The sequence below is a fragment of the Schistocerca americana genome, chromosome X, assembly GCF_021461395.2.
Source record: "Schistocerca americana isolate TAMUIC-IGC-003095 chromosome X, iqSchAmer2.1, whole genome shotgun sequence".
Lineage (NCBI taxonomy): Eukaryota > Metazoa > Arthropoda > Insecta > Orthoptera > Acrididae > Schistocerca > Schistocerca americana.
The window spans coordinates 592,614,948-592,757,469 of record NC_060130.1 but is presented as its reverse complement, the minus strand read 5'-3'; the positions used below and the strand labels follow the sequence as shown (position 1 = coordinate 592,757,469).

General features: G+C 39.4%; 2 protein-coding genes across 3 annotated transcripts; both read left to right on the top strand.

The window, feature by feature from the left end:
* Positions 1-27,332: 27,332 nt before the first annotated feature.
* LOC124556195 lies at positions 27,333-28,789 on the top strand. Its single transcript, XM_047130187.1, has 4 exons — positions 27,333-27,628; positions 27,799-27,801; positions 27,900-28,373; positions 28,666-28,789. The coding sequence occupies exons 1-4, from the start codon at positions 27,333-27,335 to the stop codon at positions 28,787-28,789; spliced, it is 897 nt and encodes a 298-aa protein (XP_046986143.1).
* Positions 28,790-32,456: 3,667 nt separating this feature from the next.
* On the top strand, positions 32,457-122,215 carry LOC124554939 (alpha-1,3-mannosyl-glycoprotein 2-beta-N-acetylglucosaminyltransferase). 2 transcript variants are annotated; one of them, XM_047128638.1, is made up of 12 exons: positions 32,457-32,553; positions 33,654-33,782; positions 40,695-40,806; positions 45,184-45,269; positions 46,955-47,182; positions 47,425-47,563; positions 73,143-73,371; positions 73,496-73,600; positions 73,748-73,838; positions 79,696-79,866; positions 97,196-97,326; positions 116,672-122,215. In XM_047128638.1, exons 2-11 carry the CDS (start codon positions 33,675-33,677, stop codon positions 97,307-97,309), a joined length of 1,383 nt encoding a protein of 460 aa, XP_046984594.1. In that variant the 5' UTR covers positions 32,457-32,553; positions 33,654-33,674; the 3' UTR covers positions 97,310-97,326; positions 116,672-122,215. The 2 variants fall into 2 exon arrangements, with proteins under 2 accessions (XP_046984594.1, XP_046984593.1); XM_047128637.1 differs by lacking the exon at positions 32,457-32,553 and adding an exon at positions 32,564-33,288.
* Positions 122,216-142,522: the final 20,307 nt, after the last annotated feature.

The following is a 142,522-nucleotide window of genomic DNA, read 5'->3' as shown; positions in this document are numbered from 1 at the left end:
ACACACACACACACACCGAAGAGCCAAAGAAACTGGTAGTCCTTCCTAATACGTGTAGGGCCCCCTCAAGCACGATATGGCATGGACATGACTAATGTCTGAAGTAGTTCTGGAGGGAACTATCACCATGAATTCTGCAGGGCTGTAAGAGTACGAGCGAGTGGCGATCTCTTTTGAACCTAATGTTGTAAGGCATCACAGATATAATCAATAAATGTTCATGTCTGGGGAGCCTGGTGGCCAGCGGAAATTTTTAAATTGAGAAGAGTGTTCCTGAAGCCAGTCTGTAGCAATTCTGGACGTGGGGGGTATCCCTGAAGTGTTGCTTGAGTTGACGAAGTCCGTCGGAATGCACAATAGACATAAATAGATTTAGGTGATTGCGCAGGATGCTTACGTACGTGTCACCTGTCAGAGTCATATCTAGATGTATCAGGGATCCCATATCACTCCATTTGCACGTGGCTTACAGAGGCTCTACCAGCTTGAACAGTCCCCTGCTGAAATGCAGGGTCCACGGTTTCATCAGGTTATCTCCATGCCTGTTCACATCCATCCTCTCGATATAATTTGACGTGATACTTGTCTAGCCAGTCAACATGTTTCCAGTCACCAACAGTCCAATGTCGATGTTTATGGGCCCAGGCTGGGCGAAAAGCTTTGCGTCATGCAGTCATCAAGGGTAAACGAGTTGGCCTCCAAAAGCCATATAGGTGATGTCTGTTGAATGGTACACACGCTGACACTTGTCGATGGCCCAGCATTAAAATCTGCATAAATTTCCGAAAGGGTGCACTTCCGTAACAGTGAAAGATTCTCTTCAGTCGTCCTTGGTCTCATTCTTGCAGGATCTTTTTCCAGCCGCAATGATGTCAGATATTCGATGTTTTATCGGATTCCCGATATTCATGGTACACTTCTAATGGCCTTATGGGAAAATCCCCATTTCATCGCTACCTCGGAGATGCTGTGTCCCATTGCTCATACGCCAAGTATGTTATCGCTAAGAAGGTAAAAAGTTTTAATTTAAAAATTCTATGTTGTATTTCTATCAAAATACTCATGCAGTGCATTCTATATCATAAAGTCCACTATCTTTACAATTTTTTTATTTCTTTATATTTTAGTTTAATAATTCCTTCTTCAGAATAATTACAATCATATCCATAAATTAATTTATTACATCTCTTTGGATAAATAATTTTTGAATCATTATTAAGTTCCATACAAATTTCCTCCCTACAGACAGTATTTAAATATCTGCAAGTGTAATATTAGATAAAAAATTACTTCTAACTCATTATTTTCTGAAAGAATTAGAACTATTGAGATTCTTAAGAATGACTCCAGTTATATAAAAATTTTCTAGAAGATACAAACTTTAAAAATATACACATTAAAATTACATACCTTTTTAAAAAATAAAAACTAGTTAGTTTCTTCATTTTTAAAAATCAATTAAAAATTATTTCTTTATAAATGAGTGAAAAAATAAATAACTTCACTGTGGTTTCAACTTTCTGACTACTGTAAAGCAAGTAACACAAGGGGATATTATAAATTAAAAAAATGTTTTAATTAATTATATAATTAAACACATATTTAATCAGAGAAAATTCGAAAGAAAAATACGAGAGCAACTTATTCTGACATAGAAAACAATGATGAAATATTTAAAAAAAGGTGAAGCTAAACAAATAAAAGAAATATTTTCTTTTTGTATATATATATTTTGGAAAACAAAAAATGGAATACAGTGAATCAATATTTAGTTAATGATGCCTCTGAAAACAGACTACAAACTATAAATTTCAAAAATAATATAAACTTAACTAAACCAGATTATTTCTCATATGCAGTGATATCTAAAATTATCAAAATAGTGAAAGAAAATTAGAAATTATATAAAGGTGTGAAAATAAATTTATACTTTGTTGTGAGTAGAGAATACAGACCAATAATGGTATTATTGAATATGGACTACAAACAGAAAATGATACGATTAGTACAGAAAAAGATTTGATTGCAAAATTTAAAAAAGGAAGACAGAAAAAATGGCAAAAATATGTAATTTTTAAAGTATGTCAAAATGTAAAAGAAACCATCTTTTATTGATGCTGAAAATTATGACACAAAATATTTTTGCATTCAATAAGATCACTATTATATCCACAAAGAGTTAGTAAATATAAAAATTTTAGTCTTATTATCGAGGAAAAACCTTAAAATTTTGAATACCTAATTGTAGTATCACATTTAAAAAATCGAGAGTTAAATTAATATACCCATCACCATTTATTCCTTTAATGGAAAATATGAAGTACACCCATGAAAAATAACAAAATCTACAAAGGAAAACCTTAATAATATATTCTATCTTAAATATGAAAATAACTCAGATTACTATTGGATAAAAGATTTATCTAGTCTTGTTTCGGTAAAGATAACAAAACATGAGCAAGCAAAATTTATTTCTGACATGTGGTTATTACATTTTAATAAGAAAGAAAAATCGAATGGTCACACAAAACTTTTTTAAAATAATAAACCATTAAAATTAGAATTATCACAGAAAGGCTTGTATATAAGTTTTAAAAATTAGCAATTTGCTCAAAAAGATAGTTTTGTTATTAATGATGATTTAGAAAGTTTGTCATCAAAATTACGTAAAAACTGTCCTGAATTAACATAAGATGATAGTGTTAATGGTGTCAATGGATAAAAAATAAAATGTGTATAAAAACTTAGCAGTGACCAATAAATGAAATCGAATTAAAATTAAATAATCAGTTGTATACTGTAAAATATAAAAAGCATGATTGAAGTGGTTCTTCTTATTATATTAAATATATAAATGGGTTTGGTGAAAATACTGTAAGGTATAAAGAACCCAACTCTCATAAAAAAGTTATATAAATTAAAAAAAGTTGGAGAAATTGACAGAATTTACTCAGAAGGAGAAGAAATGAAAACTTTAATTTTTGAAGAACAATCAAGACATAGGAATTAAATTTGTTTTTTGTGTAGAAAACGTTATACAAAAAATAATAAAATAGTTCATTGTCATCATCAATTACAGGGAAATATACGAATCCATTATATATTAATTGCAGTTAGAAACTGAAACACCCAAGTTTTTCCCCAATTTATTTACGTAATTTCTCACAATATGATTCCCATTTATTTGTAAATGAACTAGGTTATGATGAATAACAAGTAGATTTAATACAAAATAATGAACACAGATATATTAGTTTTAGTGAAAAAACTGAAAAGATAGTAATACTGTTTATCAACACTTTTAGATTTATATGTTTAAGTCTTGACAAACTCTCTTCAAATTAAAGAAAAGAAAGGAAAAACTTTTAAAAAATTTCCAGATCTAGTACATTTAGTAGTCAGAAAAGGAGTTTATCCTGATGAATATATAAACAGTTATGAAAAATATGAAGGAAAAGAACTTCCATCAGAAGAAGGATTTTATAATAATTGAAATGGATGTGACGTTAGTGAAGAAGACTATAAACACACTAAACTAATTTGTGAAAATTTTAACACAGAAAATCTAGGACAATATCATGATTTATATTTGAAAACTGATGTTTTAATATTAGCTGAGGTTTTTAAAAATTTTTGAAAAATTTGTGTAGAAGCTTATGATCTAGCCCCTCTTGGTATTTGTTTGCTCCAGGTTTATCTTTAGGTCGATGTTAAAAATGACTGGAGAACTACTTGATTTAGTACACAATTATGATATGATTTTAATAATTGAAAGAGGCATAACAGGAAGCATATCACAATGTTGTAAAAGATGATGTTATTATGGCCTTCAGTCCAAAGACTGGTCTGATGCAGCACTTCATGCCACTCTCTCCTGTGCTAGGCTCTTTGTCTCTGAATCTGTTTCTGAATCTGCTTACTGTATTCATCTCTTGATCTTCCTCTACGATTTTTACCCCCCACCCTTCCCTCAAATACTAAATTGGTGATCCCTTGATGTCTCAGAATGTTTCTTATCATCTGATCCCTTCTTTTCTGCACGAATCTCTTGTTTCCCCAATTCTATTCAGTACTTCCTCATTAGTTGCGTGATCAACTTATCTAATCTCCAGCATTCTTATGTAGCACGACATTAAGAAAACTTCTATGCCCTTCTTGTCCAAACTATTTATCGTCTATTTTTCACCACCATACATCGCTACACTCCATAGAAATACTTTCAGAAAAGACTTCCTGACACTTCTTCAGAAACGCTTTCCTTGCCATAGCCAGTTTATATTCTATATCCTCTCTTCTTCAGCCATCATCAGTTATTTTGCTCTTCAAATAGCAAAAGTCATCTCCTGCTTTAAGTGTCTCATTTCCTAATCTAATTCCCTTAGCATCACCTGATTTAATTCGACTACATTCCATTATCTTTGTTTTGCTTTTCCTCTTTTCAAAAGACAGTCCATTCCATTCAACTGATCTTCCAGGCACCTTGATGTCTATGCCAGAATTACAGTATCATTGGCAAACTTCCAAGTTTCTATTTCGTCTCCCTGTATTTTAATTCCTACTCCAAATTGTTCTTTGAGTTCCTTACTTCTTGTTCAATGCACAGATTGAATAACATCAGGGATAGGCTACAACCATGTCTCACTCCCTCTGAACCAGTACTCTCCCTTCATGCTGCTTCACTCTTATTACTGCCCTCTGGTTTCTGTACAGACTGGAAGTAGGCTTTTGCTCCCTGTATTCTATCACTGCTAGATTCAGAATTTCAAATAGAGTAGTCCAGTCAACACTGTCAAAAACTTTCTATACTCACACAAATGCCATAAATGTAGGTTAGATTTTTCTAAGCATATTTTCTAAGACAAGTCATAGGCTCTGTATTGCCTCACATGTTCCAGAACCCAAACTAATCTTTGCGCAGATTTATTTGTACAAGATTTTCCATTCTTCTGTAGAGACTTCGTGTTAGTATCTTGCAACCATGACTTATTAAAATGATACTTTGGCAATCTTCACACCTGTCAGCAACTGCTTTCTTTGGAATTGGAATTACCACATTCTGCTTGAAGTCTGAGAGTATTTCCCTTGTCCAATACAGCTTGCACACCATATGGAAGATTTTCGCCATGACTGGCTCTCCCAAGACTATCAGTAGTTCTGATGGAATGTCGTTTACTCCCAGGGCCTTGTTTCGACTTAGGTCTTTCATAGCTTTATCAAATTCTTCTCACAGTGTCGTATGTCCCATCTCATCTTCATCTGCATCCACGTCCCTTTCTAGAATACTGCTTTCATCTTCCCTCTATAGACCCTCTATATACTCCTCCCACCTTTCAGCTTTCCCTTCTTTGCTTAGGACTGGTTTACCATCTGAGCTCTTAATATTCTGCTTCTCTTTTCCCCAAAGGCCTCTTCAATCTTCCTGCAGGCAGTATCTGTACTTCCCCTAGTGAAATATGATTCCAAATCTTCAACTATCATAGTCCTGTCGTCCTCAGTTGTGTGTAATATTACAGTATATTTATAATTTTTAATTTTGGAACATCTGACTTCAGCTGTATGAAACACAATTGTCGTGCCATTCGCATTTTGCCTTCATTCTCTGCAACGCATCTTCAGTGCCCTGGAATATGTACATATTTTTACTATTTAGTTTAGATTTTGAGGCAATGTACCTATAGATTATCAATAGTATTGGTGGCTGGTTTTTGCAATGGTGTGGTAATAGTGAAAATTCTACTTATAGTCGTTTGGACAAATTTCTACATATTATATTTCTGGTCCACTTTTGGTGCTGTTTCTTCTTATTATAATAGCCACTTGGGGTTAGGTTAGCCCTAGGAACTGAGCACTTGTTTTGATGCAATGTTTTGGTTTGTGTTGCCGATTGTCAGATATTGTTGGCAAAGATCGAATACTATTGCCAACTTTCCAGTGTGGGATTTATTTGTGAGTGTGTGTATGTGTGTGTGTGTGTGTGTGTGTGTGTGTGTGTGTGTGTATGTGTCCATAAGGCAAAGAGAGGAAGGGGAGGAAGAGAGAAAACAGAAACATAATATGTAGAAAATCATGCATGCAACCTGCAAGTAGAATTTAAAATATTACTACATCTTTGCAAAAACCAACCACCAGAACCTTTGATAGCCTATGGGCACATTGCCTCAAAATATAAACTAAGCAGTAAAAATATGAACATATTCCAGGCCACTGAAGATACCTTGCAGAGAAATAAGGTGAAACGTTTACAGGCCGAAAATTGTGTTTCATTCAGTAGTAGCTAGACAGTCCAAAAGTAAAAATCATCAGTATTCCATAATACGCTTCTAAATTCTTCCATTTGTCATCGAGCCATTCCTGCATAGCATTTTTGCGCTTACTGTGTAAAAGATATGTTAAATCAAATAACAAATATATGGAAGATTTTGATAAAACTAAGATGTGAAATTGTTTGAATATTTTTTGATGCAAATAATGTATATGCTGTGAGTCAATATTTTTCATATGCTGGATTTGAATATGTTGTCTCACCTTTGCTCGATTCCAAAAAAAAAAAAAATAATCGAAATTTCTGACACTTTACGAATAGGTTATATTATCAAAGTAGATGTAGAATATTAAAAAAATTTAAGCAATCTACACAATGATCCACCATTAGCTCCTGGAAACAAAATTGTACCACGAACTACAGAACAAAAAATGATTAACTACTTTAGGTAATAAATATGATGAAATCGTTCATTACAGAAATTTTAAACAATATTTATGTTGGGGATGAAATTAACAAATGCACATAGTGTTTTAGGATTTAAACAGTTTGATTGGTTGAGAAAGTATATAGATTTATATACAGAACTGAGGATTAAAACAGAAAAATATTTTGGAAAAGATTTGTAAGAAATTAATGAAAATTCAATATGCAGGAAAAGATGTTGTTGTTGTTGTGGTCTTCAGTCCTGAGACTGGTTTGATGCAGCTCTCCATGCTGTGCAAGCTACTTCATCTCCCAGTACCTACTGCAACCCACATCCTTCTGAATCTGCTTGATGTATTCATCTCTTGGTCTCCCTCTACGATTTTTACCCTCCACGCTGCCCTCCAAGACTAAATTGGTGATCCCTTGATGCCTCAGAACATGTCCTACCAACCGATCCTTTCTTCTAGTCAAGTTGTGCCACAAACTTCTCTTCTCCCCAATCCTATTCAACACCTCCTCATTAGTTATGTGATCTACCCATCTAATCTTCAGCATTCTTCTGTAGCACCACATTTCGAAAGCTTCTGTTCTCTTCTTGTCTAAACTATTTATCGCCCACGTTTCACTTCCATACATGGCTACACTCCATACAAATACTTTCAGAAACGACTTCCTGACACTTAAATCTATACTCGATGTTAACAAATTTCTCTTCTTCAGAAACGCTTTCCTTCCCATTGCCAGTATACATTTTATATCCTCTCTACTTCGACCATCATCAGTTATTTTGCTCCCCAAATAGCAAAACTCCTTTACTACTTTAAGTGTCTCATTTCCTAATCTAATTCCCTCAGCAGCACCCAACTTAATTCGACTACATTCCGTTATCCTCGTTTTGCTTTTGTTGATGTTCATCTTATATCCTCCCTTCAAGACACCATCCATTCCGTTCAACTGCTCTTCCAAGTCCTTTGCTGTCTCTGACAGAATTACAATGTCATCAGCGAACCTCAAAGTTTTTATTTCTTCTCCATGGTGGATTTTAACACCTACTCCGAATTTTTCTTTTGTTTCCTTCACTGCCTGCTCAATATACAGATTGAATAACATCAGGGAGAGGCTACAACCCTGTCTCACTCCCTTCCCAACCACTGCTTCCCTTTCATGCCCCTCAACTCTTATAACCGCCATTTGGTTTCTATAGAAATTGTAAATAGCCTTTCGCTCTCTATATTTTACCCCTGCCACCTTCAGAATTTGAAAGAGAGTATTCCAGTCAACACTGTCAAAAGCTTTTTCTAAGTCTACAAATGCTAGAAACGTAGGTTTGCCTTTCCTTAATCTAGCTTCTAAGATCAGCCGTAGGGTCAGTATAGCCTCAGGTGTTCCAATATTTCTATGGAATCCAAACTGATCTTCCCCAAGGTCGGTTTCTACTAGTTTTTCCATTCATCTGTAAAGAATTCGCGTTAGTTTTTTCCAGCCGTGACTTATTAAACTGATAGTTCGGTAATTTTCACATCTGTCAACACCTGCTTTCCTTGGGATTGGAATTATTATATTCTTCTTGAAGTCTGAGGGTATTTCGCCTGTCTCATACATCATGCTCACCAGATGGTAGAGTTTTGTCAGGACTGGCTCTCCCAAGGCCGTCAGTAGCTCTAATGGAATGTTGTCTACTCCCGGGGCCTTGATTCGACTCAGGTCTTTCAGTGCTCTGTCGAACTCTTCACGCAGTATCATATCTCCCATTTCATCTTCATCTACATCCTCTTCCATTTCCATAATATTGTCCTCAAATACATCGCCCTTGTATAGACCCTCTATATACTCCTTCCACCTTTCTGTTTTCCCTTCTTTGCTTAGAACTGGGTTTCCATCTGAGCTCTTGATATTCATACAAGTGGTTATCTTTTCTCCAAAGGTCTCTTTAATTTTCCTGTAGGCGGTATCTATTTTACCCCTAGTGAGATAAGCATCTACATCCTTACATTTATCCTCTAGCCATCCCTGCTTAGCCATTTTGCACTTCCTGTCGATCTCATTTTTTAGACGTTTGTATTCCTTTTTGCCTCCTTCATTTACTGCATTTTTATATTTTCACCTTTCATCAATTAAATTCAATATTTCTTCTGTTACCCAAGGATTTCTACTAGCCCTCGTCTTTTTACCTACTTGATCCTCTGCTGCCTTCACTACTTCATCCCTCAAAGCTTCCCATATATATATATATATATATATATATATATATATATATATATATATATATATATATATATATATATATATATATATATATAAGAAAAAGATATAAATTTAGTCTCAAATTTAGATAAAGCTGATAAACTGCTGTTTGGCCAGGCTTGTAATAGAGGTTGACTTCAACTTGTCAGGTATAGATTTGGAAAGTTATGCTATTAACACAGGCTCCAGGGAGAGGGATTCGTGTAACATTATTCTCAATGAAAATTACTTCGAGCTGATACTTAGAGAACCATCTCATCAAGATAATGTCTTAGGCATCCTAGTTACAAACAGAGCTAAACCTGTAGAATCTGTTAACGTAGTGGAAGGTGTCAGTAATACAAATTGCAGAGTATCTGAGTAGTCAGCATCAAATGTTCGGTGCTGATGACGAAGATGTGGAATATAACCGTCGTTCAATATGCCTTAGACAAGTATTTCCCGATCAAGGTCTTAAGGGATGGGGAAGACCTACCATGATTTAATAGCTGTCTTAGAAATCTGATGTGTAACAGGGAGAGTTTCATCGCAGTTTAAAGAGAAGTCACAATCTAGCTGCAAACAAATGCTGAACGAAGCGAAAATGAGCATAAGGGGAGCAACGAGAGAATGACTTTTAAAGAAAAATTTTGACAACCGATATGACTAAAAACCTTAAGATTTTCAGGTCATATGTAAAATCAGTAAGTGGTTCGAATTATTCAGTTACTCAGTGACCACACTGGCACCGAAATGGAAGATGACTGAGGGAATGTCGAAATACTGAACTCGTTCTTCCGAAATTCTTTCACTGTGGTGCTTCCTTTCAGTCGTCGTACGAATGTGTAAATCGCAGATATTGAGATAACTGAACGTGAAACAGGAAACCAATTATAAGAACATAGTAATGGAAAAGTATCAGACCCAGATGGGATACCTGTAAGATTCTACAAAGATTATGCGCAATAGCTGTCTCCCCTTCTAGCAGAAGTTTATCGTAGGTTGCTGGAGTAACGAAGTGTACCTATCAACTGGAAAAAAGGGCAGGTCATTTCCGTTTTCAAGAAGTACCTTAGACAGATGCACATAACTACAGGCCTATATCGCTGACATAAGTCTGTTGTGGAACTACGGAAAATGTTTCATGCTTAAGAATTATGACATTTTTGGAGAACGAAAATCTCTATATAAAATCAACATGGATTCTGCAGACAGAGATCTTGCGAAACTCATCTCGCTCTATTCCTTCATGAGAGTCATAGCTCTGCAGACAGCGACGATCAGGTCGATGGCATGTCCTTGACATCAGGAAGGTATTTGACATCGTCCTGCAGTGCCGCTTACTTAGCAAGTATTGGACTACACTTGCGACTGATCTCAAGACTTGCTTGCAGACAGATCTCAATAGACTTAACGGAATAAAAATTACAGATGTAAAGGTAATTTCTGGAGTACTGCAAGGAAATGGAAGAGGTCGTTTCTGTTTACAATGTATTCGGGTGTATCATAATTAATGGCGTAAATGCATACAGCTGAAAGTACACGATACTAGAAGCAAAAATGTCTCGGCAAACATAGGGTCGATAATGCATACCTTAAGAGCTATGACACGGCCGCCTGTATTACAGGCGACCGTGGCTATTAGCAATTTTTCATCTTCGATATTGTGAAACAAATTTCTTCTACTGCACGTTCTTTGCTTTCCAACAACTCTTCTAATGATCAAGTGCTCGTAACTTTTAAGGTATGCGTTTTAGAAAACACGTTTGCTGGACATTTTTTACATATTTTGGCCTATACTACCACTTCCCAAAATATAGAAAGCAAAGAACTTGCAGTAGAAGGGATTTGTTTCACAGTATTGAAGATGAAAAATTGCTCATAGCTCTTAAGGTATGCATTTTCGACCCCATGTTTACTGAGACTTTTTTGCTTCTAGTATCGTGTACTTTCAACTGTATGTGTTTACGCCATTAATTATGATACACCCTGCATAAATGATCTAGTAGAAAGTGTTGGAAGCTCTTTAAGACTGTTCACATGTGATGCAGTTGTCTATAAGAAAGTAGCAACATATCGATTTGCTGATTGGCCTACAGGGGATTGATGAATAATGCAGACTGTGCCAGTTTACATGAACGTAAATAAATGTAACATATTGCACATACAGTCATGCGGTAGCGTTCTCGCTTCCCACGCCCGGGTTCCCGGGTTCGATTCCCGGCGGGGTCAGGGATTTTCTCTGCCTCGTGATGGCTGGGTGTTGTGTGCTGTCCTTAGGTTAGTTAGGTTTAAGTAGTTCTAAGTTCTAGGGGACTGATGACCATAGATGTTAAGTCCCATAGTGCTCAGAGCCATATTGCGCATACATAAGAAAACAAATCCACCACTCTACAACTATATTATTGCTGACAAATTGCTGGAAACAATATATACGTAAAATATTTTGGACTAGCTATCCAGAGCGACCTTGATTGGAATCAGCACATAAAACAAATAGTAAGATAAGTACATGTAAGACTCGGATTCATAGGAAAAAATCTTAAGGAAATATAGTTCATCCAATGAAGGAAGTTATTCACAAGGCGCAAGTTCGACCGATTCTAGACTAACAACTGGGGTCCTTGCCAGATAGAACTGATAGAAGACAGAGAGAGAGAGAGAAAGAGAGAGAGAGAGAGAGAGAGAGAGAGAGAGAGAGAAAATATCGGAGGAAGAGCGATGCGTCTCTTTTTGGGATCGTTTAGTTGGCGCAAGGGCATTACAGAGGTGCTCAACAGACTCCAGTGGCAAGCGATACAGGAGAGGAGTTACACATCATGGAGAGCTTTGCTATTGAAACTTCGAATGAACACTTTCCAGGGAGAGTCAGACAACATGTTACTTCCTCCCACATACACTTCAAGAAATGACTATGACGAGAAAATTCGAGAAATTAGGGCTAATACAGAGGCTTACCGCCAATCATTCTCCCCACATGCCATTTACGAGTGGGAAATCAGTTACTTGTTCTACATGTACCCTCCGCCACACATTATTAGGTGGCCTGGGGAGTGTGTTGTAGATGTAGACAGCGTGATCATTTTTATTTATCATCAAACATCGCTAGCAGTGATAAATCAGCCATACAGTTTCAGATAGCATGACCATAAGCAACGAACATGATCATGTCTTTCGCATATTTTTAATTTCAATCAGCATAATAGATATAGATTCGCATTTGTTTACTTTACGGAAATTCATTGTGATTTTACTTTTAAATAAAAAGCATTACAAAGCTTGTGTCTTTTCACTTCGTTCCCACTGGATGCAAGCGTCTAATGAATTTATCGTCTTTTTCACATCCCCAGTTAGACCTTCGAGCGCTTCAGAAATTTTTCTACCAATCATATTTCTTTTCCTTCGACATTTTCGCTATTTATCTCTTCGAGCAAAGAAGCATGTATTTTATGTACATTCTTCTATCAGCAACATTACATTTCCTTCAGCTCAGACTGTCGCTAACACGACTTATTTCAACAACAGAAGTAGACAAGATAGCAAGCAAAAGTTTTCTGTACCACTAGCGCTGAAGTGGAGAAGGCGTGAACTTCCTTTCCTCGTTGGTTCAAAAACCGACAACCAGCGGATCACTAGCGAACACCTGTGAATACGACCCTCACATGACTGAATGCCGTTTGCATACATGTGCAAAGAGAATTCTAGTTCGCTGTTCCATGTTGCACGTTTGATAATGTTCGCTTCGATATGAAGGGGGCTTAAAACTGTACTTGATGTGGATTTTATGTCAATTTGACACTATCTGATTAACATTGAGAGTTTCCCGAACTACTTTCATATATGTTTCCGTTGGGAAGCTGTGGCGAGTGCGCCGGTTCTATATCACTACAACAGCCGCAGTGCCAAGCCTGTGTTCTAATTAGCGAGGTAATCCCGTTGGCTGCTCGTCCAATATGTGACATATTCAACATACTCGGCTGCGATAAGACATTATTCCAGTGCAAAAAACTTTAATAAAACAACCGGAGAAGAAATTGTGGGTTCTGCCCGAAACGTCATACTGTGAGCAAACTGAAAAGACAACAGAGATATCTATCTTTTAAGGCTGCAGCTTACACCAAACATTGAGGCCCATTATCAAAATTGTTCCTGCGTGACTATCCAAAGCCACACAGCTCAACGTTTGTATTGCGCAATTATTACCCATTATAAGTAATGAATCAATCTGTATGCACACAAAATGCAAGAGAGGCAATGGAGGTTATGGTATATTGAAAAAGACATAGTTATTCAACTCATTATTCGTGTAGATTAATTATTAAAAGGTCAAGATATTTTTTTAAACTTATATTCATACTTTATAAGTTCCCAATCCACTATCCAACATAACTTGTGAACTTCGAAGGGTTTGTAGGGGAATCTCTGGAGGTCTGAAAGGGAAAGAGAGGTGAACCAAAGATTTTCGATTTATGAATTAATGAGATCCATAGGCAATAGATCATATTGATGATAAACTCTATGCTGTGGTACATGTTTATTCAAGAAAAGATTGTTGGCATTTGTTTAAGATACTGAGAACACTAATCACACCCCCAAAGTACATTTACAGAGTAAGAGTCAAAATACAATACTTTACTTGAAGGAAAACTGTTCTGCATTTCCCTCTACTGTATCCAGTTTGACACAGAATAGGGAGAAATTCACAGCTATAAAACTGTTAATTTGCCAATTGAAACAAAATGTCTGGCAGCGAGCAGAAGTGTTTTCAAATGTAACAAAATCTTTATTAGTCTTCCAGCATGTAACTGACCCAATAGTGATTAAACTAGTTTCTCTTTAATAACCCATTCTGTACAGACTAAATATAAGAAATCAATTATAAACCAGTCAGTAACCTGCTGTACACACAGTATGAGTTACCTGAGACATAACATCTCCTTTAATTAATGAACAAAATTACATGCCCCTCAGTGTTCTATAACTTGTCAGAAACCACATTATGACAACTTGAACTGGTCACGAATTAAAATGAATGTTACGTTCTCTTTGTGGGTGGTTCTTTGCTGGAACTGACGATAATGATTGTATCAGCTGCAAAGAAAATTAATTTTGCTTCTTGATTAAAATAAAATACCATAGTAGGTCATTGACATAGGTCTAGGGAAGTAACTGGTGCATGACTGAACTCTACAGTATGCCCATTGCGATTTCTGCCCATGTATTTGACATGACATCCCTATAAGTATTGTGACGACTGTTGTGTACGTAGGTGCCCCAATATTACTGACAATAGGACGTAGGGGCACACCCTCCTTGTGTATTTTAGGCAGACCACACAGTCTAGGTGGCACTGGCGCTTTTTCCCGTAGTTGTCTGATGATCTTATCGGGCATCCCTGTTTCCTTCAAGAGAGCACTAGTCTTCTTGGCCACCTTGTCCGTGGGGTCACACTCCAGAATTCTGTATGCAGGGTCCTCCAGAAGTTGGCGTACTTTCTCATCATAATCCACTCGCTGCAAGATGACAGTGGAGTTCCCTTTGTCTGCTGGCAGTACCACAGTGCTGTTGTCTTCCTGTAGTTTCTTGAGTGCAAGCCTCTCCTCGGTTGTGATGTTCGATTTCGGCGGCCTGGCCTTGGTGAGGGCCCTGCAGGTCTCTCGGCGGACTTCCTCTGCCACATTAGGTGGAAGTGTGGCTGCAACTTGCTCTACTGCACTGACGAAACCTGAAATGGGTACGTTTCTAGGGGTCGTAGCAAAGTTGAGACCCCTGCTGAGTACCTTTAAGGTTGTATCATCAAACTGTATGCCACTCAGATTCGTCACCGTGCGTGTCTCTTCCATCTGCTGTGCTTTCTTGCTCATGCGGTCAAACTTTGCAGATTGGCAAGATGAGGCATTCCTTCTAGCACACTCAGCTAAAGACCAGGAGGCACGGTCTACCCAGTCCCAATCTTCTCTTGTTAAGGAGGCTGCCATGTACAGATGAATGTGTAACAGCTCCCTGGCCACAACATCTAACCTGTGGCGCATATCTCGAATCCTCTCTCTCACCAGTGCCACGCTAGCTCTGCGTTTTATCTGGCAAATACTGGTACCACTTCTCCATCTCAACACCTCAGCAAAAAACTGAGAGAACTCAGCATCTTCCCTTTCTTCTGCCGTAGCTTGTCCAGCTTCTTGATATTCTGATACATCTCCTCCCCGTAGAGACTTTTGATGTAACTCTTCAGGCTTTCCCGGCGATCTAATGACATCTTGGGTTGTCGGGTGTTCTGCCGGATATCAGCGTCGTACTTGCACGATATTTCGGTCACGTAGCTGGGGAGTGTCAAAGACGACCTGGGGTTACGAAAACCAGGGATTTACAATATACCTTGTCAATGTGGCATGTCCTACATTGGCCAGACGACAAGAACTGTGGAGATCAGGTGCAAAGAACATCAGAGGCACACTAGATTAAGACAGGTGACTAAGTCAGCCATTGCTGAACACTGTCTACAACTACACTCCTGGAAATGGAAAAAAGAACACATTGACACCGGTGTGTCAGACCCACCATACTTGCTCCGGACACTGCGAGAGGGCTGTACAAGCAATGATCACACGCACGGCACAGCAGACACACCAGGAACCGCGGTGTTGGCCGTCGAATGGCGCTAGCTGCGCAGCATTTGTGCACCGCCGCCGTCAGTGTCAGCCAGTTTGCCGTGGCATACGGAGCTCCATCGCAGTCTTTAACACTGGTAGCATGCCGCGACAGCGTGGACGTGAACCGTATGTGCAGTTGACGGACTTTGAGCGAGGGCGTATAGTGGGCATGCGGGAGGCCGGGTGGACGTACCGCCGAATTGCTCAACACGTGGGGCGTGAGGTCTCCACAGTACATCGATGTTGTCGCCAGTGGTCGGCGGAAGGTGCACGTGCCCGTCGACCTGGGACCGGACCGCAGCGACGCACGGATGCACGCCAAGACCGTAGGATCCTACGCAGTGCCGTAGGGGACCGCACCGCCACTTCCCAGCAAATTAGGGACACTGTTGCTCCTGGGGTATCGGCGAGGACCATTCGCAACCGTCTCCATGAAGCTGGGCTACGGTCCCGCACACCGTTAGGCCGTCTTCCCCTCACGCCCCAACATCGTGCAGCCCGCCTCCAGTGGTGTCGCGACAGGCGTGAATGGAGGGACGAATGGAGACGTGTCGTCTTCAGCGATGAGAGTCGCTTCTGCCTTGGTGCCAATGATGGTCGTATGCGTGTTTGGCGCCGTGCAGGTGAGCGCCACAATCAAGACTGCATACGACCGAGGCACACAGGGCTAACACCCGGCATCATGGTGTGGGGAACGATCTCCTACACTGGCCGTACAGCACTGATGATCGTCGAGGGGACACTGAATAGTGCACGGTACACCCAAACCGTCATCGAACCCATCGTTCTACCATTCCTAGACCGGCAAGGGAACTTGCTGTTCCAACAGGACAATGCACGTCCGCATGTATCCCGTGCCACCCAACGTGCTCTAGAAGGTGTAAGTCAACTACCCTGGCCAGCAAGATCTCTGGATCTGTCCCCCATTGAGCATGTTTGGGACTGGATGAAGCGTCGTCTCACGCGGTCTGCACGTCCAGCACGAACGCTGGTCCAACTGAGGCGCCAGGTGGAAATGGCATGGCAAGCCGTTCCACAGGACTACATCCAGCATCTCTACGATCGTCTCCATGGGAGAATAGCAGCCTGCATTGCTGCGAAAGGTGGATATACACTGTACTAGTGCCGACATTGTGCATGCTCTGTTGCCTGTGTCTATGTGCCTGTGGTTCTGTCAGTGTGATCATGTGATGTATCTGACCCCAGGAATGTGTCAATAAAGTTTCCCCTTCCTGGGACAATGAATTCATGGTGTTCTTATTTCAATTTCCAGGAGTGTAGATCATGCCATGAAGTATGAGGATACCAAGATTCTAGCACAAACACCCAGGTTTTGGGACAGTGTTATAAGAGAATCGATTGAGATTAAAATGGCTGACGATCTTATGAATCGTGACACAGGGTACCAGCTAAGCAGAGCCTGGGATCCGGCTCTGGAATTGCTAAAGGAGCAACGGGGCCAGCTGCAACACTACACAAACAGAAGAACCAGAGACATGGAGATGGTAAACGAGCCCCTGACGGACTGCCAGGAGCACCAGACCGAAAATGGAACACCCAGAAGTGGGACTGGTGGGCGCGGACCGCAGAGGGAACATCCAGAGCCGCAGCAGACGAAAAACGGAGCGGCAACGCTCCAACAGGTCGTGGTGAGCGGGCGCGGACCGCAGGGGGGAACGCCTGGTACCCCAGACCGTAGATGAAACCCCCAGGAGCGGGTTTGGTGGGCGCGGACCGCAGAGGGAACACCTATAACCGCAGCGGACGGAAAACGGAGCAGCAACGCTCCAGCAGGTCACAGGGAATGGGCGCGGACCACAGAGGAAGCGCCTGCAGCCGTTGGTGGAGGGGGAAGGCCATAGGCATAAATACTGGACCAGGTCCACTCGAGGAGCAGTCTCAGGTCGTACCTGATGAAGGTCTCGAGCTACGTGACCGAAATATCGTGCAAGTACGACGCTGATATCCGGCAGAACACCCGACAACCCAAGATGTCAGTATATATGATGGTTTTATTTCCCCACAGATAATCCCTAAATTTTCTAAATCCCCAGATTATTGCCAAAGCTTCTTTTTCTGTCACACTATAATTGTTTTCATACTTAATTAACGACCTGCTCACAAATGCAATTGTTCTATGATCTTCCCTCCCACCTTCTCCAAAATCCTGAAATAATTCTACTCCAATACCATATCCACTAGAATCAGTCCCCAAACAAAAAGGTCTAATAAGGTCAGGATGATGCAAAATTCTATCCTCTTTTATAGCTCCCTTAAGCTGCATAAAAGCTTCCTGACACTCACTGGTCCAAACAAATGGCACTTTAGGACTGAATAACTTATTTAAACTTGGATTGTTAAATACTTGTCCTGATACAAAATTTCTCTAAAAGTTACATAAACCGAGAGAGGACTTCAATTGTTTCGATTCTTCAGAGATGGGCATTCTTTAACAGCTTTGATCTTCTCAGGGTCAACTTTGATACCCGTAGTGGACAAGATTCTACCTAAAAACTTTATTTCCTTTCTCACAAACTCACATTTCTTAAGTCTAAGGGTCATGCCCCCGTTTCTCAAAGCCTGAAACACATCATCCAATAAGCTACAATGTTCCTCCCATGACTCAGTGGCAATCAACAAATCATCTACGTACACAGTTATTCTAGAACTCCACTCTGGTCCCAAGACTTGGTCTAATGCTCGAATGAATACGGAAACACTAATATTCAAACCAAAGGGTACTACAGTATATTGATAACATTTCCCATTTACCAAAAAGGCCGTATACTTCCTATACTCCTCCGCAAGTGGAACCTGCCAGTACCCGGCCGTGAGATAGAGGCTAGTCATGTAGTTCATATTATAATACTTCCGTAATATCCCGTCCATATTTTCGGGGCGATCGGTCTCTCTACTCACTATGTCGTTCAAAGCTCTAGCATCAATAACCACTCTTACACCACCATCTTTCTTGCCCACCACTATTAAGGGACTATTGTATTCACCCTTGCTTCTTTCTATAACTCCACAGTCTACCATTCTTTCAATCTCTTTATGTACAGCTGGTACCTGTGGTCTAGGGGTAACGTCTTTGATTCATAATCAAAACGTCTTCGGTCCCGGGTTCGATCCCCACCACCGCCTAAATTTTGATAAATAATCAGCATTGGCGGCTGAAGACTTCCGGCATAAGAAGTCAGCCTCATTCTGCCAACGGCCTTGTCAAAGAGGGCGGAGGAGCGGATAGAGGTTCAGGGCACTCTCTTGTCCTAGGGTTCGGAAATTGCCCCTAAAAGCGGAAGAATCAGCAATGATCAAAGACATGAGGATGCAGAAGGCAATGGAAACCACTGCATTAAAGACACGTAACGTGTATCCACAGGACATGTGGCCTGTATTTGAAGAAGTGTCATGATGATCTCTCCATTGGCAAAAGATTCCGGAATAGTCCCCCATTCGGATCTCCGGGAGGGGACTGCCAAGGGGGAGGTTACCATGAGAAAAAGATTGAATAATCTACGGAAGGATAACGTTCTACGAGTCGGGGCGTGGAATGTCAGAAGCTTGAACGTGGTAGGGAAACTAGAAAATCTGAAAAGGGAAATGCAAAGGCTCAATCTAGATATAGTAGGGGTCAGTGAAGTGAAGTGGAAGGAAGACAAGGATTTCTGGTCAGATGAGTATCAGGTAATATCAACAGCAGCAGAAAATGGTATAACAGGTGTAGGATTCATTATGAATAGGAAGGTAGGGCAGAGGGTGTGTTACTGTGAACAGTTCAGTGACTGGGTTGTTCTAATCAGAATCGACAGCAGACCAACACCGACAACGATAGTTCAGGTACACATGCCGACGTCGCAAGCTGAAGATGAACAGATAGAGAAAGTGTATGAGGATATTGAAAGGGTAATGCAGTATGTAAAGGGGGACGAAAATGTAATAGTCATGGGCGACTGGACTGCAGTTGTAGGGGAAGGAGTAGAAGAAAAGGTTACAGGAGAATATGGGCTTGGGACAAGGAATGAAAGAGGAGAAAGACTAATTGAGTTCAGTAACAAGTTTCAGCTAGTAATAGCGAATACCCTGTTCAAGAATCACAAGAGGATGAGGTATACTTGGAAAAGGCAAGGAGATACGGGAAGATTTCAATTAGATTACATCATGGTCAGACAGAGATTCTGAAATCAGATATTGGATTGTAAGGCACCCCCAGGAGCAGATATAGACTCAGATCACAATATAGTAGTGATGAAGAGTAGGCTGAAGTTCAAGACATTAGTCAAGAAGAATCAATACGCAAAGAAGTGGGATACGGAAGTACTAAGGAATGATGAGACACGTTTGAAGTTCTCTAACGCTATAGATACAGCAATAAGGAATAGCGCAGTAGGCAGTACAGTTGAAGAGGAATGGACATCTCTAAAAAGGGCCATCACAGAAGTTGGGAAGGAAAACATAGGTACAAAGAAGGTAGCTGCGAAGAAACCATGGGTAACAGAAGAAATACTTCAGTTGATTGATGAAACATGTTCTGGGAAAATCAGGAATACAGAAATACAAGTCGCTGAGGAATGAAATAAATAGGAAGTGCAGGGAAGCTAAGACGAAATGGCTGCAGGAAAAACGTGAAGACATCGAAAAAGATATGATTGTTGGAAGGACAGACTCAGTACACAGGAAAGTCAAAACAACCTTTGATGACATTAAAAGCAACAGTGGTAACTTTAAGAGTGCAACGGGAATTCTACTGTTAAATGCAGAGGAGAGAGCAGATAGGTGGAAAGAATACATTGAAAGCCTCTATGAGGGTGAAGATTTGTCTGATGTGATAGAAGAAGAAACAGGAGTCGATTTAGAAGAGATAGGGGATCCAGTATTAGAATCAGAATTTAAAAGAGCTTTGGGGGACTTACGGTCAAATCAGGCAGAAGGGATAGATAACATTCCATCAGAATTTCTAAAATCATTGGGGGAAGTGGCAACAAAACGACTATTCACGTTGGTGTGTAGAATATATGAGTCTGGCGATATACCATCTGACTTTCGGAAAAGCATCATCCACACAATTCCGAAGACGGCAAGAGCTGACAAGTGTGAGAATTATCGCACAATCAGCTTAACAGCTCATGCATCGAAGCTGCTCACAAGAATAATATACAGAAGAATGGAAAAGAAAATTGAGAATGCGCTAGGTGACGATCAGTTTGGCTTTAGGAAAAGTAAAGGGACGGGAGAGGCAATTCTGACGTTACGGCTAATAATGGAAGCAAGGCTAAAGAAAAATCAAGACACTTTCATAGGATTTGTCGACCTGGAAAAAGCGTTCGACAATATAAAATGGTGCAAGCTGTTCGAGATTCTGAAAAAAGTAGGGGTAAGCTATAGGGAGAGACGGGTCATATACAATATGTACAACAACCAAGAGGGAATAATAAGAGTGGACGATCAAGAACGAAGTGCTCGTATTAAGAAGGGTGTAAGACAAGGCTGTAGCCTTTCGCCCCTACTCTTCAATCTGTAGATCGAGGAAGCAATGATGGAAATAAAAGAAAGGTTCAGGAGTGGAATTAAAATACAAGGTGAAAGGATATCAATGATACGATTCGCTAATGACATTGCTATCCTGAGTGAAAGTGAAGAGAAATTAAATGATCTGCTGAACGGAATGAACAGTCTAATGAGTACACAGTATGGTTTGAGAGTAAATAGGAGAAAGACGAAGGTAATGAGAAGCAGTAGAAATGAGAACAGCGAGAAACTTAACATCAGGATTGATGGTCACGATGTTAATGAAGTTAAGGAATTCTGCTACCTAGGCATTAAAATAACCAATGATGGACGGAGCAAAGAGGACATCAAAAGCAGATTCGCTATGGCAAAAAAGGCATTTCTGGCCAAGAGAAGTCTACTAATATCAAATACCGGCCTTAATTTGAGAAAGAAATTTCTGGGGATGTACGTCTGGAGTACAGCATTGTATGGTGGTGAAACATGGACTGTGGGAAAACCGGAACAGAAGAGAATCGAAGCATTTGAGATGTGGTGCTATAGACAAATGTTGAAAATTAGGTGGACTGATAAGGTAAGGAATGAGGAGGTTCTACACAGAATCGGAGAGGAAAGGAATTGTGGAAAATACTGATAAGGACAAGGGACAGCATGATTGGACATCTGCTAAGACATGAGGGAATGACTTCCATGGTACTAGAGGGAACTGTAGAGGGCAAAAACTGTAGAGGAAGACAGATATTGGAATACGTCAAGCAAATAATTGAGGACGTAGGTTGCAAGTGCTACTCTGAGATGAAGAGGTTAGCACAAGAAAGGAATTCATGGCGGGGCACATCAAACCAGTCAGTAGACTGATGACCAAAAAAAAAAAAAGTACAGCTTCCCTCAACGCAAATGGTATAGAAAACGGCATTCTTGCAAAGGGTTCATGCAGTTTCACATCTAATTTACACTCAAAGTTCTTAACTTTACCAGGTCTGTCTGAAAATACCTCTCTATTTATCCATAATACTTCCCTTAACTCTACTTTCTGTTGTTTACTTAATCCTTCTACCACGTCCATCTGTCCTCTCTGCTACCCCTATAATCCAAGTTCAACTCTAAATCTCTCATATTGACTCCTACTGTCATCACTCTCATTTTCAACTGACCAACTAAATCATTGCTACCCACTATCATTCCATCAAATTTCACACTAATCCTTCATTATAAAAAGTGACAAAACCGTCCCCACAATTTACTCCTGCTTTACACTCTGTCAACCAGTCTATGCCCAGGATAATTTCCACACTGAGTCCAGGAACAACAAAAAAATTATGTACTAACCTTATGCCCCCAAGTTCAAATTCTAAGATGATCTGTCGCTTGACCGCTTTGCTCAACTTGCCCGTAGCACCCATTATTTTTAACCCCAACAAAGGCACGTCCATTACCTCATTACCTTCCTTTATACAGTTATAGAATTCCTCTGATACAGCACTTATTTCACTACCTGTATCCAAAAGAGCCTTTTGTTTCCTACCATAGGTTTTCATTCTCACAAAAGGTTGTCCAGCTTTAATATCACCCATATCTTCACCTTCATGTAACAAATCTCTTTCAATATTATCATATTCCCATTTTCTACAGCCTATCTCTGAGCTTTCCTCTTCTCTTGACTCCCTTCTAATTGCACATAAACTCTCTTCCTCCTCGCTACAAGTTGCCACATCCTTATCCTTGCCAATAATAAACACATTAATTTTTTGCTCCTCATCAGCATCTACACCATGGTTCAAGGAATCGGTAGAAATCTCTCCCTCAATAACTTCAGAAACTGGCCCGTTCTCTTCCCCTTTACTCCTATGCAAATTACTCTGAAAAAGAAACGCATCCTCTGGTACCTCTTCTTCTCCCCCTTCACTGTCACTACTACCACTACTTGTCTCTTCCTCCTCACTTTCAATACTTTCCATTTGTATCACTTCATTCTCCCTCTCCCGGTCTCTTTGCTCCTTTTCACATTCTGTAACACCACCATACATATGAGAAAATACCTCCCTACATGAACCTCCCAATTCTATATTATTCCCACACTTAATTTTGGGCCCCACCTCCTCAATTACTAAGTTCTGACTTCCACACCCCCTATCACCATGATTAGTATTACTACTGCTGCACATCACAAAACATCTGACATCATTGTGGCAACTGGCAACATTGGTAGGCCCTGATACTTGACCTGCCCCAGCATGGGCCCTTACTATTGCGGTGTACTGTTTCCCGTATTAAAACTTCCTCTCCTATCATAACCTCTACCATTACCCCTAAAATTCCCTCGACCTCTTTCTCCCCTACCTCTCACTTCCGCTAACAGTACAGCAAACATACTTTTTACCCCTCCTGCTCCATCTACATGTTTATCAACCTCTGGTTCTGTCTTAATTACTGTATTCTTTTCCACCTTTTCCATTGCAATTTCATGTTCTTTATTTTCCCCTTGCTTGTCATCCCACACTTTAAAACTGGCTACACGTTCGTCCTCTTTAATAGTCATCTTGTCTATTTTCTGATCCTTGCACCAACAAACCACTCCCACTAATTATCAAAATTTTTGAAACTGAGATCCGAAGATTGCAATTCTTTAAGACAGCGTCAAAATACCCTGCCCTGTCACTCCACGGTCGCCATATGTGACGACGGCGATTCTACCCTGTCACTAAGTATCGCCAAAATACCCGAAAAGTACCGTGTTAACTAATGCAGTCCAAATCAAGTCGTATCTAAATAGACGTTTCTCCAAATTTTACTTCCCAACACAATATCTGACCGTGCATTTATCCCAGTTTAGCATAGAATAACCATATTAAATAAGACTTAGGGACACTGACAAAAAAATTTGTTTCTAACATCAATAAACAAAAGAATACCAAAGTTGAGTGATGAACCCACAATTTTTTACACGGCTCTCATTCAAAGTAATCACAACCCATGTGGTTTGACAGCTACCCACCTTTGAATTACCCACTATATAATGTTAGCACCAATAGCAAGCGAGATTCACTGTCATTGGTCGACGTTTAAGAAATTAATGGAGGGTACCCTTGTCCAAGTAGCAAAGCATTACAATACTTCTGGTAAATGCTACGGCACACGAATTTACACACATACCCTCCAAAAGTTATAAAAAAATACTCATGCAGTGGCAGCGGATTTAAAATGTAAAAGAAAATAAAAATGGAAATAATTAAAAGGGAAATATCTACTGCTAATGAAAGTCAACAATGTCTACATAGCACACACCACTTCGTGGGGAACACTTTTATTCTAAAGAAGACAAATGTTACGTGTATGTCAGCCAAAAGGAAATTAAAATTGTTTGCAATAATTTTGAGTCTTTGAGAGGAGAGCGCTGCTTTTAAATCTTATCTTGTGTGTTGTGACGATGGTCGCGATATCGACGACAGCTGGCTGGTCCTGGTGAAACGCTGAGATCTGTTCCCACGGTCGTGTGATTGCAGCTGATGATTTTTCCTCATAATTGGGCGGGCAGTGGTATTCATTAAGCTGCAAATCTGATTACAGTGGCGTTTTGCAGGCCACAGGTTGGTCGATGTAATTTTTGTTACAGATGTCTGTATGTGCACAGTATTAATGTTTCTGGCACATACAATTTAAGTTTACTTATGCCACACACAGTTTATAAAACTTGCCGACGGCGAATTCTATAGAAAGTCAGTTCGTATTATGACTGCCGCGATCGCGAAAAACCGTACTGGGCGGGGATGTACTCACACACAATAGACAGTTCGCATAAGTTCATAACGACTGTTACTCATTATAGGCGTCCGACAGTTCATCGAAACGCGAATAAATATATAAGTTCACAGTACTTGAGTGTACGAAAACACAGTCAAAATACAAGTGCAGTTCAATTCACAGACACAAAGCTACAATACCGCCCATTCTCGGTTGCATTGTCATAGTTACTTCGTCTCACGGCACAGTCTCAGTATTTACTTCGCCCAGTTTCTACACTCACTATTATCGTATCACGTACTGGTATAAAACAGTCATTCAAAACGTACATCGCTTGCCACTAAACTCAATGTTCATCAGTTCGTAAAAGTCACAACTCCCACAGTAAAACATGTATCCGCCTCCCTAGCTACCCAACAACACACAACCCCCCTTTGTTGGATCGACTATCGATATTGCTCTCTCTCTTTCTCAATACTCTCGCCCACAGTTTATACAACATCAAAGTAAATTACATATCTTCACACAACTATTTTCTACCAAACTTATTACAGTAAATGATAAACACAAAAAATTTAAAGCTTTCCACAATGAATAAACTCTAAACATATTTATCTACTTACAAAAAAGAAATAATTTCCAGTTACATATTACATCTAGAAAACAACTTTTATCTCAATATTACAGGACAAAAGAAAAAATGCGCTACAACATCAAAGATAGATGAACAGACGGGGAAAAAAACAAGATATATATATATATATATATATATATATATATATATATATATATATCACAATAACGCTGTCTTCACAGTATGTATTACTTGAACATCCTAATGCAGCTTTCTACATGCTGTTCCCGAAATAAGAAGAACTGTTCGTGAAGCTACTCCACATAAGAGAGTGGGACACATCTTCTGCTGCTCGTCGCACACTGGTCCTCGAGTTACCTTCCACTGAACGTAGCACATGCTCCTCCATGTCAGGTGTGCGGATTGTGTGGGCCTTCTTCTGTCAGTCTTCTGAGGTGCAAGGGTACCTGTGTCCCTCAGACGCTGGAAAAGTCTGCCAAACAGCTTATCAGAGGACAACCTGCACTGTGGGTACTTTTCAGCGTAGAGAGCATGGACTCGCAGGCTATGTTCATTTGCTTAACCATAGCAGAATATCAAATTCACCATTTCACTTTTTAAGTAGTACGCTTCCATTGCTAACAAGGAGGGGAAGAGAGAAAATGTATGTGCACCACACCATTTATACGTACAATCAGCGGAATAACAGTAAACACATAAGTGAATCCGTGTTTAGGAGAAGGTAAAACGCCACAATATGTACCAAGGATTGATAGTACTGTACAATAAGGTACACAAACACGACGAAAACTAATGTAGCCTACAACACGACTCAAACCACACAGCTGACTGCAGGCCACCTAATGGTAGGTACAACACTGTGAATAAGACATCATAGTACCCTGCTGACACATTTGACAGACCGCCAATGCAACGACTATGCTAGTATCCACAACTAAGAGTCACGCAATCCTTCCTACAAACACGGGTTTATCTCGGAAAGTATGCATTTCCAGACCCATGATCACTGGACTTATTTTTCTTGTTTCGATGAGTACTACCATCTCTCAAAGTATTTGACACTTTTTTTTAAACACTATCTTATCTACAAGAAGGGTAGCAGAAGCGATCTGCAAAAATGCTGTCCAGTATCCTTGACATACGTAAGTTTTTTTGTAGAATCTGAAAACATATTCTGAGCTCAAACATGACGCATTACTTCGAACAGAAGACCTTATCCGTGCCAACCAGCATGGATATCGAAAACATCGATCATATGGTGCCCAACTCGCACTTTTTTCACATGGCATACTGAAAGCCATGGATCAAGGCAGTCAGGTAGATGCAATATTTCTCGACTGCTGAAAAACATTTGGCTCAGTACCACATCTACACTTATTATAAAAAGTACGACTGTATATGGTATCAAACAAAATTCGGATTGTGATTGAGAATTTCTTGCTAGGGAGGACAGGGCATGTTATGTTGGATGGAGAGTCATCGCAGATGTAAGATATAATTTTGTGTGTGCTCCAGGGAAGTGCATTGAAACCCTTGCTGTTCCTACTGTATGTTAATGACCTTGTGGACAATATTAATAGTAACGCCAGACGTTTTGGAGATGATAAAGTCACCAATAATGAGGTACCATCTCAAAGAAGTGGCACAATTATTCAGTAAAATTTTCCAAAGATAGCAACTTGCTTTAAATATTCAGAAATGTAAAATTGTTCACTTCACAAAACTAGAAAAAACGTAATACCTATGACTATAGAATCAATGTGTCACAGATGGAATCGGTCAATTAATACAATACCTGAGTGTAAGGCTCGCTTCACACTGGGACACTTGTGACGGTCACCGGTGACCACCGGTGATTGTGGCGAACACTCCTGGGTCACTGGTGTCCCACACTGCAGCTGTTGCCAACTGATTAGTTGGTGAAATGGACTCGAGCGAGGAGGAACTGTTGTTAGTACTTGTAATGAGGAGGAGGAGGAGGAGGAGAATGAAGACAAAACGTTCATTACACACACATCCACTGCTACGTGATCGGCTGGAGAAAGGATTGTATTACACCCTTTATGACGATCTGAGACAATCCGGGAAGAAGTTTTTTCAGTATTTTCGAATGTCAAAAACTTCATTTGATGAACTACTAGAAAATGGGAAAGAAGCAATCACAGGAAAAGACACTATACTAAGGAAGGATTGTCCCTGCAACAAACAAAAACCACCATAGTATTGTAGTATCTAATATATAAAAATGAATGTTTGTTTGGTTTTGTTCGTATTTTATGCGCAGCCGTACCGTTGATCCGATTGCGATGAAACTTTGTCACTTGCGCGAAAGTTATAGGCATAGTACAATTATTAACATTTATTAAAATTATAGTTGCCGGGTGTTTCAGCTGGTTATCTATAATGTCTACGTGTGCGTGCGTGTGTATGCTTGTGTGTAACCTGCATAATTTTGTAGTTTTGCTCCATATGCTTTATCTTTTTTTTACAGGTACTTGGGGGCCGGATCATCCATGATGGGCTTACATTTTCAGTACAGAATTGGAGTATCAACTATCTCGTATATTATACGACACGTTTGCTCTGCCATATGGCGTAAAATGAAGTCAATATGTTTTCCCGACCTCTCGAAAGATCTATGGCTTGCCTCAGCTGAAGGATTCCATAAGAAGGCCAACTTTCCTCATTGTGTGGGTGCAGTGGACGGGAAGCACATCAGAATTGTAAAACCCACTTCCAGTGGTTCACTCTACTATAATTATAAGAACTATTTTTCCATTCTGTTGTTAGCTGTTTGTGATTCGACGTACAAATTCTTATTTATAGACGTTGGAGCATATGGGAAATCGTCCGACTCAACTGTGTTTCGTAATACAGTGTTAAATAATAAACTACAAGATGGTACGCTAGATTTACCTGCACCAAAACAACTGTCATTATCGTTTGAAAGACCTATGCCATTCATGTTAGTAGGAGATGAAGGTTTAGGATTGTCAAAATTCATTTTGCTCCCTTATGGTGGAAAGTATTTAGACATTAAAAAACGTGTGTTCAACTATAGACTGTGCAGAGCTAGAAGGTACATTGAGTGTACTTTTGAAATTCTTGCAGAGAAGTGGCGCATTTTCTATCGACCACTGGATGTTAAATTAGATTTGGCAGAGTCTATTGTGAAGACATGTTGCCTCCTCCATAACTTTGTGCGTAATCGTGATGGAATACAGTTTGAGGACACGTTAACCATTCACGGATTGCAGGACATGTCACCTTGCTTGGTCCGTGGAGGAAATATTGCGAACAGTATCAGAGAAGATTTCGCAAACTACTTCATCAGCCCTGAAGGCGAAGTGCCATGGCAGCTGCAAAAAATCTAAGTGCTAGAAATGTTATGTGAACATTAATGTCGTTAGGCCTAAATGTTCATTGGAATTGTATTTGAAATGTGCAGTGTTCAATTATTACCATGTTAACTGTAACAAACCATACTGTTGCGTTCACTGAACTGATTAAAACTTGCAATTAAAATTATAATTACAATGCACTTTTTTGTATTACAGTTGTGTGTACCTAATTGAACAGAACCCAAGCACGAGCACTGTTCTCATTTGGGTGTCAAAAACTTGTAAGTCAATAGTATTATGGTAAATAAATAAAATTCATTATTATAGTAACAACAGATGCGTAAATTATCGTTGTTTTGAATAATATTTTAACTCTATTTTTCGGACCATAAGGTGGAGCGCCTTATTAGACTACGAAAAGACGTACCCTTAATTTTGTTATGAAAATGTTGAAATAAAACTATTTTTTTTATTTTGCTTTCATTCGCCCTGTAGGGGTGAGTACATGGTTTCTGCGCTCATTCCTTTTGTCCATTCTTCTCGCATTGAGACTGCATAACAGAACACTTGCTATTGGTAATGCAAAAGAAAAGGGGTGAGGGATAGCATTCTCCTTGTAGGTTATTAACCTCCTAGCCTCGTACAGGGGTAGAAAATATATTTCGCTATTCTTGTGGTCCGAAAAATACGGTATTAAAATGAAAAAAGAATATAGAACTTACCAATTTTGTATCTTTCATCTATGCTTTTTCCATCGATATCAGGCACAAACTTCGTAATAATTTCTTGCCACGCTTTCAGTTTCATGACTTTGTTACTGTAGTCATCGCTTTTCATATCCCAAATAATGGGACGACTTTCAACTTCACTTATAAAATCTTCTGTGCTGATGAACTCTAAACTCATGGCTGCACTGTGTGGAGAACCACTGGGCTCAGCAGCGGCTGCCTGTCTGTTGTCAACTCTGCACTGCTGTGTCTGTGATCGGTGTCCCAGTGTGAACACTCCAATACAAGCTAATGCATGTCCGGCGGTGACGGCAGCGAACACAGTGTCAGTGTCCGTCACATGTGGCGAGGGTGAGTCACTGCTGGGTCACTGTGACTCGGTGACTCAGTGCAGTGTCCCGGCGTGAATGTTCCAATTCAAACAAATGTATCTCTATCAGTGACTGTCACCGGTGACCGTCACAAGTGTCCCAGAGTGAAACGAGCCTAAGACTTTGTAGGGATATGAAATGGAATCATCACCTAGGCTCAGGCATAGGTAAAGCAGATGGCAAACTTCAGTTGACAGGTGGAATACTAAGGAAATGCAGTCAGTCTACAAAGGACATTGTTTAAAAAGGAGTCATGCAACCCATCCTAGAATAATGCTCAAGTGTGTGCTACCCATGCCAAGCTAGACTAACAGGAGACATTGAATGCATACAGAGAACACCAGCATGAATGGTCGCAGGTTTGTTTGGCTCATGGGAGAGTGTCATGGATGCTGAAAGAACTGAAATGGCAGACTCTTGAAGGTAGATGTCAAATATCCCACGTGAGGCTACTTATAAAGTTTCAAGAATTGGCTTTAAATGATGACTCTGACAATATACTACAACTCCCCACATATTGCTCCCATAGGAATTGTGAGGAGAAGGTTAATTATTAGTTTGGTACATATGTTCTTAGCGTTTTTTGTTTTGCACGCTGGTATTCCGGTTGCTATGGGTTTATTTATCTAGCGCCATTCTTTTATCTGTAGTTGACTCTTGCTATTTGAGTTTACATATTGTCATTTTGAGATTGTGAGTGGAGCCGTGAAAGCTAGAAAATGGAGTGCCAAGAGGAAATATCGGAACATTTACGACATATTCTTCTGTTTGAGTTCAATTGAGGGGTGACAGCAGTGGAAGAAGCCGGAATAATTTGTGCCGTGTATGGGGATTATGCCATTGGATGCAGCACGGCAAGAAAATGGTTTTCTCCTTTTGTGGAAGATCTTTATGGTATTAGTGACTCTCCATGTTCAGGAAGTCCTTCGGGGTTTGATGAAGATAGTTTAAATGCATTAATGCACAATGATCCAAGTCAGAGTACTCCAGAACTGGCAAATTTGATGAAATGTGATCATCTGTATCTTCCTGGTGACGAGAATTGGTATCTTTATGCTAAGATAAGGAAAAGTGAGGAATGGTTGAGCCCAAACGAAGCAGCAACTCCCCATACAGAGACCTACCCGCATCCACAGAAGGTAATGTTTGACATCTGGTGGTACAGCGACGGTGTGGTGCACTATCAATTGCTTCCCGTAGGTGTAACCATCACTGCTGACATTTATTGTCAACGACTGAGATGTATTGCTGACGCAATCCAAGGACAACGATCAGGAGGACTGTGTAAAGTGACGCTATTTCACGATAACGTCTTACACCTTTTACGCTCTCTACCGAACAACCTTCGAGGAACTTCCTTTCCGGATGAAAATACGCACCGGACATGGTTCGACGAGTTGTCGTCTCAAAACCACATGATTTATACAGTTGCGGAATCGAAAAGTTACGCCAGAGCTGGCAGACTATTGTAAATAGTGAAGGAGAATATATTATTTATAACTAAAGTCTCTATTATGTATATCTGTTGTGTTTATTGAACTCATAGAAAAACGTTACTCACCAACCCAATATAACGCACACAGAGGTATTTGAACAGTCATTCTTCCCGCGCTCCATGCACGAATGGCACAGGAAAATGCTCTAATAACTGGTACAATGGTATATACCCTCTGCGAAGCACTTCACTGTGATTTACAGAGTATGGCTGTAGATGTAGAACGGTGAGGACAAGATTACAAGAACGCTCATGCATATGCACTTTATGAATGTGGTTCCATTTCTCGGTACGAAACAACCCTGTGGCAGACTATTAAAGAAAATGGCATCGTCTATGGGGCGTTAAGCTCTAATCCTTGTTAAGGAACTAATGCTTTACGGACGGCTATGCATGCTACTACACTAGTTCAACAAACAGCAGAAAAAGAATAATATTGACTATTTGTGATTTTACCTGCCTATACGAGGCGAATAGTGTGTTCATTTATTAAAACCATCACATCTTACATTGAGATAACTTATTGAGATGTTTGTACAGTTTCATAGCAGACTTTTGATTCAGTCATGTAGGCATACTTTGAGTCAAGTCACGCATAATTTTTAAAATATGAAACAAATATTGATGTGATTTGATTTCTATCCGTTTTCTTGTTTATACAGTTAGCAAGTAGCATTAAGTGGGCCGATGATATTCCGATTTTTGTAAAAATATCGTGCTTTTGGGCTAAAGTAAAACGTAAAATGGAAAAAGAAAAACGTAAAATGAAAGATCGTGCGCTGAATTGATTTTCTTTTCGTATGGCTAATCCAGTTCCCGGACTGAAGACCCCAACACTTTAGTAAATATCTGTCTGAAAAATCCAGTGTTGTTATTATTGTTGTAGCTCCGCCTCAAATAAGAAATAATGTTTAGGTCAATGGTATTAAGGTGAATCATGAAGTTTACTGCACACATAATATGGAATGTAAAAAATTGTGTTCTGCGTTAGCGTATAAATTGTTTACGTGTGATAAATCAAAATATTAGGTACCAGTGGTAACTTGTTTACAAATACACTCGGTGTGATCTTGTTCAAGTTCTTCATCTGTGCATGATGTTATTAGTGTTTAGATGAACTGCTTTGAGACGTCAGCAGTAGATATGCACACGTACTATAGTTTTGTGCGTACGCGGAAAAGTAACGCGTTTGACGCATAAACTGGCAGGCGTAAGTATTTTTTTCTGTTCACAGCTGATTTGCACGTATATGGCAAAGGCAATAAATAACGGGAAGACAAAGTTTGAGCGCCAGTACAATCTTTCCGGCCCATAGTTACCGAAGAAGGATGTGCTACACAGTGTATGTTGGAAATAACAGATGACAGCGTTTTTTGCTAGCAGTACCTGTCATTCGGTTTCACCTGCTTTTATTCTATACAACGTTTAATGCATCGGAACTGTTTTGGTACTTCGTGTTCCACTTCTGCAGTTGCGTGAGACATGACTTTCCGTCAATATTGTTGTTCGTCCAATCTTTCAAATTGACAATGTTTGTTGTATTTCAATGAAATATATGCCAACAACACCTTAGTGAACCGTGTGCAGATACTTCGACCACGCTTTTCTGTCCTCGAACGTGAGTTGTGATCTGTCAAAAAGTCCCATACGTGTTACATTGCACCCGGGAATGTTAACAGAACATGTTTTCGATCGACGACGAATGCTGAAGGAATGGAAGAAGAGGAAAGTTGTGAAGATATCTGTTGAAACCGGCAGTATTCTCAGTCACCGAAATGAGGTCTCCGAGAAAATTTCAATCCTTTTACAACCTGACATCCTGGATATCGTACACAAACCGCATGCAAGAATTGAATGTTGCACGATGCATACTTTGTAGCTTTCCTGCTTGAACGTTGTTACGACAGTTTCTTCAGAGCTCAAACTCTTGTTTGTGTCGTTAAAGGTTAGTTGTTGTATTTCTTGTATTAAGTATCGAAACCTTTATTCCCAATCAATGTGTTGATCCTCTTTGCATAATGTTGCTTGAAGATGTAGCAAATGGAACTGTACATATAGCATTAGCAAAAGGTTTGAATCAAGATTTGTTGCTGTTTTGGTGTATAATTCTGTGAAGTAATGTAGTATTTATGTACATTAGGTGCTTATACTTATGTTGTCAGTAGCAGGCTTCTTTTATTTCATGTAATTCATTTTGTAGTGCATACGATTATTAGTTGTTGGTATCAGAATTGCAAGTGACACCTCCAAAGAAATTTATGCGACTTTTTCACAAGTAAATTTGGTTGTGGTTTTTATATTATGTTTCAGATGATGTGACGACAAATTGCCATGCGCAAAAATCAATTCTTTGCATTTGTGTTTGTGTCCTTTTGTTTGTGGACTGTAGTGACATATTATCTGTTCCAACACCGACCTCTCGGAACGCGCTTCCCAGATGTAAGTATTGAATTGATTTAGTAATAACATTGTGTTCTTGCTATGAAAAATGTTTATGCTTTGATGTCTGTGCTTGTTATGTGTTCAGTGTTTGTATTTTTTGATAACTTCAGTGTTATAGCTTTGGTGGATGTCTCCATGCTTTACATTCTTGATACCGACCTCATATGGTGTGGGCATTTTATGAAACACACATGGCAACCTGTTATGACAGTGCCTGTGGCACCCCATACAGTTATTGTGAGAAGTGTTGTAGCACAGTCGTTAGCTTAGGCGTGGAAGGTGGGTTCACTTTCTAAATGATATAGGGATTGTAGGAATCTGCCTAAATAACCATCATGTAAATGAAAACGAAAGTGGATTGTAAATTTAAAATACTGAGGCTTACTCTCTCGTATTGGTATAATAGAGAGAACTGTGTATCATTATAAATTTGACATGATGTAAAACTCTCGTTCCTTGCCAAACTGAACTACCTTTTTTTTTAAAAAAAAAAAATAGTGATCGCAGAAGTTCTGAGATTCAATCACTTTCCTGCCCTCCATCCGTTAGTAGTGCAGTAGGCATAAGCATAGTTCATGTTATTAAAAGTGGGTTGTAGATGTTTTGAAATTGTAATATTGATAGTTAAGAAAAATCTTGTTACTATGTAGTGGTCATGTCCTTTGGTATGATAAAAGTAAAGTTGTGAGGTCATGCAGAAGTCGTTACTCCAGCACTATTTCAAAATAACAAAAATATGAAAATCATAATATTTACATATCAAAAGCTGTATAGTTAAGTGTCTTTATTGTGATGAGGGGGGGGGGGGGGCAAAAATTTTAACCTAATGAAACATCACAATCATGCCTTTTTCCATTAAAACAGTGGAAAGTCCATTCTTTTTCATTGTGCCTATTGCAACTTAATGCCTCCTCTGCTACATCACTATTATTCAAATCTACTTTTAAGTTGATAAGAATTGCCAGCATCCACATACCCATTTGTGGAGTGTGTTTATGTTGCAGTTCATGAGTTTGTACACAACAAGTTGATTACAGACATTATGGTGGTACTTGGTACCAGTATCTTTGATATGAAATTTTATTCCTTTCATCTGTAGGAGAGAGACTGTATTCAAAGGAAGCTTTCACAGAATTATTTACTGTTTTAAACTATCCAAACCATTATGTTTCAATTGGAGTGTACAGGTAATGTACAAGTGTTTGTCTGCTCACACGAATGGAGACACAGCTATGTATGTAGATTAAAGCAAAAGCCATTTCATTACAGGACCATGTGTGTAATTTTTGGTACTTGTCTTTACATTGTACCCTGAAACTGACTAGAATTTTTGTTTGTTTGTGATGCTGTAAAGTGACACAGAATTACCTTTTTTTTAAAATTTGGAACTATCTGTGCTCACAATCACTTTATAACAAGTAAATGCATCATGTCGGCTTAAAAACTGAAATGAGAAGTCTTTCTGATAACACAGGAGAAAATATTTTGTACCTAAAGGGTGATGCAGTGGAGCTGTGCAGATAACATGGAAAAAAAAAAAAAAAAAAAGGTATCTTTTGTAACAACTGATCTTGACACATTTCAGCCTGTTTTTCTGCTATGATAACCACTGAATCAAACTGGTTATGCACTTCACAATTTAACTGTAACTACCAAGGTGCTGGACATTATGGTAGTAAAATTGTTGCATAACAAGTGCAACAGACATTGTATAAAGTGCCTTCAAGTTTTACACCACTGTCACATTAAGTTTTGAGGAAGTTCATAATAGTCTGACATTTTTAGCAAAGACTCTTGTTATAGAGAATTTTGAGTATGTTTTTTTATTGTGAAATGCTGTTGGCATGCTTGTTTAATTTCAGTGTATAAAGTATAACATATTTTTCTTCATATAGTTTGTGGTTTATGTTATGTGATTAAAAATTATTTAAATATGTTGTTATGGTCCATGGTGGCTTAACAACTTCAGGCTGCTTTTCAGGTCAGAAAACTTGTGCATCCCCGTTGCCATTGGGGCAATGCCCAATAGTTGTGCATCAGCAGTAGCCACCAGTGGATTTCTTTACCACTGGATCCCAAGCCTGATGATTCATTTCTTTGTGTGTCAGAGGACAGGAGAGGCCTGTGGCTACAGACTTGAGTGGAAATTTTTAGGCCTTCATTTTGTGCACGCCTGTGCTGATAGGCCACGCTGCTTACTTTGAATTCGGTTGGGGTTAATGGGAGTGTCCGATTCCACCCGTCTGCTTTGACCCCTGATGTTATCAATGTGGCGGAAATGGCTTTTCTGAGCGTCTCCAATATGGCGCCTATGATGGCACTACATACACACAGCAACAAACACGAAAATACGTATAAATAAGACAATAACATCTCTCTCCCAAAATAAAATCAAAGTAACGGGACAACTGCGGGAAACTGGGATTTTTGGGAGGGGACAAGCTAAATATAACAGAAAAAAACCCACCAAGATCCCAAAACACACAAAATGATGAAAAAAATAATGAAAATCTACAGGAATCGGACACTTCCCTTGAACTATATAGGTCAACCGCAGCTGATTATGCCAAAACACCAACGCCTACAGCAAAAACTACGGAAATTGGAATCAGACATTTCGCTTGACCACAGCTGACAATACCAAACCATCAATACCTACATATAAAACTACGAAAATTGGAATCGGTCTTTTCCCATGACCTATATAGGTCAACCATAACTATTGATACGAAAAAATCAATACCTACAACTACAAAAAACAAAACCAAAACCATGCAAAAATTCAAAAGTCAAACACCCTTGCGTAAATTAAGACACATTCCATACACAATAAGTACACAAAACGTTACAGCTCAAGAAAAATAGACCAAAAGAAAACAATTATTTACCATCAACAAATTGCGGCGCTGCCGAGTAGATCAAACATCCCAAACACACACACACACACACACACACACACACACACACACACACACACACACACACCTGCAAACACAACCAACTTATAAACTGCATGCTGTAATGACATCACACCACAATACCCTTACGTCATGAGTCAAAGCAGACTTGTGGAATCGGACATTTCCATTGACCCCTTCCACTGACATTTGCACAGTGAAGAGAGAGTGTGTGTGTGTGTGTGTGTGTGTGTGTGTGTGTGTGTGTGTGTGTGTGTGTGTGTGTGTGTGTGTGTGTGAGAGAGAGAACTGTTCATGATTGTCAATAAATGCTGCACACTGTTGTGTCCAGCAAAAAATCTATGGGTCCTTCACATACCATCTGCAGAAAGTCAAGGCAATAGTTGTGAACGTGTGCCCACAACAGTACTATGAACTCCAGCCACAATTCAACTGGCAGTTCAACTTATATTGGTCTCTCCTGTGCAACCAGGTCAGTCCATGAGTGATAAGAATGGCATACCACTTTGCAGTGCCATTAAAGATCAGTTTCTCTGCGGTATCTTTGAGTATCCTGCTGTGGCAATTAAAGACTTACCTCTTCATACACACTTCCTGCTGGAAATCTTGTGATATTACATCTTCTTGTAGCTGATGTCTGAACCACTGTTATCTTCAGGTATATAAGAATGTAGATGTAACTGTTGTTCAGACAGCTCTTCACACATAAGAATGACATGTGTTCAGTGTTTGCAACTCTTTGTGAGTGCTGGGAGTGGTTTGTTTCGAGTGTGCATGGCCCCACATCTGTTATTGTTATCTGCTATTGGATAGAAATAGAGAATAATTGATACAGAATTCTGAAAGTCTTCTGTATGTACAGTAGATTTCTCAATACCACATGGTACTACTGACATACAGTAAAATGTAACAAATGCAGAAAATATGATTAACTGCATGTACATGGAAAAATTTTTGAAAACTTGATACCATCATGCAACTTTCTGCTCTTCTCTCAATTGCTTTGAGTGTCAGTTGACAGAATATTTGAAGGGAAATCTTTCTGAGTACAGTCATGCTGCATATCTGCATCAGTCTTGCTGTATGCATGCAACAGATCTTTTGGCACACGGTACATTGTCGACTATGATTTGAGCCCAGAATATGCAAATTAAAGTTTAGGCTTTGTCGGTCCATCTTTGGTAATTAGTAATGTGTTCCATACCTACTTATCAGGACACTGGAGTCACTCTGATGAAGCTTCAGTACTCCACAATGCCCAAACCATTAATTTATGAGCATGGGTTCTCTCTTGGAAGAATAACCCCTCAACCTAATATGCCTATCTAGTGTCACTTTTACACATCCTCTATGGAAACAATTCTTAATCAAAGGTTTCATCATATTGACTGTACCTACTTGTAATGTGCATTGTGAAGCTCGCTGCTTGCTAAAAGCTCATTAGTTTGTGTATTAATTACATCTGAATGTGGTGTTTCCAGCTAACTAATTTTTTTTTATGTTTTGTAGGTGCCCAGGCTGTCAAACACACATTCATAAGAAACCGATGCCCCATAATACAAATTTTCCACATGGAAGCTTCAAGTAGCCCAATCAAATGTGAATGATGATTGAAATGTATGACGTATTTGTAGAGGAAACAGTTGGTGCTGCGATTTTTTACCCATTATTGCTACACTTCTTGGCATAGTTTTATGCCAAGAAGTGCAGAAAGAGAATGGGTAAAAAATTGCTGGAACTGTGACAGTCGTGGAGATGATTAAACTAGAACAAAAGTTAGTGATACTAATGAAGGAAATCATAAAGGGAAATAATAAGCACGAAACAAGTATCCCATTAAAAGTTGACCAAAATTATGCAGAAAGTAGCTGAAGAAAAATACAGTTAGTAAGTTGATGGTATGTGATTTGTGGAATCACAGACTGAATAAACATTTAAAATGGAGGAAAGAAAGAAATTGCCTCCAAATAAATCAAATGCCGTACTAAAATGTGACATTTCAGTGTGCAAGTTCAGTGTTATAACTGGAAACAACTGTGTAATTATATTTTTGAGTAATATTCTGCAACAAATTCGATATGGAGTTGCATGAATGTTTGAACTGTTCACGGTGTATAGGCTAAGTAATTTACTGGGTAGACTGATGAAGCAACTGTTATAGTATTAGTGAAGAAGTAGAGGAATTGGCATGTCTACCTTCTGGTTTGTGTTAGTAGTGTAGTGCTACTTTTGGTCAAAGGGGTCTTGTATCAGATGTTTCAGTTGCCATATAATTTTTGTTCTGGTAATTACAGGGCGTGACAATTGTTTCAGTTCTTTTCGCTGACATTTGCACAGTGAAGAAGAGTGAATTTTATAGAACCAATGTGGCAGTCAGTCTTAGTGATGCATGAGAAAATTGTTCATCTCATATATTCAGTACCCCTCCAGATTCCAGCTATAAATTACTGTAAAACATTTGATGAGAGAGGTTGGTTAGGGGGGGGGGGGGGGTCCATTCTACAGAATAATAGCAACCCTAGAATTCTTTGGAAAATCCAGCCACAAACATGGAAAAAATAAACAGGATATCCATGTGCGTAACTCCCCGCAGCTGTGTGGCAAGCATAACAGATGTAAATAATGTACATTTTTGAAGCTAAAATGGCAAGTTATTAAGAGAAAGCAAGAGAAAAGTGTACAGAGATGGGACGCTCCTCAAAAACATATGATTTAAACACAGTTCGCTTAGTAGCAGAAGTGTAGCTCATGTTCATGTTCTACAGCTAGAGTCGAGCACAGTGCAGGTTTCAGCCTGCCTACCCCTGTCTTGCAGCCTGCTCATATGGTACATGTGCCAGCCCAGCTGTCTCGCTGCACTGTGAAGCTGAGGGCAAGCTGCTGGTCAAGCCCAGTGGGATGACATGCTTTGTCAATTAGTCACTTCCTCAGCCCACTGAAGTTACTCATTGGATCAACCTGTTGCCTCTACTGCAGTTCATTCTGCATGCCTCTACAATGCCCTGAATTTATCCTTGTGTATTATTATTTCAATTAACTGTACGGTTTTACGTGGGCAGCAGTTTCAGTGAATGTTTGAGCTTCACTCTAGTGTCAGTTTATCCAGTCTTTTCATATCCACCCAGTCACATTATCTACATAGATAGCTCTTTCTATGCTCAGAAGAGAGTATATAATACCAACAATAATCACAGAATATCTTTCCCTTGGATAGACTCTTTATGTCTACTTATTAATAATCCAAATAGTGCATATCAAGAATATCATACATTGATGGAGTTAAAGACGCCACATTTTTGTGTTGTGGAATTACTGATAGTCACAATGTAAGAAACCAGTGACACACAGTAGGAATCAAGTATGACACAATCTCATATTTTCTCCCCGTAAGTTTTGGGATGTTGCAGATAGACATAAGATGTTCTGCAGCACATGCAGTGAGCTAGAGTGATTAGTCTGTAACCAGCAAGCACAGCATAGTGTACTGTTGAGTTGGTGGGTTGGATACTATCCTGCCACCTATGGTGTGGTAAGCTGCACTTGGCTCACAACTGTAGCGTGTGAGTCTGTATGTGCCATTGCATGTTTTATGGGCAAGACAGCTTGAAACCTAAACTGTGCACAACTCTAGCATCAGCCTCTCACTCTTTGAAAGCACTGGAAAATTTGAAAGCTGAAGCAACTGTGCACCATAAACTGCATGTGACATACATTTTTGTGATCTTGTGTATATGATAAATTGTAATATAACCTTTATACTCATAATTGTGATTTGACTCAGGATCCATATGCTTAGTAAAATTAGGAGTGAGGCTGAGAATAGTGTGTCATGTCATTTGTGTATGATTAATTTTGAATATAAAGATGTTTGATACTTCTTAAATCTGAGCTGTTTTCTAACAACTATAAATTGATGCACACATACGTTCGTGCACACGTATGTAAATCAGTAAATACATGAAGAGATCATAGCCTTATGATTCTGTTGCAGAAGGCATCTGTTGTAGAGGACCCATTAGCAAGACTGGAAAAAAAGTTGAAGGAACATTTAAAAGCCAACAAAAACTTATTCAGAGAAATACAGGAATTTGTTTTTAAGGAAGGTAACAATATTTTTTTTATTTCAAATATTTGAAGGCTTCATATTGTTGTGATTTTAAATATTTAGCTATGGTTTGAAGAAATCACAAATATCCATTTGATTCTCAAGTTTTAAAGAAAAACGTATTTAAGTTGACATTTACATAATTATTGTTGTTCAAATAATATTGTTTTTAATAATTAGTATAAATAAAAATAATAATAATAATAATAATACTAATAATAAATATTTTTATAATCTTCAGATTTCATCTATTTTGCATTGCTTAAATATGAGAATGTTTGCAATACTAATCAACAATATTAATTACAAAGTTGTACTACAAAATAGGGGTCAAGAGATATGAAAAGCCAAGCTAATTAGAGAGATTGTTGTATAACTAACATGTAATCTTGAAACGTAACATATCCCATAGGCATGTGGAAATAAATTATACCACTGGAGCAAGATGGGAAACTGTCCCACAGAGGTAGAGATAAGGAGGACGAATTGGATACAGAACAGTGACAGATGTTCCTGTCTCATCACTTTCTTTCGTACAATACCATATTGCCATCAGTGATGGGACTTGCTTGTGTTGTAAATACTCCCCACCCACCTTCCTCCTCCTCCTCCTCCTCCTCCTCCTCCTCCTCCTCCTCTACTGCTGTCACTTTTTCCTATATTGCTGTCACACCTAACATTTTGTGCCCGACTGTTTCTCACCACATCTTGTATATCTTTACTGTTTTGTTAATATTCAGGACTTCTTGATCAGGGTAACTGGTCCAATCTGAGAATCTCATTTGTTTCCATTTACATTGCCTTATATCCATTTGCTTGCTGGCATTTTTGAGAGGCTTTCTTGAGTGTTGTTTGAAATGCTTCTTTTTTATATCCAAAAATATGAATGGGAATAGAAAAAAAGAGCTACAGGGTTTGAATGTATGCTTGGAAAAGTGTTCATAGAACTTATTTTAAATTCGTAATCTAGCTGCTAAACTTCCACACTAACAAAAGAAGAGTGGTAGCTTGGTTTCTTCTAATACCTGCTTATTCAGTGAAGCATTTTTAAAGGTACTTGGTATTTGGACATCTACCCTGTTGCCAAGGTTTTACAGGCTGCAGATGGCTGTTAACCAAACATCCAAACCATTATCTAGTTGGACATTGGTTTTCATAAATCAAGGGAAAATACCATGAATAATAACTTGTGAAGTTGTTGTATTGAACATTTTAAAAGTATCACTCTTGAACTCAAAATACAGCATAAATAAAATGTGAAAGCAGTTTCCAAAACAAAGAAAATATGTTTGAACTTAAAAAATGTTTGAAATTTACAGAATGGATATGTTTGTTTTATAAAAAAAACTAATAGTATCAGTAGGGGATTGGGGGGGGGGGGTTGTTTACCATTACCATTAGCAGCAAATACTAAGAAGCTGGCATCAATGGCAGTGGCATAAGAGAGCAGTTTTTATTGTACTGTCGTGGGCCCACTCTTGCCTGGGATTAAAATTTTATGAGGAATGGGTGTCACTCTTCCTGCAGGCCACTCTTAGTATGACAATGAGCTAATGAGGAGTGTGTGAGCAACAAAATACCACCAAAGAACTCCCCAAACTTAATAGAATTTGGGTCAGATTATTGAGTTGGCTACTTCGTGCACAGAATTGTTCATTGTTGAAGATATGAGTTCACGAGATGTGCCCTGTTGCTCAAGTGTCATTATTTTCTTGGATAAATTTATTGGTTATTGTACTGGCATAAATATCAACATAAGCATGACAGTTGTTATTTGCATACAACTGCCTTGTCACAGTTACACGTGGAAAGAAGTGGATGTTTTTGCATCTACTTGCTTCCCTTACACAGACAATATCTCACGTGAAGAAATATGTATCACAGATATTGGATGGGTGATAATAAAATATTGCTTCTAGTCAAACTGAAACACAAATATTGTCATTTCACAGTTAGAAGTTAGACTAATTTGTATAGTGAATGGTCCTCTCCATTGATGCACAGTTGAGTGGAATTGTTGACATACAACTGCAAATACTGCTTCCTGTGATGAGTGATGCACACGTGGCTGTCTTATAAGCATGTCTTCTAAGTAGAGTACTCGGTGATACAATCCATCAGACTTCTTGTAACAAGAGCAGATCACGATTAAAACCACATAACAGCAAATATTAGTCACTGGTTAATGTCGTAGACATTGGCTGAACTTTTCGGATGCCAACCCTATGTTTAGAAATTGATGCTGTAGTTTATCAACAGCACAAGGATAAGCATTTAATTGACTCTCCACACCTGTCTGAGTTTGTTGTGTCTCTAACATCTTGGTGGCCCTTAATCATAGTTGAAATCATAAATGTAGATTCTACCAAGTTATTTCTCTCTGGTAGACTCCCTCCCTATTGTAGCACTGACTGTCATTCTACTCTGTAATATACTACAGAGTTATTACAAATGATTGAAGTGATTTCACAGCTCCACAATAACGTTATTATTTGAGATATTTTCACAATGCTTTGCACACACATACAAAAACTCAGTTTTTTTAGGCATTCACAAATGTTCGATATGTGCCCCTTTAGTGATTTGGCAGACATCAAGCCGATAATCAAGTTCCTCCCACACTCGGCGCAGCATGTCCCCATCAACGAGTTCGAAAGCATCGTTGACGCGAGCTCGCAGTTCTGGCACGTTTCTTGGTAGAGGAGGTTTAAACACTGAATCTTTCACATAACCCCACACAAAGAAATCGTATGGGGTAAATCGGGAGAGCGTGGAGGCCATGACATGAATAGCTGATCATGATTTCCACCACGACCGATCCATCGGTTTTCCAATCTCCTGTTTAAGAAATGCCGAACATCATGATGGAAGTGCAGTGGAGCACCATCCTGTTGAAAGATGAAGTCGGCGCTGTCGGTCTCCAGTTGTGGCATGAGCCAATTTTCCAGCATGTCCAGATACACGTGTCCTGTAACGTTTTTTTCGCAGAAGAAAAAGGGGCCATAAACTTTAAATCGTGAGATTGCACAAAACACGTTAACTTTTGGTGAATTGCGAATTTGCTGCACGAATGCGTGAGGATTCTCTACCACCCAGATTCGCACATTGTATCTGTTCACTTCACCATTAAGAAAAAATGTTGCTTCATCACTGAAAACAAATTTCGCACTGAACGCATCCTCTTCCATGAGCTGTTGCAACCGCGCCGAAAATTCAAAGCGTTTGACTTTGCCATCGGGTGTCAGGGCTTGTAGCAATTGTAAACGGTAAGGCTTCTGCTTTAGCCTTTTCCATAAGATTTTCCAAACCGTCGGCTGTGGTATGTTTAGCTCCCTGCTGCTTGCTTTATTCGTCGACTTCCGCGGGCTATGCGTGAAACTTGCCCGCACGCGTTCAACCGTTTCTTCACTCACTGCAGGCCGACCCATTGATTTCCCCTTATAGAGGCATCCAGAAGCTTTAAACTGCGCATACCATCGCCGAATGGAGTTAGCAGTTGGTGGATCTTTGTTGAACTTTGTCCTGAAGTGTCGTTGCACTGTTATGACTGACTGATGTGAGTGCATTTCAAGCACGACATACGCTTTCTCGGCTCCTATCGCCATTTTGTCTCACTGCGCTCTCGAGCGCTCTGGCGGCAGAAACCTGAAGTGCGGCTTCAGCCGAACAAAACTTTATGAGTTTTTCTAGGTATCTGTAGTGTGTCGTGACCATATGTCAATGAATGGAGCTACAGTGATTTTATGAAATCGCTTCAATCATTTGTAATAGCCCTGTATTCAGTTATCTGTTATGTACCAGTGATAAAAGCAGATTGCAATATCACCAGTTGAGTTGTGATTGTTTGGCACAACATGATGCTAATAACAATATACTCAAAATTTGTAGCAATCGGTACATGCTTATACTGTTTTTGTGGTTTGTTTTCAATTTTTGAACTCTGTTTACATTTTTCTGTCTGTCTTGAAATGCACCTATAATTTTTACATTACCCTGAAAACTTTACACAGTATGTAAAACATGTAAAGGTCCAGACTTCCATCAATGGTGCTATTTATTTCTGTTTTTTGTAGCATACGGCTGCTTCCTGAAACAGCAATGATAATTGCATGCCATGTGCATTTTATTACATAACACAATGCCATTTTAAATATGGGCATAAACCCACATTGCATAGAATTACACATTTTTGTGAATCGTAGTGGCATAAGAGGGCAGTTTTTATTGTACTGTCATGGGCCCACTCTTGCCTGGAATTAAAATTTTATAATGAAGTAACACAATAAATCACTCGTCATATTTGTGCTTCTTTCATAAGTTACTCAAGAAGTGTCTCTTTATCTCAGCAATATATAAAAATGTCGTAATTTTTTAGCTGCAAACAACCACATTGGAGAAAACTCACTTGTTGGGAATGAAGCTCAGAATGAAGTCCTGGGAAGTCGACAGAAGAATAGCAAGGTTGGTTTCACATTGGCACAGGTGATTTTAGAACACGGATTCAGATTCTAGGTATCTTGTGTATGTTAATTTACTAGTTTTTCATCAGTAGTCTTCTTTTATATGAAGTTAATAGTTTTTGCTACATAGTCCATTTTTTTCTAAATTAGTTGCGAAACAAGCAATTGAATTTTTGTAGATCATGTTTCATTTTATTATAATGAATTCTTTCAGTTTTCTGAACAAAACTATACTAATTATGGAACAAACGTTAGTGATAAGCCACTAATGTGGTTTAAATTGCAATTCTGACTTGTGAATGGTTAAAAAAAATTGAAAAATATTTGATCTGTTGTAAAATCAATTTGAAGTCAAAATTGTGTATTCACTCTAACTTTGGATGAAAAAGAAGCTAGTAATATGATAGTTAAAAGCTTAAACTCTCCTTTTACTGACAAGACTGGTGTCTTTCTCCTAGATGACAGAGACAGAGATTCTCTCTCTTATATAATATCCAAAAATTATTTGCAACAATGACTGGCTCGTTATTCGAAGTTCAGGCATGTTATGTTTTCCAGTTTCTGTGAGCCCTTTATGTAATTGCATAAGAAGCAGAACATTTTCTTATATGATGTTGAATCATACATGTGACAAAGTTATAATGAAGTATGTCGTTATAAATAGCATGTTGTAATTAAAATGTATGTGATATTTTGTCATGTGGAACTGGTATGGAATCATTAAACATGCACACTGGAAAGACAAAGACACAGAGAGAATCATTTTATAATTTTATCGTACACCATTCATGAAGGAAACAAAGAGGTGACCAAATGATGCTGGTACCAGGTACCTTTAATTGTATGCTGGGAATTGGCTTGTGGTGTATAAACGTGTCAAATGCGTATGTTGGACAAGTTTTATTTCAACTTGATCCCTATCTAAAACTCTCTCTTTTTTTTTTTAAGTGAAATGACAGAACAAAGTTTTACATAAAAGGCCAATTGAGTGTCATGATGAATTTCTGTGTGGGCTATTGTAATATATTCAGGACATAATTTTTCTTTAATTATATGAGGAATTTTGTTATTGACAAGAAATTGAAAACTTTGGCAAGCATTTTGTATAGCTGTAGTTGGGAATGAAATGACTTACACTTTGTAACAAGGTGTGTGTAAAGTAGACTAGTGGTAAATAAATGGAAAGTATACCACATAATTTTAATCTTCTATCAGCTATCTGTAATGAGCATACAGCTGTTCATTCAAAATATGTGCCAAAAATAATGTCATCCCAAAATAACTGACCTGTTTCAGGGTTTTTCACAGTTGCATCATTATTTTTCATATTTTTAACATCAGTGTTATGGTTTCTATACAGAGAGCTTAGCTTAATGATAATTATACCTTTGGATATGCACAGAATGTTAAGCATTTGATGACTGATCTGTCTTCTCATTTCTGTCTGCATGATACTTGTAAAGTAGTTTGTACTTTTCTAATGAAGAATCTTATTTTACACGTCCTGTAGTGGAAATGGTACAGTGCACGTAATGCATGGTTTAATAATTCGTATAATAATTATCTGTTTGTGAGCTTCACAATTTAGAATTGTATGTCTGCCTGCATGGAAAAGCTTTAGTTACATATTTCTTTTATATTAAGATCTAACTTGACTAAATAAGGCTAACTCCATTGCTGTTCTAGGTTGAACAGTTGAAAGATATTGCGCAACAGAAACTACCAAATGGTGGCCCTGTCATTGCTATAGTTGTGTTTGCGTGCAATCGTATTACCGTCAGCAAGTGTATTGATCAGTTGGTGCGTTACCGTCCATCACGCCATCAGTTTCCTATCATTGTGAGCCAAGATTGTCGCCATAAAGCCACAGCTGATGTTATTGATTCATATAGCAATGAAGTTTTTCATATAGAGGTAAATTACTTTCTCATCTTTGTTGTGTGCTGATTATTATGTACAATATTTAATATCTCATTATGTTATTCAAATTGTAAAAAATCTTCTGAAACAAATGTATGTACCTTTTATTAGTATTTACCCTTTTATTTGGCATTCCATCTTTGTTGAAAAGTGTCAGTGTTGGTGTATTATTGTATTGTGTTGTTGACTAAACACACTGGCCAGTTAATTTAAAATTTTGTTCAACTTTATCTTAGCAACCTGATCAGTCAGAGATTGAAGTACCTCCAAAGGAGAAAAAGTTTCGAGGTTATTTCAACATAGCACGGCATTACGGCTGGGCTCTAAACGAAACATTTTTCAGATTTGGGTTCAACACAGTCATCATTGTGGAAGGTAATGTATTGCATTATTTCTCACCTTCTTTTTTTCTGTCTTTTCTTCTTTTGCAATGTTCAATGTAGTTTGTGTTCTTTACAGTCTGTGGACAAAAGAGTATATTGTGGGACTTGACTGCAGCTTCAACTGGATAAATAACTGAGGCATAACTAAAAACTGCATTTGTTATTTTTACTGAAAGCACATCGTCACAGCCACTGTAGTGTGAATGCAAAACATTTCCACCATATCTGATCTGTATATTAAGTTTATTTTGAGCTACATAATTCCTCTTTAACTTTTGCATGCGTATCACTATTAGCACTCGCAAGGACACAGATAGTGTGAACCCAGTGGTAAACAGAAATAAATGATTGTGTTTGATATTTATACCTCTCAGGTGTTTGTCAGAGAATGGTCTGCTGTGAGTCTGGAATAGTTTGATTATTTTTATCGTTTTGTCGGTCTGTGTGTCTTCACTAACAATGGATATCAGTATCAGATAAATCTGTCAAAGAAAAAAAAGTGTACAGGCTGTACGAGGTAGCAGTAAAGGTGATGCCCGGAGGAGCAAGTGTAGGTACCTCCTGGTTGTTTTTTTTTTTTTCCCTACTGGTATTCTCGCTTTACACCTTAGTCTCCAGAAGTAGGAAGCTGTCGGCCTGCGTGTGTCAAGCTGAACCTGGCAAACTGTTCCATTAGACACTGCTGTCTGTCACATGTATGCACAATGCATTACAAAGCAATCACTTGAAAATTATATGATACCCAAATTCAGAAGATAGCACATTGCAATAAATATTTTATAGCTGGAAGTAAACAATCATTTATTTAAACATTATTATGGCTGTGAAATCACCTGGTGGTATTGCTTTTGGAGGGGGGGGGGGGGTTAACAGCTTTGGGGAGGGAAATAAATATGAAATATAACATTTTATGCAATTTATTGCTGTTTAATTGTCATGTTCTGTAGGCCTGGTATCTGAGAAACCGTTTGAAGCAGTGAGAAAGCTTTTAATTAGCTTTTCTCAGATACCTTCATTCAGAAAGGTGTTTCCCCCCCCCCCCCCCTCCCCCCCCCCCCCTCCCCCCCCCCCCCCCCCCCCCCCCCCCCCCCAAGCTTGGCTTACATACTTAATCCAGTCTTCCACCACAACGTATTCAGTAGCTTTCTCAAGTAAATTCAGCACATCTTTCATTTTGATGTACAATTTCTGGATCATAAATTTTCTGTAGGACAATATTGACAGTGACGAGGGGGGAAACCTCATACATCTACATCTACATTTATACTCCGCAAGCCACCCAACGGTGTGTGGCGGGGGGGACTTTACGTGCCACTGTCATTACCTCCTTTTTCTGTTCCAGTCGCATATGGTTCGCAGGAAGAACGACGGTCTGAAAGCCTCCGTGCGCGCTCGAATCTCTCTAATTTTACAGTCGTGATCTCCTCGGGAGGTATAAGTAGGGGGAAGCAATACATTCGATACCTCATCCAGAAACGCACCCTCTCGAAACCTGGTGAGCAAGCTACACCGCGATGCAGAGCGCCTCTCTTGCAGAGTCTGCCACTTGAGTTTACTAAACATCTCCGTAACACTTTCACGGTTACCAAATAACCCTGTGACGAAACACGCCGCTCTTCTTTGGATCTTCTCTATCTCCTCCGTCTACCCGATATGGTACGGATCCCACACTGATGAGCAACAGTCAAGTATAGGTCGAACAAGTGTTTTGTAAGCCACCTCCTTTGTTGATGGACTACATTTTCTAAGGACTCTCCCAATGAATCTCAACCTGGTACCCCGCCTTACCAACAATTAATTTTATATGATCATTCCACTTCAAATCGTTCCGCACGCATACTCCCAGATATTTTACAGAAATAACTGCTACCAGTGTTTGTTCCGCTATCATATAATCATACAATAAAGGATCCTTCTTTCTATGTATTCGCAATACATTACATTTGTCTATGTTAAGGGTCAGTTGCCACTCCCTGCACCAAGTGCCTATCTGCTGCAGATCTTCCTGCATTTCGCTACAATTTTCTAATGCTGCAACTTCTCTGTATACTACAGCATCATCCGCGAAAAGCCGCATGGAACTTCAGACACTATCTACTAGGTCATTTATATATATTGTGAAAAGCAACGGTCCCATAACACTCCTCTGTGGCACGCCAGAGGTTACCTTAACGTCTGTAGACATCTCTCCATTGATAACAACATGCTGTGTTCTGTTTGCTAAAAACTCTTCAATCCAGCCACACAGCTGGTCTGATATTCTGTAGGCTCTTACTTTGTTTATCAGGCGACAGTGCGGAACTGTATCGAACGCCTTCCAGAAGCCAAGGAAAATAGCATCTACCTGGGAGCATGTATCTAATATTTTCTGGGTCTCATGAACAAATAAATTGAGTTGGGTCTCACACGATCACTGTTTCCGGAATCCATGTTGATTCCTACAGAGTAGATTCTGGGTTTTCAAAAACGAAATGATACGCGAGCAAAAAACATGTTCTAATATTCTACAACAGATCGACGTCAGAGATATAGGTCTATAGTTTTGCACATCTGCTCGACGACCCTTCTTGAGGACCGGAACTACCTGTGCTCTTTTTCCAATCATTTGGAACCTTACGTCCCTCTAGAGACTTGAGGTACACGGCTGTTAGAATGGGGGGCAAGTTCTTTCGCGTACTCTGTGTAGAATCGAATTGGTATCCCGTCAGGTCCAGTGGACTTTCCTCTGTTGAGTGATTTCAGTTGCTCTTCTATTCCTTGGACACTTATTCATGGCCCATTTCTGTTACTATGCTGTCAGGTTCAAATTTATTGTTAAAGTGCTTGTGGCGCATGACTTCCTCCAACTCTGACTTTGCATAACAACCCAAGCTTGAAACAAGTTTCTCTTCAAGCCACTTTGCAGTTTCTTCCTTCTTTGTATTTGACTTAAGAATTTTCTCCTTTCTTCTTAAATGCTAACAAACATGTAGATGACGCAGTTCCCTTCTAAGCCACCTAATAAATCTAGCTGGGCTCACATTCAGGAGGACAGCGATTCAAATGCCTGTCTGGCCATCTAGATTTTGATTTTCCATTATTTCCCTATATTGTTTAAGGGAAATGCCAGGATGGTTCCTTTGACAGGACACATCCAATTTCCTTCTTATCCTTCCCAAGTTCATGCTTGTACTGTCTCCAATGACATCTTCAGTCGAACATTAGACCCTAACCTTTCTTTCTTCCGATAAGGGAAATGCATCTATATTTCAATTCAGCTACCTATTTCTGAACTGTTGAAAATGAAGCATCACACTTTCTATTATATTTCGCCAGCTTTGGATAAGTTTCAGCAGGGTAAAAAAAAAAAAAAATGGCAGTTTGGTTTTCCAGTTTGTTTATTTGAACAAAGTACACACTAAAAACTACTTGAAAATGCCTTATGAACAAAAATTCTCTGCAGATCTGTTTAAAATGTGAATTAATTCATATCAGTGCCAAAAACATTCCAGGTGGAATGTTTTTCTCCGTGTTCTCATACTATATGAAAATAATCCTTTATTGCATTGCATTGCTGTTAATATGTTCATATACTGCTAGTAGCATATACGTACTACTTTATTAGTCTTCATTATGTTGACCATTCACAACTGTCTTATCACTTACAGTTTTAATGTGAATGTCACATCACATCTTTGTGCCAGAAGTCTGTACTACTGTGTAGTGTGAGCAGAAGACTCTGCGCAAACCCTGGGAATTTATGTGCTGGAGGCAGTATGTCCTATTGCATCAGCTGACTGTTGCCATACTGCGGGCAATTGCACTGGCAAACTGACAACATCGCCCCTTTCCACACTCACTTGTACTTCGTTGTCAATCACTTTGTTATTCTGATCCAGGTACAGAGTATAAATTTTGTCATGTATTTGTAACATGGCTGGAGGTGTTCCTTTAGCTATATACATCTTGCAGATTTGAGATTTTCCTCTTCCAGTCTTGCTGGAAACTCCACTAGAGTAAAAGCAGTCCATACTGCTGCTACAACATCTGTTGCAGCAAATGTGTGATAGTATGATGATTGTGCTGTAATGCTTGTATGTGTCAACATAACTGAACCAATCTTCACTCTTCCACAGCTTCAACAGCATTTCTCCCATGCACTTCACATGACCTTCCTGGCTGTCGACCTCCACCTCTCTGATGTCTCCATCCATACCTCTGTCAATATCAAGTCCACTAACTACCATCAGTAAGTACATGGATGGTCTACCTGCAATGACAAGAATGCCCTTGCCCAGTATGTGAAAGGACTCACAAAGGCCATCACATAGAGGCACTGTCTCTCGAACCTAGCCTGCAAACAGATTTCATGCACCATATCCTAACACACCCCTAATCCTTTCATCACCCCAAAGAACCAGCTGCAGAGGATCCTGCCCACCCACCCCCTCCTCCCGGTCTCATCATCCAGTATCATTCTGGACTGAAGCCACTGAACCATGTCCTTTACCATGTTTTGACTATCTATCATTGTGCCCAGAAATCAGAAATGAGGGGCACCCTACCTACAGTACTTCCTACCTCTGCTAAAGTGGTATTCTACCACCAGCCTATCCTACACACCACCATAGTCCATCCATATGCCACTTCCACTTCCAACCCTTTGCCACAGGGGTCATATGCCTGTGGAGGACCCAGGTGAAAGACTTGACAGATTTATGCAACTAGCACATCCTACTCTTGTCCCGTCATAGGTTTATCCTATCCCATCAGAGGCAGGTCCACCTGTGAAAGCAGCCATGATGTATACCAGATCTGCTGCACTTTCTTCACAGCATTTTGTGTGGGCATGACCACCAACCACCTATCCACCAGAATGAATGGTCACTGGGAAGATGTAGCTTGCTCAGTTTTAGTGGGTGCCTCACAACCTATGCCTTCTGAATACCCCTCCCCCAGCACCAGCTTTTCTGAGCTACAAAGATAGGTGTTATACCTACAACACATCCGTCATTCCCTCAGTCATCCTGGTCTTATTCTCCGCTAGCATCCTGCACAGACACCCTCTCCCAACACTCTCCCCTTCCTCTGTTTGGTCACCCCTTTCCAATCGACTCCACCATGTCATTGTCAGTGTAGATTGCATGAACACACCAGTTCCAGTAACCTTGTGTCTTCTTATGCACCTGCCGCCTCATTCCAAGCCATCAGCCGTGCTTCCCCAACCCCCCCCCCCTCCCCCGCCCCCCCCCCATTCCTTGCCTCTTTCCTCCCCTAACCATGTGCCTGTCAGTGACTTGACACTTCTACTGTTTAGTGAGATGTTTTTTTTTTTTTATTTCTAAATTATTTACATGTGTCTGGCAATGAGTTAGGTTAAATAGAAAGAGAGAGAGAGAGAGAGAGAGAGAGAGAGAGAGAGAGAGAGAGAGAGAGGGAAATATCTAAGAAGAGCTGTAAAGCTCACAGGTTTAGTCAGTCAGAATGAGTCAAGCTAAAGAAAGGTGTGTATCATAAAAAAAGCTTATTGTTAGTATTGAGAGGTCCAATTGCATGGCAAGTCAAGAAACGTATTGCATTTTCATACATTTCATACATACATCTCACTTAAAAATTGTAACAGTAAAGTTGAGAGGAGATGTGGCACATGTGGAGCTATACTGAGTGCCGTACTTTCCATTCAGCATCCATGAACGATACTGAGACTGTAAAATTGTCATTTTATTGCAATGTGTATTGCATATAGGGATACAATGTGTTCACTTTACCTTCCATGAGGTAAATCTGTAGACAGGTAGCTCTTGTTAATTTTACCAAATTACAACACTCAATGTTATATACTTAAGAGCAATGCTCATATAATGTGCTGTGCTGGTTTACAATATTTTGCCCTGGGAATAAAATTGTGCAGAGGTTTATTCCACATCTTTTGAAAACAGTGTGAAGAACACTTTCTAAAATGGTTGTAGGTTCTTATTGCATGTACTCGACAGTTAATTAAACTCCAATTTATGTATCCAATGTGGCACACAAATAGTAGACTCTGCCGAAAAGGCTCTTGGAATGCATGAGCCCAGTCATCTAGTCATGTTAGAGATCCACTTGTCCCTTTCTAAATGGAAGAATTTTGCATAACAGCTACAAGAAATTTTATAGCATTTCTGGATTACAAGTCTGCAGTGTCATAATGTAATTTTAACCAAAAAAGTGACTGTCAAATGTTCCTAGAAATATAAATGATTCTGATAATTCTATGTATGTATGAATATTGTTGTGCTGATGCAGGTGTCTCCCAGTAAAACCCATGTACTGAGACAGGTGCAACCTTATTTTGCAGATTTTGTTTGTGATCCCTGCCGTGCTGTGTGAGGCCTGCTTTTAGCAAGACAGCCATAAACCCTTCAAACAGGCAACCATAAAATTGGTGTCTGCCAGCAGGATCAATATTACTCCGCTTCATACCTATAAAATACCATGATGTTCTAAAATAAATTACAGAAGCAAATATTTGCTACATTACTCATCCTTTTGAACTGCTTTTAGTGAGTAGATAACAGAGCAATTGATGCTGTGTGTTGCAATACAAGCCTAGCCTAGCCCACTCTTTTGCCTGCTATATACCTCCTGTAGTGTTGTGTTGATTGAAACAGCACTGAATGCAGCTCATGTTCACTGTCTCAGATGATATATTTCACTCCTGAGAACTCACAAAGCCACCTATGGTGCCCCCTCTATTTTTACACTCAATGAAAATACAATGAACTCTCATAGTGGAAGAGGAATTATTGATAAACTGAGAAGAAGTAAAGAAGCCTGAACAACAAGTAACAGCTCCCATCATTGGCAGAATAGTATATTACTTCTGACCAGTGACACACAATAAAGAAAAAAAAAGGTACAGATGAGGTGAGACTGAACAGCTAAAAACACAAGAAGTTAGACGAGTAACTGTCTGAGGTCACTCATTGTTGTTCTTCAGTCTTCTGTCACCTATCTTCCAACAGGTCAGCATATATCCTTGTACAGTGATGGTTACTGTCTGCCACACATGCACCATACCAAAATTACAGGCAGCAATTGAGCCACTACCAACACATTTGCAGTACTGGCTAACCCCAGGAAAGCAATGAACAATGGAGGCTACACGATAGACCCACAAGGGTGGAACTCTAACTTTTCAGCAGGGCTGATGTTTGAAAGCTCAAGGAACCTCCTAAGAACTCTGGAAGATAGGTATGTCTTGGTAGGATTCCCTTGAGGTGCTTTTCCATTGCCAGCTTTCAAGAAAAATTGCACTTCCAATCTTTTCCTCATTCCTCAGAGTACCACAGTCTTTATAGTAACTGAGCAACAGCTTTGAAAAAACTGATAGGAGCAGCTTGAGCTCTTGGTTACAGCTCACAAATGACAAGTTCTAAACATGCATTGGAGAAGACTGACACTACAGGTGTGTGAGCCTAAAAGTTCTAAAGCCATACGTATCATTCCCAGTCACGTCTAGGATTTATTTATGCCTCTTTGTGTGACTTTAACCCCTGATAACTTTGTGTGACGCGTGCTAAGTTGATTGTTGTTCAGACACCATCTTAAACCCTATATCTTTACATAACACATTAGATAATAGGGTTCATACATCAAGAGAAGAGAAAACCATTCCTAATAAACTATTTTAGCATTCAAACTAACAACTGGCTGAATGATGCCTCCCTTTCAATGTGGAAAGGGTAGTTTCTATAGAAGGGGTACTACAAAATGTATGAAGCCTGTTGATTATATAGTTCCTGCTCTGATGTTTTTAATGGGCAAGAAGGAAAATGATTCTGTGGAAGACGAATAAAAATAAGACATAGCCCTATCTTCAAAGTCGGTAAGAGGTCTTTACTCTATAGTAGTACTGTGCTGAGAAATAAATTCTATCAGCGTCCTCTGTGGAATGAGAGAGATCAGTTGCCACAGAGAAGCACCACATCGTATGCTCCATACTACTGACATTACTTTTTCATCGACAAGAATGCAGCATGTCAGAAATGGTCACAATGTGCAGCCATTTAGAATCTACATTTGTTCACAGTTTGCCATCTTTATGCCCATTGCTAATGTTTATTGTAAATCATCCTGGAAACTTGTTATTCATTACACCATTCCTTAAAGAAGTATCTGCAATGATGTAGTATAATACCTTGACTTCCACCAAGCTAATTGTCTGCGTTTATCTCAGTCGTTTCTAGCATATTTACTGTCTTAACATTTCTCATTATTGTACCTTGATCCCTTCAATTGCACAGAAACCTGTTTCTGTTGCCTTTGCGTAGCAATTTCAGTCTTTATGCAGTTTGCAATTTTAGAAAACAGCCGAAATGTAAATTGAACAAATCATCATCTACCATTCAGAAACTGTATTCAGATGATGAGGTTATTGGCACAAATATTTGAGGTAGTGGTCGAGGCTTATAGAAATGTGGCAACAAAGTGAACCTTGTGGAAAATTTTACGTGTATTTAATGTATGGGTATCTTGGAAATGATGTCTGCCACAATAACAATAAAGTATTAGACTACAGGCGGTATAGAGCAGAGTGGGCTAGGCTTATATTGCATCGTACAGCATCAATTGTTCTGTTATCTAGTCACTAAAAGCAGTTTAAAAGGATGATTAATGTAGCAGATATTTGCTTCTGTAATTTATTTTAGAATATCATGGAATTTTGTAGGTATGAAGGGGAGTAATATTGATCCTGTGGCGGACACCAATTTTATGGTTGCCTTTTTGAAGCGTCAATGGCTGTCTTGCTAAAAGCAGGCCTCACGCAACATGGCAGGGATCACAAACAAAATCTGCAAAAGAAAAAATGGGATTGCACCTGTCTCAGTAAAATATCTCAATCTTTCAAGAGGAGACTGATGTCTGTTTTCTTCTTAGGCAGTGGTGAAAACATATTCCTTTACTCTCAAGAAATTATGGTACAAAGAATAATGCCTCTTTCCTCCACTTACAAAGCCTGGAATTGGCTGTCAGTCTGATGTGTACCAGGGGCACTTGGGAATTTAGGAAATGAGTTAGTGGATGTGCTAGCCACAGTGCTGTACACCCTGCATGCTATAGCCTTATGTTAGTGGGAAGTCAGAAAATAAACTGTGGCTGGGAAAATCAGCTATTTGGCTATGATGTACCACCTCCTGTTCGACTGAGGTGTGATGAAGTCCTGTTCAATTGACAACAGATTGGCATGTAGCACATGGTTTCCCCCTCTGGTGAGAGGACCCACCATTGTGTAATACTTGTGCTGTACAGATTTCAGTATGCCATCTTCTATAAATGTATTTTATACTGATACAAGTGAACAAAGGCTAGTTTACAAACTGATCTGTCCTCTATTTTAGTGAATGATGAGAGGAACATGGTAAGACATTTAAAATTTCATTAAGTGTTTGACTTGCTCCTTAAATTATGTGGGAGAAGGTTTTAATGTGTTGTCAGGGTAACTACCTCATCCAGGAGATTGCTTCCTTAAAAAGAAATAACACTAAAAAACCACACAGTCCTTGTTTGTGCTTTACAATTTTTCCTGTTATTCTATAGTACAATTAGGATGTTAACAATGTATTTTAAAATTGACAGTTTTACATTCTGTGTGGTTGGGTATAAGTGGTTAGGTGGGTGTGTGGAAAATGGAGGAGTGTAGGTTTGCAGTTCTAAGTGAGTTTGTAGTTTATGAGCTTTTAGTTTTACCACTTTTAAACACATTCATCTCAGATTGCTTTAAAAGGGATGCTAATGAATTTGATGTCAAATCCCCTAAACATACATAAGTGACCTTGTGTGCAAACTTTCTTCGTACTAGGTAGCTCATAACTGATAACAACCAGGACCTGATAAATAGTTGGCAAAATGTGCTAATGCACAATGCCTTCTAACCCTGTGGTTCATCTTCTGGTGCGTTCACAGTCAGAACATTCTTTTACTTTGACTGTTGCCTACTTTTATAACTATTATCAAAAAACTTCTAAATTATTACTTGTGTAACAAATAAGTCTAAAAGATACTTTAATGACATTTATATGTACAGCTGCAAGTACACCTACTACAAATATTCACAGCTCCCCATCCCATTTTTCTCCCCATTTATCAGCAAATCACTTAAACTGTTATATATGTATGTAGTTTTTCTTTCTATGAAAGCAATCACAGAAAACATGTCAAAGATGCACAATAGAATCATTGAAATCTCTTTTGTAAAAGCACTCGGACACAATTAGAGGAAAAATATTTTATTAGTACAATCTGTTCTCATACCGGGTGCATCCCTAGGTGATGGATAGGGTAAGGCTCTCCAGATATACATGGCTGGTGGGAAATAAAATACAACCCATGGACAAACACAAAAATCAAAATCCAAAGACGGCTGTCCCCAGATTTGACAGACTTTGGTCAGCATCTGTCCCCAAGGTTGGGGGGGGGGGGGGGGGGGGGCTGAGAAAAATCTCCAGGGCTAACAACCATGGTTTTAAACCAGTTGTTCTAACAATAGGAGTCACTCCACACATAATATTACCAATCACTGAAGAGTGTGATGTGAAACAAAGTGTGTGAGTTGACAGTTGGATTCTGTGGAGCCTGCAGAATTTGAGAGGCTATTTGGAGTGTCTTGGAATATCAAGCAAGATTAAGTATAGGAAACCAAGTTACATAGCTACTTTCAATACAAATTCTCTTCTAAAAACTAGAAAATTAAAACACCTTACAGACACCCTCAAGAGCACAAAATTCTCATAACAGCAGTACAAAAAAACCAGATTTGTAGATGAAAACAGTTTTTATTCTGAAGGCTTCAGAATATACAAAGTAAAGGTAGGCAAAACAAATTATGAAAAACAGACTGGATCTTGGAACTGACTTCATAATAGACAAAAATATTTTGGACTCCATTATCAACTTTGAATCTCAATCCAAAAGACTCTCCAACTTACCTTCAAGTCTGCTAATAAGTATATACCATCGTGAATGCACAGGCCCCATAAATATGACAGTCGAAAGGACAAATGAAAGGTGGAATGTTTTTGGGACCAGTTCAGTGATGATTTGCAGAAAATCCCAGAAAAACACAATGCCCTACTTTTGGGATGCTTCAGCACCTAGGTAGGAAAGGAGAAGAAATGCAAACAAATTTCTGGAGACTACCCAACACATAACAGAACCAACCAAAATGACATCAGACTGATAGAATTATGCCAAGCACACAACATGATTCTGAAATCTACAGCCTTTAAAAAGCTACCTTGAAAACAAGGAACACGGGTCTCACCAAACCCACACGTAGATGAATTCCAACTTGATCACATGACAATCAAACTGAATTTCCATAAAGAAATACCAAATTTCAAAATCCTTAGAGCAGCCACTCTAGATCCTGATCATTACCTTTCTAAAATAAAACTCAAAATCATCCCTGAAAGGAAAAAGGGAACCAGTTACCCCAAAAGAAGAAAATATGATCCAGAAAAGATAACACTCCAATGAGTTTCCCCTCACAACTTAAGACACACAAAGTCAAAACTGGGAAGAAATGGAAGAAAGCCCAATAAGTAGAGCCAAACAATTAGCTCCCATAATCAAAGTCAGAAACAATGCCTGGTGGACAGAAGAATGTGATAGACTGCTTGAACTAAGAAGAAAAGCATGGCAACAGTGAAAGTCACAGAAGAGTGAACAGAACAGACAAAACTTGAATATAAAATTAGTGATGGAAAAAATCAAAAGAATAAAAGAAGCCCAATAAGACCACCTCCTCTTTCAGGTCAATGAGGACTTCACCAAAAACAACACAAAAAACTTGCTTTTTTTTAAAAAAAGCAAAAAAAAAAAAAACCCCAAATACAGTTCACTTACTCTACAGCTCCATAACAAAAATGGAAATACTGCTCACAACAACAGGGATATTTGCAAAATATTGGCAGAGTATTTGAGAAACCTTCTTATCTGTAAAGAACCCATAGAAAAAATGGATCTCAACAATAACCAGTCCTAAATCTGAACCACCCTCCACTGAGAAACTACAGTCAGTCATCTCAAATCCTAAAAACTGTAAAGCCTTGGGAGGAAACCAAATCACAGCTGAACTTTATTGAAATGTCAACAAAAATCCCATAGACTCTCTCTGAAACATCTTTGAAGAAATCTGGGCAAATGAAAGAATCCCATATGAATGGAAGACAGCTCTCATCCACCCATTCCATAAGAAAGGGTCCAAAACAGATCCAAACAACTACAGAGGGATCTCATTCCTAGATGTAACATACAAGATATTCTCTAAAGTCCTACTAAACAGGGCAGAACTGCAGTTAGTCCATCAACTTGGAGAATACCAAGCAGGTTTCAGGAAAGGGAAATCCTGCCCAGAAGAAATCCTAAACCTTAAAGACCTTATGCCCTACCAAAAAGCAAGAGCAAAATCATATGTTATCACTTTAATTGACTTTCAGAATGCATACGAATCAGTAGACTGGGAATCTCTCATCTCTTTAATAAAAGAATTAAACCTAGACAACAAAATCTCAGTTTTAATCAGAGAAACACATAACAAACACATACTTCAAAGTCAGATTCCTGGGAAAAGTCTCCAACCCTTTTGTGGTTAAAATTGTTGTATGACAAGGAGATGGACTCTCTCCACTGCTATTTAACTGTGCCGTAGTAAAAGTAATCAGAGAGTGGGACATGAAGATCCATAATGGAATCTGACTAGGAACAAAAAACAAAAGCATCAAAGTCAGTTATCTAGCCTTTGCAGATGATGGCCGTAATTAGCCAAGACCTGGGAAGAAGCCAAAGAACAGACCCTCAACCTACAAAAACAAGCTGAACAAATAGGTGTCTCATAATCTAATTTGAAAAGACCAAGATAACGACAAACATAAAAAAAACACCAAAACATTTTAAAGTGGGAGAACAAAAAATTGAAATCATTAAAGAATTCAAATATCTTGGAGAGTGGATCAGCTGGAATGCCTATGAGAAAAAGGCAATGAATCTAGAAGAAGTAAATTCGAACTGGCCTTTCAACTCACCAAAAACACATATAACAAAAAGTCCCTGTCATGGAATGCAAAAATAAGACAATACAATACAGTAATCAAACCGGAAGCCCTGTATGCAACCGAAACATAGTCAGACACAAACCATGGCCTAGTTGAAATGTCAGAAATCAAAGAAAGGAAGATATTTCAAAAAAATCGTTGGCCCCAGGTTCCACAACAACGAACTGATTGAAATCAAGTATGAAACCCTTTACCAAAGCACCAAAAAATTTTCAGCCGTAGTGAGGAAAAGGAGAATTGATTTTTATAGACACATCTTCAGAATGAACTCAAATAGATTAAAAAAAGAAAAGTTGTCTACTTACACAAAAAAAAATAAAAAAATTATTGGTGTAAGGAAATGGAGGACGACTTGGAGAACTACAAATCGCAGAAAATATGCTTGTGGAGGAAAAGGGGGGAGAAAAAAAGGCAAGCAAGAAAGAGAAGTTCCAAGTCAAAATGAAAACCAAACAAACAATTCAAATCACTGAAAAAGAAAGGAAAGCAAAATCAGAAAGAATGAACCAATAGTGGGATAATTGAAAGGCACAGAACATTAAAAACTGATTTAACATACCCAAAGTAGGGTGAAATGATGATAGTAGTAGTAATAGTACAATCTGTTTCTAGTGTGTTTACAGAAATATTTTTGTGTAATAGTTTTATGAAATCCCTACACCTACATCTACACTTAAAACTTTGCAAACACACTGTGAAGCGTGTTGCAGATGATTCTTTCCATTGTACCAGTTATTAGGGCTTCTTCCCATCCCATTCACATAGGGAGTACAAGATGATGACTGTTTGAATGGCTCCATGTGTTCTGTAATTAATCCAATCTTGTCATTGTGATCCGTATGGGAGTGATATGTAAGGGGTTTTAGTATATTCCTCAATTCATCACTTAAAGATTGTTCCTGAAACATTGTAAATAGACTTGCTCTGGATAGTTTGTGTGTGTGTCTTCCAGTGTACATCAGTTCAGTTTCTTCAGTATTTCTGTGTCTCACTGCCACAGGTCAAACAAACCTGGGACCATTCATGCTACCCTTCTCTGTATGCAGTCAGTATCGTCTGTTTGTCCTATTTGGTACAGGTGACATACAGTTCAGCAGTATTCTAGTAGTAGTGATTTGTAAGTAACCTCTTCTGTAGACTGACTGCATTTCCCTAGTATTCTACCAATAAACCATAGTCTGCTACCTACTTTACCCACAATATAACCTTTTCTGTGGCACTAGGAAGGAATTTTAATTTAAATTTTCTGGAGAATAGTTACTCAAGATCCATACTAGTATCTTACCACTTCTTATAATCTGATTCCCTTAGTACAATTCCAAACCAGGGTTATGGGTACCAGCAGCACTGCTATTGATAACATTTTCATAGATACTACCACATTAGCAAATCGTAGTATAAATCCAATATTTAATGACCTTTCAGATCATAATGCCCACTTGCTTACATTTAGTATAGTGGGATCTGATTCAACTAATAACAGGAAGTGGGAAATTATACGAATAATAAATGAAACAGGAATTGAAGGTATAAAAAGCTGTTTGAAGAATACAAACTGGAAAGATGTATACAATTCACCCGGGATAAATGCAAAATAGTCATTTGAAAACTGCTGCCCTAAGAAAGTAATCATAGCAAATAGATTAAATGTTTCAAAACCTTGGCTTACAAATGGAATAAAAGTATCTTGCAAAACAAAGAGAAGACTGTACTTAATGTCAAGGGAAAATGATGACTACAGAGCTAAGTCACATTACAAATTATATTGTAAAATTCTAAACAAAGTAATCAGAACCTCAAAATGTATTTATTTTCAAGAAAAAATAAATGCCTGTAATAACAAGATAAAAACTATATGGAACATAGCAAAAAGTGAAACAGGAAAAACTAATCAGGCAAATGAGGAAATTATGTTAAATGTAAATAATGAGTTGATTAGAGATGCCTCAAAAATTGCAGACACTTTCAACAACTTTTTCCTTTCAGTAGCAGACAGCTTAGGTTTGCATAGTTCCTTAGCAGACAGCTTAAAATATTTAAAAAATGCATTTCCGCAGAAGTTTGACAAAATTCAACTATAACCTACTTCACCGAAAGAGATTTCTAATATTATTAGCTCTCTTAAAAACAAATGTTCCAGTGGTTATGATGAAATCAGCACTACCATAATTAAATGTTGCTCCTCAGAACTTTGTGACAGACTGAATTATTTATGTAATGAATCCCTCCACTGTGGTACTTTTCTAAATAGGTCTAAATATGCTATTGTCAAACCATTACACAAAAAAGGAGACAAATCATCAGTGGAAAACTTCTTTCCCATTTCATTATTGGCAATATTTTCAAAAATGCTTGAAAGGGTTATGTACAATAGACTTTATAAACACTTAGTACAGAAAAAATATTCTCATTTGCAATCAGTTTGGATTTTGGAAAGGACTGTCAACTGATCAAGCTATATCCACTTTTACAGATGACATATTAGAATCAATAAATCAAAAGTTATTACCACTTGGAATATTCTGTGATCTGGTTAAAGCTTTTGATTGTGTTAAGCATGATATCCTTATACAAAGGTTAAAATATTATGGGATAACAAGAGTAGCAGGCTCATGGTTCTCTCTCTCTCTCTCTCTCTCTCTCTCTCTGTGTGTGTGTGTGTGTGTGTGTGTGTGTGTGTGTGTGTGTGTGTGTGTGTGTGTGTGTGTGTGTCAGTCTTACCACATAACAATAGTCATTCAAAATATGGACAAGGGGTGACCCCAGGGCTCTATTCTAGGTCCCATGTTGTTCCTATTATATATTAATGACCTTCCATATGCAGTGTCACAAAATGCAAATTTTGTCTTATTTGCAGATGATACAAGTATTGGTATAAAAAAACAGTACCTGTGAGCTCACTGAGCAATCGGCTAATGAAATATCTGTATCAATGGGTGTTTCACAGCAAATGGATTGTCACTGAATTTTGACAAGACCCAGTACATATAGTTTAGTACCTCACAAAGAATACCTGGCCCTATAAGTATAATGTATTCAAACAATGAAATTAAAGCTGTAGACAGTGTCAAATTTTTAGGGCTACAAATTGACCACAACCTAAATTGGAAAACTCACACTCTAGACTTAATGAAACGCCATAGTTGAGCAACATTTACAGTACTCATGATAGCACAAATAGGTGATTTAAAAATGAAGAAGTTATTTTATTCAGCCTACTTCCTTTCACTAATGAGTTATGGAATCATCTTTGGGGGAAACTCATCTCACAAAGAGAACATTTTCAAAATTCAGAAACGAGTCATTAGAATTACATTTGGTGTCAGTCCTAGATCATCATGCAGAGACATCTTTAAAAAACTGTTATTCTAACTACTACTTCTCAGTACATATACTCATTGATGTCCTTTGTCATTTCCAACATGTCTTTTTTTACAACAAAAAATGCAAAACATGATTATAATACCAGATCCAAAAACAATCTGTATAAGGACTATAAAAACTTAACATTAGTACAAAAACGAGTCAAATACATGGGTACTCATATAGTCAGTAACTTATTAAAGCATATCAAAGGTCTTGTAAGTGATAAAGATTGGTTTCAGAGTGAATTAAAGAACTTCCTGTTGGCCAACTCCTTCTACTCCATCGATGAATATCTTCACAATGATTATAGCTCATTACTCTGTCTGCATTAGAATTGAACAATATCCATATATCTGAGGAAAAAAAGAAAAAACCTTTGACTCTTTCCATATCGCAGAGACTTCTCTCCAAGGGATCCATGGAAAACGATAAATGTAATGTAAGGGGGGCAGGCCCATTGCTGAGACCGTCTTTTACTCCCAAGAAAAATCTGCAGTACTCATGTAATGGCAGGCTGAGTGGACCCGGGGTTGTCCTGGAGAAACTGGAACGAGGAAAATTAATTGCGTTTATCTGGTATTGAACCTGGGACCTCCAGAGCTAGAGTCTAGTGTTCAACCCTTTTTTTATCTTATTTCGTCTATATTGTTCATTGAATTTGTTAGTGGCAGACGTCCGATGACACTAGTTCATGTTGTTCATTGATCTGTTCACTCAGTTTTTTATTACTAGCTAAACCCTCTGACCGAACTCGCTGAGCTACCGTGCCGGCTACCCACTAGACCAAAATGGCCTCATGAGCCTATGTGGTAGCTCCATTTTGTACACCTACAATCAGAATCCAGTTGTGATTCATTAATACTGTAGTCAAATGATACTACATTTTTTTCAGTTGTGAAGTGCACAGTTTTACACGTCTGGATGTTTAAAGAAAGTTGCTAGTCGTTGCATCTCTTTGAATTCTTACTAGATCCTACTGAATATTTGTGAGACTTTTTTCAAACACTACTTCATTGTAGATAAATGCATCATCTGTGAAAAGTCTGAGGTTACTATTAACATTGTCCACAAGGTCATTAATCTACAACAGGAACAGCGAGGATCTCAATGTACTTCCCTGACATACACGCACGCGTTAGTTAGTCAGTGAATCACCATCCATGTTAACATGCTCTGTCCTCCCTTCCAAGAAATCTTCAGTCCAATCACAGATTTAGTTTGATACCTCACACAGTCGTGCATTTTATAATAAGCATAGATGTGTTACCAAGTCAATAGATTTTCAGAAATAGAGAAATACTGCATCTACTTGACTGCATTGATCCATGGCTTTCAAGAATTCATGTGACAAAAGTGCAAGTTGGGTTTCACCCGATCGAGGTTTTCGAAATGCATGCTGGTTGACACGATTGATGTCATTATGTTTGAATTTGCGTAGGATGTGGAGTGGGGTTGATGTCAGCATTGGAAAGGTGTATAAAAGTAAAAGAGCTACTTAGAAATATTCGGATTTATTCAAAATGATGGTATACAGAGAGGGCTCATCCTGGGGAGTGGAAGTTACAGGGTGGCTGCCAGTCTCAGATTGGGGCCTGATTATGGGAATAGGAAGAGGGAGAGGTGGCAGTTCACAGAGTGCAGAGCCAGAGGCTCTGTCTCCCAAGAGAGATTTCTGCTCTAGTCAAGGTCTGGATTACAAGAGAATCAAGTGACTGCGTTTTGCTCTCCAGAACTCTCCAATGACCAAACATTATTCCCTCCTCCCCATGCTCCAGCATGGCTGAAGGATCTCTCGTTAGTGGCTTTAACTGGACAGAACTGTCTTGGTTCTGAAAGGCAGGCAGCTTGGGTCACATAGGCATGACAAAAGTTTATGTTGAGAGAAAACTTATTCCTCAAGGAATATGCAGTTGTTTGTGTTGTCTAACAAATATTAGTCTCGTTGCTACATAGTTTAACCAAAAGCTAATAACATAAAATACATCGTCAACATAACAAAATACTTAATTCTGTGAAAATCACTGTATTTGGGTGACAATTATAATGAATCAACATCTGAAGCAAATCGGCTGCCATGAATGTCTTCTTGGGGCTCCAAAAGTATGGGAATTGCATGGGGAGAGATCAGGACTGCATGGAGAATGTGTAAGGGCTTCCCAGCCAAACTTCTGCAGCGTACTCTATACCACCTTGGCACCATGTGGGCAGGCCCACACATTTGACAAACCTGCCACACCTGGGTACAATCATGGTTCCATAGGCAACCACAAACATTTTTCCGTGAAGGAATTGACCATCTTGTCTCACAGTGGAGCAAATGTATTAACAGATATGGCAATTACTTTTGAAATAATAAACAGTTTACTTACTTTTTATCCATCATCTTATATTCATTTGAATGCCTCTTATAACAGTCGGACAATAACACAATGCTCTGTAAAACTGAAGGATGGGATCGATAAAGTACCATAACATATTAACTACTCTGTGGAAAAGATTGAAAGTAGAGGAGTTTGTTGCCAGAGGTGTCCAATTCGTACACAGAAAGCTGGATTACACTTGACTTGCAGTGACTATAGTGCCATACGGGAGTGGCCCCACAACATGGGGCAGTAGAAGGAGCAGGAAGAGACAGTATTTGTCAGTCAGCAAGCAGTCACAGTGCACTGTGGTGGTGTTCCTCATGACATGGCCTCGAGACAACGTTTTGATACCTTCACATGGGAAGTATTATTGGGAAACTGGAAGAAGGATAAAGTGTAATGTGTGTAGATGGGAATTTGGTATTGGTTTCAGCATTGTTTCACATGCATGTGGAGCATTCTGAACCCGAGGTATTACTGCTCACAGGAAAGGAGGTGGTCGACCATGGTCAACTACAGCAGCAGATGACTGCTACATAGTGCAGCAGGCAAGAAGGGACCCACAACAAACAGTGGATGCAATTGGAAACACATTTAATAAGGCTGCAGGCCATGCAATCTCATGCTCCACAGTGACATAGTGAGTGCATGGGGGTGATCTCTGTGCCCGACAACCAGTATCATAGTGTTCAATTACACCCGTACATCAGCAGCACTGTTTGAATGATGCCAGGAGCATAGAGACTGGACCAATGAGGAGTAGTCACATCTTCATCTCAGATGAGAGCAGATTAAGCCCAGATAGTGAATCTTGGTGTACCTTCATATGGCAAGAGGTGGGAACATGCAGTGCACCCAAGAATGTTGTCAAACAAGATGATTTTGGTGGCCAAAGTGTTAGGGTGCATGGAGGAATAATGTTGTATGGACATGCTGACATTTAAATATTTGAACATGGTCCTCTCAACTGTCAACGTGATTGTGACACTGTACTCCTTTCCCATATGAGTCTTTTCAGTAGAGCATTTGACCCTGAGTTCATTTATATACACCGAAGAGCCAAAGAAACTGGTACATGTGCTTAATATCATGTAGGGACTCTACGAACATGCAGAAGTGCTGCAACATGGTGTGGCATGGACTCAACTAATGTCTGAAGTAGTGCTGGAGGGAACCGACACCATGAATCCTGCAGGGCTGTCCATAAATCCGTAAGAGTACAAGGGGTGGAGATCTCTTCTGAACAGCATGTTGCAAGGCATCCCAGATACACTCAAAAATGTTCATGTCTGGGGAGTTTGGTGGCCAGCAGAAGGGTTTAAACTCGGAAGTGTGTTCCTGGAGCCACTCTGTAGGAATTCTGGATGTGTGGGGTGTCGCATTGTCCTGATGGAGTTTCTCAAGTCCGTTGGAATGCGCAATGGACGTGAATGGATGCAGGTGATCATACACAATACTTGTGTATGTGTCACCTGTCAGAGTTGTATCTAGATCTATCAGGGATCGCATATCACTCCAAACTGCGCACACCCCACACTATTACAGAGCCTCCACCAGCTTGAACATTCCCCTGCTGACACGCAGGATCCATGGATTCATGAAGTTGTCTCCATACCCATACATGTCCATCCACTTGATACAATTTGAAACGAGAGTCATACAACCAGGAAACTTATTTCCAGTGATCAACAGTCCAATGTTGATGCTGACGAGCCCAGGCGAGAAGCAAAGTTTTGTGTCATGGAGTCATCAAGGGTACATGAGTGGGCCTTCAGCTACGGAAGCCCATATGGATGATGTTTTGTTGAATGGTTCGCACGCTGACACTTGTTGATGACCCAGAATTGAAATCTGCAGCAATTTGTGCAAGGGTTGCACTTCTGTCACGTTGAACTATTCTTTTCAGTTGTCATTGCTCCCATTCTTGCAGGATCTTTTTCTAGCTGCAACAGTGCCAGAGATTTGATGTTTTACTGGATTCCTGATATTCACGGTACACTCGTGAAAGGATCGTACACGAAAATACTCACTTCATCACTACCTCAGAGGTGCTGTGTCCCGTTGCTTGTGTGCTGGCTATAACACCGTGTTCAAACTCACTTAAATCTTGATAAGCTACCATTGTAGCAGCAGTAACCGATCTAACAACCGTGCCAGACACTTGTTGTCTTATATAGGCATTGTCACCGCAGTGCCATATTCTGCCTGTATACATATCACTGTATTTGAATATGCGTGCCTATTCCAGTTTCTTTGGCGCCTCAGGGTAGATGCAGTATTACTTACCTGCATTGAACATTGAGTAGTTCTTGGAACAAGGGGATATTTGGCGAGTGGAGTGGCCTGCCTGTTCCCCCAACTTAAATCTCATCGAGCACATGTGGGATGCACTAGGGAGATGCATTGTGGCACCTCCATGTGCACTAATGCGGAGGAATGGAATGCCCTGCCACAAGAACTCTCTACCAACCTTGGTGGCAATATGGAAGTACATTGCAGAGCATGCACTGCCACCCGTGGTGATCACATGCCTTATTATGAGCCATGTTGCGCCTTTTGTTATATCCAGGAGACCATCGTGAATTTTGGTGACGTCAGTGTAAATATTAACTCTCAATAAAAGCATTATTTCTGTTTGCCTCATTGTGTATTTCTTTCAGTTACTTTCTGTATCATACTGCAGCAGTTCTTCGTATAATGGTCCATGTTTCATAAAGCTTGGCAGTGATGCATCATGCAAAAGTTACTTTTGTCCTTAAATTTGGACACTGTTGTATATGAGCTCTGGAAACAACAATGGAAGAAAATCTTTGCAGCAGTTTATGTAGTACTTCTTTGACATGTTTGCTGTGAACATCACTCAATAATTGGAAAACAGTATACATATTTAAGTTTTGGGACATTAAAAGAGTATAAAAACAAAGCTGCCACTCTTCAGAATGAGTACTTTCTGCTGCGCATTTAAAGTATATTGGGTTGAAATGGTTTCATTACTATGGAACTGTTTGTTTTTCTTTTTACCCTGAACTTTCTCTTCACACCTTGCAAGTTTCATCAATAGTAGTAGACTCTGTGACAGTGGAAGATCTGTTCACAGCAGACATTTTCTAGCATTACCAGAAAATGTCAGGCACTACATCTGACACAAAAGCAATGTTACTTACACTGCAAATTGGGTATTTAGCAGATATGTTTTATTAACAGTCGTTGACATCCAAGAGTACGAATCTTGTGCATGCACGCGCACATGCGCACTGATTCATTTTGATGAAACTTCTTGCACTGTAAGGACATAGAACACAATCAAAAACCATTGTGCAGTAATATGGCATGGCAAGTATTTTCTTGCTTCCATGGTTCTTGGATGTACTGCCAAATCCAACTGTCAAAAGTCCATGATAATTTGGCAGACAGCTGTCCTTCCACCATCGGGTGGTGGTGATGGAATGAAATGTCTTCTGCGAGCTTGCGGTATTTATGCCTGCTGGTCCAGAAGTCAGGCCCTGCCGGCCCTGGTTGTGGGGGGTGCATGCAGCTACGATGGTGGAGGGGAGAGCATCAGTTGCCTTCCACGCACCATCTCTGTGCATCTTGCGTCCAGGTGTCACTTTTTGCTTTCATGGTGCTTAGTATTAGCTCCATGTCCCTACTGATTGAATTGTCAGTCATTATAATTTCAATTGCCTCTTTGAAAATGGAAAAATGCAAATGAAGTCCCATGCTTAATGACAGAGCGTAGGGGAATGATGTGGGAGACCCACACCCCCGTACTAGGCAAGGTCCTAATGGACGTGGTTTGCCGTTGCCTTCCTCCAACCGTAATGGGGATGAATGATGATGATGAAGATGACACAACACCCAGCCATCTCTGGGCAGGTGAAAATCCCTGACCACACCGTGAATCAAACCCAAGACCACATGCTCGGGAAGTGAGAATGCTACCGCGAGACCATGAGCTGCAGACTCTTTGAAAATACAGTCTCAAAATTGATTGATAGTAGCCAGGACTTTCATTTACTTGTAATGTATTTTATGTGCATTTTCAGTGCAGTGTTCTGCTATTGCAGACTTATTGGGCTGCAGTGTATGGATGTGGCACTCGTGTACTATAGGTCGATCTTCAGTCGTGCAGATTGTTTGCCCAATGTAAGTTTTAGCCTCATTTCCACAAAACTTGGTACACCCATGCTTTTTTTGGAGACCCAGATCATCTTTCGCTGTCCCTAATAAAGCTCATGTTTTGACTGGCAGGTGGAAAACTGTCATTATGTGGTGTTTACACATTAGTCTGCCAGTTTTTGACAAAATAAAATGCCAGTTTTCTGCCCGCCAGCCAAAACACAAGCTTTATTAGGAACAGAGAAATATGACCTTGGTCTCAGAATAACAGGGATGTGCCAGGTTCTGTGGGAATGGAAAAGACGTTGGAGAAGATATTGCACAAATGATCCATGCAACTGAAGATCGATGTATAGGATGTGAGTGCCGCACCCGCTTGCTTCAGCCCAAAAGTGTGCAATAGCAGAATACTACATTTAAAATGGATATAAAATGAATTAACAGCAAACAAAAGTCCTAGCTACCTCTGATAAATGGTGGGACTTCATTTTCTAAGAGGCAGTTGAAATTCATGTGACTGATTATTTAATCAACAAAGACACTGGTTTCCAAATGAACAATGGATGGGAGCCACTGTTGCAGCCGCACACAGCCCCACACCAAGCATGGCACGGTGCCCGCGAGACCTAAACTCTGGACTGGCAGGTATAAATACTTTGAGCCTGCACAAGACATTTCATTCCATCAGCACCACCTGATGAGGGTGGAACGGTTGTCTGCCAAAATGTCATGAACTTTGGGTGATTGGATCTGGCAGTATACCTAGAACCATGGAAGAAGCATGTAGCTGGGAAAGCCGCAGATCACAAATATTTTCTTAATAATGTGAGCAGTTTCACTTTTATTTTGACAAAGTAATATTTTAAAGTAGTTTTTTAGAAATTTAGGAATTGTGGTAACAGGCTTTGAAATGCTCAACGACCTAAGTAATAGTATGTTATGATTCTAAGGAGCACCTGAGGATTGTTGATGCATTTTGCTTTAATAAATAAAACACTTTGTAACCAGATCCTCATATTCCATCACGTAGATAAACTAGTTAACATTAAAAAAGACATTATATTCTATGTTGTACGTCAATTGGATTCATTCTTACAACAGCTAAGTGAGTGGGACAGCTGAAAGAATGTTTGAGCTAAGCACATTCGTTAGCATGACAGATTGGCCTTATAATCACTATAAGTGATTACTGATTAACTTCCTTAGAGAAAAAGACGTGGAAAAAGTTTTTCATTCAATTGGGGAGCAAGTGTGATTTATGTTCCTTGCTCTTCTTCATTTTTGGATGATAGGAACCTGTACAATCTTCTTTTCCATTAATTTTGCCATGGTTATTTGAGGAAAGAAATACCAGAAATTCTAACTTTCCAGTTGATTCCTCCAGTTACAGTTACAAGTAACTGACTTAGCGACAACTGTTGTGTTGGGAAGAGAGAACTTTTGTCACTGCAACATATGACATAGTTCAGTATAATTTGTGAGTGGGATGTTGTCAGAGATTGTAGTCACTGCTGAGATCATACCAAGTAAGGTAGCTCAGGATTAATACATTGGAATCCCTTTAATGAGGAATGGGGTTCAAATTGCAGTCTGGCAATGTAGGTTTTGGTTAATTGTGATTTCTCTAATTTAAGACAAATTTGAGCATGGGTCCATGAGAAAGACAAGATCAGTTTCCTGCCACATCCTTGTCCTTGCTCTGCCCTCACTGCAAATAAGATTTTAACCCATAATCTTCCTTACTTCATGCTTTTCAGGCTTCATGCTGTCACAGGGTTTTTCACATGCTTCCCTGTCAAGGTTGACCACAGAGTACCCTAATTCAGGTGAACCACTGCATCCTGATCAGCTATCATAGACACTAATGTGTTTGTAATGTTGTGCTATTGACCATCACAAATTTTAACTATGGATAGGTGGGATACAGTGCACCAAATAACAATTCACTGGACAGCAAAAAGTGGTTGAGCAACCATACCACCTAGAACTTGCAAGGGGATACAGAAACCACTGTCCTACATGTGTATCCCTTCTTGCTGCATACAAAAGAGCACAAAAATTAGTATTTGTGTGCAGGACTACTGCCATTGAATATTAGAAGCATGGGAAAAATCAGTTATTTTGATAACTCATATTTCATATTGGCACAGAGTATGGGTATGTTGAAAATTACATGAGGTGAATCACCCAGCTTGCAAACAGAGAACCATCCAGGTGGAGGATGAAAGTATTCTCATGTGGAGGATGTTTACGCGGGATGATTTAGGGACCTTTGATAAATGTCATAGTCTCCTATTGGTGAATGGCGAAGGAGCCTACAGACTCATAATGTGCGTCCATTTATTCACCTATGAAATCCTGCAGCCAGTCTGTACCTACAGTAAGATAGTGCACTACCCTATTATTTCTGCATTATTTTATTTCAGAATGGTTTGAGGAACACTCCATAGACATAAGGATGCTTGCATTCTTTTTTATCTTTGCATTTTAGTTTCTTGGTAACTTCTGTGGATAACTTCTGTGTCAGGATACATTTACAAAGTGGTGTTAAACATGGTATTAGTTTTTTTATAGAAAATGTAGTTTTATGAAAAAATACATTGAGAATTGTCCATAGCTTTTACTTTAACATATGCGCTTTGTATTGCAGATGATCTCGATGTTGCTCCAGATTTTTTTGAGTATTTCTTGGGTACTTACTCACTTTTGCACATGGATCCTACCTTGTGGTGTGTGTCAGCCTGGAATGATAATGGAAAGGCTGGTCTTGTAAATGAATCTGCCCCAGATCTCTTGTACCGTACAGACTTCTTCCCAGGTCTGGGATGGATGTTGACCAAAGAACTGTGGAAAGAACTGGCTCCAAAATGGCCACTGTCGTAAGTTCTTTTTCCTCTATTCATCTTTGCAAGCTATTTGAGACAAACACATTTAAGAAATGATAACTATGATTTGATTTAGGTTTTGAAATTGTAATGGAGTTTGAACTATTTAATTTTTCAGTTACTGGGATGACTGGGTCAGGCAACCTGATCAGCGAAGAAACAGGGCCTGTATTCGGCCAGAAATATCTCGAACGAGGACATTTGGCAAAGTTGGAGTTAGCAAGTATGTTGTAATAATTATATGCTTCTGTTTGGGTTATCTCAAAAGTGTGCTCTATTTCTTTTTCCTGAAAAATTTAGTTTTACTGTAGTGTTACACTTACAACATGAGCAATTAATATTATTATTTTTCTGTGTTGTTATTTTTCAGTGGCCACTTCTATGAAAAACATTTGAAATACATTAAACTTAATGAAAAGTTTGTGCCTTTTACTAAGATGAATTTGAACTACCTCTTAAAGGTAAGATATTTCACCAATATTACTATTTCCCTGACACTAGATCTTAGCAAAATATGTACTGTATGGCATAACAAAATGTGTAAACTGCAGGTAACGTACTTCACTCCTTAGGGAAAATAGTGCCCTAGAATATTTAATGGTGAAATCCCAATGAATGTGACTCTGTCAAGACTGAAAAAAAAAAAATCCAGTTATATATACACATGAACCTGCAAAAAGCATATCAGTATTCAAAAACACCTGCTGTTGTCCTGAACTGACATGTAAAATGAATCAGTTAGTTACATGTTTCATAGACCATTTGAATGATTCTTTGACTTGAAATTATGTGGAATGAGTCAGTTTACAGGATATGTGTGCATGATTAGTATTAACATTAATGAACACATTACTTATTTTTGGTCCCACTTGTGCTCTCTCTCTCTCTCTCTCTCTCTCTCTCTCTCTCTCTCTCTCTGTCTTCCTACCTGTCCTACCTACCTACCTACCAATCTTTTCTGACTACCAGTGTTTAAATAGAAAATCATTGGTGGAACAGTGGAATAGACGTCCAGCAGAAGTGATGTTTACTTAGATTTAAAATTTGCTTTGCTACCTGTTAGACATTTTATGGTATTGGGCAAATGATAAAAAGTTTTTATTCTGCACATTGAACTCCTTTCTGAGCCTCACATAGCGTTGATGTTGAATTATAAACGTTATTTTTCCCTCTAGTGCTGTAGGTATGGATATCACTGATCTTCTCAAATTGTGATGGATTATTTATGACACATTTCATTAGTAAATATATGTATTGTGATGGCGGAGTTAAAATGCCTAACTCCTTGTAGAGGTGTCTACACGACATCCATGGGTAAACACCACATATTAGTCTTATTGCTCGCTTTTGTGCAATCAGTACTTTCGTCCTGAGTGGTGACTTACACCAGAAAATTATTCCATAATACACTATTGAGTGGAAATATGCAAAAATATTTCAGGAGCTTAATTCGTTTCTTTCTGAGGCTAGCAGTTATACAAAGAGCAAAAGTAGCTGAATTTATTGTTTGAGAAGCTCAGTACTATGCTTCTTTCAGTTAAAGTTTTCATCAGTATGAACACCCAAAAATTTGGGAGCACTCTTCATGATTTACTGACTCCTATTCATGTGCAACATCAATTGTTATATAGCTACTTGTTGTACAGAACTGAATATAGTGTGTTCTTTTGAAAGTTAGGGAAAGTCCATGTTCAGAGAACCAGTTAATAATTTTTTGGGAAACATCATTAAAAATGTCTTCTGTTGCTTTCTCTCTAATGCGATTTATTATACCACTAGTATCATTCCATTTGATGAATGTTAAGTGGAAGGACTTTCACACATATAAAGAATGGGAAAGGACCCAAAATTGAGCACTTTGGGAATTCCTTGGATTTCTCCCTGGTCATAAAAATTTTCTCCACTGCCAACATTTTTTGAATTATTCAGCTTTATTTTTGTTTTATTTGTTAAGTGTGATTCAACCAACTGTGCGTAAAACCATCAATTCTGTAAAACTTCAGTTTTTCCCAGAGAGTAAATTCCTTGGAATGAGTAGAAAGAATACCAAATGGGGATATTTTGTTACTTAAGGCTTGTACTGTTTTATGAGTGAATGTATAAATAGTATTCACAGTTGAGAAACCCTTCTGGAATCCAAACTGTAATATGTTAAGTAAATTGTTTATACTTAAGTATGAGACTACTCTCAAGTTCATTACTTTTTTGAATGTTTTGGAAAAAAGATGTTAGTAAGGAAATTGGAAATTGGTGGTAAGGTCTTATTGGACCAAACTGCAGAGGTCATCGGTCCCTAAGCCTAGGCACTACTTATTCTAACTTAAACTAACTTACGCTATGGACAACACATGCACCCATTCCCGAGGGAGGACTCAAACCTCCAAAGGGGGGAGCCCCATGGACCATAACAAGGCGCCTAAGACCGCGCGGCTATCCCGCCCGGCTGTTAGTAAGTAAACTGGAGAATAATTATCTAAATTTGCTGTACCATCTTCCCTATGAAGAGGTTTAACAGTTGCGTATTTTAATGTGTCTGGAAAAATTCCCTGTGCCAGTGATGCATTACATATATCACTAAGGACATTACTTATTAAGTTGGAACACATTTTCATAATTATGCTTGAAAGTCCATCATCAACACGTGAGCTTTTGTTTTTTAGAATTTTTGTAATTCTATTAATTTCAGTGAGGAATTTTGATGCTATGAATAGTCGCTTAAAGTTTTGTTGACTGACATTAATGTATTCTATTGCTTCTTCAGCTGAACCATTTAATTCTATTTTTGCTGCTACATATAGGAAGTGGTTGTTAAAAATAATTGCAGCTTTTGAATTATCAGTCACAACATTGTCATTTACTTTAATTGTTACGGTATCTTGTACACTGACAGGCTGTTCTTTCCCCTGTTTCACAGTATCCCATATAGTTTTAATCTTATTATCTGGTTTATTTATTTCTGTCAGGATGTGGATACATCTGGACGTTTTAATGACCTTCCTTAAAATACTACAGTATTTTTTATGTAGTATGCAAAATGATACCAGATGTTGACATACTCTAGCCTTTATATAAATTTCCCTTTTCCTCTTAAATGAGATTTAAATTCCCTTAGTGAACTACTGCTGTCTTTTTTCTTTTTATTTTGTTTTTGTGTTTTGTTTTTATGGACACACATTTACTATTGAATCAGTCTCTTTCTGTGTATACCTTATCCCCTACCACTTCTTTAAACATACTTTTAAAATATTGCATCGTGTTTTCATTAATAAGCCTCCGTGCTTTGTATGAACCTGCCTCAGGGCTATAAGTTATCATATTGTTTATTTCCATCAATTGTGCATCATGATCAGATAGTCTATTAACAATTGGGTACACATTAATTGTTTCTGCCTGAGCACTGCATATAAAAATGGTAACAATCAGTGTCCAGCTATCTTGCTGCATACGAGTTGGAAAATTGACTACTGAAATGAGATTGAAACACCCAAACAATGATTCTAGTTCATCATTCCTGTACATATCTTTTAAAAAATCTACATTGAAATCTCCACAAACTATTAACTGTTTCTTCTTGTCTGACAGGTAGCTCAATGGTGCATCTAGATGTTTCATAAATAACTAAAAGTTTCCTAGAGCAGTTCTGTAGACTGTTGCAATTCAGAAGGTGGTGTGACAATCAGTCATCATATTGTTGGACCCTGCTTACTGGTTTCATCTCCTTTTGCTAACTGACACTCAAAATTTCCCAGGGTACTTTGTATATTCCTCATGGAATTAATTGGGCATTTATTTAGTAGAACAGTCTGAGCAACCTTGGCATATGGAGCTCCTCGATTTCAGTATGTTATAAAAAAAAAGTGTGTATATTGTGTACAGAGATCTGTCAGTTTGTCGCACCTCAGTATGTCATGTGAGAAAGATCTGCCAGTCTTTGTCATGGCATCATGAGGGTTGTCTTGATTGTGGTACAACCTTTTGCCAAACATATGAGTGCTTTCTGTGACTTCCAAACAATATTAAAGATCTTGTACATTGCAACTGACTAATCTTCTCCTCTTGTCCTTACCTTGTAGAAAACATTAGTAAACCCTTCTTGAGTTAATACGTTGATTTGTACATTGAGCTAAAGAACATATTTTCTCACAATTACATTGCTGTATGCACTGAAAACAACATGAAACGTGTATAGTGTAGATTGGCATAATTTACCTTTAACATTTCATAAAGCATAAGCCCTCATCAGCCAGAAACACTTCATGTCTTGAAAGTTTCACTTTTCATTCTAAAAGTATAAGCTTGGAAGAATTTCGATTTTCAAGAAAATCTTAGTTTTTGTTTCATCTGACCTGTTTAGATTTTTAAATTGTGATTCAAAACAATTTAGAATCAGTTTTGAATTTAACTAGAACAAGTGCATTTAATTTACTTTCTTAAATAATAGGTGGAAGTTGAATAGATTTTAAGAAATATGTTTGCCTGAAAATTGGCAAAAATGTAACTGTATGAAATTACTGATCTGAAAGATAAAACTTCTGAGCAGTGGAGGAGTTCATGAAGGATGTGACAAGAATGGAGTTCATAGAGGTTATGATTGATTCCTCAGGATATAAGCAGTCAAAGGAAAATGAACATCAGTTCTTTCTATGGATTCCAAGTAATGAATGTCTTTTTTAGAGTAATGAGAAATATTTTTTAAAGTTTCGGTCCATAGTTTGCAAAAACAAAGATAATGGTAATCAGTTGTCCTAGGTTACATATAAATAATTCAAGGAATAGCAATTCTCTGAATAATTCACCAAAAGTTGAGGTGGAGCGGTTGTGTTGAGTGGAGTGGGCGAAGGGAGAAAGGAGGTGAGGAGTAGGAGGGAGACCTGGGAGGGAGGGAGGGAGGGGGGGGGGGGAGAGAGAGAGAGAGAGAGAGAGAGAGAGAGAGAGAGAGAGAGAGGGGGGGGCAGAAGGTGCCTGGGATAAGAATGTAGCTCCTGTGAGCTCATTCTGGCTGCAGAGAATCTTGTATTTTCCATATAGCACAGGTTGTGAAGCAGCCATAGAAAGCCAGCATTTGTGTGTAACACTTGGTAGTCGACACTTCTCTTCGTCACAGTTTTGTGGTGACCATTCGTATGGGTGGACAACTGATTGGTGGTCGCTCCCACATAAAATACTATGCAGAAATTACAGCAGAGCTATTGTATGACATGACTTTTTGCTCGGGTGGACTTATTTCTGATAGCATGGGCCTGTAACAGGATTGGAGAAGATGTACTGGGTGGATTTATTGGACAGGTCTTGCCTGGGACTTCCACAGTGGCATGACACATGTGACAGTGGTTCTCTTCAGATGGTGCCAGTTGTTACATGTGCTCACTGCCTGAACTCCAACCGGTCTGGTTGCCCACCCTTAATCACTCATGACTTGGAAACATGAGAGATCATATGGTCTAGGATACTGTGCAGATTGGGTGGATGGTGGACTACCACTTTGGGTGGGAGGGAGGATTTGGCAGTAAGGGCTCTGGGTAGGATATTCCTCATTTCCAGGCATGATATAAGCAGCTGAAGCCCTAGTCTTGTTGAGATGCAATGTAGGCATGTTGTAACCAAGTGGAACAATGTGTGAAACTATTTTTAAAACCAAGGTTTCTTGTATGAGGATTATTATTAGTTTTGACCCAGCAAGTTCATATCTAATGATATTCAGAAAACCATTGTGTATATTCTTTTCTTTTGCCAGTTTTGTTAATAACAACGTTTAGTTTAGTCACATTAGGAACTTCATTGTCCATCAGCTTGCCACTTTATAGTCAGTGTGAGTGAGTCTCTTAGAGAGAGAGAGAGAGAGAGAGAGAGAGAGAGAGAGAGAGAGAGAGAGAGAGTGCAGAGATGATTTCGATATTTTGTTTGGTGAGAAGAGTACCTCTGCATTGTATTGGGTGCTACTTTTAAGCAGGTATTTAAAACCTGCCTTTACTCAGTAATACTTCATGTGTTCATTTTCTGTTCCCATAGTTTCTGTTGTAGCTTTGGTAAAGTTAAATAAAAATCAAAATAAATTATTTGGTATTTATTTACTTGTTATCTCTGAGTCAACAGCTGTCTGTTCTTTTGAGTCTTGAAAGCCAAAGATTATGGTGCTCTCTGCATCCCCTTATGGTGTTCTCCTCTGATTACACATGTCGTTTTAGGAAGTTTAATAACTTGTTTTGTTGCACTAAAATACATTGTATTATAAGTTTCACGTTTCTGGTGATTATATTACTTTGTTACTTTTGTATGGCTATATTGTGAGGCACTTCCATATATTAATATTTTTTACAGGATAATTATGATGTCCAGTTTGTAAAGGAAGTGTATGGCAGCCCAGTTGTAACTTATCAAGAACTAAAGAATGGGCCCATAGTACATGATGGACCAGTACGAATACCATATTACACGAAGGATAGTTACAAGAGGACAGCAAAATTACTCGGATTAATGGATGATTTTAGAGTGAGTGACTTATTTTCACCATATATGATGTATTTATCTGGTTTGTGTTACTCGGCAAGGCAAAGTGGACATCTGGCTGTTGCAAGAATTAACTTGGTCATGTGATGAGGTACAATCGCATTCCAATTCAAAGTAGCACTTGTTATCTTGCAGTGAGAGCATAAATTTTGATTTTTGGAAAACAGCTTCGTGGGAAGCCATGACAACTTTCTGTTAACGTCATTCATTAATGACAATGAGAATGAGGTATTGGTGATAGTGCCAGCAGAGAAGGCAACAGAAGGTGCAAGCAAATGTTGATAAACAAAATTGAAGGAAGTCAGTGGTGTGCAAATTACAGAAGGTGGGACGTGACACTGAGTGGCGCAGCATTCAAGTATTTGCTGTAAAGTAGAATAAGTAAACTGCACACAATAAATATTTCAGTGATGATATAGGTAAATGTGTTAAATGTGTTATTAAACAGCAATTTTTGCAATACAAAATACCACAGTTGCAAAAAAACTCACAGCTCTTCCCCCCCCTCCCCCTTCACGACTGAGAAAAAGCTGTTTCATCTACGGGATTTGCTTCTAAAAGTTTCCACAATAACTAAGTCATTATGTGCAGATGGGAGAATGTACCAGCCGAAAGACCATTCTGCAGTAGACTTTTATGAAAACTTAACATATTAGAATTAAAGTGGCCAGTGATTCATTCAGACTAACTGTGGATTCGTAAGAACTGCGCTGTGAATATTGCAAAGTGACGGTGTCGAAGAGTGTTGGCTAACAATAGTGCTGGTCAACATTTCATTGTTATGAATGCACAGTTTCATTTTTTTTCACTTCTCAATTGATATAACAGGAAAACAGATTATCATGTAGAAATAGAGAGAGAAAAAATTAAAGATACATAGAAGCAAGGAAAGCCATTATACTGAAGTAGCACCAGCCCACTGCTGTTTAACAAACATAAACATATTCCGTAGTAGGCTGTAATGAATAAAAATCACATTATACCGTACAACAGACCACATTTATGTTTATTAAACATCTGGAGGCTGTGGATCCCCACAAATACAAAAGAAATTTTAATCACTGCTGTTTTTTCCACTGGCAAAATTTTGCAAGAAAGTTGTTCCCTACCTACTTCTGCCTTACTGTACAGACTTAAATCCCAAAGATCTGGTCTGCAGTCTTACAAAGAATAAGCTCTGTAGTTGTAATAAAATCAGGCATCTCACTCTCTAAGTTGAAAGAATAAAGGCTATCATCTTTGCTACTAATAAATGAATGTCATGCATTACGGATGGTGTGTGTGCCAATACTTTTACATGCCACTGGCTGGATGCACAATGCCAGTGCTGCAGTCTGGCAAGTGGACTAGGTTGGGGTGGAGGTTGTGTCAGGTGGGATGGGTAGAGGAGAAAGGTGGGGGTGGGTGGATAGTGGTTTGGAGGGAGGCAGCAGGTTTGCGTGCTGAAGGTTTTGGGGTGGGTGTGTGGTTGGGGGTGGGGGGGGGGGGGAGGGAGGTATGTGCACAGGCAAGGCATGTGATGCATGGGTGTCAGAGCTGGTGGGGAGAGGCACCCGCTGAAGGTGACATGAGGATGTCAATTGGGAGCGGGTAGTGGAGCGGAGAAAGGGGGAACTCTTGGGTGGAGTGTGTGGGACAGTGAGTTACTGGAGACTGAGGCCAGGACAATCTGTATAGTTCAAAGAAGCTGTTGGTGGAGAGAAGGATCCAGGTCTTGTGAAGCTGCCACTGAAATTGAGCATTTTATGCGCAGCTGCATATCGTGCCAGCAGGCTGTCAAATTTGTTCTTGTTAGTTGTCCAGTTTAGCTACTTACTGCAGATTTGTTTCTTTGCATACAGCTTAGTAGATAATCTGTTCAGAGAAAGTAATTTTGTTGTATATAGAAATGCTTACGTAACGCCCACTTCTGATGAAATTGGTGAGGATTTTTTTTTAAACAAATAACATTAGCATAAAATAGAAGATATTCGGGTACATATATAGCTAATTATTCTCCTAATATGTCAAAAAGTTTTGAGAGTTTTGTACTTTATCTTGATTTGAGAAAGATGGGCTTTCATTTATACTGTTGCACTGTATCCAGTATTTCAAGAAACTGGACCTCATGAGATAACATACTTTCATACCCATGAGTCAAGAGATGTTAGAAATCCACACATCATGAAATGCAGTGATAATATGTGCACTAGAAGGTGCCCTGGGAACATAGTGACTTGTTTCATTATGATGGAGATTGATACTGTGGAAGGAACCATCCAACTTTTATTGTGGTAACACCTCACATGCTCTTTGCAAGTCAGTAGTGGCCCATGGTGGTGGTGCAACCCTTCAGCTCAGTTTCTTTCACGTATAATCAAAGTCTGGGGAGCAAGGCGGCCACTCTAGATGTGTTAAGTCTGTATGTCTGTATATTGCAAGTACGTGTGCATCATGTCAGTACTGAATGGTTATGCCTGTAGACTGCTACTGTTACAGTATCTCCAGAAAACAGGTGTAGCAATGTACATGCCACTGCCTTGGACAAGAACACTGGGATTGAAATATCACCTTTTCCATTACATCACCCTTGTATGAACCAGATGTACTTATAATGACAGTAGCTTTCAGTGCTTTTGTATCTACATAGGGCGTGACAATGCTGCGAAACATTTACTGTCAGCACAAATGTAACTGTAATAGTAGATGGTAGCTCAACCAAATAGCCAGGGAGCTAAACCCCAGAAGAGGAAACAAAACTTGACGTGCGAGTCAATCTATGGGGGAGAACTGATGGGTACAGCTTATCACTGCCGATAGGGAACATCAGAATCAATGGTTCTGCCCGTACAATACTTTGCACACACCTTCCATGACAGAGTGCCACAGTGCTCTGCCATGAGACCCATACTCACTCATCTAATTCCATATTAATGGTTGCTGGCAGGGATACTAAATACTGCCATCCTTTAAGGACACATAGGGTTGAAAATAGCCCCATTTGTGCCATGACCTCTATTAAACTGGAGAGGGCGTGACATTCCCCGGCATTGAATCTATCCCTGAAGTAAGCAATGCTGATGCCTCTGGAGTGGTGGAAAATTGTGAAAGCTGACTTAATGGCTATTCCATCTGCATCATTAGGGGTAAGGCCACAGCCACGGGTGAGTGGGGGAAGGAGGTACTGGTTCCAGTTCCATGGGCTCCGCAGCTGGAATTACAGTAGTGTTTGTCGCCAGTGTCCTATTCTGCAGGCAAAAGTAGGACAGTGGAGAGCGTAGTGGGGATTGCAGTGGGCATGCATGCTGCCACACTCTGGAGCCTCCTACTGAGAGAACACCATGAACGACCCCATCTTCCAAATGGCACAGAGGTGGTGGCACCGTGGGTCCAACAGATTGCAGATGAGACTGATTGGAATGATGGGTCAGCTGCTCCAAACTGATATCCATGACAAACAAATGCTGAGCCTTGTGGCTCACCACTATACCAGGGAGCCACCCCCTCCTGGCAGCCGAAAGACCTTATGTGGCATACCCATCAGGAAAGCTCTGTGGGCCGCGACAGTCTGGGGCATGCAACTTGGTTTGCAACAAAGCGAAAAGACCCCAAGGCGGGTGCTCATGTGGATGCTCCTACTGAGTTCAGCCATTTCCTGGTGTTGCCCAGTACGTGATGAAAAAACTAGACAGTGCATTATTGTGGAACAAGGCAGATGTGGACTTCATCTGGGTCTTGAGCGTTCAGTAGAAGCACTCCGCCATTGAGTTGGAAGCTGGGTGAAACAGGTCAGTAGTCAGATGCTGGATACTATTGCAAATGCAGAAATCTTCAAACTCCTGTGGCTCAAGTTGCCAACCATTATCAAATACAAGGGTCTAAGGGGAGTCTTCTGTAGTAATAATGAAAGGCAGTGGATGAATGGTAGCTGTTGACATTTTGGAACTAAATTTGCCAACATCCAGGAAATTGGACAAATCATCTATTATCAATAACCACATGCTTCCCCAAAAAGGAACCCATAAAATGGAGATGCACCCTCTCCAAAGGATGCTCTGGGACTGACCAAGGGAAAAACTGGAGCTGCGACCCAGTGTAGTTCTGTGCACAGGTCACATAAGTCCACACCAGATGTTCAGTATCATGATCAATTGCTGGACAGTAGATGGGACACTCTGCCAAAGCCTTCATACGAGACGTACCCCAGTACAATGCACTCCACAATTGGTGTATTAGAGGATGCAATGCTGGAGTGACAACCACTTGACAGCTTTGCTCCTCCATGGCAAACATGAAAAACCATTGGAATATGTTCAGGTGCCCATGTAGGACAAAAAAGTAGGCCACACTGACCCCACTACCATAGGGATGTCCTTGGGTAATCCCTTCTGGACTGTCGAAACAAATTTCCTAAAAAGTGGGGCAGTGGATGCAATGGTCATGAGCTCCTGTGCTGTCAAAGGAAAATCAAGCAATGTCTTCTCCAAGGTATCATCCAATGTGAAAATGAGAGCCTTCTGCCAGTTGAACTCTGAATTTGGTTTCACTGGAAACTGTGATAATGCATCCGCATTAGCATGCTGGATGGTGGACATGTAATGAATGTCATAGTGATAACTACATCTACATCTACATCTATACTCCGCGAGCCACCTTACGGTGTGTGGCGGAGGGTACTTATTGTACCACTATCTGATCCCCCCTTCCCTGTTCCATTCACGAATTGTGCGTGGGAAGAACGACTGCTTGTAAGTCTCCGTATTTGCTCTAATTTCTCGGATCTTTTCGTTGTGATCATTACGCGAGATTACTGGGAAAGAGCACCACCACTGCAATCTGTAGGTATCCTATCCATTAGCTTGGAATGAGGGTTGAATAAGAAAACCAGCAGCTTGTAGTTGATGATAAGTAGGAACTTCACTCCATACAAGAAAATGGAAAAATTTTTCAATGCAAAAATGATAGCCAAGGTGTACTTTTCCACCTGTGAATGATTATGTTGTGCCATTGAAAGTGTCTTCAATGGGTAAGCAATAGTGCCATCTGGGTTCCAATGTGAGAGCTGCATAAAAGAATCCAAAACACAAACAGAGCACAAACACTCCTTGAGGGACTGAAAAGCCTGTAACATTCCATGAATATTAAAAATCTGACATCTGTTTGGTGAAGCCAGTTAAGAGGAAGGCAGATGTTCGTGGTCTAAAAAGTATGGGATATCCTTCAGGTGTTGTGCTTGTTTGTAGGCATGAGGCCATCTTTACTAAGCACATAACCCAAAAAATGCATTGTAGGGAAATAAACTACATTTTTCCGACTTCCAACGAAGTCTGTTCTCCAGGAAGTGTTGGAAAGCTGCATAAAGATTTCATAAATGCTCCTCTTGTGTAGAGCCTGTGACTTACATGTCATTGAGGTAATTTACAAGACAGGGAATGTCCTAAATCAACTGCTCCAAATACCATTGATAAATTCCTGCCACAGATGAAATTCCGAAAGGCAAGCAATTAAACTGGTAAAGCCCAAAGATCTTGTCAACCACAAAGAAACTCTGAGAACCAGTGCCCAACGGCAACTGGAGGTAAATGTCAGGCAAATCGATGCCTGAAAAATATTGGTTCCCTGTCAACTTCTTGAATGCCTCCTGATGCGGAATACCGTATGAGTCAGCAACACATTGCATGTTGGCTCTTCGTTTACAGATGCCACAGAGGTGCATCGACCCATCCTGTTTCTGAATCGCCAACAAAAGAGTGCCCATTGACTTGATGAAATGGGAGAAACAATTCTGAGGCCCTGCCAATGTTGCGACTTGACCCTGACCACATTTCGCATAACAAAGAGAATAGGTTGGGGGGTAACAAAGTTTAGGTGTTATTGACAGCTTAAGCATGATGGGTGTCTCAAAATTTTCTGCCCAATCCAAGTTATTCTCAAACAGTTTATCATGCAGCTGTAGTAGAGATTCCAAATCTTGAAAGGTGACCAATTGAAATGCTAAGTGTATGTCAGTCTGGAAGCCAAAAACAGAAGTGGTGTTTAACCCAAAAATATTTTGCACCAACAGTGAATTAACCACTTACTACACAAGTTGCCATTCCACATTCTTATAGCATGCTGATACAGAGAATTGCTTCCTCAAAGGAATACACTGTTTGCTATAACACACAACTTAACATTGGGCCATTGCAGTGCAGGACAGCCCCAGAGCCTGTATGTGTCTAGTCTAATGAGGCTGACAATTGCTCCCATATCTTGCTGAAATTCAATAGATCAGTCATCCATGACCAGTGTTAGCAGAGCACACCGGGGGCAAAGCTAGTAGGGTTTCAGAAACAGCTTCTAAGTCCAGGGAAAACACTGGCCCCTCTGAGAGCCATCCTGTGGCCTGTCAACTGTGACAAACTGATGCAAAATGGCCGACTTTCCAACATATCCCACACACAGCATTTAAATACAAACCCATGTAATATGGACCACATGGCAATTGGGGCAGCACCGCCAAATTGCCCATTGAGTGGATTCAGATGTGGAGGGATGCCTAGAACCCAAAAAACTTTGCGAGTGAGGATAATGACTCTTCAACTTATGTGTACCCTCCAGGCTTTCTGTGGGCAAAGTCAGGGAACACCGTGATAGCACCATGCTCAAATCATCAATGGCGCATCAGAGAGTGGCTCATCAGAAGATACAGTCACCTGGCCAACACTACAGTGTACCAGGGGCTGTGTACCACACATGGCTAACTTCCACACGTGCCAATTGTTGGAAAGTACATCCCTTTCCACAAAGTTTATGTGATTCGGTGGTCTGTGTAATTTCGCTGAAGGAGGTGTCTGACTAGCCAGTGCCTTAGTTCAGACTTTAGTGCCAGGTGCTGTCCAAACAATCATGTACCTAATTAGCAAGTCCATGTAAGGTAACACATTGGGGACACTCGAACTGATACTTGCACAACAGACCTTGCAGGCCAGCAATCCAGGCCGCTTATGATTGCGCGGGGCACTTGTGGTGCTGGTTCAACTGCAACTGTACTGCCACCACATGGGTTTGATATCCAAAATATTGTGACAACAGCCGACAAGAGCTCATCAAAGTTATGTTTCTCGTGCTTCGTGGAGGGTTTCAAATTTTGCCTGATTTTGTAGAACCCTACACTACTTGACAATAATGACATGGCCTTATCAGTGGTATTGAAGATAAATCCTACCTGACAGTGAAGCGCCAACTGGTGCAGATAATTCACCCACCATTCTGCAGAGTCATTGGAACCGGCGAATAACAGTAGGGGAGAAGGCTTCCCTTCAGGTGTCTGGCCCACTAGCAGCATGTTGTGAGAGTGGAGCAAGTCTACATTCTGTTTGAGTAGTTCCTGCATCTGGTCCTGCTGTAACTTTTGTTGCTGCACCTACTCCTGCCAGCATTGCAAAAATGTTAGGTCCATGGTGGCTACAAAGTAACACTACGAAGGAAAAAAAAAAAGAAGAAAAGTATACACACACACACACACACACACACACACACACACAGGAATGTCCTATGACACCACTTCTGTATCTGCACATATAATGAGAACATCTTTCCATGCTTTTGTATCTGCACAAGGTGTGACAACCCCATGAAATGCTTGCTGTCAGTACAAATGTAACTATACTATCCAATGGTGGCTCAACAACAAAGCTGGAGATATGAACCCTGGAAGAGGGAATGAAATTTGATGGGCGAGCCACTCTACAGGAGAACAGTGTGTCCAAACATCACACAGAGTTGAGCATGGAGATAAATACAGGCATGATCAATGTGAGTGACTGAACACTTGTCACATGGAAACAGAGCAAAAGCCAGGTGCGAGGTAGTTGAAATAAGCATAACTGATGGGCGTGGCCTATAGCTGCTGGCAGGTGAACACCTGGGTCAATTGTCCTGCCCATACAATGCTTGACATGTGCTGTCCATGGCAGCATGCCATGCTACTTTGCCATGTGACCCAATCCAGCTCATTTGCTCCCATAACGATGTCCACTGGCGGGGATACTAAGCTTGCTAAACTGGTACTCATCCATCAATAGGACTCTACTCCAGTGGCCTTGTGTCCATTCATGGTGAGAATTTGCTGATTAGAGTAGATTAGATACACATTTTATTCCATAGATCCATAGTGATGAGACGTTGAATGTGTCATAAACAAGAATACGTAATACACATTTATAAAAAAAAAAAAAGATGTGTTAATGTTCATTCAACAATGCCTAAGTGACGTGCTCGATGGAAAAGAATCGCAAGACAAAGGAGGAGTTGTGCGACAAAAATGAAAATTGGTTGTTGCGTTTCTGCATTTGAAAGATCGTTTCAATTCAAATTTCACGCCAGTCACACGAGAGTGGCACAGGTAGTGCCACTATGAAGATGACGATCATATTTGCTTTAAATACATGCTGTAATGGTCATGAGAGGTAGCTACCTTTGAGATTGGATGACTTGATGTGAGTCGAGAAAGTCTTTAAGGTGATGAAGATGCCATTATCACCATTTCACTCAGTTTGTACAAGGTCTTGTAATAGAGCTTTAAGAAGCTGGATGTTCTTCCTGCAATACTACAGAAAGACTTGGCAAGAATGTAGCCACTGTACACGATTGCTGGCAGTGGTGGCCACGAGAATGTATGATCGCAAGAAGACCAAGATCCGGAGACCACATGGCACTACTGAGAGGGAAGTCCATTATGTTCAGTGTATGGCTCTGGTGCATATTAATGCATCTGGAGCAGCAATTTGAGCAGCAGTTGGCATCACAGTGACACAACGGACTGTTACAAATTGGTTACTTCAAGGACAGCTTCGAACCAGACACCCTGTAGTGTTCATTCCATTGGCACCAAACCACCTTCATTTGGGACTTCAGTGATGTCTAGTGAGAGTTCATTGGATGGCAGGGTGGAGGTCTGTTATGTTTTCTGATGAAAGCTGGTTCTGCCTCAGTGCCAGTGATGGCCATGTATTGGTTAGGAGGAGGCTAGTTGAGGACCTGCAACGAACCTGTCTGCATGTTAGACACACTAGACCTACAACTGGAGTTATGGTCTGGGGTACAATTTCGTTATTATCCCACACATCCTGACTGCAAATTTGTATGTCAGTCTTGTGATATGACTTGTTGAGCTGCCATTTATGGGCAGCATTCCAGGGGATGTTTTCCAGCAGGACACATTTCTCTACCAAAGTAAGTGATTTTAAATTTCTATGGAAATTAGTCTTATTTTAGTATTGATTCAATGAACTGAGGTGTTAGTTTGCAAAAGAGATACATTATTTGACATACTTTATTAAGAAAGAAATATATTCTACATCTACATACATACTCTGAAAGCCAGTGAATGGTTCATGAAAGTACCTTGTACCGCTACTACTTATTTCCTTTCTTGTTGCTTTCGAAAATAGAGTGAGGGAAAAATGACGCATTGCTATTTGAAATGTATGTTGATGGTGGTGGAATCTTCAGTCAACTTCAAATGTCAGTTATAAAAATTCCCTCAACAGTTTTTCACCAAAGTAGCATCATTTCCCCTCTGCATTTGAGATTAGAAAGCAATTCTGTAATACTCACTTGGTGACTGAACCTACCAGTAACAAATCTAGATGCAAATCTCAGAATTCTCATATTTCTTCTGTTGATCTGACCCAATGGAAATCCCAGAAACTGAAACAGTAGTGAAGAATGGATCACACTAGTGTTCTATACATGGTCTCCTTTACAGGTGAACCACACTTTCCTAAAATTCTCCCAGTTGACTGAAGTCAGCCGTTTGCTTTCTCTACTACTGTCCTTACATGCTCATTATTGGGAAGCTGTATTTACTATCTCTAGTACCTTGAATAGGCCTCTGTAGGACATTCTTGAATTCACCACACACACAATGCAAACTACGTGCTTGGCCTGGTGAGTTACCCCAAAAATTCATCCCATATGATATTATGCAGTGAAAGTACGCAAGCTTTTTTAATTTTTATGTCTAATGTGTCTGTCATCATCTGCATTGTAAATAAAGACATGTTTAGGTGCTGCAGCAGTTGCTCCCAACTGAATTCCTCAGGAGTTATGAATTCAACACTGTCAACCTTTTCTATCTGATAGTCATCATATTTTATACATATTCTGGAAAGAAACATCTTAAAACTTATGAGGTGAATATGGTGTGTCTGTTCAGTGTTGAGTGACAAAGGGTTGGCTGCGAACCTTTCGTTGTTCATGAAAATTTCATGAGCCAATCCTCCTAAAACTAGGTTTGCTTGTTGCAATTTTTGTGTTATCGGAAAACAGAATAAACTCAATGTCTAGTAATGTTAAAGATCAAAGATAAGTAACATACACAAGAGAAAATAATGGCCCTAAGGTAGAATCTTGTGGGGACACTCCATGTAATTTGTTTTCAGTTGGCTGCTAACAAATAGCTTAATACAAAACTCTTTCCTGTTCACACCCCTATGTTTCCTGCCGGACACATATGATATGAATCATGTGTGACATTTGCTGTTACACCGTAACATCACCATTTGCTTAAATGGATATTGTCACGTCGTAGCTACAATAGGGTCCAAACCTGAAAACGGTCATTGACGAAGTACAACACTTTGTACTGAAAGCACGTTTCTTATGAACTCCAGTGTACAGCCAGAACAAAACTGAACTCATGGACGGAGAGTGCCACTGTTTATACAAACACTGAATAATACAGAATGTACAAACATTCCAAATGTAATTTATTTCAAGAAGCTTCAGAAATGATAAAAACTAAATAGCAAATAACTACAGGTGGTTAGGTTTGTGCCGGTTACCAGCAGCACACCAGCCAGTGGTGCTAATCGCTACACTGCAGTGTGTACACCACAGCTCGTGACATAGCTACCTTTCCTGGAGAAACAGAGACTGCTTGCTCCAGAATTCCTCATTGAAAATGACAACAGTGCCTTGGATCTAGATCTTGTCAGGGCTGAGCAGCTGCCACCAGCTGCCCAGTATTGCGGCTGCAGAGGGCACTCGTAGTACTGAGTTGCTGAAGGTGTGGCTCAGTGGGTGTGCTCTAATGGATGTGCTGGATCCCACATGACCGCTATCGGCATTGCATGGAAACTTGCTGTTCCATTGCCAATTGTGTGATGTGGCAGTAAGATGGTATTAATATGTGAGACCCCAGAAACGTAATTCAGACATAAAGAAGTTATGTTAAGACTTCAAAAAGTTTTGAAAGTGGATATATCACTGTGATGTAGCAGAAGCACTTTAAATATGGTGTGTGATTATTGAAAGGAGCAATACAGCAATGTGTAAAGCTATTATTTATGGTGATTATGAGATTAATAAAAACTGATTGTTGTCTTGCATAACTGTTCTCTGTGTGCCAGAGATCTTTGGGAGAGGACTGCAAACACCAACATGCCTCCCACAGCATCTCAAATATCCTATGTGTGATTCAGATGATGCTCATAATGATGACCATTCTGTGCACTATGTTTCTTGATGTTGAAGACGTTTGCTCTCCAGATGAACCCTGTGTGGTGAAGCATTGTTGTCCTGTACTATGGAATAGTCACCTATTACACTGAAATAAATGTTACATAATTCATGTCAAGTCTACACAGTCACAGTACCATTTAGAAAGACATCTAATGACATACTGCCTCCCACAGAGGCAAAGTTTCTTTTAAAACCATTCCTTTCACAGATATTTGTCAGATAAAAATTGGTTCTGGCTTAGCATAATGTCCTCCATTGGTCAGATATCCAGTGCCCATTTTGGTGTGTCTACTGCAGATCTTCAGCAAGCTGTGAATGCACTCGTGTAGTTAATTGTGTCATATACATATCAGCTTCATGAAGTCTTCTCAAAACAGTAGTTAATGATATAATCCTTTTGGTGGCTGAAGCAAGGTTTGACCAGTGTTTAGGCGGGCTTTATTTAGCTCATGTTCCTTTCCTTGTGTAACTCCAAATATTGATTTTTGGTGCCTTTCATAGCCAGTGGCCATTCTTGTCTGAACCTCATGGTTGTTGAATGTATATTATAACTTGTTGCTACTGTCTTATAAATAAGAGAAGGACAAATACTATGGATATTTATACATGTGGTCACCTCTGTCAGAGTTTGACATTCATTCATTATGCCAATGCCCATTCCCCCACTTCCCCCAAAATTGCACTTTTTCTGATAAATGATACTGTGGTGCCATTAAATCAAGTTTTCTTGCATTCACAAGCATGTTGTTTTCTGCTATGTATGAATGATGCCAGCAAATTTTACAGCCATTGGTTTGGCTGTACTACTATTCCTCAAAAAGGACGACCTGATGGGAGAGAGAGCTAGAGGAAGCGTATGTAATTTCCTCAGTACCGACTACCACTCCTCACCACTGTCACTTACAATGACTTTACAAGCAGTTGCTGTATCAGCGCATGTGTGTCATCTGTTGACAATATGTTTCTTTTACTTTCATCTTGTGCATACTTGCATAAATGTGGGACAGAGCACTCACTTTTGTACAGCAACTGGGTCGTTCTCTGCCATTGATCTTTCACTTTGCTCTCCAGCTCTTGCTCACACTGCTCAATGAGAAGTGGTTGATGTTTTGCGTGGAAGTGATCACTTCCAGATCTAGATTCACCTGCCAGATGGGGTGGAACCCGAAAGGAAACTGCCACGATGGGTGCTGGGCAGAGCTGACTGGACATTTTATAGCCAGTTGGCCCAGTCTGAACATTGTGTGAATGCCGAGGCATGTTGTTGTTGTTGTTGTTGTTGTGGTCTTCAGTCCTGAGACTGGTTTGATGCAGCTCTCCATGCTACTCTATCCTGTGGAAGCTTGGGGATGGGTGGATCATATTACCAAAATGATCCTCCGCACTGCTGCAGCATCCATTCCACAGTCCACGCGACAACAGAGGAGGCAGTCTATCCCTTGGTGGAGTGCCGAATGCTGCTCTGCAATCAGGACCAAGTGTGCAGCTCTGTGTAGTTTCAAGTATCGGCCAACTGCAGAAAATCTTGCAGCCTTTCAGGTGGTGAGGGCAAAGTGTCGCTGAATTATTTGAGAGAGCAAGAAAAGGTCGTGGCAACAGTTCCTGAACACCATTAATCGTTTGAAAAAGTTCTGTTGTGTGTGAGGCCACCAGGAGAATTTCTGGGAGAGGAAGCAGGTGCCCCATGGCTGCTGTAATGGGGAACGGCACTCTCCAAACCAATCCATGAGGCATTGCCTAGACTATGATGGCGTATTTTGCTACAGTTACAACAACAGCCAATCAGGATCCATGTTTCCAGTTTGGACTTCCAGTCCACCTCTGATGAAGATTAAAACTGCCCATTTTCCATGTGGGAGCTGGATTCTTCATTGTCTGTGGCTTGTGACACATCCCCTGGTCATGACAGAATCCATTACAGTATGCTCCGGTACCTCACAAGGTGAAAGAAAGATATCCTCCTCGCACTTTTTAATGCCATTTGGGCATAAGGTCACTTTCCCGAATTGTGGCGTGAGGCAATTTTAATTCCTCTTTTAAAACATGGGAAACACTGTACATGCTCAAGTAGTTACCATAGTGTTGCCCTTAGTAGCTGCATGGGGAAGACTGTGGAGTGGATAGTCAACTGCCGCCTTGTCTGGATCTTTAGAATCCAGGTAACTCCTTAGTCACTTTCAATGTGAGTTCAGTAGGTATCGCTCCACCTCTGACAATCTTGCCCACCTGGAGGCACCTATACAACAGGCTTTCCTATGTCGGCATCACCTTGTAGGCATATTTTTTGACATTGAGAAGGCCTATGATACTACTTCGAGGCATCTTGTCCTGGAGCAACATCATGAATGGGGTTTTTGTGGTTGTCTTCCCATGTTTGTTCAGCCCTTCCTCTCACCATGATATTTTAGGTACCGAGCCTGATTGCTTTGAGAAGGAGAACGGTGTCCCTCGGGGCAGTGTTTTAAGTGTGACTGCCTTTGCCATAGCTATTAATAGCATTACGTCCATAGTGAAAAGCCCTGTCCAGTGTTCCTTGTTTGTGGATGACTTCTCTGTATTTTTTTCTTCTTCAAGCCTCGCAATGACAACACGTCAGGACCGATGGCCTTTTTAGTCTGGACCCTTCAACCCCCCACAAACCAACCGACAACACGTCAGTTGCAACAAGCTCTTCGACATTTGGATGAATGGATGCAGAAAACTGGTTTTACGTTTTCTACCGAGAAATCTGTGTGGGTTCTTTTTAACCATTCTCATTCCATTTTAAACTTTCCTCGATAGAGGATGAGGGACACTGTCCTTACTTTTAAAGATACAGTGAGGTTTCTGGGTCTGATATTTGACTCTAAGCTTACGTTGGTTGTTACCACATCTTAAGGACCTGAAAAAATGGTCACTTATAGCTTTAAGTATTTTAAAACGTCTTAGCCACAGTACGTGGGGAGCAGATATGACTTGTCTGCTCCTGTTTTACAGGGCATTTGTGCGATCTCAGCTTGATTATGAGTGCGCAGTGTATGGGTTTGGAAGACTTTCTTATTTAAAGATGTTGGACCTAGTGCACCATGAAGGAATTCGGTGGGCCACTGGGGCATTCAGAACAAGCCCCACACATAGCCTCTGTGCAGAGGCTAGTGAACCACCACTTGACATCAGGCAAGGGCTACCTACCATGTGCCAGGTATATAATTACTGCCCATACCTTACTCACTCACCCACCCACCTATCATACCATTGCTCAGCCTCCACTGGAAAGACTTTTTCGTAACCAGCAACAGTCAGTGAGGCCCAATGGGATTCGTGCACAGGATTTCCTTCTAGAGATGGTGTGGCCGGTTTTCATGTTTTACATCGCAATGGGAGCAGATTTCCACCTTGGCTTCTCCAGAGGCCCAGGCTTATTTTAGACTTGATGAATTTTAAGGAAGATTGTATGTCAGATTTTACATTTCAATCTCTCTTTTTTAACATTTTAGATATACATCTAGGTTTCACAGTAGTGTACACTGATGGCTCCAAACAAGGGAATTCCCTTGGCTGCTCTGTCGTGTTCCCCAACTATGTCACCAGGATTTGCCTTCCTGTCGAGTATACTATTTTCTCAGCGGAGCTCCATGCAATCCTGAAGGCACTGGAGCAGATGTGTCGTATTTGGGACAAACAGTTTCTCATTTACTCAGATTCCCTTAGTGTCTTACAATCGTTACAGAACCTGTACCCAGCTGAGGGGTTGGTCCGGCTGATATATTGACCAACTGTACTTCCTCCAATGGTAGGGTAAGCATGTGTCATTCTGCTGGATGCAAGGTCATGTAAGGATATGGGGAAATGAAGAGGCTGATCGGGCTGCCAAGGAGGCCTACAGAGGACAGGACGTGGCACAGTGTCCCATTCCCTTGCAGGCTGTTGTTTCTACACTGCACAGGGAGTGCATGCAGTTGTGGGATGAGGAATGGCTGGCAGTGATAGCCAATAAGCTGCTTTTAGTGAAGTCAACAACCTGACTGTGGCGTTCCTCCTGCCAGTTTCTCAGGTGGGATGAAGTGACCCTCACGCGTCCTAGAATTGAGCACTAGCTTTTTACTACAATGAGACAATCCCCCATTTTGTGATGCTTGTGGCGTGCACATCTCTATTCACCACATTTTAATGGAGTGCATTTTATATTGTGATGCAAGGGCAGAAGCAAATATTGGGGGGATCTACTCTCTATTTTAGCCGATGATGAGAGGAGTGTGACTAAGGTTTTAAAGTTTTGTGATGTGTCTGGACTCTGCCCTAAACTTTAAGGCTAGAGGTTTTTGTGAGTTGCAGGGTGCCTGGCTTCTCCTTTTTTTATTCTTGTGGTCAGCCTTCCTTGTCCATCTGCTGTATTGTTATAGCTCCTTAACCACTTTCTTCCTGTGTCATTAGTGTTTTACTACTGATGCAATACTTCCTTCCATGGTTCTGTGCAGGTGTGCCCATAGTTTTCCAACTTTTGTTACCTATGTTTTACGTGCTGTTTTATCTTCCTGTTTTGTGTATTTTACTGACACTCGTCTCAATCTGTTTTCATGCAGGTGTTAAAGACCTTGCTGCTGTGTGCCCATACAAATATGTCCATATCGAGAGAGCTTCACTACAGCAAAAGTGTGTCACAAAATACAAGGACCATGCCAAAATGACAGTTATTGAAAGATATTCATCACACAAATAAACAAAAATATAAAAGTGCAATTTCAAAGCCATTAGGTCATCTCTTGGGTTGACTGATGAGTCCAAAGAGGACTCATCCCTGGAGGTAATGGAGTAAGAAGTCTGTGGAAGGGAACCAACAAGTCCCTCCTCTAAACCCACAACTGCCATGTATCTGTAATTTCGGAAGGAAGAAAAGGCAAATGTAGAAAAAATGTCGCAAATAAAGTGGCTCTCATAATGCAGTGGAACCTAGATAGTTCAGGCTCTGTATGAACCAATTGAAAATTTTGACAGGGGGCAGACCACTGTGCCTGTGTCTACAAGAGACTGGTGCCCTGTACCTTGGGTTACTGCTTGCACTCAAGGAGAGAGGGCAATTGCAACTCATGTTTTTGCCTTGACATTTCACCAGAAGATGATGAGTGTGACTGTAGCTCTCTGCAGAAATTTACCTGGGAGGGCAGGGCGGGGGGTGGTATAAATGAGTTGGTCTTTGGTCTGTTTAGAGATGTTATGCCACAAGAATTAAATTTTGGCAGTTACTCAAAAAGTTATATACTGGAGACGTGAAAGTTATCCATGGTGTATGACAATTATGTAATGACTAAAACCTCTGTACTCCAGACTCAAGGTTGGGGGAGGGGGGGGGGGGGGTGGGGGTAAGGATGACATGCCCCTCCTTGTGGATACCTGTTCGAATAACATTTTGAAGCATAACAGTTTTACACTGCCATTCAGCTGGTTACCTGAACAGTTTTCATGAATGTTTATGTATCTAAATAGAGCCACTCTTCTGCCTTTGGCTTTTCAATACTTTGACCAGTATCATATCTGAACGTGTTGTTTTTTATCTAATACTTTTTATTTACAATTTTTATTCTTTGGTTTGTATTTGTAATATAATAATGAAAACACTATAGCTTAGTATCTGTTACTTATATTTTAGCTTTATGGTTTTGATATTTGTTGTTACTCACTACCAGCATATTTAATAAATGTTCAGAGAAATCTAACTCATTTTCCTTCTTAGTTATATTTATTGAATGAGTGGCTGCCTGAACATAAAGTTTTTAGTTATTTATTGGAATTTATTTCCAGACAGATATTTGAAGGTTTGTTAATGCACTTAACTATGTTTATACAGAGTGGTGTCCCACGTACTGGATATCGTGGTGTTGTGAGCTTCATGTACAAAGGCAGGAGAGTATATTTAGCACCAAATGCCAACTGGAAAAGTTACGATCCAACATGGAGCTAGCATAGGGGAGACTGTAGGTGAGTGTGGAATATATAATTTCTTAAATGAATATCTTTTGACTCTGATATTGAATTCACATTGTCAGAGAATCTGTATGTCTGACGTACTACATTTTGAAGCTGAAGCAGTCATAAGTGAAGCTGAAGGCTATGCAGGCTGGGTTTGATAGGCCATGCTATGGAATCCTAAGCAGGAATGGAACAGGTTGTATAATATAAGAGACAGGGAGACCAGAAGAGGTGAGGAGCATTCATCAAACTCTTTATTAGAGAGCTTCTGCCATATAATGATTGCAAGTGACCACATGGCAGTGCTGAAAATGATAAAGCTCTTCAGCTGTCCTTTCAACACTGTGATATTGGTGTTGTGTCATGGAATTTTTTGAAGGAAGGCGAATTGAAATTTGAGGTGCTGTATTGTGGGAAGGTTACACTGGGATGCTTATGTGGCAGTGGGTGGTCAGTCTTGATTGGCAGGGATTGGGAGCAAGAACACATAAGGTTTTTTGATAGTATGTCAGTTGGGAGGATGACAGAAATGTTTCTACTCTACATTGTGAGAAAAGGAAATCGCACCTGTAACAGATACAACGTTATTGTGTGAAACTAAAAATGATTTTTGGAGATGACTGAAACGTCTTTAAAGCACAGGATATGGAAGTAAGAGTTGTAAAAAAAAACTGTAAATGGGTTAATAGGCGTCTAACAAAATAATACATAATAAAACTTGGGATGGTAGAGTTCAGGCTCATTCTGTGCACCTGACGTCACACTCTCTCCGGCAGCCAGTGTGCATTCAGTAGTTTTCAGTGTTCTGCTGTGAATGTAGTAGCCAATGTGAACGTTTTACATGATCGTAATGAGTTATTTAGTGAATTTTTATTCCATTAGTTGCAAGTTGTCATGGGAGATGATTGTGATAAGTGATAAATTCTATTTAAGCAAATGAGGGACATAGTTTGCAGGATATGAGCTTTCTTCAAGCACAAAGCCCCTGTTTGCATGTACCACAACTCTTACTGGGCACTGGCAACACTGCATGCCGCAGCCATGCATCGACCTGCACAGACCACCATTGTTCACAAATCGGACTATAAGAGCCCTTTGCCTTTTTTCTCTTGTGTTTTTGTTGATATTTCCAATTTTGTGTTTGCAGTGTATAGATAGAGCCAGCCCAAACAAAATTTATTTAGTATGTTTATATGTTTAAATTTTCCATCATTGTTGGGGCTATGTGGACTCCAGTCATATAATTTATTGGAAAAAAAGGAAAAACTGTCTCAGGTTACAATTAATGTTCTAAATTTTATTAGGCCATGATTGATTTCAGATTAGATTAGATTAGATTAATACTAGTTCCATGGATCATGAATACGATATTTCGTAATGATGTGGAACGAGTCAAATTTTCCAATACATGACATAATTAGGTTAATTTAACAACATACTTAGTTAATATAACAACTTTATTTTTTTGTGTTTTTTTATTTTTATTTTTTTATTTTTTTAAATATTTTTTTTTCTTAATTTATATCTAAAAATTCCTCTATGGAGTAGAAGGAGTTGTCATTCAGAAATTCTTTTAATTTCTTCTTAAATACTTGTTGGTTATCTGTCAGACTTTTGATACTATTTGGTAAGTGACCAAAGACTTAAGTGCCAGTATAATTCACCCCTTTCTGTGCCAAAGTTAGATTTAATCTTGAATGGTGAAGATCGGCCTTTCTCCTAGTATTGTAGTTATGCACACTGCTATTACTTTTGAACTGGGTTTGGTTGTTAATAACAAATTTCATAAGAGAGTATATATACTGAGAAGCTACTGTGAATATCCCTAGATCCTTAAATAAATGTCTGCAGGATGATCTTGGGTGGACTCCAGCTATTATTCTGATTACACGCTTCTGTGCAATAAATACTTTATTCCTCAGTGATGAATTACCCCAAAATATGATGCCATATGAAAGCAATGAGTGAAAATAGGCGTAGTAAGCTAATTTACTAAGATGTTCATCACCAAAATTTGCAATGACCCTTATTGCATAAGTAGCTGAACTCAGACGTTTCAGCAGATCATCAATGTGTTTCTTCCAATTTAATCTCTCATCAATGGACATACCTAAAAATTTGGAATATTCTACCTTAGCTATATGCTTCTGATTAAGGTCTATATTTATTAATGGCGTCATACCATTCACTGTGTCCTCATAAGATGTAACTGATGCATATACATCAAATCATTGTGTGATATGTTCATCTTTGGACCATATCTTACTGACATCAGTTGTCCTTCAACAGTGTGTTTTGGCAAACCAAGGACACACTGTACCACGCACGAAAAGAAACCCTTACTACTGAGGATGTAATTTTTTGACTGGTTTTATAAGCCCTTGGTTTGGTGGTGCAAATCATTGAAGGACAACTAACATCAATGAGACATTGTCCTGTGATGTAACAAATATGTTAAATTGTGGTGTAATGAAATGAAGAGAGTTTAATTGCACTCTGAGGCAGTTTCTTATTTTTTCTTAACTGCTCATGGGTATTGCATGTGATGCCCAATGTTGAAGATAAAACTTGTTTTGGTTATTATAACAAACAAGATGTTGCCTATGATTTTATGTCTATCAACTGATGGAGCGACCTCAGATTGGTCTATTGTTATATTCATTTGAAGGATAATTATTGACAGTTTAGCACTGCACAGCATGGTTAGTGCTAGATGCAATCAATATTCTTAATGTTTTCTCTCTGTCTCAGTAAATATCCTTGCACTGAATTATGACACCAAACCAAGTTCAGGTTTTAGTATTACTTTAACACACCAAATTACAATTAACACAGCATTTTGTTTGAAATGAAAATCAAAATTACTTTTTCAGTTGACACTGGGTGTCACTTGAAACATATGAACAGTTTTTGTTATGTACAACACAAAAAAACATTTAAAACAGATTTAGAAACCTTGGAGAAGTCGCCTGTTGACTCTTGGCAGGGAAACCTGTTACATGATCAAAAGTAGGCATATTATCTGAGATGAGTGAAAGAGATTGAGTGGAATGTAACAAGTCAAAATTCATACGCTAGATAGTTACTTAATCCTATGACTGTGTCATTTTGTTACTTAGAGAGATTGTCCTTGCAAGACTGAACACATCTTATCATCTTGCTGGAAATAATAGGATGTATCTTAAATATTGTTGAGAAATAAACTTTATTAGCAGATGCCCGAATATATTTGTAGTACTGGATGGAAGCCTATAAAAGAAGTATATCAGACATTAAATTAATTAGATCATGTGCAGTATGAATAAGTTATAATGCGTGTTACTTAAGCAGGAGAACCTTTTAGGCCAGGTGCTCGTATGCTGTTAACATATGAAGCACTAACCTGTGAAACAAGGAGATGACCAGACTCAGGTTAAATCCATGTGCCTGACAAATGATGCTTGGCCTGTTACACTTGCCATTCAGAATGTGATGTGGTTTCCTACAACAATTTAGGCAACTACATGGCTGCTTCCACAGTTCATATACATTAGGCATAAATAGTTGAAATGTAGAACCCCATGACACACACAGACAAATGTCTCTCTTTTTTTCTTCTCACCTGTTCCCTCGAATACTTCCCCTTCGTACTTTTTATATCTTCCATTTTGTTCATTTTTACTGCATTTCACTTAAAGAATGATCATAGGTTTGGATTGAACACAGCCATCCACAAAAATTAAGTGCCTTTGTACAGGACTCTTCTATTAAAAAAATGATGGTATTTTTTCCAAAACATGCACTGATCAGAAAAGTTACAGGTCCACACAAAATATCTTGATAAGTTTTGGGGTGAATATGTGCCTGGTTCAGTTTTGGATACATTTACTCAGCATTCTCATGCCCGCGGAGTGTTCTTCAAACCATTCTGACACAATTGCTTAATTATTTTGTTGAAGGTATTTCTCATCTGTGGGGTACGCCAAGCAAACACCCAAATGTACTTGATTGGACAGTAGATTTTGTATAATGTGCCAGTAAGAGGTGGTTATGGGTGTTTCAAGGATACCATTTCATCCCTTGCAAGTACTTTTTGTGTATGAATACCTCTACACAGGGCTGAACAGTGACCTGTTGGCAAATGGGATGTCTTCTACTCATGGGTTTTGGGTTACTTTGACACTGTCATCCACTATGTACCACCTTGTGATAGGATTTATCAGTTCATATTAGCCTTTTTTGATGCTTTTGGTATTCAGTGGCAGTGTTTTGTGCTCATGCTATTCCCTCTGCTCTGCTTTATGTAGTAATCATAGGTAGACATGACAGAGAGAGGGTTCTAGATGGTATGACTGCTCACTGGTTGTGCAGCATTCAATTGACAGGGGATTTGCTCCACTGAGATCCATATATGTACTATTAAAATCCAAATAGTCATTGGCAACCCCAGTCATCAACATGCGGCCCACAGAAGTTGACTGTGCAGCAGTGGCAGTTCATCAAGGTATGGTACACCTGTCAACTTCAAAAAGGGACCAGCATATTGTACAGATTAAAAAAAAAAAGTGATTAGATTTTACAAAAGGAATAGCCTGTGCAAAATACTTGCACATAACCAGACAGTGAATATTTGACCTCTGTTGTGAATAGTATGATAGACAGAGAGGGAAACTCATCAACAAAGGACCAGTGACTGTAGCCCATAAAGATATTATTGATGTAGGTAACACCAGATTTCATTCTGCTGCAGTAATGAGGAAAAAATTTAACTGATTTTTCATGGGAACTATTGACCCATTCATAGTATTTCCATGATATAACATCAAGAAAGGACTGCCATTTTTGCTGATTAGATATCATCACTGTCCAAACCTTTCATAATAAGGATGTGAAAACCACATTAAAAAGCTTCGTGACTGGATAACAGTTCTTTTTTAAATTGGTATAGGATAATTTATTGCCGATAGTGCAAATTGGTTGCTTACCAAGACACACTCCAGACAGCTGGACTAAGTGTAACTCACCGATACAGAGACTGGCTGACTATGAAACAACAATATTGACTGAAGCCTTGAAGGCTGTGCTGGCATGTCATCAGCACCAAATAGGACGGAACTGGGAGGAAACTCACGTGTAGACTTTAGTGTGAATGAGAGCATTAATAACAATATTACAGATGACACTTCTTGGCAAATTAAAACTGTGCACCAGATCAGGACTCAATCCTGAGACCTTTGTATTTCATGGGCAAGTGCTCTACTGTCTGAGCTATCCAAACACAACTAGTGATGTGCCCTCACAGCTTTACTTCCATCAGTACCTCATCTCTTTCCTTCCAAACTTTACAGAAGTTCTCCTGCATAACTTGCAGGACTGGCACTCATGGAATAAAGGATGTTGTGGAGAGGTGGCTTAGCCACAGCCTGGGGAATTGTTTCGAGAATGAATTTTTACTCTGCAGCATTGTGTGCACTGATACGGCAGAAGAACTTCTGTGATGTTCAACATTCTGTACCTAGTTATTAAACAATTTCGTAAATGACCCACCTGAGAGAACAAAGTGAGGCAGTGCAGTTGTTGGCACACTGGACGTGCATTCGGGAGGATGACTGTTCAAACCCTCATCTGGTCATCCTGATTTAGGTTTTCCCCAATTGTGTAAGGCAGATGCTGGGATGGTTCCTACAAAAAGTCACATCTGATTTCCATCCCTATCAGTCCCCAATCTGAGCTTGTACTCCATCTCTAATGACCACATTGTTGAAAGAGCATTAAATACTAATCTCCTCATCGTCAGAGAGACACCAAGCTCATGGAGTAATGCAATAAATGTATGTGAGTGTTGCCATAAGTGTCCAGGTGCAGAAAGATACTGTCAAAGAACAATGAGTTCTAAAGAAAAAAAAAATTTCCGATCGTATTTCCCTCAGAAACATTGTACATAATAGCTTTATAGATTGTGTTGTATTAACTTTAGTAATACACACACACACACACACACACACACACACACACACACACACACACACAAAAACCACTGTCTTGCTACAGAGGTTGGACACACTTGATGGGAGAAGCAATCTGGGTGGTGTGTATAAGGAGGAGGCTGGGGCAGGGAAACGGAGGGAAAGCATGGTAGGAGTGGGGAACTGTAAAGTGCTGCTTGTGGGAGCACACAGGGACATTGTGGGGACAGGGTAAAGCAGGTAGGTGCAGTCAGGGGCCAGACTGGGAGGACAGGGGAGGGAGGGCAGGGAGTGGAAAAGGAGAGAAGTAAAGATTCTGTGATGCATTGGTGGAATAGAAGACTGTGTAGTGCTGTAGTGGGAGCAGGGAAGGGGATTGGTGGGTGAAGGACAGTGACTAACGAAGGTTGAGTCCAGGATTGGGGGGGGAGGGGGGGCGCATTACTGGAACATCGATGTTTTGCAGGAAGGATCCAGATGGTGCAGCCTGAAAATCAGTCACTGAAGCGAAGAACATTGCATTGAGCAGTGTGCTGAGCATTTGGATGTTCTAGCTGTCTCTCGGCCACAATTTGTTGGTGGCCATTCATGCGGACAGACAGCTTGTTGGTTGCCACACTTATGTAGAATGCAGCTCAGTGGTTGCAGCTTAGCTTGAGGATATTGTGTGGATTTGATGGGCAGCGGAATACTACTGTGAGAGGGGTGGGAAGAACGTGTAGGATATTCCTCATTTCAGAGCACGACAAGAGGCAGTCAAAACCCTGGTGGAGAGTGTGATTCAGTGGCTCCAGTCTTGAGTCATGAGATGAATACTCCTTTGTGGCCAGAGAGTAGGGCTTTGGGAGCCGGTGGGTGACTGAAGAGATAAAGCATGGGAGATCTCTTTCTGTACGAGGTTGGGAGGGTAATTTCAATCTGTGAAGGCTTCAGTGAGACCCTTGGTGTATTTTGAGAGGGACTGCTCATCACCACAGATGCAACAGACATGGGTGGCTAGGCTGTGTGGAAGGGACTTCAGAGTCTGGAATGAGTGGTAGCTGTCGAAGTGGAGGTATTGTTGGTGGTTGGTAGGTTTGATATGTACGGAGGTACTAATGTAGCCATCTTTGAGGTGGAGGTCAGCATAGAGGAAGGTGGCTTGTTCGGTTGAGGAGGAACAGCTGAAGTGAATGGGGGAGAAGGTGTCCTCACCTTCAATCCAGATCACAAAGATGTGAACCTGAACCAGGTGATGGGTTTAGGGTTCTGGATGGTTAGGAAGGATTCTTCTAGGTGGCCCATGTATAGGTTTGCATAGGATGGTGCAGTGCAGGGGTGCTCATTGCCGTACCACGTTGTTGTTTGTAGGTGAAGCCTGAAAATTCCATATTATCAAAACCATTCTCAGAAGTGCTAGAGGAAGTTTTCAGATTCTTAAACTGGGAAAAAGGAGGAGGAATGAGTTACATGAACATATTTGAACCACCACTCTTTCGCTGAGTGTGAGTTAACCTAACTGCAAAACCGTATTCTATACTTGGAGTCGTATTGAAGGAAGTTAATTTGATTGCTGTAGAGCTGATATTATGGGAAATATTCCATTGATGTACATTGGGCAACATTTAACTGATGTGCTTTTTCCCACATTTATCATCAATGTAGACAATATGATGGGCAGTTCCATTTCCCACGGGAAATAACTTTTACAAGTAGGCACTTTCACTGTGCTAATTATCAGTATGGCAGTGGCAGAATATTTACAGTAAACAGTCACAGCTAGACTTCGACACAACGTACAGCTGAGCATATTGACTTCAGTATGTACATAAGCTATCAGTACACCATGTCTTATGATAGGTGACACAAATAAACAAATGTTCCCTAAAACACTGTATTGTTCAGTATTGGCTCGAAGTAAAATTCATAATGTTTAATACAGTTCAGATGCTAATTGATCACACAGGTATACTGAATGCGTGATTACTGGCAACAAACATCCACATATATGTTAACTGAGTACATAATTGCAGAACACAACCAAGATGTTGCTCATAAAATAAGTGGGCACAGGCTTCTACACAATACTAACTAGCTTCACGTTCCTGAACTTTTGCATAGAAGTTGCCTCTAAGATTACCAGGTGCAGACTGAGGATTTTGGGGTGAGGTAGGAGTTATAAAGACTAGTGTATGAACACTGTCGTATTTTGGTTACTATATAATCATTTGGAAAACAGATAGGTTACATTTTGTTAATGGATGAGCTGTATGTAAAGATAGTAATTTGGTACAGAGCCGAGTGGATGGTCTGAATCAGAGGTTCAGACAGTCCTGCGACCATGTAGGCTGCAGATTCCTCGACTTGCGGCATAGGGTGGTGGGGTTTCGGGTTCCACTAAATAGGTCAGGTGTCCACTAGACACAGGAGGCAGCTACACGGGTAGCAGGGGCTGTGTGGTGTGGGCTGGGTGGCTTTTTAGGTTAGACGGTCTGGGAAAAGATCAAAAAGGGCTCCAGTCTCAAAGGGTACCGGGTAAAGAAACGACGAGAATCGACCAAGCAACAGTCGGTATTGTAGTTGTAAATTGTGGTAGCTGTGTAGGAAAAGTACCAGAGCTTCAAGTGCTGATAGAAAGCACTGAAGCTGAAATAATTATAGGAACAGAAAGCTGGCTAAAGCCGGAGATAAATTCTGCCAAAATTTTTACAGAGGTGCAAACCGTGTTCAGAAAGGATAGACTAAATAAGATAGGTGGTGGAGTGTTTGTCCCTGTTGGTAGTAGTTTATCTTCTAGTGAAGTTGAAATACACTCCTGGAAATTGAAATAAGAACACCGTGAATTCATTGTCCCAGGAAGGGGAAACTTTATTGACACATTCCTGGGGTCAGATACATCACACGATCACACTAACAGAACCACAGGCACATAGACACAGGCAACAGAGCATGCACAATGTCGGCACTAGTACAGTGTATATCCACCTTTCGCAGCAATGCAGGCTGCTATTCTCCCATGGAGACGATCGTAGAGATGCCGGATGTAGTCCTGTGGAACGGCTTGCCATGCCATTTCCACCTGGCGCCTCAGTTGGACCAGCGTTCGTGCTGGACGTGCAGACCGCGTGAGACGACGCTTCATCCAGTCCCAAACATGCTCAATGGGGGACAGATCCGGAGATCTTGCTGGCCAGGGTAGTTCACTTACACCTTCTAGAGCACGTTGGGTGGCACGGGATACATGCGGACGTGCATTGTCCTGTTGGAACAGCAAGTTCCCTTGCCGGTCTAGGAATGGTAGAACGATGGGTTCGATGACGGTTTGGATGTACCGTGCACTATTCAGTGTCCCCTCGACGATCACCAGTGGTGTACGGCCAGTGTAGGAGATCGCTCCCCACACCATGATGCCGGGTGTTGGCCCTGTGTGCCTCGGTCGTATGCAGTCCTGATTGTGGCGCTCACCTGCACGGCGCCAAACACGCATACGACCATCATTGGCACCAAGGCAGAAGCGACTCTCATCGCTGAAGACGACACGTCTCCATTCGTCCCTCCATTCACGCCTGTCGCGACACCACTGGAGGCGGGCTGCACGATGTTGGGGCGTGAGCGGAAGACGGCCTAACGGTGTGCGGGACTGTAGCCCAGCTTCATGGAGACGGTTGCGAATGGTCCTCGCCGATACCCCAGGAGCAACAGTGTCCCTAATTTGCTGGGAAGTGGCAGTGCGGTCCCCTACGGCACTGCGTAGGATCCTACGGTCTTGGCGTGCATCCGTGCGTCGCTGTGGTCCGGTCCCAGGTCGATGGGCACGTGCACCTTCCCCCGACCACTGGCGACGACATCGATGTACTGTGGAGACCTCACGCCCCACGTGTTGAGCAATTCGGCGGTACGTCCACCCGGCCTCCCGCACGCCCACTATACGCCCTCGCTCAAAGTCCGTCAACTGCACATATGGTTCACGTCCACGCTGTCGCGGCATGCTACCAGTGTTAAAGACTGCGATGGAGCTCCGTATGCCACGGCAAACTGGCTGACACTGATGGCGGCGGTGCACAAATGCTGCGCAGCTAGCGCCATTCGACGGCCAACACCGCGGTTCCTGGTGTGTCCGCTGTGCCGTGCGTGTGATCATTGCTTGTACAGCCCTCTCGCAGTGTCCGGAGCAAGTATGGTGGGTCTGACACACCGGTGTCAATGTGTTCTTTTTTCCATTTCCAGGAGTGTAAATAGTTCCTGCAAATTACTGTGGGTAGAGGTTATACTCAACAGCTGTACCAAAATAATAATTGATTTCTTCTACTGACCTCCCGACTCAGATGATATGATAGCTGAACGCTTCAAAGAAAATTTGAATCTCATTACAAATAAGTACCCCACCCATACAGTTATAATTGGTGGAGACTTCAATCTACCCTCGATTTGTTGGCGAAAATACATGTTCAAAGCCGGTGGTAGACAGAAAACTTCTTCCGTAATTGTACTAAATGGTTGCAAAAACACACTTGACCTCATAGCCACAAATATTCCTGATCTAATAGAGAGCGTCATGACGGATACAGGGATTAGTGAACACAAGGTCATTGTACTGAGGCTCAAAACCATATCAACCAAAACCACTAAAAATAAACGCAAAATATATCTATTTAAAACAGCAGACAAAAATTTGCTTGATGCCTTCCTAAGAGAGAGTCTCCATTCCTTCCTAGCTAATTATATAAGTGTAGACCAGATATGACTCAAATTCAAAGATACAGTATCAACAGCAATAGATATATTCATACCACATAAGTTAATAAGAGATGGGACTGATCCACCATGGTACACAAAACACGTCAGAACACTGTTGCAGAAGCAACAAAAAAAGCATGCCAAATTCAGAAGAACGCAAAATCCCTAAGACTAGCTAAGTTTCACAGAAGCTCGAAATTTAGTGCGGATGTCAGTGCGAGATGCTTTTAATAGTTTCCACAATGAAATATTGTCTCAAAATATGGTAGAAAGAGATTCTGGTCGTATGTAAAGTACACCAGTGGCAAAAAAACAGTCAATACCGTAACTGCGCGATGGCGATGGAAATGTCACCGATGATGGTGCCACTAAAGTGGAGTTACTAAATACAGTTTTCCTTCGTTCCTTCACGAAAGAAGACAAAGTAAATATTCCAGAATTCGAAACCAGAACAGCTGTTAGCATGAGTGACATGAAAGTAGATATCTTAGGTGTTGCGAAACAACTCAAATCACTTAATAAAGGCAAGTCTTCCAGTCCAGATGGTATACCAATCAGGTTCCTCTCAGAGTATGCAGATACAATAGCGCCTTTCTTATCACTCATATACAACCACTCACTTGGCGAAAGGTCTATACCTAAGAGACTGGAAAGTAGCACAGGTCATACCAATATTCAAGAAGGGAAATAGGAGTAACCCACTAAATTACAGACCCATATCACTGACCTCAATTTGCAGTTGGGTTTTGGAGCATATACTGTACTCGAACATTATGAATCACCTTGAAGAAAATGATTTATTGATACATAACCAACATGGATTCAGAAAATATCATTCTTGTGCAACACAGCTAGCTCTTTATTCCCATGAAGTAATGAGTGCTGTCGACAAGGGATCTCAGATCGATTCCATATTCCTAGGTTTCCAGAAGGCTTTTGATACCATTCCTCACAAGTGACTATTAATCAAATTGCGCGCATATGGAGTATCGTCTCAGTAGTGTGTCTGGATTTGAGGTCACTTTCCATAGTGATAGACAGTAAATCATTGAGTAGAACAGAAGTGATATCTGGCGTTCCGCAAGGTAGTGTCATAGGCCCTCTGCTATGATCTAGGTGATAATCTGAGCAGCCACCCTTAGATTGTTTGCAGATGACACTGTAATTTACCGTCTAGTAAAATCATCAGACGATCAATTCCAATTACAAAATGATCTAGAGAGAATTTCTGTATGGTGCGAAAAGTAGCAATTATCACTAAACAAAGAAAAGTGTGGTGTTGTCATCCACATGGGTACTAAAAGAAATCCGATAAATTTTGGGTATACAATAAATAACAGAAATCTAAGGGCTGTCAATTCGACTAAATACATAGGAATTACAATTACGAGCAACTTAAATTAGAAAGATCACATGGATAATATTGTGGGGAGGGCGAAACAAAGACTGCGCTTTGTTGGCAGAACACTTAGAAGATGCGACAAACCCACTAAAGAGACAGCCTACATTACACTTGTCTATCCTCTCCTGGAATATTGCTGAGCGGTATGGGATCCTTACCAGGTAGAATTGACGGAGGACATTGAAAAAGTGCAAAGAAGGGCTGCTCGTTTTGTGTTATTGCACAGTAGGGGTGAGAGTGTCACTGATATGATATGCGAGTTGGGGTGGTAGTCACTGAAACAAAGGTGGTTTTCTTTGCGGCAAGATCTATTTATGAAATTTCAATCATTAACTTTCTCTTCTGAATGCATAAATATTTTGTTGACACCCACCTATAAGGGGAGAAATGATAATCATAATAAAATAAGAGAAATCAGAGCTTGAACGGAAAGATTTAGGTGTTCCTTTTTCCCACGCGCCATTCAAGAGTGGAATGATAGAGAAGTAGTATGAAAATGGTTCGATGAACCCTCTGCCAGGCACTTAAGTGCGAATTGCAGAGCAACGATGTAGATGTAGATATGTGGTGAGTTAATAAAATGTTGGAGGGTGTGTTGAAAACTAATGCCACCAAATTTTTTATGTGATAACTCTGCACCTTTTTTAAAAATAAAACAAACATTATTAACATTCTACATCTTGATTCTTCATGTACACATATTTGTAGCCCTCTAACACCACTGCGCTCTAAATTGTAGTGTGTAACATGGCAGTGTGTAATGCAACTATGTTGGTGCCTGAGAAACAGCATGCTGTAATCAAGTTTCTAATTTGAAGAGCTCATCCACACTTGGAGCAACCTCCCATTCAGCATGACAATGCCAGACCACACACAAGTGCTGCGACATCTGCAACAGTCTGATGCCTTGGGTTCCCTGTCAGTGATTACCCTCCATAAAGTTCCGACTTGGCCCCATCCAATTTGCATCTGTTTCCAAAACATAAAGAACAGCTTCAAGGGCTTCACTATGTTAGTGATGAAGTGATGCAAGCAGAGGGAAACACTGAACAGTGACAGTATCAACAAATTGGTCTCTTGGGAGAAATGTGTTCATCACCAGAGTGACTATTTGTAGAAATGAATATGTAAACATGAAGAATAAAGATGTAGAATATCAATAACATTCATTTTATATAAAAAGCCTTAATAGTTATAACAAAAAAAAGAAGAAAAAAATTGGAGACATTACTTTTCAGAACATCCTCGTAAAAGTTAATGTAACCATTTTATATGTCAACATTGGGAACAATCATTTACTAGTACATACACCATTTACAGACTTTTAAGCATTTATGCACATTTATAATTATTTGCTTGATTGATTAAGGGTGGTAGGCAGACGAATGGGCTGACTTGGATCAGGAAAGGCACCACAGGACATTTTAATTTCCACTGTCTATAATTTTACAAATAAATTCATAAAACTTTGTCAGTAAGACCAGGAGGGATTCAGGATTCACACTCATAGCAGTGGAAGTCCAGAAATAAAATAATTTTTTTTTTACATGTGAAATTTCATCATTTTTTTCATTTACTATTGGCTGCATTTGTTGCTATAGGTATACTTTTCTTCATAAGTAAGAGATATTCTTCAATGAATTTTGCACAATATACAAACCACACTTACAGGTGTGTGAAACTATAGAATTTATTTAATTTTTTCTCAATTTTTACCACAGTTTTTAATGGATTTGGAAAATTCTAGAGTTTTGCGTTAAGGAGTTTGTGTTTAATAAGCATACCAAGTTTGAAAGTAATAGGATATTTATTTTGGATGTTACATTTACCTAAGCACAGAAATTTGTTTTTTGCTGAAAATGGCTGTTAAAGTTTCTGGTTGTATTTGGCATTCTTTTAGTACAGCCCAACACCATAAGCAGGTTCTTTTTCATTTTCTAAATCAGTTTTCTTTCTTTTCACATTCCTATGATGCATTCTTCTTGATTTTATCACCTCCAAAAATGATTTATCTGCTTCCACTACAAGCTCTCCATCTATAGCATACAAAGCTTTGATGCAATGCACTCTGGGCTTAATTCCCATTTTCTTTAAAACATATTTCCTGCTTTGCACACCATCAGTAAAACATTAAACTCCATCGTAAACACCAATAGCAAGTGCATTTCTTCCCACAAAAATGGCTTTTGGCAATCTATCCCATACACATTGGTTAAAACTTTCATTTGGATTTTGGGTACCACCATGAAGACATTTATTCAATAATTTTTCATTTGCAAGGTCCCTGAATATAGGTTTGATGGCTTCCATTACAGCAGTTGGTAGAGAATTCCTGTGATGATATTCTTCACCACCAGCAATTGACCTTTGGTAGCCACACACACACACACACACACACACACACACACACACACACACACACACACACCAATATTCACTTCCTTTTGGGCACAAGTTGTGGGTAGGGTTATAATCTGTGGACATTTTGCGGAAGTTTAAGGCCCAAACTGCTTGCTTCATATTTTTCAAGTCCCCTGTGTTCCTTCTTATTGCCAGGCCATAATATGTCTGTAGCTTGTCAATTTCTGCATCCGTCAGTCGCCCTCTCCCTTTTATTCCCTTCCCATCAGGTAATTTTTTTCCTAACAAATTTTGTCTCAACCTTCCAAGTCTAGTGCCAAGTCTTTTCTGTACACATCCCACACATTCTAACTTCTGCACAATAGTCTCAGCTCTATATGGATCACATTTCTGAAACTCAAGGAAAGCTTTGCTATCACCATCACCAAGACACTTCACATATCGCAGGCCACGGGAGGCAACAGATCTGATAAACTGCCCTTCCACTTGAGCTTTTATAGTTCATATTATATTGATCATCTGGAATCCCTTTCACGCAGCTATTACAAAATTTGCTCAACACTTCAGCATCTAGTACTTTGCTAGTGTCAGCAGATGTTGTAACACCACCATTCAATGAGTTAAGTCCCATAGTGCTCAGAGCCACCACCATTCAATGAAGTGTGCCCTCTTTTTTGCCAAGTACCATCAAAAGTGGCCACTATGGCCCTGTCACCATCATTTTTGATAATAGATTCTTCTGCAACACTTTTCATTGATGATTCTGCAACTTGCTGGAGGAGGTGAAGGATTCAGCACATGCCATATGCTACTCTCAAATTCTTTCATAACCTTTGTTTATGATTTTAGATGTTGTGCAAGATGCACAAATGTTGCATTTGCTGCACATCACAGATATGTTCATACCAAGGCGTTTCCTGGCACTCTCATCTTCCACCACAGAAACACACTGCAAACGAAAGCAATGCTTGCAGATAACATTGTCCAATATTAACTGTGACAGTATGTTAACATCAACAATAATATGACATGAATGTTCAGATTCACAGCCTCCATTTTGATTTGCACAAAAAATAAGTTTCCTTCTTGAAGTACTCGGCAGTGGTTTTTTTACTGGCTCTGAGAGGTTGCAGTCTTGAGACACTGGTGTAACATTTGTTATAGCCCCCTTTACTGTGTATCTGTTGCCCTGGTGACGTTGATTACAGTTGAAGCAATGAATTCTAGGCATCTTGTGCGATAATTTGCCACAAATGAACACAAAACAACACAGCCAAATGAAAATTGTTTCGAAATTCACACCACCACACTGCAAGCTTTTCAAAACAGAGAACAAACAAAATCAATTATCAAAACAATGCACGTCGATAGCAGCAGAGAAAGTATCGATATCAATAGTCTTTTGTTTCACGTATGACAATCTCTGGCGCAAATATAAACATTCGAATTCTACAGAGCAGAATAAACTTATGAACGACAGAAGAATGCTGTGCAAAGGGGTGTGGTGCTGCATCTTGGTACACTTAAGACCAAATAACATGCCTTATAATCTCTCAAATATATATGTTTTATACATCAAACTATTCAGGAAGATGTGCACTACAAAATAGGCATATTTTTGAAAAATTGGATTTTTTTTTTTTTTAATTTTTGACATCCTACTCCTCTTAATGGAGGATGTTGTTCATGCCAGCAGAGTTTGAGCACTAAAAGTACAGTGATAAAAGCTGGAATGTAACAAGTACAATGGCTAAATTCACAATGGAAACTCTAGGTGCTTCCAAAATTTAATGTTAATTGTCTCGTAAGATAATTAGTTTCAATTAAAATTATGTTACTATAGTGTTTGGATGCCAGTCTTTCTAATGAGTAGTACCTATGTATCTAAGTGACTGATTAGTTCATACAAAATCTATCCTTACATGTCTTTATGATAAGTTCAATGATTCATTACTTTTAATCAATAAAGTTTCCAATACAACTAAATATGCTGTTGGAACCAGTTGACCAACAATTATCATAGGAAAAATTGAGTTAGCAAGAAATATAGTGTGATAGTGTGAATAGTGTTTGGACAGATTTGGGCATTTACTACTCGTACCCAATGATTGTAACTAACTACAAAATGGGAAAAAAAATGAATTATTAGTAGAGGTGCCATAAGAACAGATGGAAAGATTCTAGATTGCTCTGTTTCAAGATAACATGCTGTTTACCTCTAGGGGAGGTAAGATAAACTTAAACAATGGGTGGAAGAATGTAATAGAGTATGTTTGGAAGTAGGCCTGAGAATCAGTTATAATTTGACAAAACCAATGTACAGGTAACAGTTGAGTATAAAGTAGTACAAAGTGACTCTGAAGTCATGTAACCAGTTGATGACCTGATATGTAAAGCAGTTTAAGATAACAACTGGATGGACAGGAAAGAAAAAAAGATTTGGGGTGTTTTTCATAAACTACATAGAGCATAAACTCAAATTCATCACAGTGCTCTTCAAATCTCTGTAGTGTGATTCTGGGCCTATGATATAGATAGGTGTCCTTAAAAATAAAGTGACTGGTGAGGAAGGAGTCTGTCAGAGAGAGATGTACATGGTCAACAATGATATTAACATTAGAGCTGGTCAGTGGATTCAGTTATCCATCGAGTAATGTGGAGTACCAGGTACTGTGTGCCCACTGGTTACTTTTGGTGCTGCTGTAGATGCAGATGAGAAGTCTGGGTCCAGCCAGAGCAAATAAAATGACAGCTACTTGGCTTAAATATAGCTAGATAGCTGATTTGGTTAATGGATGAGTAAATTAGAGCTACCAACTAGTGTGCTCCCTGCAGTTATCTGCAAGAGGCAGTGGGGAAAGAGATGAGGCAGTCATTTGACAAAAGACAGCAGATGGACATTGACACTATTTTCTCATATGCTGAATGTATTGAACAGAGAGAAGCATGTATATTGAAATTTATATTGATTTGCAGATTCTTCTTGATCAAGTCTGAGAATATTATTCCATCTCTAACTGAAAAATAATAATTTTTCTACATGTGAAATATGAAAATGGTTGTATGGCAGTTTTTTGAGAAAGAAGAGCACCAAAACAAACTATGTAGCCTGTGTGGGGTCCTGAGAGACAAGTGGAGGAAAGTGTAGTCTCAACAATTATGTAAAGAAATGTTACAAAAATTATAATAGTGATGAGGGGCCAAGAAAATAATGAAATATTGAAGTACAAAAAATGAATATATGTATGTGAAAATTTCTGAAGATATTTGTGAATAAATTATTTAGTAAAAATGTATTTATTGTTAAGTTTTCCTATTATTCCTATGGTGGGTTGAATATGCACCACCTGGAATCTGACGTTTCTCTCCAGAATAAAATCCTTTGCCAAGAAAGACATTTCCATTTTGTAGATTTGAGCAAAGTGCAAAAATTTATTTAATTTATACTGATCACAAAATATTTAGTATGATAGTCTTATAAATTTGTATGAGTAGATGAATTTTAGGACTGCAGTGATTTTTATTAATGTATAATTAGTTGACAATGTACTAACTTACTGAGAATGCATAAAGAGCAGCAGAAGTTGTCTACAGCTATTTTTTTGAAACCAACAAACAGCACAGTTTAATTTAAAACAGAAGAAAAAATTTGATACCTGTATCTTAGTGGTTAATATGGTTATGATAACACACTATTTTTGAGGCCATAGTGACAAATTATCATTATATTTAGCATATCAAAAAGTATGTAAAGTGAAATAGATGCCTGGCCATGTATGTGGGATTTGGGGAAACAATGCTACCCTGGGGCCACAGAGGCTGAGTGTTTGAAATTCCCTCACTCCCCATTCAACCAGAGCTACTTGGAGTCCCCAACTGAAATGGCACAGAAGCTCTGCCTCTGTAAAAGTTGCCCAGTGCTAAATGACTTAAACCACAGCTCTTATGATGTTTTGTGTAACAACCACAGATCTTAAAGAGGCCCATATAAAAATCCTCGGTAGTCTAGCAATAAAGCTCCTACATGTGTACATGTGTCTTGAAGGCATTCTCCTGAAAGCCATGTGTCTACTGACTATCAACAAGCTGGCACAGAACAAATCATTTCCAGTGTTCTACAGACAAATCACAATATTCCCATGCATGCTCCATTTGTATCTGAGATTAATTAATTAATTCATTCATCCATCCATCATATTCTGTGGTCCACATCAAGAAGAAACACCTTCAGGGATGTGGAATGTGTCAAGGTATACATTAACATGAGAAGAAGACACCATAGAAAGATAATCTGTGTACTGTATTAACAATAAACTCTCGCTCCACAGCTTAGTGCTATTCATGCTTATGCTATCTAAAATTAGTTGAGTAAATTAATAAGAAAGCTGCTACTTTGACAAAAGCTGTTGCCTCCTCAGTTTTATTACACAGCTGTTGTTTATTGCTATTAGTAGCTAAGATTTACATGATTACGATGCTGTTTTTCAGAGAAAACTTTTTTACATCTATAAATACTGAGTGCTCTTATATTACATTATTACTTTTCTTACAGCTTTATAACAAACACTGAAATTTTCAGTCTGAGTCTAGATACTCTGATAATTTGCTGAAAAAGTGGATAATGGGGTACATTTAAATTTGCTTTTGTAGTGGTAGGGATTCACAATTTCTTACTTTATGGTAGAACTTTTTGTATATCTTATAGACCTGATAATGACATAGGTTAAACAATAATAGACATGCAGGTTGTCATTTGCCACATTTCACCTTGCTCTGAAGGCACATGTTACTCTATCACATGCTCTCCACTTGACCTTGGAGTGCTCATTGTTCTGCTTAATCTGTGTATGACTGCTGACTACATAATTTGAATCCATTATGTAGATACATAAAAAAATTGTACTTATAAAAGTAAAAATTTTGTTTGCAGGTGGCTGGTTTATAGAGAAAATTGTGGTCGACAATAAAGTCCACCTCCAGGTCCTGACGTGGCTTCTCAGAGCTGATGCTGTTTCTTCCGAGAATTATACTGTGGTGGTGATCTGCTTGCAGGCAGTAGATGAAGAATGTTGAACAGAGCCTAAATGATTGTTTTGTAAATTTAAAAGCAATGTGCTGGGGAGACAAGTAAATAAATAATTAAAAAATGGCATGTGGTTCATGCTTTGTGGAGCTAAAAGCTTGTGATATGTAATGTGAAATTGTCCCTAAGACCATATATGTGCTGTCATTCTCTCTATTAAACCAGTCTCTGTTTTGCAGAACAAGCTGTTTTCAGAATCTGGTTATTCCTAGACCCTGTGGGTTGCTATTTATGTATGAGTTTTGTAATGACGGAATTTCAGTGATACACTACTTAGGTACATCATTAACCTGCCATTTTGCTTTAGTGGGGTAGCTTATTTTCTAATAGAAAACCTGTGTGACAATAGTAGAGTCATCTGTACTTACATTAAATTTGAATGTACTATGAAGTAAGGGAGAGAAACGGGGTGGGCTGGGAGATTGCGAAAGGTTTTAGCAAAGTGCGTTAATATTTTAAAATAGATTGTAAGTATTTTGGCATTGAGTTTTTTTTTAATTCACTTATGAAATAAGGTATGAACTACATTGTAACTTTTGCAGAAGTATTTAATGATGTGTCATTTGACAAAATTGATGTCCGAGTTAAAGATTTCTTTCTGCAAGTCAAAAATCGATTTTGGCATTTTGTGTTTAACTGTAACCATAACCTCAGTTTCTGATTTCGAGAATCTGATGTGCTTCTTCATGATAAATAATGTGAAACTTTTTTTAATAGCCTTTGATGTCCACCAGAAAACTGACTAAAACTCTTTGCCATATACTGCATTTAAAATCTACTGATGTACGTGTCATATTACCTTTGCTGCACGAGAGGCTGCTGGTCAGCTCTATAATCTGATCTATGTATGTGAAAATAAAACATGTAAATGTCATCTCTTATACTGAGTGATTCCATGAATTGATAGTACAACAGATCTAACAAACTGATTTATCTTTTTCAGATTGTGCTGTAATTTACAATGTAGCTTTTTTTAGGGGTATTTGAGTACAAAAGATAACCATACAGTCTCACTTTCTGGATATAAACTTTACCGATCGGTATGGCTTGCTAAATATGTAAATCAGTATGATTATCCTTCGATGAAACCACACCACATGTATTTTTGAATACATTAGACGCTCCTTCTGTTCGCCTTCCCTCCTCCTTACCCTCGTGCCCCCCCTCCCCCCTCCATATCTCACTGTAATTCATACTGGCCCCCTGCCTCCTCTCCTTCGTGTCTCCATTCCACTCATGTTGCTGCTTAATTCCTTCAAGTCTCCCTGTTCTTTTTCACATTTCATATATGTAGAAGACCAAAACAGTCAATAGACCAGTTAGGCTGCACTGCAGTTTTTGGTCTTTATTTTTTCGCAAGCTTTGGGACTAATTTGAGTAGTGCTATTAATGTGGGTCCTACAGGAAGCCTGTGCATTACATTAAAGTATCATACTTCTTAATGAACACTGCTACAGGGATATTCAAACTTTGATGTAAAATGTGTAATCCACTAAAGGCCTTTTGATTGGGTGTCAGTTTACCTAGGACTTGTAAATGTTTTAAATTAATGTCAGCACATAAAGAGAAGCAAAACATTCTTTATGTTTGCTATTATTCTGGATAGTTACATAAGTTCTGCTTGTTGTCAGAGGTACAAAGGTGTCATAGTAATGTTTCTAAATCCATCTGCCAATTGGAACAGTTACTTGCTGAAAGGATCCTCTCAAAATTAAAACAGAACATTTTGAGCAGAGTTCTTTTCTACTACATGATGGTGTTGTACAGGAATCCTTGCTTTCCTTCATTTGGCAGGAGGAAATGTACAATGTGATAAGAATGTGAAGGAGAAGAAGAGAGAGGAAATGTCATATATTTTGGCACACATTTCATGTACTAGTAAGCATTCAGACTGGGCCGCTGAGTGCGTGATATCATTACACACACACACACACACACACACACACACACACACACACACACTAAAACTTGATGTAAAGAAATTGAATTGAAAACTTTATTTGGCAAGAGAGGAGACAAATCTCATTTGTATATGAAGTGTAATGATTAAGGTAATAACTACAGTTCCAGTGGCAACACATCAGTTCTAGAATGCGTAGTGATGCACACAACAGGAGATTGATAGATTCCTTGGTGATTTTTTCACAGATCTGACAGAGGCATCATTAATACAATAGGAACTCTGTAGCTGAATAAAGATAGTGGCAAACTATATCTCTCCATGTAAGGAATAAATGAATCACATTCTAAATCTTTAGCCATGTTGTAGTTTGAACAGAAACAGTATGTCCCATACTGATTTTTGTAGTGCCACTGAGAATTCTTCCCTTCGTCAATGATATAATTTTTTGTTGTCATTTTCCACTCTTGAGCACTTTTTTTTTTTTCATTGTGGCTAACAAGACTGACATGAAGAACTAACCAAAGCTCATGTCAGACACAGAGAAAATTATTAAAACTAACAAGAAATAACAGCAGACTGTTCAAAGTAAATGTCAATTAATAGAAATTGCAGGAGCAAATGTTGAAAAATATGTTCACTACGCTCACTAAGAGATGGCAGCTTGGAAAGGCATGGAAAACGGTGGGAGAGACTGTGTTAATTGTTGGATAAAATTGTCACAAAAGTGCAGCAAAGGGTAATATGCAAACTTCATAGTAATTCATTTGTTACCTGTCTTGTGGTTTAAGTATACTTAATGGTACAACATTATATGTTTGCTTGTTTGGTTTGGTGCAATATAGTAGTTGATAAGCTATTATTTTTCAGGTAGTTGTACCCTTAAATTTAAAATTAGCTACAGAAAACTTCCATGACGTTATCCTTTTATGGATGAAAAAGGAAACATTTTTATTTCATCAGTTTTACCAAGTGTGGGCTGAATATTTGCACTGTTAAACATCACTTTCAGTTTTTAAGAAAATGTATGTCGCACCTAGAGAAATAAGCTTATCACTTTTTGACTGTGACCACCCATGTTCATTAATTTGGTAGTGGTACTGTGCACAACACATGGTGTTACAGTTCCTTATTGTGTAGTATAATTTTTGCGTTGCATATCAAAATCATTCCTAGCCATGTATGCACACACGATGGTGAGACATTATTCCCTTTTAAGCTCAGAAATTGTCTTCTCTTATGTTTACTTTTATTTCCCTGTACTAATATTGAATGTGTATCACATCATTGTGTGTGCTCTCATGTTCTGGTCATAGTAGTGCATTTACAGCTACTTTGTTCATCTTGACAATAGGTCTAGTGAAAACTGGTAAAACATAAGACTGGTCTGTTCAGTAGCAGTACTTTGCAAAATGAAGACTTTATTAAATTGTTATTGGTTATTATTTTTGTGTCTGAATTTGCAGTTGTGCTATAGGTGGTTGGTTTTGTGTGTGTGTGTGTGTGTGTGTGTGTGTGTGTGTGTGTGTGTGTGTAAGTTTCCATGAAAACTGTGCAAATATGTTATAAATATTGGGTTATATTGTATTATATTATGAATGGTGAATTATGGCTCATTAATAACATGCTGAAAGTAAACACAGGAAGAAAAGAAAATTGCAGCAAACATCACATATAAAGTTTCCTAATTCATTCAGATTTTAAATATTGTTGCTGAAAGAAAGCAGCTTAAAGAATCACAGAACACACAATTGTTGAGGTTCATTTACCGTCCTTATAATCTGCCCACTGTAAATTGCTCCTTCCTCTCTTTCCTTCTAATGACATGATCTTTTTCAGGTTATCTGTTTGTTACAATTACTTATGGGTGTTCCTGGAATGGTTTGTTACCTTTTACATCACTCCTTGTTAATTACCTAATTTTGTAAATGATGGATAAATCTCTGTGTTCCGTGTCACCATCTCTTTATATATTCTCTTTTTGGCATTCAGATGTCCATCACAAAAATGGACATTGTTAATACTGCAGTGATTGAGCTACTTTCACCTCTTTCTCCTCTCTGCCAGTTCTTAATGACAAAAATTGTGTTGCTAGGCATTAGTAAATATATTGTTTGTTTACCATCCATATATCACCATTTAGTATTGGAAATGCAAAGTACTCTTACAATAACTTTTAGAGCTGCTTTAACATCTCATGTAATTGACGTTTATGGAAAATGTTCTGATGATGACCATCAGCAGTATTCAGTACTTTTTTTCCATACTGATTGAGGAATATCTTTGTAGATTTTCATTTGTCATTTTATAATTTGTATGCTTGTCCAGTATTTTTGGAAATTGTCATTTTCTTGGAAAAGTGGACCACTAGTGTGAAGAATTGTATGTGTGTACTATGATTCAGGTCACCACCTTTAAACTTTGGATTAAGTGTTGCATTAAAATTTGATACTAGGTAATAGCCAGTGCTGTTGGTCATAGCCACCACTGTATTTGTGAAACATTGTTTCAGTCATGTTTATTAACAATCTTTCTTGCTACAAGAACAGCAGAGCTATGTTTCTTGAGTGATAGTTCCTTGTGAAGTTTCTGTTACCAGCAATGTCATCAGACAGGTGTCTGCTGTTTGTATGTTTAGCAAGTGCAAAACTTCCAAAACAAGAATATAAATTCTTGTGTGACATATCATTTTCACAGCTGCTATAATGAATTTCTTGTTGGTTATCATTGCATAAATTTATTTTTCTAAAAATTGTTATTGTAAATAAAATGAATACATTAACTATCGAAAACCTTATATAAATAGGTTACTGATGATCTCATGTTGCTTGCTGAGTTTTTGTTATGTTATCCTTTTCACTAAGTAATTATTGTTTCCCTTTGATTAACAGCTCAGAAATTTAATTGTTGGTCTAAAATTGTGTGTAAGTTTACCCAGTCAAATTTATAACAATGTATTGTGTTTACATAATTCTTCATTGTTTTTTTGTGTGTGATTTGTTTTTGTAATGTGTGAGAGAGATCCTGCATATAAAGAAAGAAATGCTGCAGTTATGAAAAGCAATATTTAGGTAACTTCTGCTGTGTTATTATTTGATGATCATATTCATTTGTGTGCTGTTGGATATTATAAATGTGTTTTACGTTATGTTAAAGATAAAAACAAGATGATTAAAATTGTCTTGTTTAGCTCCAGGAAATAAAATGTTGGAGGAGCTACAAAGCTTGTAGAATTTTAAGGTAAAGCAGTGTTTCTTTTACCTTTTTTCCATAATTTTGTGGGGAAGGAACATTATATTTATTACCGTAACAGTAAATGCTGTGGGCCATTGTACAAGTCACTTGTCATTCATCCAAGGCACTAAACTTAAGAATCTTTACTGCAGTGATCACTGTGTGTGTGTTTGGAGAAACTACATTTGTGAATGAATTAGTCGGACGATATATCCACTGTGTGTGAAGTGAATCAGAAATAAAACAGTTCATGGTAATTTTTTTACTCAGTTTTATTTGTGTCCTTTATCCTCTCATCCACATCAGTTTATTTATTAGTATTTAAGATTCAGTGCTATTGATGACCTCAAGGGTCATCTGGTGTAATTAGTAAATCATGTTTCATAGATAACATTAACAATAAATGTTATGTGTACAGCAAGTCAGTGGAACAGCTATTGCACACACTTCTAAAACCAATATGTTTGTATGGCTACATATTGTCTGTTGACATGCTTCTAACTAACTACCAATTTTTAATCAAGCCCCTAAGGCTGTGAGAAGCAACTTCAGTCTGATTTTAAAAATAATTCTGCTGCCCGTCAGAATGTCATTTCCATTGGTAGATTGCAAAGAGTTTTATAGATCTGGGTTTCTTGCCTATTTGTACCAACATTACATTCACTAGAAGGTAACCCTGTCAATTTTCCTTCTAATATTGTGTTTGTAAATACTGTTCAAATTCTAATAGGTTCTTGATAAAAAATTTAATCAGTGATTAAATATACTCAGAGTGTGGCTAATGATTTTTTAAACAAAATGTATGTGGAGAACCCCACACAATGGTATCTATCGGTTTTCTCTATATTGCTTCAAAAACACTGAACTAAATCAGATTATTTATTCTCTCCTAAATAAGAGATACTTTTTCCACTTTGTAGCTTTTGGTTCCATAGCATGTCTGCAAACATTTGTGTAGGGCATTGGAGACTTTGATACATTTAAAAATAAAATAGTTCTGTACAATGTACTACATTATCAGAAAAAACTGACTTAAAGAAAGTGATGCCGGAGGATATGAGATTGTTAAATTCATCATCAGGAAGAGTATAATTAAGAATAGTGTCAACAACAGTCAGCAAATTGTTGTGTACATGTTGGTTGAAATAATTCATCCCCCCCCCCCCCCCCCCCCCTGGGTCTGTCTCTCTCTCTCTCTCTCTCTCTCTCTCTCTCTCTCTCTCTCTCTCTCTCTGAGAGAATGAATTGTAAGGGATTTAGTTTTTTTATTTTTATGAAAGTTTCTGTTGTGCAGGAAAATAGGGTCCATGGTCAGTCCAGAATTTCCAGTTTTAGAAGTGAGAGGATAACTGCAGAATATTTTATGATGTCATTCATGTCTTTCCAGTTAGAACAGTAGGGGACCTTAACTGTCAATGGTAATCCACTTGAAAGTTGATATGTTCTTTGGAGTGTCTTATGCCTACATTAATGGGCTACCTTGTATTGTTGGGTAGAGCAAGAAGGAATATACTTTTTTCTGTGTAGTAGATGTATGATGTTTTGAAATACACACATACAGTATGTTTGAAAAGCTCCCCGTATTCTTGCAAAAACTATTATGGTCAGCAACAGAAAAAAAATATAAACTTCTGCCTGGAAACGTAAACTAGGTTATATGTGGGCCAACCTGTGGAAACTGCAGATGGTGTTCCATTTGGTTACTACCCCTTTTTTACATCATCCAGTTCTCTTCCAATAATCTTGAACTTGGTGTGTGTGGTTTGTATCTATGTCAGAGACCAATGAATGTCTTTAAATTACATATAGCCATAAATCTAAAGGCTTTAGGTCATATAAACAGGCAGCCATTTCTGCTTTCTCTTCAGTGGATCTGTCATCAATTAAAAGTTTTGGTGTGCTACCATCGTCTGAGATGTTGAAAGTGTAATTGTGTTGTGTCATGCATAAATCACCCTGTGCAAGGATAGCATTCTCTGCTGTGAACAAATTGTTGACAATGTGTCCATTAAAGTATACTTACCAACAAGTTAGTGACCCACTGTTCCTTTGCTTCTGTGCACGTGTTACTGAGAGTGCTTCCTAGTACACTGCAGAAGTTTAACTGGGAGGCTTTTTACATATCCTCCATATAGCTCAGATTTCTCTCCATGTGATTTCCATATTTTTGGAGCCCTAAAGAAAGACATTTGTGACTGTCTATTTGCTTTGGATGAAGAGGGGCAAGCCATGGTACAACCACAGTTCCATAGGTAACTGCAAACATTTTCACATGAAGGCATTGATCATCTTGTCTCTCAGTGGGATACATATGTTAACTGTTATGATGATTACTCTTGAAATAATAAATAGTTCAACAACTTCTTTTCCATGTGTCTCATTTTCATTTGCATGTTGATGCCCACAGCAGCTGAAATTCTTCACACAGTTGTTAAAGGAATATTTTCTATTCTTTGAACACTCACTCCCTACAATGGAACTGAGTTATGTCGGTTGTGACCCTTTCTCCCTGCTGCAAATGACCCAGTGTCTGCAAGTCACTGAAATAAATTGCTTAACTTTTTTTTTCTAAAAAATGTTTGAATCATTTTTGGACTCTTCTTTCAAAGCACAGCATGTTTCCATATGACCTCCTTTTCATTCAGCTATTGTGGCATGAACTTGGCAGCCACCATTTTCATTCCCAAATCTTCTGTCATAATTCGCTGCACTGAACTCCAAGTTACACCCAACAGCTCCACAATTTCTTCTGTGGTCTGTTGTTGATCTTAGTTGATGATTGTATGAATGTTTTCAATATTTTCATGTGTTCAGTTTGTGGAAGGACAACCAGAATGAGGTTTGTCATCAAGCGGGTCGAAGGCTTCCATCCAGTCACTCACTGATCAGTCTGGCCTGGAACGGAAGACAGCAAAACGACAGCTGAAATTTTAAATTTAGCATTTGAGAAATCTTTCACGCAGGAGGATCATACAAACATACTGCCGTTTGAGTCTTGTACAGATTTATGTATGGAGGACATAGTGATAGACATCCCTGGGGTTGTGAAGCAGCTGAATGGGTTGAAAATGAATAAATCCCCAGGTCCTGATGGGATTCCAATTCGGTTTTACAGAGAGTACTCTACTGCATTGGCTCCTTACTTAGCTTGCATTTATCGCGAATCTCTTGCCCAACATAAAGTGCCGAGCAACTGGAAAGAAGTGCAGGTGACGCCTGTATATAAGAAGGGTAGAAGGACGGATCCTCAAAATTACAGACCAATATCCTTAACATCGGTTTGTTGCAGGATTCTCGAACATATTCTCAGTTCGAATACAATGAATTTCCTTGAGGCAGAGAAGTTCCTGTCCATGCATCAGCACGGCTTTAGAAACCATCGCTCCTGCAAAATGCAACATGCCCTTTTTTCACATGATATCTTGCGAACCATGGGTGAAAGGTATCAGACGGATGCCATATTCCTTGACTTCCGGAAAGCGTTTCACTCGGTGCCACACTGCAGACTCCTAACTAAGGTACAAGCATATGGGTTTGGTTACCAAGTATGTGAGTGGCTCGAAGACTTCTTAAGTAATAGAACCCAATATGTTGTCCTCGATGGTGAGTGTTCACCGGAGGTGAGGGTATCATCTGGAGTGCCCCAGGGAAGTGTGGTAGGTCTGCTGTTGTTTACTATTTACATAAATTATCTTTTCGATAGGGTGGATAGCAATGTGCGGCTGTTTGCTGATGCTGCTGTGGTGTACGGGAAGGTGTCGTCATTAAGTGACTGTAGGAGGATACAAGATGACTTGGACAGGATTTGTGATTTGTGTAAAGAATGGCAGCTAACTCTAAACATAGATAAATGTAAATTAATGCAGATGAATAGGAAAAAGAATCCTGTAATGTTTGAATACTCCATTAGTAGTGTAGCACTTGCACAGTCACGTCGATTAAATATTTGGGCATAACATTGCAGAGCGATATGAAGTGGGACAAGCATACAATGGCAGTTGTGGGAAAGGCGGATAGTCGTCTTTGGTTCATTGGTAGAATTTTAGGAAGGAGATCGCTTATAAAACACTAATATGACCTATTCTTGAGTACTGCTAGAGCGTTTGGGATCCCTATCCAGGTTGGATTGAGGTAGGACATAGAAGCAATTCAGAGGCGGGCTGCTAGATTTGTTACTGGTAGGTTTGATCATCACGCGAGTGTTACAGAAATGCTTCAGGAACTCGGGTGGGAGTCTCTAGAGGAAAGGAGGCGTTCTTTTCATGAATCGCTACTGAGGTAATTTAGAGAACCAGCATTTGAGGCTGACTGCAGTACAATTTTACTGCCGCCAACTTCCATTTCGCGGAAAGACCACAAAGATAAGATAAAGAGAGATTAGGGCCCATACAGAGGCATGTAGGCAGTCATTTTTCCCTCGTTCTGTTTGGGAGTGGAACAGGGAGATAAGATGCTAGTTGTGGTACGAGGTACCCTCCGCCACACACTGTATGGTGGATTGCGGAATATGTATGTAGATGTAGATGTAGAACTGACACTTCAGTATTTTTGAAATGGGAAAACCACTCAAACATTTGAGTTTTCCCCATAACATTGTCCTTGTAAGCTGTTTGTTACATTTCAAGAGTTTCTATTCAACTTTTGTGAGCATAAATCAGAATTTCACTGCAGTATGCTGTTCATGAAAATCAAACAATTCAAAAACGACAATGACACAAAACAGTTGTCACTATAAACTCTGCCAAAACTACTACTGAACTCCTTCAGTGATGACACCAGGCATACTGACACTAGGTGCCCCTAGTGGAAAAACATGGTACTACAAAAGCTGTGACGACCAAAAAATTAGTTCAGTTTCATTTGGGTATTCCCTTGTAGAAGACAGTTGGTACAAATGCTGTAACCGATATTAATACGAAACTCAATTTACAAAATACACCCAGCTTGACCAAGTACACAATCAGCACCAAATTTCAGCAGGAAGCCCCACTAAATACAGAAATTTTGACTCTAAGTACAGAAATTTTGCAGTGCAAGTGTAACTGCCCATATTTGAAAAGGTATTTTTTTTTCCTTCCTAACTTTGACCAGCAACCTCCCATTAGAGTACGAGAAACCTTTTAAAAATCATGGTTTTGTGCATAAAGCAATAGAAAAGTTGATTAACGTAAAGTAAGAGATGAAATAAAATTAAGAAATATGACAGATGTGTTGCATGAACTGCAACTTTGATTCAAAAGTGATTCTACACATTTAATCTGGAGACCGCTGCTGATTAGCACAGAAACCCTTGTCATTAACATGTTGACTGCTGCATGCATAGCAGTGGATGTTTCACCGGCAGACACATGGCATCAAGTGTGATGCTGTGCTGTGGCCAGCGGCACCATTGTGACAATCAGCATGTTAATATAGCAAGTCCGGCAATGCTTCGCAATAGCTAAATACACTCCTGGAAATTGAAATAAGAACACCGTGAATTCATTGTCCCAGGAAGGGGAAACTTTATTGAGACATTCCTGGGGTCAGATACATCACATGATCACACTGACAGAACCACAGGCACATAGACACAGGCAACAGAGCATGCACAATGTCGGCACTAGTACAGTGTATATCCACCTTTCGCAGCAATGCAGGCTGCTATTCTCCCATGGAGACGATCGTAGAGATGCTGGATGTAGTCCTGTGGAACGGCTTGCCATGCCATTTCCACCTGGTGCCTCAGTTGGACCAGCGTTCGTGCTGGACGTGCAGACCGCGTGAGACGACGCTTCATCCAGTCCCAAACATGCTCAATGGGGGACAGATCCGGAGATCTTGCTGGCCAGGGTAGTTGACTCACACCTTCTAGAGCACGTTGGGTGGCACGGGATAGATGCGGACGTGCATTGTCCTGTTGGAACAGCAAGTTCCCTTGCCGGTCTAGGAATGGTAGAACGATGGGTTCGATGACGGTTTGGATGTACCGTGCACTATTCAGTGTCCCCTCGACGATCACCAGTGGTGTACGGCCAGTGTAGGAGATCGCTCCCCACACCATGATGCCGGGTGTTGGCCCTGTGTGCCTCGGTCGTATGCAGTCCTGATTGTGGCGCTCACCTGCACGGCACCAAACACGCATACGACCATCATTGGCACCAAGGCAGAAGCGACTCTCATCACTAAAGACGACACGTCTCCATTCGTCCCTCCATTCACGCCTGTCGTGACACCACTGGAGGCGGGCTGCACGATGTTGGGGCGTGAGCGGAAGACGGCCTAACGGTGTGCGGGACCATAGCCCAGCTTCATGGAGACGGTTGCGAATGGTCCTCACCGATACCCCAGGAGCAACAGTGTCCCTAATTTGCTGGGAAGTGGCGGTGCGGTCCCCTACGGCACTGCGTAGGATCCTACGGTCTTGGCGTGCATCCGTGCGTCGCTGCGGTCCGGTCCCAGGTCGACGGGCACGTGCACCTTCCGCCGACCACTGGCGACAACATCGATGTACTGTGGAGACCTCACGCCCCACGTGTTGAGCAATTCGGCGGTACGTCCACCCGGCCTCCCGCATGCCCACTATACGCCCTCGCTCAAAGTCCGTCAACTGCACATACGGTTCACGTCCACGCTGTCGCGGCATGCTACCAGTGTTAAAGACTGCGATGGAGCTCCGTATGCCACGGCAAACTGGCTGACACTGACGGCGGCGGTGCACAAATGCTGCGCAGCTAGCGCCATTCGACGGCCAACACCGCGGTTCCTGGTGTGTCCGCTGTGCCGTGCGTGTGATCATTGCTTGTACAGCCCTCTCGCAGTGTCCGGAGCAAGTATGGTGGGTCTGACACACCGGTGTCAATGTGTTCTTTTTTCCATTTCCAGGAGTGTATGTGTTTGAATCAGATATATGTCTTAATCTCCTTCTTCCCCATCTCCCTGTCCATCTCCTTATCCTCCCCCTCCCCCCTTCCTTTCACTGTCCATTACCTCCTCCCTTATTCTCTCTGGCCATCTCCTCCTTCCTCAACTCTCTGAATCCTCCTCCTGCTCCTTTGTCCATTTCATCCTTCCCCTCCCCCCACCTCTATCTATTCCCCCCTTCCCCCCATCCATTTCCTTCCTCCCACCCTGATCACTTCCTCCCCCCCTTCTCTGTTCATCTCCTCTTCCCCCTTTGTGACCTTGAGCCTTGTTTATTGTTACTGCGAACAAAACCTTGATTGGGAACTGCAAGTTGCTTAGAATGAGTGGGTAAATCTGTTGGGATCATTGGTATACGGTGTACGAGAGAGACCCTCTCCTGCTGCTGGATGGGTGAGGGGGTGAGGATAGTAGCTTCAATGACAGTATTTTGCATAGTTTTAATTTTCTTTCTTGCAGTTGATCTTAACAGAAAATCTGTTATAGGTGTTTATAAATATATATGCTCTATGTCTGTTGGAATATTTGTGAGAGTTTTGTGTAAAAATTTGAAGTAAATCTGTCAAGAACTTTTTGATATTTGTGCTAACAAGGTTTCTGTGTTATATATTATATATATTAGAAAAACAAATATTCTATGCCCATCCAAATATTTATTAGAGCATCATGTAAAAATATGAAGTAAATGAGTCAAGGACTTTTCGAGATTTTTGCTAAGAATGTTTCCCTTTTATATATTATATATACTTATACATTGCATGTATTAAAAATATGTAGCTCATGTCTGTCGAAACATTTATTAGAATATCACGTAAAATTCTGAAATAAGTTGGTCAAGAACTTTTTGGGATTTTTAGTAACAATTTTAAACAATGTCTCATCTTTATGCAGCAGTATAAATATGTAGTTGAGAAATATGTCTAATATGAGAGAAAAAGTTACTGTAAATCACACACGCTCACTTTGTGTTATAGTTTTTCACTTGAAGCTGTCTGAGAATTGCAGCCCATTACTGAATATGCTATAAATAAAGTATTTCATGTATTCAGTATGTATCTAACAACTACTCCTAATTTATACTGCTTACAGGCATTTTATCCATGTAAATATGCATCTGTGACTGTGACTTTGAGAAATCTAACAGGAATCCATCATGTAAGTTGGCTGAGAAACAGACCTGTAACAGAGTTACCAGTTTTACTCTGGCACCTATTGTACAAAGTTTCATAGCCCACTTTTATTAAACATTTTGTTTAAAGAAGGGTCAAAATAGGTACCAAAAGTTACTTAGTTTGCAAATTATCAGGGAGGGATCAGTCATTAGTGTCATCTCTCCCTGATTCCTGTAGTCTGATTTTTGATGACATTATAACTGTGAAATCCACAAATATACGTCTACTGTTTATTGCTGTAGGAGGAATGTTATACTAAATTGCTGTATTCTACTGTTTCATATGACTATTGAAGTTAGCAAAAAGCTGTAAGGAGGAGTGCATAGTTCTTTCTTTTTAGTACATTTTCCCACGTGTTAATTTATGGTAGCTGAAGAACCTAGTTTGACATAGTACCTACAAAAAGTCTCATTAGCACTTGAGGTTTTATTAAAATCAATGTTTCTCCTACATATTTGTGGGTGTATAGTAGTCGATTTGTATTGATGTTATACGCTACTGGTTACTGGCTATTGATCCATAATGTCACAGAAATATAACCAGTCTTAGGTTATCATGTGCTACATACAAGGGTTGAATAAAATCATTATTTTAGTGCTGACAGGGTTCACAAGGGCGACATTCAGTTCTGCAATGACTTTTGCAGCTGTCGTCCTCTAATTTTTTGTCACAATCTTGTTCAGTGACTGTCATGATCACAAAATACACACTTTTGTCTGCATTGTCATGTTTTTCTGCTTTCCCTGTATGTGGTATAAATCTTCAATATGGTGCCTCTTGAGACACCAAATGCTTTGGCTCCTTTGGTTACGGAAGCACCCACCATATGAGCACCAGCAATTTGCCCACCTTCAAATTCACTTAGCTCTGAAATAATGCACTCACAACTACACAGAGCACTGTTCTGACCATGACTGGTGCTTGCAACATATTGAGGATATTGCACAGGTGCCATTCATGGTCAAAAACAACAGCAAAACCTGTAGGCTAGGCAAGCATTTGCATTTATGGTCCAGCATTCATTTCTCCGAATGTTTCCTTAGTTTTGTCCAACCCCTTTATTTCTACTCAACCAACAGCATTCCCTTCTTGTACTTCACTTCTCATGATGATCTTTAGTTTTAAGTGTTGAGACTGAGAATTACGGACAAACTAAAGCTATGCTTGAGTGCAAAAATTAGTGTCATAATGTATTTTGTGGCTCTGAAGCATCATTTTCATCAGTATACAATACTGTCTTATGAAAATTTTAGTGTTATTCAGAGAAAAGTTCTACTCTGTGTGTGTGTGTGAGAGAGAGAGAGAGAGAGAGAGAGAGAGAGAGAGAGAGAGAGAGAGAGAGAGAGTGTGTCTCTTTTGGCTACTACTATGCCTTTTATTGGCAGAATAATTAAAGATTTTTTATGCAGAATAATCTATATCCCTTTGTATACTTCAGATGTCACTGTGTTTCACTTACTTGACGTAGTAATGTGAAAAATGTGTAAGATGTATGAAGGATCTGAAAATAAAAACATAAATATTAATTACAAAATACAGCAGGTATGCATAAGACAATAGTAAGAACAGATAAAACATTTGTTCTCATCAACATAGCAGACAATATGGAATAATGGTAATGTAGATACTAATTTTTGAATGTAGAATCTTCATTATTGGTGAGTAAAATGAAATCTTGGATTCCAGAAGTTCAAGAATTTAGTTACAGTTTGTGTATTCTATATGGTATTACTGTCTTCAGTTGCTGATGATGACTGTTATGCCTCTGTAGGCACTGTAAAAATGATATTGTAAGTTTCTTCACAAGAAAGTGATTTGCGTGCTTATGATTATGTTTGAATCCAAAACCTTTGAGTATGATCAGTTGCTTAGCTATCAATAATCCTCTTGCAGCACAATTTTGTAGATGGTATGAATAGTAAGAAATGGCAATAAGAAAAAGAGTTTTCAACAGTGAACATACTTATCTCTAATTTACTGTAATGTTTTATGGTAGGTGTTCTGTACTTTTTCTGTGTGATTTTGTTTGGTTTTATGTGAGAGGTAGGGTGTAAAAGTCCTGAATGGGACCTGTGATGATTCTTATCTTCCATGAACAACCCAAAAATGTAGTGTAAAGATATGAATGACATTCTTTATGTTCTTAGTTTCAAACATGATTTCAGCCAGTGTTTCACATTTGTACAAGGACCTGAAGAGTAAGGCATGACATATTCAGCCTACGAGTGACTGAAATATGGAGATGAATTATATTTAAACTAGAATTATTCTTGCATTGTATATAGTGAACAAAATAGCAAATTGATTACAGTGGAATACATGTTGGCTTGGCTTGTCAAAAGTCATACTGTGACGTGTGACTATCATCAATAGCAAAAACAATGAGCAATGAATTATTATCAAGTTTTTCCCAAAGCAAGGTATCAAAATTAGTGTAATTTTTAAAATGCTCACCATATTTGAAGAACTAATATTTCTGAGAGGAAATCAATAATTAGAAGTATTGTAAGATATGAAGCACTGGAAGTAAATTCTACCAGAATTTGCCATGCACAAGGGAACAAGAGCAAATAACCAAGTGAGGCGATGAAGCTATAAAGACACTGGACATGCATTTGTGAAGAGGATGGCCACTCTGGTGTAAGTTTCCTGCAGTTTCACGAAATCATTTAAGGGGAATTTAAGGATGATTCCTTTGAAAGAGCACAGCCAATTTTGTCTCTAATCCAACCCCAAACTCTTATACTACCAAGCTCTATTGATTTTCCTTGGCACTGATTTCAGGCACTGCTAATCAATGAAAATAAGCTGTTAAGAGAATGCACCTGGCTATCATTCAAGGCAATACATACAGAAAATAGTGTTTTTACTTTGAGAAAGAAACTTTCCCCCTTTCTCAACATTGTATTGAGTAATGGAGAAGTGATGAAAACTGTGGTGTCTCTACAGTCTTCTTCTGACCCGATCCCATTTCCCCTTTTGCTCTATACCCATTATATTAATTGGCTTCCAATTAATTGGCTCATCAGTGAAGTAAATGCTGGGTATTGCAGTAACATTAGCGGTCAACCAACAGCTCAAGGGAATGATTTGGGTAATGTGCTCACTGTGCCTTTTGAGACTGGACTACTACATTGTGGATACACTGGATGTGATGTTATGTCCACATGTTGCACTGATCAAGTGTTCATACTTTTCCAGTCCACCGTAAAGGTAGAACATACGACACAGCAACTTCTGTTTTAGAAACTATTACTTTGCAAGTTCTGCATTTGTCAACATACAGGATGTTCCAAAACTATTTGTTCAAATTAAAACAGGAGATATAGAACATCAAAACAAATATATTTGGATAAGGAACATATGGTCTCTGAAGTCAACTTGTGATGTTAAGGAATATTTTGTTAGTGCCAATGATGTAAGATTTTGTGTTGGTGTCAGTGAGTGGGAATGTGTACTGATGTTCGAAAACTGCTCTGTATATGGATGGTTGTCTGTACCAGTTGGGTGTACCTCTGAATGTTAGACAAAGAATCTACTTCCAGCTTGATGTAGTGCCAACCAATTTCAGCACTGCTGTGAGGGATCATCTTAGAGCCACCTTCGGAAATCGATGAATCGGCCACCCAGGGCACCTGACCTCACATGTCTGGATTTCTTCATCTGGGGACACATGAAGTAGGTGGTCTATGAAACTGTTGTGGAAATGGAAGAAGACCTCATCTCTAGAATTGCTGTCATTGCTGGTACTATTGCAAACATGCCAGGAATCTTGAAACTGACGTGCACACAATGGTCGCATGTTTGAGCATTCCCAGTGAATGACACTACTTAATTAGGATGGTAAACTACCTCCTGTGCAAATCATCTCTTGCATCAGATACTGCTGCCAGGGACGATATGTATATTTGTTTTGATGTTCTCCTGTATTAATCTGGATGAATAGTTTTAGAACACTTTGTATATTGTTTCAAGCAAATGTTTAGTTTTATGCCAAATAATACCTGATTCATGAGTCTTGTAAATCATTGTTTGTTGCAAGATATTGTTCCTTCAGTAACTTGTGCATCTGTTGCCTTTAAATTCATTAGCCATCAAACATTGTTGTATTCAAATGCAGAACTTTACAGATAAATAACCTAAATGAGTTTTAGAACACATGCATCTCTTTATTTTAAAATCATTTAAATTCTCTTTTAACTGTATGAGCTGGGGTACTTCTTAGTTAGTAAATCACAGTTTGATTTTGAAAAGAGTTACTCAGTACAGAACATGATTTACATATTCAATCTACAAACACTACACAGAAATAGGTTTTGTTTCCTTTGTCTTGCACAAGACATTTAACTGTGTCAGTCATTACATTTCACTAGATAGTTCTGAGGTTAGTTGAAAGTGACAGTGCATGAAATAGTTACAATATGCTACGTTTAATGAGAAAATGTATGTACTCATTCATCATGTTATACAGATCCGATCAGGGATGTGGAATGAAATGGAGTGTACATTAACAATTACAAACAAACAACAAAAACTTCATCTGTACACTGTACAACAATAAAATATCATTATATTGCTTGATAAAGTACTTTTGTTAGCCAAATGTAGCCTAGTTAATGACAAGAAAGCCTGCTATCCTAAGAAAAGCTACTGCTTCCTCAGTTATATTATGTATTTTCTGACGGACGTCTACTGATGGCTTCATACAGTAAGTTTTACCTTCAAGTAATTCAATTAAAGGAAACAGGAGAAAGTAAGCTCACTCTGGTGAAATAATAAATAATGCCCCTCAGGGTTTCATATTGGAACTGCTACTGTTCCATATAAGTGAACAACTTCTGTATTACCAAAACAACAAGCACAGCTAGTCCTTTTTGTAAACGAGTCAAATATCACAATCTGTCTCAAAGGACATAAAACTGTACAGGAAATGATAAGTAACATTTTTTAAAGAATGACTAGGTAATTCTATAGAGTTCTTTTCCATGATTTTGGGTGAATACTGTATATTTAGTTCTGCAAAACAATGAGTCAGACATCACTGATAAGTATAGTACAACATCAGTAATAATTATTTGCATTCAACTACTTTAATAGTTATCTTCTTTGATTTTTGGCTTCTTTTTTCCCACAGTCCCACATATACAAGTTGTATAGTTGTTTGTCGTCTTTAGGACCTGTAATAAGAGTCTTATTCAGACCAGACACATTTAGCTGAAAATGCTTTAAAATAAAGTGAAACATGTCTGGTCTGAATAAGACTTTTATTACAGTTGCTAAAGATGGCAATTAACTTACACAACTTTAATAGTACTTGACATAGTTGAAAGTATAGTCGAATTGTATCAAGTACTATTAAGGTGACTGACTGTAAATAATTATTGCTGATACATCACACGCAAAAAATAGATTTATTTAAGTTCATCAGGAATAGACCAGAACTTTCTAATTAGACTTTACATACAGATGGGAATTTTAATTGAAAAAAGGTTATGCTGAAGCTTCTTAAATAACTAGATTGAAGAAGTTTTGCATGTCATATATTTGAAAATATGAAAGACAAACAAGTCAGTGAATTGACATATTTGAATTTATAATTTATTAAAATAAATCATTTTTCACTATTGTGACTTTGTAGGCTTTCCTGGCATAATAAGTCATGAAAGTCTCTTCGGGTTTGCTGCTGGATCCTAAAATCAACTTGACTCGATATTTCAGTGATCCAACTGGTCACCATCTTCAGGAGAATGCTGTTTTGCTGACAAGTACCGCTGAGGACTGATACCAGACTGCAAATCGAAATCCTATATAGGCTACTGTTAAGTACATGGCACATGCGCCGCCCATCACAGTTGCTGTCTCCAAGACTGGGAGGTGTCGCCGCCCTTAGTAGAACATTGGTGGCAATAATATATCACACTCAGGGCCACACTGAAGAATGTTAAATTTTGATGTGGGATAGTACAGGATTCCATGTCCTGCTAAGAGGAAACCCATTGTCTCTGTTAACCGTGGGATAACATCTCTTCTGCAGAGAGGGCAGCCATTTGTTCCCTTAGGAATGATGATGAAGAAGTAGTTTTACCAGCTGACAAGGGGAATGCCATGGTTGTAATGACGCAGGATGATTATGTCCTAAAAATGGATTTACTACTCAATGACCCAGCGTACAGGAGACTGTCTAGTGACCCCACAGAAAGGATTAAGCACAAGAAACTTTCACAGTTGAAAAAGATTTTGTTGTCTGAAGATTTACATAAGAAACTTCATTCTAGTGCTGCCGTTCCACCTAGGTTGTATGGTCTGCCTAAGTTGCATAACGAAGAGGTTCCTCTATGCCCTATTGTTAGTAATTTGGGTGCACCCTCTTATAACCTGGCGAAGTATTTATCATCTGTTCTCAGTCCGTATATTGGCAAGTGTGAACACCGTATCTTCAATTCAGTGGATTTTATTTGACGATTGAAATCTCTGAAGCTGAGTCCTTCAGATCTATTAGTGAGTTTTGATGTGGTATCTCTGTTTACACGCGTCCCTCTGGAAGAGTCCCTTAGTTTGATTAGTGAAAAACTGTATGAAGAGTTGCTGAAGCTTTGTCATCATGTGCTAACATCCACGTAATTTTTATTTAACGGCAACATTTTTTAACAGAATGACGGAGTGGCTACGGGTAGTCCTTTATCACCCACAATCGCCAGTTTATTTATGGAGGACTTTGAGGATTTGGCACGGAGGACTTCAGCTTTGCAACCAACATGCTTCTGGAGATATGTGGATGATACCTTTCTCATCTGGTCACATGGACGTGATGCTCGTAATACATTTTTGGACCATTTCAGCTGTCTTCATCCCCACATTAAATTTACCATGGAGGTTGAAAGTAATGGGATGCTTCCAGTTTTAGACGTTATGGTTTATAAAAAACCAGATGGAACTTTGGGACACTGTGTTCACGCCGACACACACAGATTGGTATCTGCATTCTAAGAGTTGTCATCCATCACACCAACGCAGTGGTGTCATTAGGACTTTGGTAAGCAGAGCATGTGCCATTTGCGACATGGACAGCTTAATCCAAGAACTTGCGCATTTGACAGCTGTTTTTAAGGAAAATGGATACTCCGAGAAGCAGATTCATCAGGCTATGGAGTTTGGACCATCACTAGAGGTGAATGAACAGGAACATAGATCAGTTGCCTTTATTCCTTATGCTGGATGCATATCGTTTAAGATTGGATGAATTTTAAGGAATTTTAGCATTAAGAGTGTGTTCTGTCCATCTTCTAAGATTAGGGCACTACTGGGCTCTGTGAAAGATGATTTGGGGCTTAGGAAACCCAGTGTATACAAAATTCTGTGTCAATGTGGGAAGGCTTATGTTGGTCGTTCGATTTGTGCAGTTCGTGACAGGTGTGTGGAACATCGTCGTCATACGAGGCTACAACAGCCAGAAAAATCGGCAGTAGCAGACAACTGCTTAAATGAGGGACATGGTATGAAATTTGACAAAAATGTGGTAGTTGCCAACATTTCCGGTTTTTGGAACAGTGTCTATAAAGAGGCGATTGAAATTAGGTTGGCAGATAATTTAATTAACAGAGACAATGGGTTTAATCTTAGCAGGATGTGGAATCCTGTACTATCTCACATCAAAACTGAATGTTCCTCAGTGCGGCCCTGAGTGCGATATATCATTGCTGCCAGTGTTCTTCTAAGGGAAGTGCCAACTCCCATCTTGGAGACAGCAACAGTGATGGGCGGCACACGCGCCGCGTGCTGAATGGTCGCCTATATAGGATGTCGATTTGCAGCCTGGTGTCAGTTCTCAGTGGGACTCATCAGCGAAGCAGCATTCTCCTGAGGATGGTGACGAGTTGGATTGCTGAAATATCAAGTCAAGTTGATTTTAGGATCTGGCAGCAATCCTGAAGAGACTTTCATGATTTTTCACTATTTCGTATGCCACTGGTCATTTATACAGGGTGTCCCAGGAGGATATGAGAGGAATGACTGCAAACAAAAAAATTTAATAAAAGTGGATTCTACAGCCCATACCTTAAGAGTTCTGAGCACTTCATCTTTGATACTGTGAAACAAACTTCTTCTACTGCAGGCTCTTTGTTTCCATATTTTTCAAGGAAGTAGAATGGACCGAAACAAGAAAAACTTGTTTAGTAAACATGTGCTCTAAAATGCATCCATAAAGAGCTATGAGCACTTGCTCAGTAGAAGAGATGTGTTTCATAGTAGCGAGGATGAACAAGTGCTCATGGCTCTTAAGGTATGCACTTTAGGGTTCATGTTTAATGGATGTTATCTTACTTCTTTTCATTCACACTACCACATCTCAGAATTTGGAAAGGGAAGAGCTTGCAGTAGAAGAGTTTTATTTTACAGCATTGTAGATGAAGTACTCATAGCTCTTAACATATGCATTTTGGAGCCCATGTTTACCAGATTTTTTTGTTTTGAGTGATCATTCCTGTCATATCCCTGAATACTGACCATTCCTTCTGAGCCACCCTGTAGATGTGCAGCATGTGCACATGTATAGAACTGAATTCCTTTAAACACCCTTGAAACTGACTCATTCTACATCATTATAAACTCTTTTGCACCTGATCTGTGACATATGAAATCAGGACCAGATCAAAAACATTTTTCTAAGCAAGTGACTTATCAGAATGAGATTTTCACTCTGCACCAGAGTGTGCACTGATGTGAAACTTCCTGGCAAATTAAAACTGTGTGCCAGACCGAGACTCGAACTCAGGACCTTTGCCTTTCGCAGCCAGGTGCTCTACCAACTGAGCTACTCAAGCACAACTCACACCCCATCCTCACAGCTTTACTTCTGCCAGTACCTCGTCTCCTACCTTCCAAACTTTACAGAAGCTCTCCTGCGATCCTTGCAGAAAGAACACTCCTGAAAGAAAGCCTATAGCAGAGACATGGCCTAGCCACAGCCTGGGTGATGTTTCCAGAATGAGATTTTCACTCTGCAGTGGAGAATGCGCTGATATGAAACTTCCTGGCAGAAAAGTGACTTATCATTTGGTGCACCCATTTCTCCCATTTCCTGTCACAGACTTTCACCCATGCTAGTTTTCACAAATAATTGTGATACACACTGTATAAAAATCTTGCACTTCGTCACCGTTGGGATCCCTCTTAGCTTGGTGCCCCAAGTGGCCACTACTAGTTGTGATGCATCCTGTATAAAAGTCTTACAGCTGTGGTGCCTCTGGCAATCCTCTCAGTTTGGTGCCTGAAGTGGCAGCTTTTTCTGCTTGAGGCTTAAAGTAGCCCTGTGTGAACTACCTAAATTCAAAGACTAGACCTTACTTGTGACTATAACTACATTATGAATAGTACTGCAGCATCCTAACATAGTTATGATATAAAAAGCATTGTCATGTCAACAAATTGAGAGGTGTTCTGAATATATGTAAGCACAGGCTAATCTTAACTAGAAATGGTTCATATCCTAGACATTGAAACCAATGAAATTGGATATAAACTGCTGATCATTCAATTATTTCCTCCAAAGGAAACCACAGTACACTTAGGGAAAACGTATATACTTAAACCAAAGATGTAATTTTTTAGGGATTCTTCCAAGGTGGAGTCAAAATACAATGCCTGTGAGTGAAATCAATCTTTGCTGGAGATTTCCATATCTAGACAAAGGCGCAAATATGTAAACTCCACCAATATTTTAATGAGCATTTGTCACTGCCAACATCATACTCTGAAGTGTTTATGAACTGTCCCCCTTACCTTGAGATGAAATTCTGTTGGTGAAATTTGTGTAGATGGAGATGAAGGTGAAGTTTGTCAGGCCATGAAATATGATCACTGGACATAACCTAAGTAGTTTATTAATGTCAGGGTGAATGGTTTCAACTTAAGAGAGAGAAAGGGAAACACAAAGAAATATGAAAAAAGAGAAAGACATGAACATTTTGTACCATCTTTGATCAGTGATACAAAGGCAGACTACTACTAACCACTGATATAAGACTGAGAGACCACCCTCCAAGCACGCACACACCTGTGGAGCCGGTGGGTTGCGGCATACAATGAAAAGACTGATAGGTCTACAGTTTTTTTTCTCTTTTGTTCTCTTTTCTTGTGAAGTTAAATATTTACTGTGTTGTTCCAGTTCTGAGAATTCAGCAGCATACAGGCCATGAAGTATGATCACTGGACACAAAACAAAATAGTTCAGTTCCCTATTACAGGTGTGGAAATCTTGTATGTTGGACAACTATTTCTATTCTAAGATGAATTTTTAAAATGAAAATCTAGTTTCATGTGTAATTTAGATGAAAAGGACTCTTTTACTGTTAAATTTAAGATTGTTTCACAACTGACATGAGTAGTGTCAGACACTACTGTGTTTATTTTCATTAAATTTGAGTCACTGTGCTCTTTATTAATCTGTTAATGGCTATCAAGTAGCCATACACGGAAACAAATCATATATACTGAACCAATTTTCTCCCTGCAGTGGAGTGTGCACTCACATGAAATTTCCTGGCAGATTAGGTATAGCTAAGTTGGCAGAGCATTTTCCACTGAAAGGCAAAGCCTCTAGATTCAAGTCCTGGTGCAGCACACAGTTTTATTCTGCCAGTATGTTTAAAATTATATCTTCATAGCCAACAGAATTGTTGCTCATAATTTCACTAGCAATCACACAAACGAGCTTATGAATATTGAGTTAAATAATGTGTAAGTCTAGTTGACAGCTGTGAATCATTGTGGAACTGTTGGTGCAAATTTTTGGATGCAGGAAACATCAACATCCCACTATTCCTGCCACAAATCACACATTTCTTCCAGATTGTGTGGATACTATTTTGCATACTTGGTGAATTGTTCTTGATAATCTCAGAGGTTTCCAGTAAGGCACATTGTGGGCAATTCAATATGTATGATTTTGGCACGAATTTCTTCTTAAAGGCTTCCTGAAGTCTGTGGTAAAAACAAATCCAAATGTCACTCACATTTGGGCAGAAATGTGGTTTGCCACTTTCTTCCCTAGATGATCTTCCATACAACCAAAGCCATTCACTCCCTTTCATCACTCCATCATAATGGTATTTCACCCCATGTTCCACTTGGTGAACAAGATGCGTTCTGTTCTATATCATCTTCATGGACTCTCTTGACACTAGCATACATTCATCACACAACTCCCATTAGTTTCTCTTTTCATTTCATGATATACACAGGTACCTTCACCTGTATTGTGTTACTTTGATACACAAGGTGACTTTTCTTTGTGATCTTGTATTGAATGTCAAGTCCTGCTGTAATGACTAGGTCAGATGTTTGATAAATGTATATTATCTCAGTCAGTCTCTGGCAAGACCAAATAACACATTCCAGTGGCAAAATCCAATTTATATTGTAGCCTTCAATGCTGGCCTTCACAATTTTTGCAATAAGAAGGATGATGTTCATGCATATCGCATTGCCAGGGGTAAGGACGTGTTTCAGTGGATACTCATGTGGATGCAGTGCCTACCTCCATCACAAGTGTGGTTTTGCATGAGCTGGAGCATATGTTCTCTATTCCTGGTGTTGGAAGCTATTTTCATCTTAACTATTTAGTCAGAAAAAGGAGAAAAGGTTGTGGCTATAGATCCTCACCACCAAATCATGTGTCAATTTCCTGTCTTATTTTCCAAAACTCTCCTCATTGCCTGATAATGCAAGGGCTGTGAGATTGCTGATGGAGATAAATGGAAAAACAAAGCTCAGCAGCTGTTTGAAAGAGTAAGTTATGTGCTAACAGAGGTTTCCACTCTCCCTCTTTCACTGTTAACAACACAAATATGACATTGCACTCTGTTTTCACTCATATACACTAAACAGAACACTTAATGTGTGGCACTTGCACCACATAGACAGACAGAGCTAATGTGTGTGGAGGAATAAATTATTTCCAGTTACATGAACTAAATTTCACTCTCCCAGCCAAGAGTGACATATTTTTTTGTGACTTTGTCAACTGCCTAATAATTCTCTGAGAATGCCCGTGATTTTCCTCTGTCTGAGGATGAGAGGGTGAACAAAGCAATATATACTAGTATGTGAAAAATTATGTGACATTGCTGGATTATTTAAAAAATGATAGATACATTGTTGTCATTTTGTCAGGTTAATATACCGGGTGTTCAAAAAGTCAGTATAAATTTGAAAACTTAATAAACCACGGAATAATGTAGATAGAGAGGTAAAAATTGACACACATGCTTGGAATGGCATGGGGTTTTATTAAAAAAAAAACGTTCTCACAAAATGTCCGACAGATGGCACTGGACAGCAAAACATCAGTGACTGCACATTACAATCATGTATAAAAGGAGCTGTAATGAGAGAGAGAATCAGATGCACCAGCAGTCGCAGCATGTTGACGTTACCTGAAAAGGCGCTTTTAGTGAAGATGTATTATCAGAATGGGGAATGTGCTAGTTC

Excerpts from the sequence above, each read along its gene's own strand:
- LOC124554939 (XM_047128638.1), top strand. The coding sequence starts at position 33,675 with ATGCGCAAAAATCAATTCTTTGCATTTGTGTTTGTGTCCTTTTGTTTG. Across the intron at positions 47,183-47,424 it reads ATGAAGTTTTTCATATAGAG|CAACCTGATCAGTCAGAGAT; the intron begins GTAAATTACTTT and ends ACTTTATCTTAG. Across the intron at positions 73,372-73,495 it reads GCTCCAAAATGGCCACTGTC|TTACTGGGATGACTGGGTCA; the intron begins GTAAGTTCTTTT and ends TTAATTTTTCAG.
- LOC124556195 (XM_047130187.1), top strand. The coding sequence starts at position 27,333 with ATGGACTCGAGCGAGGAGGAACTGTTGTTAGTACTTGTAATGAGGAGG. Across the intron at positions 28,374-28,665 it reads GAAAGACCTATGCCATTCAT|GACATGTCACCTTGCTTGGT; the intron begins GTTAGTAGGAGA and ends CACGGATTGCAG.